We start from the raw sequence: 144,179 nt of genomic DNA, 5'->3' as shown, positions 1-144,179 counted from the left end.
ATTGGAACAGCTGACTGACTTTCTTGGAAACTATTTTAATTTACTCTTACCTCAGATCCATGCAACAAATGAAACATTTAGGGGAAGGGAAAAGGCAACTTGTATTTTTGCTACAAATTTGTTTTGTGTGTCTTTGTTAAAATTATAACAGTCAAAACAACAGTCAAGAGCGCTATATTTTCCCCCTAGACATCATGTGGCACTGTTACTGTTATTGGGGAAGGCTTCATTTCATCTTAATGAAAGGATTAGATTTATCAGTTGTGGTATGAATAACACAGAGGTTATCCTTGATAAGTGGACTTGTAATTGAAGGCAACGATGGGCAATAGTCACAAATATCAAACATAACTAGAGAACATATAAGAGATATGTTTTTGTAACATTTGCATTTCAAAAAGGATTGTGAAATATACATTTATGCTATTTCATTTTTATCTGATAGCTTTGCTCTTTGTAATTTAGAGAAATGCTGGATCAAACAAGAGTCAATTACAGCCATGCATTGTTATTGAGCAAAAACAAGTCTTAGTAAGGTTTGGACCCTATTTTATCACTGCATCATAGTAATATAGAAACTATTTATTATTATTTAAAATGTTACCTTCTTTTAATTACAACTAGATACAGCATTACTTCTCTTAGCCAATTATGCCACATAAGACTAAAAATAAATAATTCAGACAGTTTCACTTCAAAGAAATCCATGAGGGTCTTGTTTGGGAATACTTTGATCCTGTCTGTTTTATACTTAGAAAAATTAGCTGAGGAGAAATATTCTCTCCCAGCTGCAGTAAATAAATGTGAACAGCTGCAGCCCCACTAGCCTGTGCTCAACCTCACCCATCATTTTAATTTAAGCTCTGGCAGACTTGGTGTCTGGACAGTGGGAATCATGAAGGAAGACTGTGAATGCAAGAGCCATTCACATGCTACTGGAAAACAGAAAGCCACAAGCAGCAAGAGGTATCTTTAGAAGAACTGAACCCTAAAAGATTTCTTTCATATTACTGATAAAAATAATGAAGAAAAAAAAAGGTGGACCAAAAAAGTTAACTAATCAAAAAAAAAGTGAAAGAGATGTGCAGCGTTATTTGCCTCCCACCATGAAAGGACATGACATTAATAATCATTTCTCCTGCTGAATTACAGGAGGCACAAGATTGAAATTAATGTCCAAGTAAAGCATGACTACTTTGTTAACTGCTCAGGAATGTGCATTTTGTCAGAACCTCATCAAATTCTGCTGGTCTTTGCATTTGAAACAAAGGCTACCCAAATAGGACCTCACAAATGCTGAGCACATTCTGGGAAGTGTAATTAGTTCAGCTGCAGAGAAGGGGAGTCAGGACAGGAATTTGCTGATGAACTTGCAGAGAACTGCAGTGAAAGTACAGGAGGTGCTTCACTATCTCCTGTTCCACACACATGGATTACCAGACCTCTTTTGGAGTATCTCTGTTCAACAGGCCACCCCAGAATGGTTTCTCCTAACCATCTGGTAAATGGGATTATTTTCTCTTGTTATTGCTCCTGCTCCCATTTATATTTTTATATTTCTTGATTGCACTAAGCCTCTGTTTGAGATTTCAAAGCTATTTCTCTGGCAACTCTTACAAATGTCTCATTAATTCTTCCTCTCCAACTCTGCACCATGCACAATGACATTCTCATTTTGGATTTGTTTATTTTATTTAAATCAATAAAGAAAGCTTAGAAGAAAAAATACTGAAATCTTTATCAACATACACCTCTAGTTATGTACAGCAAGTGAACTCCTCCTAAAATTGCATCAAGAAGGTAAAGTACCCCATGAAAATAAAGAGGAAGCAGGAAAAATTTAATGATAAAACAACTGCTTCTAGGATTTGCTAGAGAAAGCTACAGTCACTATCCTTTTGCAGGTAATAAACAGAGTCTGTGCAACTGGAGAGGCAGGGTGTGGATTAATAACACCTTCTGCAACAATAATAATGTGCCTGTATTACTTGTTTTTCAGAAGAGCAATTTTCTTCACACTAATAAATCTAACTGCAGAAATATGGCTTATGTCACAAATGTGCATTGCAGCAGTGGTCTTTATCACTGAGGTGAGAAATACCTTTTATGTTTATTAATACACTGTTTTTGAAACATATCTTTAAAAAGCAGTGCCATTACACATATTCAGTGAAGCCAAGATGCATTATTCATGATAACTGTGATAAGCCACTTGTCCTATAATGCTTTATCCACACTGTGGCTCCTCAGTGTTGACTTTCAAAGGTAGAGAAGCACAGAGGCATTAACAGCTCCAGCAGAACTCTCATTTCCTGCAAGTGGGATGCTGACCAGGATCACTGCAGCAGAAAATTCCCCACCTGTGACAGCCCTGTGTCTTTTCTGAGAGAGGCAATGGCTCCTCTGCATAGGGAAGGGGCCTTGAGTGCCAAAAAATCACACACATCATATATTGCCTTTTCAAGGTTTTGGGTAGTGGGTACCAAATCTGCTGCAAGTATTTCATGTATTTGAGAATGATGCTTGTATTTGTAGTGCTAAGACTTGTAGAGAAGGCAAAAAAGGATTTTTAGGGCTTTTATGATAATTTGTGCCTGGGAAATTTCCAACCACATTTCCCACTCAGAGGTGGAACTCATCAGGTTGGTGTGCTCTTGCTTCTGGTTCAGCAATGAACATAAATTAAAAACCTCTGAGTAAGATCATTTGATCTCATAAGAATTAAATGATTACATAGGTCCTGTGGTGCATATCAGACACTCCACTATGGCTATGCATTTATTCCATGGAAATGATTTCTGAGGGCAGTGACAAGCAGCACTTAACTCCTACTGACTTCAAAAATGAGATACTCATTTGAGAGGGCTTTGACCCAATTCATGCCTGTAAATGGAAATTTTATTAATTCCATTGAAATATCCTTTAATAGATCAGGATAGATCCCAAGTTACTCTTTTGCAATAGGCAGAGACAAGAACTCTCTAATTGATTTTAGTCAAATTTCTATGAAGTCAAATTGTGGTGGGTTTAGCTGGGGAAGAATAAATTTCTTCATAATAGCTGGTACAGGGCTGTGTTTTGGATTGTGTTAAAAACAGTGTTGACAATTCAGGGATGATTTTGTTATTGCTGAGCAGGGGTTAGAGAGTCAAGCCCTTTCCTGCTCCTCACCCAACACACCAGCAAGGAGGCTGGGGGTGCCCAAGGAGCTGGGAGGGGACACAGCCAGGACAGGTGACCCCAGCTGACCCAGAGAAATCCCAGATCAAATGGCACCATGCTCAGCATATCAAGCTTGGGGAGAAAAAGTGACTTTGGAAAGATAATATTTATCTTCCCAAGTCACACTACAAGTAATAGAGCCCAGATTACCTGGGAATGTCTGAGCACCCCCTGCACATGGCAAGTGGTGAATGAATTCCTTGTTTTGCATTGCTTGTGTGAATGGCTTTTGCTTTACCTGTTAAACTGCATTTATCTCAACCCTCAGGTTTTCCAGCTTTGGCCACAGGGGTGGTAGGAGGTAGAGTAGGGTGGAGGGCAAAATGGTGAGCATCTCTGTGGGGCTTAGTTGCCAGATGAAGTTAAATCGTGACTAAAGGTCAGAAAGATTTCACTACATCATAGTGGAATTACATTGGCATAAACCCAGAAATGCATCAGCCTCACTTTGGATGTGTTTCCCTTCCCTGAGGCTGGCAGGACACTGAGTATCAACATGCAATTCATTTGCTACCAGGAACTACATGGTTTGTCACATGCATTTCTAGTTCACTGTTCAGAAACCACCTCTAAGAGCTCTCCATTTTTTGTGACTATTTCTGGTGGGAGGGCAGAACAGTATGTACACAGGAAAACATCAGAATTATTATTCTAACAAAAATTTAATACTTTATGAATAAATGAACTTAATGGAAAAAGTATTCTGAAGAGATCAAAGCTTTACACAGCAGTCTCTACACATGGATTCAACTGACATACTATAGCAACTCATAGAACAAGTTGGGAGAAAAATATAAAGTCTGGAGCTTTTTAACGATTCACAGAAAAACAATCTGACTTCTGCAGATGTTGACTGTGTAGCATAGCAACACATAGTCTAATACAGAACCTTTTCAACAATCACCTTACATTCCTACTGGCATTAAATGGAAAAATCTAACCACTATAAAGAGAAAAAGACAAGTGCCACACAAAAGCTCATTGACAACACTACAATAGCAAAGTTGAAGACAAGAGTTGGAAGAAGAGTTGGAAATCCCAGTCTCTGAAACTGCATTGTTTCTGACATCAGCTAACACTCTGTTAAAACATCACTGTATGTGCATACAAACTATGGAATTGGGCATAGGAAAAGTACCTAGAAAAACTTTTGGCAAGCCAGAATGCTTTACAGCTCTTTTATTCTATGTTGTCCAAACAATTGCTGTGATATTCTATGACCTATTTGAAATGTTCCTCTAAGCTGCCTTTTTGTCCATTTTTAAATTTATTTTTTTTTAACTTTAGAAGAGGGGGAGAATATAAAATGTTTTAAAAGGCTGTGGAGTTTTTTTTTTTTGTTTGGGGTGTTTTTTGTTGTTTGGTTGTGTTTCATTGGGGGGAGGTTGAGTTTTTTTAAAAGCAACTAATCCATAAAGGACTATCAGTGAAATTTCTTTGATTTTCCTCAACAATACATTTTACCAACAGAAAAGATGTTGCCAGCACATATTTTATTTTTTATCAATTTTTAGCTCAGATAATCTAGAGAACACTTTGCCCTTAGTTACTTCACCATCGAATTCAGCCAAAGGGTAAACTCCACTGAAAAGTGCAGATGTTATCAGAAAAAATAAAGGGAATGAGATGAAAAGGAGAGAAATTTTAGAAGGAAAGCAAAAATGCTGAAAGGTATAAAAATAAAAAAGAAATACGGAAAACTATTGCTATTCACAACTTATAACTAATCCATCATTAAAAAATTTATCCAGAATCTGAATATTCAACTCTAGAAGTATCATGGTTTACAGATCCTTTGTTCTCCACAAGAATCTGCCTTAATGTTCAAGAATCCTCCCTCACCAGCAAGTGCAGCAACACTGCCAGTCTTGGACAGAGGAGCTGCTGTCCTGGGGCCAGTGAAAAAGCACAAGAATCCACAGGCACCTTTAGGGGGCTCCAGATGCCATTTAGTTTCAGACAGAGCAACCTCCATTCAGAAATGGGCTGAGAAGGGCTCTCAAAAGGTAACTACACAAGGTACCTTCTTGTTATTGCTGAAACAAAACATTTCCCCCCTGGTTTTTTCACGAAAACCTTCTGTATGAGCATATGCAAAGGCAAAAAACTTGCACTTTATAATTTTTCTCCAGTGAGGCAGGAAATGAGCCATTCACCTTCATCATCCAGTGGTTGCATAAGGCCTGGATGGATGAGCAGTAAAATAGAAATTTTGCTGTTCTTTATTCTACCTAGAGACACAGGAACTGTGCTGCCATCACTGAGCCATCATATCTAAAAGGGCTGGTCCCCAAAGGTGCACTCTGGCAATATTGCAAACTACTCATCCAGAGGAAAGAATTTCTTAGTCTGGAAGTGTCATTACAGATAAACTGTTCCTAAACAAGCAGGTAGTCTGAGTGTAATGTGTATTTACCACCTGGCTTATGCATGCAAAATCTGGACCATATTGGGTTTGCTTCCTCTGTTTCTCATCGAATGAAAAATAATTACATAAAAGAATATTTGTCTCTGAGCATCTCCATAAATTAAAAAGAAAAATTCTCGAAGTAATTGAGGTTGGAAGCCATAATTGAATTGAAAACATTTCTACCAATCTGTGATTCTTTACAAGACAAGTGATATTATCTCTTCAACACTTACTGGGTTCAGCACTCTGCCTCTCTAGTGCATTACTACATTGGGAAAAGCAGCTGGTGATAAACATGCAGCACTTCTTCAGTTTAATAATAATAAGTGTATAGAACCTAATGATTTTGGCAAGCTTTTAACATTTTATTACTGGCAATGTGTTTGCAGTACTCATGTAACACAGCAATAACAAAGAAAACAAAACTGTTGCTCCAAATGTTTACAGAGTGCAGATGTACAAGCTCTTTGAATATCTGATAGAGGTAGGGCATAAATCAACCTCTTCCCCTTGCACTCCACAAAGTTTATCTTAAAAGCAAGTAATGAACTGAATATACTGTGGGAAAGATCTTTTCCATCAGGGAAAAAAAAGTTTTACTGCCTCACCAGACTCTCTTCAAAAGGGACTTATGAGTTCTCCAAGCTAATGGCATATAATTAGGAGATTCTGGAAAAATGATGCCAGCTGCCCTTTGAGGTTTTACTGGTTTCTCTCAGAGATCTTTGAAGCCTCACTCCAGTTGAAGGACTGGTGCTCTACTGTAAATGCACTGTGAGACTCAGATGTCAATGCCTCAATCTCCTCAGGACTGTACTTCAGTTCCTTTCTTTAGGTTCATGGTGATTTCTACCTGAGTTCAGATGCTGAAGACTGCACAGTGACAGGAGGGACAGCTGCTGAAAAGATCAGACTTACAGTTGTTCCTAAAGGTTCAGTCTCTTTCAACTACACCATAAATGTGTAATAAAAATATTCCCCAGGAATGCAAAGCCACTGCTGGACATTAATAGCTTCACTATACAAAGATGTAAAGTTAGCAGAAATTTTCACAGTATTTAAAAGTTTTATAACTTTTGTTTAAACTCTTAGAGATATGGTATGCCCCTGTGTAATCAAATGACAAGTTTCTAATCATCAGTAAGTTCTCTGAAACATTCTAAATGGAGAGATTCACATTAACCAGAGTATCACTCCATCTGACTCATCACTGCCCTCCAAGAGGCAAGGCCCAGAGGGACTCTGAATGAAGGCACTGGAGGAGCCAAAGGGCACAGGATGTGTGACAGGTAGATGTGTGTCCTGGTGTTCGCATCTCTTTGATCAGCTAAAGCATCGAGCTCTCTTATCTACATTTTCTACACTTTTTTTCAATCATATATCAGAGAGAAGGACAGGCACTGCAAAATCCGCCTTAAATTCAAACAAAAATTTTGGTAAATATCCCAGTAATGAATGTTTTCAGAAGGAAAGGAGCCTGTAACTGTGGAGAGAATGGCAGTGGTTTGAAATAATTCTAATAGAGTATATTAAAGAACTAGTCAAACTTTTGATATTGTATTCATGGCAAAAGAATAGGGAAACAAACTAGTGGTTCAGTTTCCACAGAACTTCTCACATCTAAAAAGCATGTCTTTCTGCTAAAGAAAAGAAAACAAAATATTTTATTGATACCTTTTTCTCCTAAGCGAATTCACTTGAATCATTCACAGTTTTGTCATCTTGTGATTTTTATGCTTCTACTGCATCCTTTCAAAATGGAAATAGAATGAGTATGAAACTTGTCTAGTTCACAATCATGCAGAAAGCAAAAATGAACTTGGGCACAGCTACATAAACCTTTCAGAACCATGGAAATGTTGACCAATTGCGAGTTTCTACGAGTTAAGTCACAAATTATACCAAAAATAATTATTTTCTGTTATAATATTAGGATTGCTTCTAGTAGTGTCTTTTCTTTCTCTTGGTTAACTTGCTCTGCTGTTACTGCTAGTGAGATACACAGAAAAGAACAATTATAAAAGGAAAAAAAAGCACTTCCTTGCTTAAAGAGACACAGGTGGCATCAGAAGTTGAAGATTTCTAACACCCACACCCTGTCTGACCTTGAGAAGTTTTATACCAAAAGTGGTGGTGTGGGGTTTTTTTCAAAATAGACATCAACTTTCCTCAGCAGGCACTGGTTCCATAATTGGATAAACATGAATCTTCACAGATTCCTGCAGGAATTTCTGATGGCAAACAAACTTAAGTGCTAAAATATGTGGTCTTAGGATTCTTTTTTCCTATGAGCATTTAGTCTGGCAAAAGGCCAGCCAGTGCAAGAGAATTCAGGAAGTGACAAAGATACCTGAAATAGGCACACTTAACATTCACATGAATATTTATGGAAGTGTTTTGCACTATTGACTGCTCTTGTTACTAAATATAATCAATTTATGTTAATTAATAATTGTATACTTTTGGACTTTGGAAGGTCAAAATATTGTTTTGTTATTATTGCTAATTAACAGTTTTCTACAGCTGCAAAGAGTAGCTAACTTGATTCTTATTTTAAATATAAGTTCTGACCAAACACAGGGAGCAAACTTTCCCATTCCTAGGTCAAATCAGGAAAGTAAGATTATAGAAAAATTACCTTGTTGAAAAGCATCCCATATATTTATACATCCATTTATGGCATGCTTATTCCCTCAATTAACATGTAGGAATAAGAACAAAGAACTAGGGGAAAAAAAAGTGCAATTTATTGAACTCAGGGTTTTCCAGTATATTTGCATAAGGCATAAATATTATTTTATCCTCAGAATTTGATTTCTGTAACACCAGTAAATGCAGATACTTACTGTTTAAAAGAAAACAAAACCTCAAAGGGATTGCAGACTGATTTTGCCTTTAGTTAGAACATTCCTGCTGAACACTGGGTCAGGCCATTTTAAAATTCAAGAGTTTAATTTTTCATTTGAAATATGCACTAAGAAAACTGTATTTTGAATAGAGAATTATTTTAACTTCAGTTCAAATTTCATTGCCCATCCTAATACCCCTATAGTCAAATTTTCTCCAGGACACTTCAGAGAGTAAGTGAATATGTAGTAAAAGCTCAGGATTCAAAAGTGTTTCTTCACTTATCACATAAAATGTCTAATAAAATACTATTGCAGACTGAGAACAAAATTGCAGAAGTTCACAACCATGTCTAGCCAACCCATATGTCAATAATGGAAAACAAAGGATTCTTCTTGGTGTTTGCCTATCAATGCCCAACAACATGATTCAGCAGCCATTTAAAAGTAAAAGCTTTTGTTAAAGCCATGAAAAAGCAGCTTGGTTTGTTCATTTTTCATCATGCCCCAAAATTACTCAGCTTTACTCATTATTTCTTTTTCAAATACAAGGAGGGAGAGTCTAAAGAAGCAAACAATGTTTGAAAGAGTAGTTAGAACGCCAGAGAGCTGCAAATTTAACTGCAGAACCTTGACCCTTGCTTTTGCCACTGCAAAAAATTTATAATAAAACACTTCTAAGAGATTTTTCAGGTAAATAATTGCCCTGATATCAGTGAATGTTCTCTAATTGAAGTGCTGATGTGCTCCAGCACTTTACTGAAGGAAGATCTGAGTTACCATATGAAATGTATAGATTAAACTCCTTAAACATGAATTGTAAGAAAACACACATTTGTGAAAAGCAATTGACATTTTACACCATTAGTAACTTCAAATTAATTTTTAGAAATCTTCCAAGCATTAAATTATATCTTATCTAATTATTGTCCTTTATTATTTGCATAAATGAATTTTCATTTTCTTGAATGCAATTGCTAAGATACTCAAGGTCAGTGATGTGTTTTGTGTTCCCTCATAGAATACTAAATAATTACTGCACAGCCTACAGTGTCTTGGTCTTCAGCAAAAATCTAATGTTCAGAAACACACACAAAATTATAATTCCTATTAACCACAAATTCCCCAGCTTCCTTCCCTTTTCTTTTGTGTTCACAGCTAGACATCTGAAAGTGGAAATGTGCTAAGGAGCTGATTTTACCAACTGCTTGGAACTCTCTTGTCCCTAAGGAGGGCAAAAACAACCACCTGTAATATTTCAGTGCAAGTATTGTTCCAACACATTGCTTGTAAACAAAGAGGTTTCCAGGCTGAGAAACAGGAAGAGAATAGGACATAGAGGGAAAAATCCAAACCAAACCACACACTGGAACTGAAGAGACACATCCCTGCAGCTCTGGGTGCAGTGGGTGCTCCAGGGTAGTTATTTGACTCCTTCCATTTCACTGCCATAAAATGTGAATAATGACTGAAAATACATGATGGAGAAGCACTGCCTACCTCTTTCTGGTTTTGCCTATAACACCTATATATCTGAAAAAGTTTCAGTTACCTTCTCTAAAAGGTAGCAAATTCCCCTGAAAAGTTGTTGTGAGGTTTGTATGTGTGGATCTTGCAGGATTAGGCTTTAAATCCATAAGGAGAAATTGCAGAATAGGTTCTGTTTCAGATGACACTATTCTGCAAACACTGGACACCCTGCTCAGCTCCACTTCCCTACAGCACCCACCACATGGAACTCTCCTGTTATCCAGGTATTTAAAAGACAGAGGACCTTAGCCTGCAAAGCAATTTAAAACTAAAGGAACAACATTTTCATTTTCATTTATCACTGTCCTTTGGTCCTTACAGAATTTTTCTGCTTCAATATTGAAAGTCATTGTCTTTTCTTGCTGTAACTCTCTGCTATGTTATACCTCTTTAAATCCATTGAATTTCATGCTAAATGTCTACTCTACAATGCTGCTTTCTTTACAGACATATATTTTACAGAATAAGTTAAACATTAATCATGGCCTAATCTTTTAATTCACTTCAAAGTTCAAATTTAGTCTCCAAAATACAGTCATTTTATAGAACACCTACAATTTCTGCATATCAACCAACAACGTAAGGTGGGAATTATTTGAAAATATTCATTTTTCCCAGTGTAATTTTCAAATTACATTAGCACTACCCAAGAAGGAATAGCAGTATTATACATATAGAGAAAATGCAATCTAATGACTGTATTACTTCAGGCTTCATTCATCAGCCATTTCTGCCTATCATCATGGAGATTATTACCTTGGCTTTTTTTGGCCAAGGACAAGAGTGCTAATTCTATGTCCTTTGACAGGCAGTGTCTGAAAAATAGAAAGCAATAATATCTCCTGGTAGACTTGCTGATAAAATATCTGACATAATTACATTTTTAACTGGGGGGAATCAAAATGTCTGGCATTCTAGGTCAGGATGATAGAATTCCACAAATAAGAGGAGACGAAAAAATTTCAATCTTAAATCTGCCAGAGATGATCACATTCCACGTAAATCTCCCAGAGACATGAGAGCTGTGACTTCATTCACCAAGGTGACCAGATCCTGAGCAGCTGCATCCCACAGCAAAGCAGGACACTGCAGCACACAGGGGATTTCCTGAGCTGGGGAGAAACAGTGGAGCACAGGGATCCACTCAGAGGCAGCAGATCCTACAGCCCATGGCCAACAGTGCAGAAGGGAGGGGGCCATGCTGGGAGAAATGGGCTGAAAGCAGGAGGCTGCTGAGGATTTTACAGTGCTCAAGTGACATTGCAGCTGGGATCACCCTTGATAAATGTGTGAACAGTCACCAGTGATCCTCAAGCATGGACCAGTTCCAATGGTGCCTTGGTCTCCAGGTGTTCCTTCAGGAATCTGCTGGTTAGTGGGATAAAGGAAATAAATTACCAACATTCCAAGGATGTCTTATCTCTAAACTTAAACAACAAAATACTGTTCTACATACATCTCTACTTAGAAATATGTGGGTAGAGAACAGCATGGTATTTTTGCTAAACCAAGTTAGGTATGGGAAATATCATGACTGTGCCCTGTCATTCATTGCCTGTCCCTTCCAGCATTTGTTGGTCATGAGCTGCAATTACTGAAGGATTGCTGTGAGCTATTCATACCAGAAGGATGCTGTTAACTCCTGCTTCAGTCATCTAACCTCTGACTGCAGCAGCTTGAAGCCAGTACTTGGACATGAATGACACTGAGAAGGCCTGAGCTTTCTCTTTTTATGTACATGTACATTAAAATATCAATAGTGTAAACAAACTGCTTATTAAAAACCCAGGCACATCCATCACAGTAAGGTCATTACAAAGCAGCAGTCAAATATATTGACCTGATATCTGAGCTCTCCAATATCCAACTTATAAGGTATGAACTTGGGGACAGAAATATTAATAGGACCACAGGACAGTTTGATCTGCATGGGTCAAAAGGAGGCTATTAAGGTTTTGCATACTCATGAGTCTTCCTCCTCTGTGGATGTGGAATGTTTGACTTTGAGTTTGCCTACAGAGACACGTCTGCAAGATCACAGCCTAAAATAACTTCTGGCAACTGCAAGGCTTTTCTTGCACTGAGCCCCAGTGCTGGAGCAGGAGCTCAGCAGACAGAGGTGCTGAGCAGCAGTGGCTGTGTTATGCAAAGGTGCTGTGTACAATCTGTAAACATGCTCTGGTGTCTAAACACAAATGCCTTCTCATCCCTGTAAGCTTTAACATTCCACAGCTTACTGGTCATAAAACTTTCTTTGGGTAGGTAATTTGTGCCCCACAAATATAGAAAAAGAATAGGACAACTTTTATAAATAAGCAGATGTTGTTCATTTTTTATTTCTCTCCTGCCAAGAACTGATTTACTGTAAATTCCCTCCATCTGGCAGGAAGCTAATCTGAATATGAATCAATCTATTCAAAAATAACTTCAAAAATTTCAGGCATTCATAACAGGGCTTTTCCTGTACAATACCCTTTACCAGTCATTCTACTCAGACAATCCAGCTTTTCAAAGCAAATCAAGCTGAAATATTTTCAGAGAAATTTTCAAGTTGAATTTTTTATTCATTCTATCACTACAGCATGAATTTTTTTTATTTTTCTGCTGTCCATAAACAAATATTTTCAAAAAAGTAAAGCAGAGTATTCAAAAAAATTTGGGGTAGGAGGGAAGTGATAATTGTCTATATTCAGTGCATATAAAAATAATGTGCAATAAGACTGTCTTGAAATCGAATTTTAAACACTAGTTTTACAGTTCTGGTCCTTATTTTTCAAATGCTCTCTTCCATCAATGAAAGAGACAGTTAAGTAAATATATGTACACCCTTTCTTTAACAAGAGTAGTTCAGGAATAGCATCCAACAACAAAATAATGCTATAACTAAGGTTTAGCTGCCAGCTTTGTATAAGAATAAGTTACACTTGTACAAAGTCAGCAGAAAAATCTTGTCCACAGAACCTGAGAATGTTGAATAGATGCCTGTCTAATGAGAAAATGGAGAAGTGAACTAGCAAAACACCCTCCCCTAATTATCTGTAAAAGCACTATATCTTTTTTCTAGTCAGTAACTGCAGTTAATTAGAGAAACAAGAACATGTTTCTTGTTGGGAAGAATTTCATGTCAGGGTAAAATACCTATACTTAGGAAAGCACTTAAATACATATATATTATAAATATGTGCTCAATATTCACTAAAGTTTTAATTCAACTTATATTTTTATTGAGGCTTTTAGCCTTCCATTCAGGAAAAAGCTAAAGGTGCCATCCATTCAGAATTGGGGAAAGCATGTGTTAAAATGTTAATAATTTAACTTCTTATGCTTAAATCTGAGCAGCTGCTTAAACACAATGAAGTAGTAAAGCTAAAGCAATCAGCATCAAATTCTGAGCTTGGGGGAATAATGGAGAATAGAAAAGAAATGTGTTCCTGAAGACTGAGAAGTGCATCCATTCTAAATAGAAAGTGTAATATAAAAGAGAACTAAAAAAAAAAAAAAAAAAAAGGACTTGAGGCAAGAAGAAGTTGCAGGACCCAAATGGGCAACAAAAAGGAACAGCACTCCTTCATAGATAGCTTCAAGATAGCTTCAGTATTGTGTGGGAGGAATCTGCTCACAGCAGGAATAAAGAGACACCTGAATGAGAGTGGATTCACTGAGGGATGAAGGCATGGGAGGTGATTGCCCTTCCATAATCCCAAACCAGTGATAGGAGCTCACATCAAAGGGCTGAGCAAAAGCAGCACAGCTGCATCTTCAGATGGGGAACAGAGGGACCAGTGACAAGGTGATCACAGAACTGGAAAGCATCACAGAATGTTTCTACAGATTTAAAGTTTGGAAATAAATCATTCAGAGGACTCAAAAAGGACAGGAGCTAAAATAATTAGATATAGAAAATAACCTCCCTGTTATGAAGACAGAGCTGCAGCAGTGGGGACAGGGATGGTTTTGTACCTGCTCCTGTCCAGCAGAAGAAATTCTACAAGCAGCTGAAAGATTCTACAGGTAATTAGGATGCTCCTGCTTTGGAAGGTACTTGAATTGTGTCTGCTCTAAGGACAGCACTGGCCAAAATATTTTGTTCAGCTGGTTTTTGGCTCCAACTCAAAAAAATAATTTTTACACAGTTGGGAGAATATTTACTTACTGCATCGAGAAACCAAAAGGAAAAACACCAGAGTGCTCAGTCTTCTAGTTAGATTTAAACCATCAGGGTTATAAAATCCATCCTGTGGCAATCCCTCCATGACTCTTGTTTTTCTCAAGCATTTTGTGACATGTCTCAAAGGCCTCTACATTCATTACTCCAGACCACATTCTCACCTGATGAGAGTTCATCATCCTCAACCTGAAGAGAGGCATTTTAACCCGAGTGCCCCTCTCCCTGGAACAATCTCTCACTACCAAGAAATGCAGCAGGGCAGGGAGGAGGAATCACACAGCACAACTCTGGCAGCTGTGAGCACAACCAACCCTGAACAGGAGTTTAAAGTTTTGTGCTGGAATTTCCAAGCTAATAATTGGATTAGATTTAGGAATATTTGTATTTTCTTTATGTACAGGACAGTTGGCACCCTGAGCTGTTCCTGATTTCCATGAGAAACAGTTTGTACTTCCTCACTCCACAGTTTCATCAGCTATTCACCCCATCACTATTAGTTTTCAAATATTTTGTTAATTAAAATCTAAGAATAGCATGCTTGCAGAATCTAAAACAAAAAATCCACCAATAAAAAGTGGCAAAATGGAATCCCCTCTCCCATTAGTAACTGTATGCAGTGAAAAGAAGTACACTACAAAATCTCTGATGAAGTACATAAAGGAGATATTTTCATTTAATATTTCTTTAGTGCAATATAGGGTTTATTACCAGTACTTTACAAATTACTGCATTTCACCTAGAGGTTTTATGTGTGCAAAATGGATTAATTACTTATTAGCTTTTTGTATAATTGAAGACATTATATAACTTTAGAGGAAAGTTAAGGGGTAAACTAATCTAAATTGCAAATCATATCACTCAAAAAACTCCTTAAAATACAGCATAAATTCTGATTGTTCAAATGAAAGCACTGTATAAAGTCATGACCTTAACAGCTAGATAGGCTGTTTCTTTCATTATCTCATTGGCCTTACATGATACTCTGAAAAAAAATGAAAACTCTACTTGGATTATAATGACAGTAGTCTAGATTAGGTAGCATTTTCACCAAAAAAAATAAAAATAAGAAAAGTGTGAACAGAAACCAATTATTGTAGTGTTGTCTAGTTACACTAAGTTTCCAGAAGTAAAATACAAATAATATTTTAATATAAACTTGATAGCAAAAGGATATTGTTGTTTTACAACAATAAAGTTATCATAGTAATATCCTAAAATTTTAAGCTGAAGAACAATTTTCTCTGTAAAATAGGAGTGATACATTCAATCTGCTCATATACTTACCCAATTTAAAGATTGCTGTAGTCAGTTAAAAATAATATCAGAATTCTAAACATCTAGATGCAGCTGTGGCCACACTGAACCACAGAAGCAGATGTGGGTTATTTATTTTGGAATGCAATTCAGCACAGTTATACTTACATGCTATAGCCCCCATATGGCATCATTGCTTTTCCCTGTACATTTCCTCTGCATTTTCCAACAGACAGCTAAGCTGGCTTATCCTTGCTCCTCTCTTAGTCCTTGAACATCTTCAATTTTCCCAGTTGCACTGCAAGACCTCTGAATCCCTGCCAACAATTTATGAAACAGTGGAATGCTAAATACTTGCTGATTTTAATTAAGTTCCTCTTTAGCAAGAGGAGCACAAACAGGGTAACCACGTTCAAATATGCCATGTTTGAAAAACACCCATCACTCCAGGCAACACCTCTTCCCAAACCAACTGAAAGAAGAGTTTGTTGATAGTCAACACTTCAAAAAGCAACAGCAATATACCAGGGTTCTATTCCAGTGGCTGCTATTAACCTGAAGTTACACTGCCCACTCCATCCAAGACCCTTCATCCCCTTCAGCTGGCAGAGCTGTTGGTATTATCAGAGGCACTCTCAAACTGTGACTCTTCTACAAGGCACAAGCTACAATGTCAAGATAAGCATTTTCAGTTTTTAGTACATTCGCATTTATATTAAAAATAAAACTATTGAAAAAACTGTAAAATAGGGAGCTTTAATTAGTGCTTCAAAATTTTCCTTCCAGGCAGCAAATTATACCAGCTCTTCAGCAGCTAACATATCAATTGCCCTGTTGCTTTGCTGAACAGGAAAACTTGCACAACTTACATCTTCAGTCACATCAGAGTTTGTTAAATAGTGTAACATTTCTTTGGATTCACTGCAGGTGCTTCCTTCCTATTTAAATGAAGAATTTCTGGTTATTTCTCCCTCATCATTTCACAGGGGGCACACACAGCCCTTTCATATTTTACATTTACTGAATGATGCTGAAAAATCTAAATACAAATTCTGTTTCACTACCATCCCTCAGGAGTTTGGAAGTTAATTTAAGGCAAGATATTCAAGGGATAGAGTGATAAGCAAGTGGAATGAGAGGCAAAGCACATTAAAGGAGCAGGCTGCCACACAGACCAGCTGTGCATACAACAGAATATCAGTATTTTTAAAGACAAATTTAAACTAGGAACTTGTTGAAGTAATAAAATAAAAGCCTTAAATCTGGCACTGTATAATCAATTGCAAAATGTTTAATCTCCTACATTATTAGTGATAATTGTACAGTTCTGTGTGCTCTGGAAGAACCACTGTCATTCAGTGTGGGGCTTCAGACAATGCAATTGATTCTCCTTACCCAGGAAGTCATTTCTGTATTCCTGACAATGCACTATAAGAGCACCACATTTTTTTAATGCCTCTCAGTCTTCTTCACCCAGCCCACTAAAATACAGGGAAGGAATTTGGATCTCATCAATACCTAAATAACAGATGAAGCTGATTTTGAGTAATACTGTTTGGAGAATCTCAACAATCAGGAACAGAAGTTTGCATCCAGGAAGAGATTCACTAGTCCAGAAGCCTTTTCTGAAGTACTTCCCCTTATAAATTCTTCTGTGAGCAAGAAAATGTCTATAGCTCTGGAGAAAAGTCTTTCCACAGCCTTCCTATGGCAAGGCAAGACTAAAGTGGCAGAGGAAGGAGATCACATAGAATGGGTGTCTGTGACAGAAGGAAAACAAGATGCCACTTTTTCCTCCTTAGTAAGATACAAATAGAACAAGGGAAAACACAAATATGTTTTACTTTAAGACTAGCTCTAACAGCTGGAACAATGGTTTATACATGTAGCAGTATGAGTTGCAAGAACTACTGTGATAAATCTATCAAATTCCTGATAGCTTTGCAAACAGACCTGCAAACGTGACAGGTTTTCTTCAGCTTCGTTATAAATTCATCTTTTCATGAGACTGGGTTTCTAGTGAAGTGAGCATAAGATGTATCTAGAGTAGGAATGTTAAGGATCAAGTTATTTAAATACTTATAGTCTTCATTTTAGATTTCATTAGCTAAGCAAGTCTTTTTATGAAAACAAAAATAAATGCTGCACCACTACAGACTGTAATAGACTGGTCTTTTGTTTGGATAAATTGATAGTTTCATAGTTAGAGATATTTTAAACATTGTTTTATCCTCTTGCAGAACTGCCATTGAAAGGCCTAAAGGAACATTTTACATAATTGAGAAAAAAAATGCAAAGTGAAAAGTGGATGCTTATGGAAAAGTGAAAGAACCAAAATAAAAAGCACATCTTAACAATCAAGGCAAAGAAAAACTTTCCATTTCAGTAATCTTCTATGTTATTTTCAATAATGTTTGGTAAGCATATATCAGACCCAAGCCTAATTATAGGCTAAGTTCCTAAGTTCCAATTATCAGCATCATAAGTAACAAAATTTAGGAGGAAATGCTCTCTTATAGTGCCCAGAAACTACTAGTGGTGTGATTTATCTCTAGCTGTTTGGTAACTTTTCTATCTGGCTTTACTGAGGAAAACTCTTTGCATACATAATGGCACATTACCCATCAGAGCACCTCACACCATAGCTGTAGTGCCAGTACTCCAATTAAAAATAAGTGGAATATCTTACAATTCAACTGTTTTCTTTGCAATCACGCCAAACCTGCTTTGCAATGCATTTAAACAGACTGCATTGCAGTTGCTCTTGAAAATACAAACGCTTCCAAATACAAACTATCACTGAAAAACATGCAAATAGGAAAAAATATCATAGAAATAAAGACAAGGTTCAAAACCTAAAAAAGAAAACAAGAATTTCTCTTGCAAATACATGAAGAGGCAGGAAGTATTTTACATACAAGCAGGATAACTTTTCCTTGGACTGACCTTAAAAGATGTAAGCAGACCAGTGAAAGGATAAGGGGAAAAACATACCTTAACTAGATTTAGCCTTCATGAAGGGTAACTGAATTTAGCCAAAGTCATGGAGACCACACCATGAACATTCTTAATCCAAAATTATCTTTTCTTTCCTCATATGCATCCATAATATAGATTAAATCCTCTCAGGATTAAAACACCCTTCAGGTCTAAAGCACCAAATGTCATTTCAGGGGATTTCCCTAACCTGGGTCAGTTTCAGAATCTTCTTACATAGAATTCTGGCTGTGTTTCTAAAGTGCTACCTTTTTCTCAGAGAGGTCTCTGGGGGTTCCTTAACTTTCAGACAATGTGACCCAGTCATATTCAGAAAACTTAAAATGTATTTACCTGTTATTTCTTCTATGCAATTGACGTGTGCCTTCATTCCTATTATGATTTTAATCCACCAGCATACAGCCCAGGTGAAATCTTGAACAGAATTCAAACAAAAATATTAGCATTATTTCCCAAACACTACTAAAAATATTACAGTTTCAGAGCTCCAGGATGTCTGAGCAAGTCTGTTTTGGTGGGGGCAGAAATCAACAGAAAATTAATACTGAAATCTAAAGTTGTTCACTATATGCAGGTATTTTAGTTGGAAATATATTTCATTAATAACAAGTGGTTTTCTTCCCCATCATAGTTTGTCCAATCCTAGCATGGGAAGAGGATCCTATCACTGAGAAGATCCTTAAATCTTCCAAATGAAGCAGTGACCAAGAGCGTGTTTCCAGTCTGTCTAAACATGGATTAGAGTAAAGAAATGCACAGTTTTCAGAACTGGATTGAAATAGAATATCTAATGCTGAGTTTACAAAGAAAATGCAGGCAGAGATCTCAGGAGAATGAAGAAAATGACTGGACAGCAGGAGAGCAAAGCTAATAATATTGAGCAACTTTACATTTGCCTAGAGTTGGCTGAAGATTTATTTTAAACTGTACAGTTGTCTTATTTGTCATGTGAGGCAGAATTATGAACACTTTATTGTTTTGCCACATAAACCATCTCTGCCACTTTAATATTCAGTGCTGAAATGCAGCATCAGTTAAGTGGCCCTTGGAGATAAAGAAACATATATCTGCCCCTTCCCCACCAGAGAGAGGACAGAACACACAGATAAAACAGGCACATTTAATCACTAATAGCAACAGAGAAGGCTGTGGCTGCTCACCCAGGTAAAGGCTTTCAGGAGAAAGACACAACCTCACAGAGATCATGGGATGAGCCAGGAAGGACAAGTATCTCAACACTCTTTACATCAGTAGCCTTGGGACCACCTCACATGGGCATAAACTGCTAAAACCCATGAAATTAATCTGCTAAGAGAATGGATGAGCAGCAGCCTCTTTCCTCCATGCAGGTCTCAGAATGAGGGTACAAGGCCCAGGTGTATTCAGAGCAGCAGGCAAACCTGTTCCACACAGGGAAGAAAACCTGCACTGATCTTCCTGTGCCAGGCACACTGGGTTTACTGCCAGTCTCTGCTGGCAGGAGAGAAGCAGATATTCTGGTAGCCTGGCAGGAACATAGAGCTCTGCCCATAGCACAGAAAATTGAGTAGCTTTGTAGGAAAGACACTGTTACATAGCTAATACCAGAAATGTGCTCCATGCAGACAGCTGGCATTGTTAATTTATACCCTTTTATGAGCTCTAGGAAAACAGGGTACCAGGGTGAATTCAGCAGTGAAATGGCTGCCATCCAGGTAATTTTCATGCTCACATTTCCATATAAACTCTTGTGCTTTGGCCACATCCTTTTTTTTTTTTTTCTTCTTTTTTAAATAATTTTGATGTCATTTCTTCTAGCGTGCTGTGTGCCACAGCAACCCAGGTTTGCTCCCTTGCCTGACAGGGTGCTCGATGCAGGGGTCTCTCTGCACAGATCATGCTGCAGATATTTCATGACTGTATGAGGATACACAAGCTAGGATAGCTCAGCCAACTCCACCATAAGCCTCATTCCAGAACTGGAGGCAGAACTGCCCTGGGGTAGCACATTGGGTGTGCTGGATACACTGCACTGCTGCTAGGACTGAGCCAGTACCTCTGCAGGAAACTGGACATTGCTCCCTCGACCTGGCAAATATCCCAGGGCTATTTTAGGGATGAATCTGAGCAGGCACACAGCATAGAAATCCCCAAACTGATGGTGTGTCTATCTCCATCAAAAAAGCAGTGCTAAATCTTGGTGCTCTCTGCTACCAACATTACCATAGGTGAGTTACATGGCTGAAAAAACTGCTCAAAGTCAGAGAAACTCCCAGATAAAGTGGTAAATTCTGGCCAGTCAGGTATGGTGGGTACAATGTGTAACTAAATGTATAAAACTTCATGAACCTGGAAGTCACACTGATTTCAGACCCATTTTATTGAAATAAATTCTAGTTGCTGTAACGCTTCTACACACAGCATAACAGAACACAGTGTTTTGCTTTAAAGCCAGCACATAAAAGACTTGTAGATAAGAATCAAGAGTTTTTTGCATAGATCCTCACTCATTTTAAAAGTGAATAGCTTGCATCTAAATATACTGAATGAATTAAGACTTTCCACTTCTTCACCATTCCTTTGCAAAGTTTACAAAAAGTAGTTTGCTGCAGCCCACCCTTTGGTGCTTTGTGTACTTGCTTTATGACCTTGGCCTGCACAATTGTTATACATGAATACTACTTTAATATCTTTCTCAACTAGTGCTGTTCCTAGTATTACTGCTGAAGGCTGCTTTTATGGCTGGGTTTAGGGACACATATAGTGATAGGTGAAATGATTTTCCACATTGACTTTACCATGGAAAGCATTATCTGTAGCAATTAATTTTTTCTTCCAATAATGCACGGATGTCCCAATGAGACAGGAAAAGTAGGTCGACTCATTATCCCAGCTGCACTGACTCAGCAGCACTCTAACCATTTTCCTAGAACTAAACCAGGCAGTGCACAGAGAAACACATACAAATTAGAGTAGAAATATCAACACTGCATAGGTCAGCAAAACCATATGGTGTTTAATCTAAACACATGCATATTCAGAATACTGGGATATTCAAGCTACATATAAAAACTCAGAGCACAGCATAGCTTTGAAATCCTTGCTTCCCTTTCTATACCCAAATCTCAGAGTCCACGAGCAGCTCTGTACTGACAGCTCTGGGTACCAAAGGATCCCAGCTGCAGGCAGTGGCAAATGCCTGATTTGGGAATACCACCTGTCTGGATCAGAAGGTATTTCAGTCTCCCTCATTAACCCACCAGTTCCTCAGCTGAAGCTGACAACAGAATACTGCAGGGGAAGCCTTTGAAATAACAGACAATGGCAAACGTAATCATTTAAATTGCCTTCAGCTGGATTTCACAAAGATGTGAAAAATGGCCCAATGGAAAGGCACTAAAGAACAATGAAATTTGAAACCCCTAGAAACCCTTCTCTTATTGTCCTGATGACTCTCTAAATTATTTTCTATGGAGTGCTATATTGCTTCTTAAATTCCTCAATTTAAAACCGATTTTATTGTGGAGCTGTCACTATTCACAATCTGAAAGGAAAGCTGGTACAGAGCCATAGAATCATGGAATTCTTAGGGTTGGAAAAGACCTCTATGATCATCCAGTCCAGCCACTAGCCCAGCAGCACTGTGTTCACCATTAAACCATATCCCCCAATGCCACATCCATGCAGCTTTTGAACACCTCCAGCCACAGTGATTCTACCACTGCCCTGGGCAGCTTGTTCCCACGACTGACCATCTTTCCAGAGAAGAATTTTTTCTTAGCTTCCAGTCTACACCTCCCCTGTGTTAAGGAAACTTCCCTAACTGAGTATCCAGGAGCTGAGCTGGGACTGAGGCCACCCTACACTCACACCAGGTTTCCTTTAAAGCTCAAGTTCTGGGTTCTTACAGCAGAGTCTCAGTCATCCAGAGCCTTAAAATGATTTAACCTTGGTGCAACAACTAAATAATAAAATAACAACTCAAGATGATCGTTCCAAGGAGGGATCCTGAATAGAAACCCCTGGATTTTTATCTCCCAGTCCAACCATGAGGAGCATCACAGTCCCATGACCCACAGGTGCCCTTTGTTATCCAAAGGGAGGCAATTCCCAGCTTCTCCTCTGGGGCTACTTTTTACCTCCTAAAAGGCAAAAATGTGGTTCTGGAAGGAATTCAAGTTTTGAATTTGAACGACTGTGATATGGTTACAAAGCTCTAGTATCAGGTATGTTGGAGCACTGGGATAGATTTTGGAAAGCATATGGCCCAGTTCTTAATGTTGAACTCTGAGTTACCTAAGTTTTCCAAAGGAGCTCAAAGCATAAGTACCTAAATTCTTAAATTAGTGTAGAAGTCACACCTGAATTCCCAAAGGAATCTAGTAATATGTTGTATAGACTACCAAATAACAGAAAAAGTAGCTACTGAGATGGAGGGAAGGTTTGATATGTGTCTCTGAATTGTGGAGGTGCTCCACTCTTTGTTCTGAAATTCCAGATGCAATTTCACTGTCTCAAATAAAAAAGAATGAGAAGCTGTAACTTTTCATTACTACATAACCACATCATCCCTCAGAGCTATTAAAAAAGACATTGTGTACTTCTACCACTTTTAATTTCCATTTGTTACCTTTTACTTCTCCATTTCAGGACCTTTTAACTACACTGACTCACATTGAGTTTCAGTGTGTGCTGATGAGCACACTACTGTAAAATTGTTTTGAAGACCAAGGAGCAGTTTTTCTTGTACAAATACCATTAACCACTGAATGCAAGAGATAAAAAAGCTGTTATTAAAAGAGCCAGTGTAACAAATTAGCCCAGTGAGGGTAGCTGTGTGGTTTCAGTCAGCAAGACCAGGACATAACATTTAGTAACCATATTGCTCATCTGAATAATGTATGATGACTTTTCAATCACACAGAAGTTCTGATTTTCTTTAACACCTCTTTTTGAAAAGAAAATATTAGATTGGATAAACTGAGGAATGCAGTGATACAGAAACTCCAGTATAGTTTGTTCTTCCCTTTGATGTACATTGCCTGGCACACAGCTGCTAATGATGTGTACTCACACAGCAATGTGGATGATATCTGCTGAGCACACAGCATCACACTGGGCATGCAAAGCAGCTGCTCACACTGTGTGGGTCCCAAGGAAAAAGAGCAGAGGCAAGGAAGCAGCTTAGAGGGGTTTCAGTAGGTATGAACTGACTTGCCCTAAGCAGCATGAACTTCATAATAATCCCTTCATCTTTGAATGAGGATGTCAGGGGAAGGAGAGGCATCCTACAGCTCCTGGCATCAGCAGAATCAAGAAGAAATTGAACAAGGCGACAGGATTTTCTGAGTTTCTGCAGAGAAACAGCAACTCACAAAGGCTTGAACTATGAGTATTCATTGCAACTGAGAAAAAGAGTAGGGTCACAGCAGCTGGGATCTACATCAATACACTGGACCAGTATTTTCCTGTTGGCTGAAGTCTGCCAAACCCTGAAATGTGCCTTGCAGAAACAATCTGGGAGGAGTGCTTGATCAGCTGGTGACCTTGAGAAGCTGCAGCCACAGGATGACAGGATGACATGCTGAAACAAAGACAAATGCAGTGTCCTTTGCTGAGGATGGAAAAATATGTCAGTACAGGCTGGGGGCAAAGAGCTGTTGAGCAGTTTTGCAGAATTACAGAAGGTTTGGGGTTGGAAGGGACCAGCCTCCACTTGTGCTTCCAACACCCCACCATGGGCAAGGACACCATCCACTAGACCAGGTTGTTCAAAGCCCCATTCAGCCTGGTCTTGAACACTGCCAGGAATGGGGAGTCCACAACCTTCATGAGCAACATCTTCCAGTGCCTCACCATCTTTAGAGGAAAAATTTTTGTCCTAACATCTAATCTAAATCCTTCCTCCACCAGCTTAAGGCCATCTCCCTCCCATCCTTGGCAAAAGTCCCTCTCCAGCTCTGTTGTAGCCCCTTTGGGTACTGGAAGGAGCTCTAAGATCTCACCAGAGCCTTCTCTTCTCCACCCTGACTCTCAGCCTGTCTTCACCACAGAGGGGCTTCAGCCCTCCAAGCATCTGAGTGGCTCCTCTGGATTCATTCCAGCAGGTTAATTTCCTGTATTCAGGTGTCCCAGACCTGGACATAAACCTAAGGGGCTCTAAAAAGTAACTATGTGATAGCTAAGAACTAAACATCCATAACATTCCATAAATAAACATGTTTTAAGTAAAGCAAAACTGAACTTTTGAAGGGTCAAATTGTGGTACACTCGTTGGTTTTAGCTACAGAAAATGGTTTGGCTTCAAACTTTCTGCTTGGAAAGTTGCTTCTGTAAAAATGGCAGGAGAAAAACCAATCCATTCATACATTATAGGTGGCCTGTCTGAGCAGTGGATCCAGTACAAAGTAGGTTTGTTGCTTGGGAAAATTGTAATCCCACAAAATATTTAGGAAAATGAAGGACTCTCTCTCTTTTTATGCTAGGGAAAAATTAAGGCCAGCATCACACAGTGCAGTAACTTTACCAGGTGCTATTAGTGAAAATTCCCCACATCAAAAGAGAATTCCATGCTAAGTTTCAAGCAAATTTCAGGCATTCTTTACATAAGCACTCAGCCCACACAAGCTCACCTTATTACAGGTTTTTATAAAAGCTCATGGGAATTTCAGGAATCATCTTCAGTGGGTTCTTTATCATTTTCCCTCTAGAGATATGTCAGGATTAAAATGTTCAAAGCTGGTTTTTATATGCCACTATACAAGGCATCTGCAAAATTGAACATTGGGAAAATCATTCTTAAAAACAGCCACTCAGAAATAAATACTTGATTTTCTTTATCAATACCATATTTTTGTAGTTTGTGATACAGAGCTTGCTGTTAAATAGGAAAAAAAAAAAGTGTTTCCTATTCTACTTTTATAGGAAATCTAGTAAATAAAATTATTTGGAGGTCAAACCTGCAAGTGAGGACTGAGATGAATGTGAGCAGCTCTGGGGTGTGAAAGTCAAGCAGCTTCTGTCCCAGTGAGCACTCCTCCAGCTTGTGTATATACTGGGACTGTAGATACTGACCTGAATCACAGCAAAAGAGCTCAAGAAATCATTTTCCTGTGTTCTTAATGTGTGTTCTATGTATTTATTACATCTGAGTGTGCAGTTGTGATGGGGGATTGAAAATGTACATTAAAAAATTTTTCAGTGTCAGATGAACTAGAAGAGAAAATTATTATAAAATGAAAGTATGAAAAGAACACTCCAATAGTTTGGAGGAGGGCTAATGTTTTGCTTTCCTTTTCTTCATGTTTACATCTTTCTCTGCTTTAAACATTGGTTAGCTCTACTGGATTTTTGATAATTTAATAACTTGTAGAGGCCTAAAAAAATGTACATCAAAATATATTCTTCCTGAATTTAGTATTCTCCTCAAAATAAAAACTAACATTTTGATATTTAAATATTCCTAACATATTTTTAAAAATAAGGCTACCACTCTTGCCAATTTTTAAAAGCCACAAAGACGCCAAGTTTATGACTAAACTTTTAAAAATGGAAATATTTTCCCAAGGGCAGAACCTATCAGCTGAAGCAGCTATTTCAAATGCCAGTGGTGTACAAAGATTTATAATAAATATTAAGCTCCTGAAACAGAAGTTTATGGTGGAGAAGATGAAGAAACTCAGATTATTTTGTGATTGGCAAGAAAAATAAGAGTGAGAATCAATGTTCAGAAGCCTTAAAGCAGTTGCAGTGCCTTGTCTGAGCCAAGAACCCAAAGAGAACAGCACAACCAGCCCAGGATGTGCCACCCATGCAGCCCCACCAGCAGAGGCAGCACAAGGACCCAGCAGAATTATGGCTTCTCCTTGGCCCCAGCATGCTGAACATCTGAGTAAACAGCTAATTAGTGATGCAGTGAGCTCCCAATCAAACAGACAAAGTCCAGCCCTGTGCACTGTGTCTGCAGTGATCCTCTCTTTGCTTTTTGCTAGGAAAGGAAGCTCCCCTCTGTGAATGCCAAAGGAACACCTCTCTGAAGTTGTGCAGCACTGTGAAATTGCAGAATTCATGGCTGGTCCCTCCCATTGACATGCCAGTCCTGCTGTGCCTTTCAGATGTTTTATGTATCCTATTAACTAAGTCTTAGATGTTATTTATAAGGGATATGTGAGTATGAAATATTCATTTTTAACCTGAAAACATTTAAAATATGCAAGCATATATTCAATTTAGAATTTCAATTTTATGCTGATTTGCATAATTTATTGAAAGAGAAAGCTTAGTTTATTACAAAGCTTCAGGATAAATTTCTTGCCTCCAGGTTGCTGAGTAGATCCAGACCAGGTATATGACCATGCAGAGCATGAAGTGAATGCTTGAGGTTGTTAATTTAAACTGAAGGACTAAATGTTATACTTCTGACATCCTTCAATATTTATATATGTGTCTTACCTGGCATTCAAATGCACCCATGTAAATTTCTTTACCTCTTTTCATTTTTAAAAACTGTTGATATAAATTTCAAATCATAGAAATTCTTAATACCACTTTTCCCAACGAAAAGTTTACCTGCAAACCATCCTCACACCAGGCCAAACATCAGGCTCTGTTTCCCTTGGCTGTTTCTGGGCTCCCTTTGGGCATTCTCACGTTGATGGAGAGTTCCACACACCCACACACAGTCAGGCAGCTGCAGCCCTGCCATCCCAGTGTCATCAGAACGTTAATGGACTTTAATTTCTGTGAACCACCACTCAAGGCACAGATGCTGACAGTGTCAAACTCACAATCACACATAACATTTGCCTATTTGCAGATGACACTGCCTTCTGTTACTGCAGGCATATCAGATCAGGAACAAAATGCATTTTTGTGCAGGCAGTACATCACAAATGCACTTGTAAAACTATTCCCAGCAGAACCAGTATGTTTACCCACTTGCACACCTATAATATGTTTTCTAAATTTGAACTGATGCTTCAACAATTCATTTGTACAAAATCATAATTGCAAATAAATCCTCAAAGGTTATGTATCCATGTGCTCACTTTGAATTTCCCACTCTTCACATTTTAACAAATATGGTCCAGCACTTCTGGGAGAAAGTAGAGACTAAAGAAAAAGGTACAATGTATAAAAATGAAATTAATAATTTTCCCAGGATGCATCCAGTCTTGTCTTCCAATATTCGATATCCATAGAGAAAAAACATTTCAGCTTTATTCCAGTGAATCAAAATAAAAACAAGTGGTAGTTTTTAAGCTCAATAAAGGTATGACTGAGAAAAAAAAATTGTCACAAAAAAAAGAAAAAATCTGCCCTGCCTATGTAAATGTACCAAGAAACAGAACACTTTCTTACCTGGAAGTGCATGACTTTATCTCTTTGCAATTTGAAACTATTATGCTGACAAATACAACCCAGTAGGGATCAGGCACCACTTGGAGATTAACATTTTTGAAACCTATATCTATCATAAAAAAAATCCACACTAGCAAATACAGTGGAACAGATGGATCCTGATCAGGGACCAGGAGAGGCTGAATGCAGCAAGTACTGAAGATTGATTCCTACTTACAAAGAAGCAATCTGGGCACAGTGAACAGCAGGTTGCTACAGACATTTGGCATATTTATTGAAGCATTAAGGGAGTTCCACAATTCCATTTACATATATACAGGACTATGTAAAAAACAGTATATTAGGCTTCCCACACGCATAGAAGTCTTGAGTTATAATGACTAGGCTACACATAAAACTTAGTGAAACCTGCTTAATGTGGGATAATCCATTGTCAGCACTGCAATTTAACAGTACTTCCATTTTCAAAATGCCAATGATATTTACAGCTCAAAATGCCTGGCCCAGTTTTTTTCCCAATAGCAAAATCAATTACAGTCTCCCATAAAGTTGGAGAGAAGCAAAATCAGGCACTGTTGTATCTATTAAAGCAAAGGTACAAAACTTCACCATAAATATTCCCAGTTTAATTGCCCTTCTGCAGCACAAATAGCTGAGAGGCAAAACATCTCTGCTGCTTCTTTAGAAACTCTAATGTGTAACATGAAAACACATAATTGAAGAAAGTCTTGAGGTAAATTTGAAAAGTCAAGTAATAGTTGTTAGCAGAAAACCAGAAAAAAAGCTTGTATTCATCATCAAGTGCATTGAAAAGACAGATTACATCCCTGCAGCCCACCCCCAGGGACACACATTTGCCCTTCTAATGCCAATGGAGTTTAAAAGAATTTATCTCACCAAATTGAGAAGCTGCTGTATCATTTTACTTCAGCAACTCTTAGCTCTGAACTAATGTTTTTGGTCACAACCTGACCTCGACTTGCCCTTTCTTCTTTATTCTGAGGATAATCTACTGTTCTAACTTGTAAGCAGAAAAGTTTGCCCAAGTCTTACTTCCTTTACTTTGATTGTTTTAATCTAGTTTGTTGTTGCACACACTAGGCTAAAACACCTGCCACGAGTCTTGTTGTTCTCTTTCTGTGGGAGGAGAACACTATACACAAATTTAAGGTTTGAGCAGTAAAAAAAAAAAAAAAAAAAAAAAGAAAACAAATATTGGAATAGCTATACAACCTTTGAGAATCATTTGGATTTAGTGACTGCACTCTTTAACCAATCATTTCATCAGCAATGAAACACAAAAACAGATACATTCAGCTGAAGTTTTAGCAACTAAACATGTGTCATCCCCTAGGAAGCATGCAGAATTCACAGTCAATAAACAGCTATCTCTAGAGCAAAGTAATCTCTGTTAGTCCTTCTGTGGCATCTTTGAGGTTGACTTTCTTCTTAAAAATGCAGATCACATTCCCTTGAGATACTCATCTTTTCCCGTGATGCACTTGAGTGACAGAACAACAAGCTTAGTGCAAAGAAATGCCACTGGGGCTGACAAGCAAATTCCATCAGTATGCAGCATTTGCACAGTACAGTTTAGTACCAGCAGTTCACACAGTCCATTGCTTTGGAACAGAATTATAATTAAGCCTTAAATCTTCCGTTTTCTGATTAATTCTTATCACACAGGTCTCATACATTTTCCTGTGTGTGAAAATACTCTTGTCACTAAAGAAAACAGCATATAATGGTTAACCAGCTTTGAGATGTTGTCTGTAAGATGCCCAGGTACAATGTATCCAGGCCATGAATATCTGGTAATTTTCTCCTTAATTATGAGGTTTTAAAACCTTGTCAAAACATTAATGTTTTTCTGAAGTAACACTTCCCTCCTCTGACATATGTGTGGTAAGCGTCAGTTCAGTTTAGAAACATCTCTGTGTTTTATGAAAAAGTATTTTCTAAATATTTGCAAGTTCACAGCAAGCATAATCCAAATCCAAGAGCTGTATAGATCTACAAGGTTCTGAGAAATTACCTCAGAAAAGAAAAATCAGAGGCAAAAAGCCAGCAAGACCCCTTTGAGGCTGCCACATTCAAGGACACTGCCACTCTCTCACACCATTGTAGCATCTTATCTAGCTCAGAGCAACACCTTTATATTGTCCTTTTCCCCTCTGTGCAGCCAAGCCAGGAGATCACTTGGAAGAATTTTTCCCAAGCAGTCCCAGGCAAGGAGAGATGTATGGGCTTAACATGGAGAAGGATACAAATCCTCCTCCTCAGATTTCTCCCATCTGTATGGGAAACAACCTCCTGTCTCTCCTTCATGTCAGCAAAATAATTAACATTTTTTAAAGACTCCACAGCAGGCTGGGAGGAAAATCACCATATAAATCAGAACCCTTTACTGAACTCACTGTTTCTCCATCTCCAAAACATAAGCTCAGAATAACATGAGTATATTATGAGTTGAAAGTCTCATGTTGCTTTACAACACAGGATACAGTACAGCACTAACTCTGATTTGCAGCAATTAATTTAGGGTTTTTTCAGTGACATATACAGATCTTCCAAATGTGTGTGCATATTTTGCAGAAAATGTGAATTACACTTACTGCATACCAAGTAAATATATGAGGCCTGATATTTGGAAAGAAATAAACACTTTGGTAACCCTCTTACTGATTTAACACAAATTAACTTTTCATGGATTCTTCTCTCAACTGTTATATTAAGATGATATATTAACGGTATCATAGAGTGGTTTGGGTTGGAAGGAATTTTTAAAGCCTATAGTCCAAAACCTCTTCAGTCCAGTCTCTCTGCCACAGACAGGAACATCTTTCATTATCTCAGGTTGCTCAAAGCCCCTTTAACCTGGTCTTGAACATTTCCAGTGATGGGGCTGCTGTAGCTTCTTTGAGCAACGTGTGCCTATGTCTTCCCACCTTCAACATATAAAAATTCCATCCAAATCAATCTACCCTCTTTCACCCCATTTTCCTGTCAGGCCCTTGTAAAATGCCTTTCTTTCTTATAAGCCCCTTTTCTAAAATAAAAGGCCACAATAAGGTCTCCCCAAAGCTCTCTCTTCTTCAGATTGAACAGAAAAAACTGCATGGCCAAGGGGATTATGTTTACTCTGAGATCCAGTTTATAAAGAACGACTGGTACCAGCTGAAAATTACCAGCTAGGGAATAAAATAGGAAAAGGTCCCAGGTACAATCAGTGGTGAGGATATACAGCAGATCCTACATTGAGAAAACCTGATTCAGCAGGATCTGTAGGGGTAGATCTTGGACCAGCAATTCAGCACTACTAATCTGCAGATTTCTGAATCCCAGAGGCCCCTGGGGGTTTTGGTCTGATGATGGTGAAAAGGGAAGTCCTCTGGATGTCACACAAAGTGCAAGGAAAAGGATAAGGGTGTCAAAGTGGGCAATAACTTCAGTGACAGGTACAGAGTAATAATAAAACACCACTAAAACATTGACAAAAAAAATACTGCAATAAAAACAATTTTCAATTTGGGAAGACAGCTCTCAGTAAGTGAGAACTGGAAACAAGCTGTCCCAGGATGCTGGCAGCTATTTAAAGAAACATTTTTAAAGGCCAAGTACAAACAATTCAATCACAGAGTAAGAGACCATCTTGGCTATGTTGTAAGCTCTTCTCTGATCCTAGTACAAGAAAGCATGCTGGAGATGAAAATAAGATCAGATTATTAAAAATTCAAAGCTATTCTCTAGTTCCCCATATGAACTTGTAGGGAGAAATCCAGTCAGTAAAATGAAATAAAATTACAAGAAGTAATTCAAACACATTGTGCCCTATGAAAATGTGATAATTACTTATTCAGTCCTGCACTCAAGATGTGACCAAAGGGAATATAAGTCTGAACACTTTGCCCATCAGCTTCTTAATCAAAACTGAGTCAAAATATCCTGTTATCATTTTATTTTGATCAGCATTTTTAGAAAAGCATTATTAAAAGGGGAAAAGAGAGAGAGAGAGAGAGAAAGAAAGAAAACATAATAATGGTGAAATATAAGGGTTTTTCCCTAGAGAAGGCACTGCTACAGAGCAAATACAGCCCCTGAAGCCTCAGCTGAGGATGTGCTGGGATCTCCCTTGCTGCCGTGCCATTCCGTCCGTGCCAGACCCGCACCCCGGCTGTGTGTGCCTGTTGCGAGCGCTGCTGTTTCCCAGCTCAGAGTTTCTCAGTCCATCCCTGATGGGTTCTCGGCAGGGTCTGATCTCAGCCTCCGCCGGGCTGTCAGTGCCACCGTGCGGTGCAGCTCCCCGCTCACCCTGCCTGCCAACGCTTGGCTTTAGAACAGGCTGACAACAAGCAAAAATATGTTAAAACCACGTGTTTTCTTTTTGAATCGACTGGCTACACCGCCGGCATTTCAAACTCAACATCACTCTCGGGCAGTGAGACCGAACTGACAGCGCAGTGATGCCTGAAATAGGCAGTGTAAGGGTTAGGGTTAAAAACATCACTTCTCTGACTCCCGGCATCCACAGCTGACACCGAGGCGGTTTAAGTGATTTTTTTAGACAACCACTAAGGATAAAGTTCTCTTGGAGTTTTTTCCTCTTTAATAAGCAAGAAGACAAGCAAGCAATATAAAAGTACCTTGTGACCATGAGTGCAGCCTACCCGAGGCACAAGGAAGGTGTTTCCTGCTGACACGGGCTGATCTCCTGTGCTGCCTCACCTCTGAGCCCCAGCCTCAGGTACCCCGATGAACAAGTTTTAGCTACCCCCAGATCTTTGTTTCCCGGTGGTGCTGCACGGGATTGCTGGCAAATTCTCCACCTCTATGAGAACTCCTGTAAATGGTTTTAACTCGCTCTCACAGGCTCCCAGCACATGTTTTAGATGTTCTGGACTTTTTTAAAGCATAGGAAATTAAGCTGTTACACAGCGGATTATTCTATCAACCCAAAACGAAATATGGCATGTTTGAAATGTCCCTCTTTACCCTCTGCACAACTCTTTACTCATAGCTCTGAGTGTCTAGGTTTGATTTATGTTTCAGCCATGTGTTGACATTTTGTGAACAGGTCACTGGCAAGTTAAACAGCCTGGTTTGGCCCAGGCTGCACAGTTAGGCAGGACAACTTACATCTATATCCTCATTATGCAAATGACGTGTGCAGATAATTGCATGTTTCATCTTATTGTTTTGATGTCTTGGAGCAGATGGCAGAAAATGAACCACACTGGAAGCAACCAAGTGAAATTTTTGCAAACCATTACTTTCAGTGACTTTCTGCCATTGCTCACATTAGGTGTTGACATTCAGTCTGTCCTCCCTCTATCAGATGCCCGTGCTGCCAGGCTGCTCTTATCACCAGCCAGCAGAAACTCCACTCTGGCCTCAATAAACTGGCAGTTCTATTTGCAGCCAGATTTTAAAGAAGCAACTCAAAGCCCCATAATTCATGGAAACAGATGAGTTTCTCTTCCTAAATCAAGATGCACAAAACTGCTATTCCTAAAGAATGCATTAAACTCACATCTCTTTGTTTGGCAGTGCAGGAGACTGTGCTGTAATAAGCTCTAAATAATGTCTCTAAAACTTATAACAGACAAATAATGATAGCAATCTTTAAATAAAGTACATGTGCAATAACACTTCTGTTGGTTCTTTCATTTTGAGGGATTTTCTGCTTAATCTGGTTTGCTATTATGATTATTATTGTTCAAATACTGTATGCTTTATTTGTGTACCACACCAAGATCTTCACAAGAATATAAAGTTTTCAACTTAAAGATTCAGCCTAGGTTTCAGACCTACATTGTGTCCTAAGGTTTGGGGATGTGGCTCCTAAAAATGCACAGCTTTTAAAGAATGTCCAACAAATGTGATCAGTTCATATGCAGAGCTCTGTTTATTTTATTCCATAAGAAAATGCATTTAGAGAAGAATATGTATGTAGAGAATAATTTGCACCAGCCATACTCCACCAACACTTAGTAGGCCAATTCCCATTTAATAGTCCCAGCTACCAGCCAGCCATGTGAATATCAAGTTGCTCTCCAAAGGATGTTATTTTGCATGCAGAAAACCAAACTAATAACACCACCTTACTATTGTTTGTGGACTTTCTGAAGTTGACACACTGCTAACAGGTTTCATTTGAATTTTCATTTATCTCCCTGACACCTAATGTCTTAGAATATGAAATATTTACTTTGCTGCCTCTAGTTTCAACGCTTAGTTATCTCCCCACTAGCAAAACCAGGCAACATTTCAGCCTATATCTCTGGAATAGGTTTCATTACTTTTTGTTCACCCAAGGAGTGCATTTGTCAACTTCTTAAAAACACATAAATAAAATTTTACAATCACTATGTGGGTAAACTGGCAAAAAAAGATTGCAGATTTTTTTTCTCTTGCTTGAATGCTAATTTTCCTGTCTGTACCTTCACAAAGGCACATATACTTTTAAAGGTCATTGCCTTAAAAGGCATATTCATAAACATAAAATATAAATCTTAAATGAACAAAACATATGTCATTCCACAGCTAAAGGGTAGATCACAGTCCATGTTACCTCACTGGGGTGTAGGTACAGGACAACAAGGTAGAAGCAGCTGCACACTATTTCTAAGGCTAGAGTTACTAAACAAGAGCATGCTGAAGCAGTGGGTTACTCTAAACTTAATTATATTTCCTTAAAGCAAGAAAAGTACAAGATGAGTTGCACAAGGTTAGGATTCAGAGAGAGCATCATAAATTACCTACTACCTTGGCATAGCTCACCACAGAATCACAAAATTCATGCATTTTGAAACCAATACTGGCTGCATTAGGTAAAACAGCTGCTGAAAGTGGCAGGTTTGTCATCCTGGCACTGGGAAGGCTGTGCAGGTACTTACAAACCCTCTGTAAGGTTCTCAACATGTCATTGCATAAAGGAGAAGACAAATGAACACAGAAAAATACTTCTAGGAAGATACAGACTTCTTCATGAGCATGTCATGTTTTTAATAAAATGCCAAGTTTAATGCTAATGGCTGTTAATTAGAGCCTTCTTCAACATAATTTAAATATATTTCGTTTCCTAATTTAAAGTTTGGTACTACACAGTCTTTTAGACTCAGAACCCATGTTCATCTTGGTATGAAATATTCATTTTGTTAACAGCATTAATAGCAAATTTCAGGGCTCCCTTGAAATATTATTAAGCTTAGGAAAGAGGCAGGCTCTGATGGAAAGAGGCAGTTTCCCCTTGGAGCCTGGGAAGGCATCAGGTGAGTAAAAAACTACACTTAATAGTCCTGACACAAACAGAAATCAAGAGGTAGCACAACCAAAGTCTGGTTTAGCATCTCATAAATGCATATGAAACAACAAGGAGGTGACAGGGATGCTTCAGGAAACAAAACTTTTCCAGAGAGATGTGAAACCCCTGCCTTGAAATCAACTGAGTCAGAAACACTCACTGAAATATTTGCCTATATATTAGCAAATTTCATCAAAACACATAAAATCTATCCATAAAACCTCCATTCTGGAGTTCTCACAAGGACTGCCAACACACTTCCTGCACTTCATGCTGCACATTATGGAGGAGGAAAACAAAAATAAATAATGCTGCTGAAAAAAAAAAACAGAGAGGGGATTTGTTGTTGTTTTGATTTTTCTCACAATACCAACACCAGACAAGCTCCACTTATAACCTGACACAGTAGGAGTAATTGAAGAAGATTATAGGATTCAAAAGGTGATGCTGAAGTCAGGTATCAGTCAAGTCTATTTCCTTTAGCAGTGCAAGAAGGTTACTTGAAATAACAGAGACAACGTATTATCAAAATAAATCCCTGAAACACTAAAATAAGTTAAAGAGCCATGGCTTAAATTGCAAACAGGTACCTGATCTGCTATCTTTTAAATTTTTCTATATTCTCACAGCTCAGGAAACAGTTTGTAGTTTGTTGGGTTTTTTTTTTTAATCGTTGTATCCAACTTTTTAGCTTTTCAGTAAAATACCAATATGTAGAACTTTCAGTCAAATTGTAAAAAGCAGCATATGACAAGCAGGGCAACTACTTAGTGTGGTGCATTTAAATCTAGAGGAGCACCTGAGTACCCAGGCAGGTTGTTCCTTTTCTAGAAAAACCCTTAAGTGGGTATATTCATCCTGATGTTCAGACATACCCATAACACACACAGTTTTTTTAATCTGAAATTTGGTATATTTAATATTTAAATTTATTTTTCAGCAAGTCCTATCCAAAAAGCATGTTACTATTCAAAACACAATATTGTAGTCTGAATTTCATCTTTAGCCCTACCAACAAAGGACTCTTACAACGACCTGCAGGTGCACACACACAGCACCACAGAGAGCACCTGAAAACATATTTGCCTAAAAACTCAGCTTGTCCTTGTGGCACAGGTTTCATATGTGATGCCTAGTTGCTTAAATTAAAAGCTTTGTTTCTAATAGATGTGTAGTCACAGTTATTTTCTCAGTCACAGGCAAAGGAGTTCCACAATTAAAGAAATGCACAATTTCTGCAGACTTAAGCAGGATAGCATGGCAAGTACAAGTTAACACTTAAAAAGTTCCTTCCTGACTTGTTAAAAAACCCAAACAAAACAGAACAAATTGCAAAATAAACCAGCCATGAGGAAGAAAATGCTCTTTTCTGTAATTAAAAGGCAGAAAACAAGGAGAATTCTGCAGGGAAAAGGTTTCCAATGCCATTTGATGTAGACATAGCACTTCCACCCCCAGCCTGTGACTCAAAAGTACAGTGCATCAGCAGAATCAGTCTGGCTGTAAGGAAGCCCTCCCTCTATGGTCTTCATAACCTGTTCTGTCAAAACCTTATGGAAAATAATTTCTCCATAGTGTTTCCTTTCACAGATATGATTACAAAATAATTAGCAGCAACAATTCTTAGACTAACAATATTTGGATGATGTTAAAATAAATACAGACGTGTCTAATGCTGTTGTTGGATTTATTTATCCACATCATTTCACTGGTAAATAAGATTAATTGGTTTACATCACTTACACACTCCTATGAGACAGTTCTGGAAACAACTCAGAACAGCAGCAAATCCCAGTGTCTCCACGTCCTCAGAACCAGCCATCAGCCACATCAAAGTGCTTCAACAGCCAGGCTTTTTCCCCAGCAGTGTATCAGATAATTAATCATTTTACCAAGGAGCCTCACAATCACTCTCACCCACAGCTGCTCCCAGCCAGCTCTCAGCTCGTTTCCTGGGACTGATCCTTCCCTCCAGACAGGGCAGCTGGGAGCCCTCTGCTCCCCACACCTCCAGCTGCTTCCACTCTTCCTCAGCTTCCCAGGCTCCTCACCTCTGACTCCATCCCAGGAGCACAAAACCGATAGCAAAACATATAATAAAAAATTATAGTACAATAATTATCAGAACAATAAATAGTAAAGTAGCATTATTATGGGAGATGTGGCTTGGTTGGGGAGTGAGGGATAATATTCTAAGGTTTAATTGTGTTCTACTCAGGTGATTTTCTGAAATACTAACTGAGATTAAGAACACCTCTTTCAGAAGCAGCTCTGATAGCATTGCTATTAACCCTGGACAACTTGTTGCTTTCACTCACTTTTAACTTAGAGGACAAAATCAGATCATTAACTAATCTTCTGAAGGCTTTTAAATATTGCATTTTTGTATTTTGGAATACGTGTACCTCTACATTTTCTGGAATCAGCGTATGCTTTTGAAACAGCTACATTTAATATTGCAATAAATAGCGTACCTTAGGCTATTTCATTTGTCATTCCTACTTGGACCTTAGAAAATATTGTACAAAATAATTGTCCATAAAATGCACAGACAGAGACTGGTTGTGCTAAATTTGTATTTGTTTGCATTTGGTGACTATTTGAAGTATTGAGCTTCATTAGTATAAATGCTTTGGAAAGTGAATGTTCAGCTTATAAAAGCAACCATTTGCAAAAGCAGAACTTAAATTTATAAATGTAAACATTTATCTGGGAAGCATTTCTGTGTATAATTGGCTTAAACCAACAATGTACATTGTCTGACTCATAAAAATGAAGCAAGAAACCTACATTTTCAAAAGGTCCTTGGCAACAGATGGAGCTTCAAACTGATGTTTGTACAGGAAATGCAACTATTACAGACAGAAATAAACCTGCTTCTGCATTTGTGACAATTAAGATAGAAGCCACATTTCAAAGTGTTCCTGGTGTGTGATTCACTCACATTCCTCTGTTAACTTAACCTTGAGGGGCTTTTATTATGTTCTAGAGAAATTATTCCTGTGCTCTCTACAAACGCATTAGGGCTTGGAAATGTTGCTGCTCCTGCTTCATCTCTGAACTCTTCACTGACATTTCCATTTAAAGAGAATCTGTAACATATTCAGGAGCACATTTACACTTATTTTACACAAAGCCAAAACAGCACAGTTTCCACATTAGTATGAGAACCACAGCCTTTGTACTTGCTGTGAGTTTCTCTTTTTGAAGCCAGTAAAAATTGAAATTTAGAAAGCAGTCTCATGCACTGTGCCTTGAATAAAGTTAAACTGTATTTTTAAACTAATTCATTAAAGAGTCTCTATTTTATGTTCTATTCACTTTGACCCTCCACCCACATTTTAATTCCAAGACAAGCCTTCTGTATATTGCATAATACATCACATAGGCAGGAGGTCTTCCATCTTAAACAGCTTCATGCAGCTGTTGCTTTTACTTTACAAACCAGGGCAAATATGCAGGAGAATGCTTTGCTCTTTTAATTTTAAGAGGAATTGCTCTTTTAATTCCTACTCAGATAATATCAACTTTAGTTAAGGGGCAGCATTTTGGCATATGGATTAGATCCCCTTGTTGAGTCCCATTGCAGGGTAAACCAGGGTAAATTTGAGTTTGGCAGGCTGCTGGCACATTCACTGCAGATTTTTTTTTTGTCAAAAATTGTTTCCAGTAACACAACAGATAAAACCTCTGAAATATTTTGGCATCAGCTGAACCACATATTCCAACAGCCTTTCCTTTTTCTCTCATGTGTCCCAATCAGTTCTAGTCTTAAATGTTTATGAAATGATCGGTTTATTTCATTGTGCAACTAATTTAATTTGTTTTAAATTTGTTTAGTAAAAAAACTTTTCAGCAACATGCAGCAAAAACACAAGAAAGGTTTATATGGACAGATTCTGTTCTTGTGTTCTTCAGTAAATCCCCACAGATGTTACTGAGAACAAAATATCCCCATCAGTTAGAAGTCTCTTAACAGCAATATCATTGATGCAAGGGAATAATTCTGAAATGTGTCTTCTTTACATCAAACAGAAACAGAGTGTAGTATTCTGCTATTATGATATTAGTAATTAACATTTAAAAAGTTACAATACAGGATATGAGTTGTGAGTCTTAATTTGTTCCTACCCAGTTGTAGAGGTTTGTACAAATTTCCTGAAATAGCTCTCTGCCAGGACCTGACAATGACCAATCTGTGTCTGACATTTAATACTGACACACTGTTACACCAGTGAGAAAGTTTATGCATCTTTGTGAAACACACCTGTGTTATAAACTACTTACCACAATGGGCTAGCTCAATTAATTTATTAGTTTGTTGATAAGGAACAGGCAAAGCAGCGCTGGGGACATGGGGAGTCTGTGCTCTACCAACACATCCGTCCTACCCCTGTCCAAACAAGCTCACATCTTCCTTATACATAAAAATGGATACAATTCATGATTATAGTGACAAAATAATAAAAATACATAAAAACAAAAAAATCAACAATTTTCAACAAAGTGATTTAGACAAATATAATGAAATTAGATTTTCCTGTGTCTCATGTCTATGCTTTACTTTGGATTTAGTATTCTTGTTCATATTGATCATAATGACACTAATCACTATGTAACATCTCACACCTGTAAAGACAAAAAAACCCTGGGAAAGTTCTCTTTTCCTTCCAGCCTCAGCAGAGGTAACACCGGCCCGGCCCCCTCTGCACGGCCGCGGGCCTGGCTGGGCCGGGGCCGAGGGTGGCTTCTGATACCGGGCCCCGTTTTTGGCTGGGGCTGCCAATAGAAAGGGGAAGGGGAGGTCTGTGTGGCTGCTGAGATCCTGGTCCCCCTCCCCAGCACAGCCAGGGAGCCTGGGGCTCAGCAGAACCTCGTCCTGCTGCCGGCCTGGAGCGGCTCTGTGCCGGCCGGGCCCACCCTGCCATGGCGCCCACGCCTGGGGGAGACACAGACGGGCCCCCGCCAGCAGCTCCTCCTCGTGCCGGGCAGGGGGTGAGAAAACCATCAGCCCACAGCTGGAATTGAATACAGCAAACACCAGAAAACAGCCAAGCATCCAGAACAGCCACCACCCTTTCTCACTAGGCCCCTGTTATCTTGGTCCAGCCCCCAATGCAGCCTGAAATACTCCACCCCAAGTGCAATATATTGACTCTTTCACTGCCCAGAATGAGACTTTCAGACACTTTGTGTGGGGGATATATTGTTGGTTGGACAGTCGCTGGACAGACTCATGAGCTCTCTGTTTTCTGTTCTTCAGGTTTGTAGTTTATTATAAGGGCATGGGTGTAAGAGAGAGTATAGAGCATGGAGAGTAAGAGAGTAGGAGGTAAGAGATAAGAGCAAGGGGGTAAGAGAGAGTGATTTCCCGTTTACAGTACAATAAGTATTCTTCTATGATGAATATTCTGATTTCCAATAACCAATCTAATAAAATACACTAATTTCCTAATATTTGTATGCAACCTATAAGAACTATTAAATTACCATGTTTTATGGCTTACATATCTGTAACCCTTATCTTCAGACCTTTCCTGCCAGGCTTGAGACAGGATGTCTGTTGGTTCTTTGGTATTTGTGGCATTTGGTATCATCTAAACAAAGGAAGAGGCCTCAAACCTTCACATGACTGTTTTCAGCATCTATATCAAAGTATGCCAACATCTCTATTTCATCTATTGCTTCAGAACTACTTGCTAGACACTCATAAAATTTTTCTATTCCCTGCCCAACAACTTTGCTCTCCCTCCTGAGTAAAAAGAAAAGTACCAAGGTGAAGATACACACAGAAACAGCATGGAAACACCAAGGTCAGACAAAGGGAAGAGTCAGGTCCCAGATGAGGGAAGAAGGAGAGTCACAGACTGAAATTTCACTTTGTTTAATGTTATGGAGAACAGACTCTTGTTTCCCTATAACACATAGAGATGTACTATGGGGTGGATAAATGTTCTAACAGTAGATATGAGCAGAGGCATTTGTGCTAGAGTAAGCAGATGTTGAAATGTATGTGATCACATAGGTTTGAATAGAGAGAAGATGAAGATCCCTGCTTTCCCCAGGGAAGATGGAGATGGAGACAGAGATGGAGACGGAGATGGAGGAGGAGGAGGAGGAGGAGAAGGAGGACTTTTGTTTGAACTTTTATAGTCCTTAAAGTGTGCTCCATAAGTTGATGTGGTCCTCAATAATGTTTGTGGGAAGACTGCTAGTCAAGGAAGGGATTTCTACAGTGATCAGATTTCCATTCTCCCAAGCAGCTGATCACTGTGACATCAAGGCCATGAGAGAACTGCTTCTTGTGGAGAAACCTCCATAGACTGAAGAGAGAAGTCTCCTCTCCCAAGCAAATTGGTGAAAGACTATTTTTAAAGATGGTAAACTGACTGAGTTGTTTCTGTATGCTGTCAGTGTAGAAGTAAAAAAGTTGTGGGGGGAGGAGAAGTGTTCTAAAAGTTTTATTTTGAGTTTTATTGGTTTTTCTTATAGTTTCTATTAATATAGTTTTTCTTTGTACTCTTTAAAGTTTGAGCCTGCTTTGGCTTTCTCCTAATCCTATCTCACAGCAGGAAATGAGTAAATATTTCTAGTAGGTGAATTGGTGATTTGGCTAATGCCAGATCCACAACATAAATTGGTGTATTGACCAGGAAATCTCAGATTGTTGAACCAAAACCACTACACGAAATTGGTGTTTCTGCCTGATTGAACCGAAACTGCAACACCAGCCTATAGCTGGAATGAACTCTGTGAAATATCCTGTATTAATTTATTGCTACTGTTTAAGCAGCAGGTGAGTTACAGCTGAAAATTACCAGAAAATTACTGATCTAATGTGAGATACTGTGTAAATTCCAATCACTCATGCTGAGTGATGACGAATAAAGGATGAAACAGAGTTTGTGATATTTTCAGCAGTAACAAAACTGTCCTGTTTTAAAAAGGAGGAAAAAAAACTTGGTTTGTTTTGGCAAAAGACATAGTCATTCTTTAAGGATAGAGGGGAATGTAAGAGAATTTAGAGAAAAATGCTGGCCCAAAATTTGATAAGTGTGAACTGCTTAGAAATTAGAAGTCTGCACATCAGGACTGAGATTCACTGCAGGGCAGTGTTCTACCTGTTCTAAAGAAGGCTTGCTTAAAGTGTTGTTGCCTGTGACTGTCTGTGACACAAAACATCATTTAACTGAATACAGAATCACATTTGAAATCCTAGCAGCGTTTCATAGTGAGTGTTGACACAATATTTAAGAGTAGGGTATTTGAAACAGACCGAGGCAAGTTCTGGCTACTGTGAATGAATTGCTGAACACTACTTGACCCTCTTGTACTCCCATTAATATACTGCTTGTTCTTAAAGCATAGGGAAATGTTGGAAAAGCTGAAACTGGTACAACAAACTAATTAAAAGTAACAGCAGAAGAGCCGAAATCTGTCCTGTTCGTGGACCATAATGTCACAGGTTGCTCGGTGCTGACAGTAACTGCAGCAGAAATGGTGTTTTTCCTGTCTGGGGGAAAGGGCAGCACAACTGGGATGAGTGTGATTACAGTGGCTCAGGGTTACATTGTTAATTTAACTCCTGGATCCCTTTGCCTGCGATAACAAAGTCCCTTTATGGGACCTGGCAGTTCCCTCTCGACTCAGAGAGTTGCCCACACTTCTAATTTAGCCACCTTATGATGAGCTTTGTGTTGTTCTGAGCAGAGCAGTAATGTGATGTGCCTAAAGCTGTGCTGCTTTATCTAATTGGTTATTACGAGGCTGCTTATTAAAAAATCTGGAGGCACTTTCTTCTAAAAAGCCCTGCTTTACAAGAGAAATCCCTTTCCCCACAGTCAAGTGCAGAGCAGCAGCAAGGTCACTTAGAACAAGTCCAGGTGGCCTTTTCTCTCTTGCTGTTAAATCTTGGGTGAAATGTATGCTGTCAGCCCCTGAGATTAATAGTCCTATTTGCTGTTCAGTATATTTGAGAAACTCCTATTATTAATGTAATTTGGGAAGAACTTGAAGTTCTAAAGGCCTTTTTAGAGTCTATATGTGTGTTGGTAAGGTTCTTTCTAACATCTTATAAAAGGCAACAAAACAGGGCAAATTTATCCCTGTATAATTGTGCTCAGAAATATCTGACTGGCATATTTCTCATTCAATAATTATCCCTTATAGCTCTATCTGCTCTCACTTTACTTGCTTTAATTAAAAATAATTATCTGGAGATCAGAGATGTATTAGGTCTTGCTCTGGAATTTGTAATATATTCCCATTATTCTGGATGAGTCATATATTATTTTCTTCATTAAGCAGAAACATGATTTTTTTGTCACTAGTAATTTTAAAGCAGTGTATACCTTGTCTTTGGGTGTTCTGGTAGAGACTGTACAATTGTAAGATATCAGCAAAATTTCTCATGTCTCCTTCTAATGGGACAATGTCTAGATCAATTAGTAGAGTTATTACTTCAAGCAGTAGGCATGGATACTAAAATCAAAACTATTTACATCCCTTTGTTAAGCTAGTGTAACAGGCAATTGCATTATACTCCAAAAACTGTACCTTAGACTCCTGATCACTGTGAACACAAGATAATTTTAGTTGCTATTTTAGTGAATTCCTTTTGATTTGTAATTAATGCATTATTCTAAGGTGGATTGTAAGATTAAAATCTCATTAACAACATTTCTGTATGTCCTTATGTTTTTCAGTAACCTATATACAGCAGGTAACAAGGGGAGCTTGGATTTTCTTTACATGTAAACTGAATACATTCCTGCATCCATCTTATATCTGTGGTTTGGCAAGTTCTCTCACCAGTTGCCTCATTACTCTGGTGTGGATCCTGTGAGTGTCCAATTGGCAGAGCACATCAATAACCACCCTGATTACAGGGGCTTCACTCAACTCCCCATCCCCACATGGGTATCCTCAGGACAACTGGCCCTGACATTAAAGACTGAGGCAAGAAATGCATTAATGAATTTTGTTCCTCCCTTGAACTGCCTTCTTGTTGCCATAGAAAGGTTACAAAGCAATGTAAAGAACAGCAACAAGGCACTCTCTCACTTGGTGCAAGAGAGCAATTTATTGAAGGAAGCCATGGCTTTAAATAAGGTACTTCATGAATAACAAAATACAGACAGTTCATTGGACAGAGACATCTCTTCTCCCTGGTTTCCCATGGATCTAGCAGGTGTTTATCTCTGTTATGATTCTTTCTCTTGTGTTTACAGTAGAAAAAAAGTCTCTAGCCTGGGAAAAATCCTGGATGGAGCTGAGAAAGTTTCACAGCCTGAGAAAAAGACTCAGAACCTGAGAAAAAGGCCTGGCTGAAATGTGCCTAGGCCTTCAGCAGTATCCACAAGTCCCTCTTCTAGTAAAAAAAAAAAGAGAAGTGTTTGTAATCCTCCACAGAGCCCTTGCAAAGGAAAACAAACACCACTCAGGAAATCTGTGGATACCTGAAGTGCCTAGAGAACTCTTCACAACTGGTGCTTTTTCCCTGTAAAACCAATTCTAATACAATAGCAAAACCCATCACCATTCACCAGACTTACCAAACAGTGAAAAATCCACCACTAAATTATTATTCTAATACAACAGTGAAAAGTATATCAACAGTTCCAACGTGAACAGATGAATGTCCATTCCCTGCTTGTATAGAGATCATCTGGTCAGTGTTTTCATCTGGTTGGTGCTTGGGGAGCTGGTCAGCATGTGAAAGCTGAGCTGTGATCACACTCTGCCCCTGGTGCAGGTCAGGGTGGACACCCTGATGGTCAGTAGGAAGGACCCAGGCATGTTTCATCTGAAGCCTGAAATGAGGCAAAGGTGATTCACAATAACAGGATCAGTTAGATCTTTTCTTTCTCTTTTTCCAATTTTGCTGTCCTACAATAGGGACAGCATCAGGCACAGGAGAAGTCTGAGCCTCTCTCATTTGGATATCACCACTACAAATTTTCAGCTCTTCCCTTTCAACAATGGAATGGAGCTCAGAAACATCTGCCCCAGCACTCCCTCCTCCCATGCCCACTGCATAAATGAAACCAGCCCCTGCTGCTCCCCGCTTTAAAGTGAGGACAAAGCCACCAGCACAGGGTGGGAGCTGCAAAGCAGCTGGACACCGATGGGAGGGGTCCGTCCGTGACCGGACAGGCGGGCAGGTCTCCTCTGGCTGACGAGAGCAGCGCTGGGTCGGCACCGCTTCTGGGCGAACGAGGAAGCTGAGGGAAGAAGAGAGGAAGGGCGGCCCAGACCCTGCCTCGGCAGGCAGGTCGAGTTCCGACATCGGAGATGAGGGAGGAGCGGCACCACCTCCTCCTCTGGGCTGGCTGGTGCCGACGGCTCCGTCTCAGCAGGCGGGTCACGGTCAGAGGCACCTTGGACAGCCGGGCCAGCACCGCCGCCACCTTTTCACGGGTGGCACTGCCCCTCCACCGCGCCGATGCCATCGCTCGATCCGCCTGTTCAGGCTCGGAGCTTCTTTTCTCTTTCTCACGCTGGAAAATCTTTCCCATGCTGAGACAGTTTCTCAGCTCCGGCCTGAGCCTTTCCCAAGATGGTAACATTCGGGAAAAACAGAAAGGAATTAATAATAAATATTAAGCACCTGGTGTTGACTGAGAAACAGTTCTCATGCTATGTGACAGGATTTGTTTTCTTCTATTGTCCAATGGACTGCTGTCCTGTTCGCAGCTTGCGAACCACACTATAAATGTATCGCTTTTTCAATAAATCGCTTCTTTAGCCACTAACTCTGGAAATCATTGTCGTTATTTACAAGATTTCTAGCGCGTACAGCGACACCTTCCCTAGCCTAACTCTTCCTTGGTTTCCTCCCCTGTCCCTTCCCTGCCTTCCCCTCTCATTCCTTTCCTGCACCTGCTTCCTTGCCTTGCCTTGCCTAGCCTTCTCATGCCCTGCCTCAACACCACCTCCCTTGCTTTGTTTCCCCTTCCCTCGCATACTTATTCTTTATCCCAGCCCCACAGTAATTCCAGCTCCACTCCACAAACTTTATTTCACTGCCAGCTCAGCTGTTTCAGCTCCAGCTCTGCATTTTCCAACGCTGTCAGGTGAGGCTATTCCAGGTTGTCAAGGCAGGATTCCCAGTTTGGCTCCAGAAGCTCTGCAAGGTTTTGGCTCCATTGCTACAGTTGCAATCAGCTCCAGAGTCACTATCCCAATCCCACAATCTCTATCCCAGTCCCACAGTGATTCCAGCTCCAGTCCCACAAGCTTTATTTCAATACCAACTCTGTGACATTTCAGGTCCAGCCCCATTTGTAAATCCAGCCCTCTAATTCCAGTTTCAGAGTCTACCTTAGCACAATTTCAGCTCCAGCCCTTCTGCCCATATTCCTGCCCCACACTCACTGAGTCTCACACTCACTACTCAAGTCCCTACTCAGGTTCTTATCCCAGTGCCACAGTGATCTCAGCTCCAGCCCCCCAAGCTTTATTTCACTACTAGCTCTGCTGTTTCCACTCCAGCTCTACATCTTCCCAACACTGCCAGTCCAAGCTGCTCCAGGTTCTCAGGGCAGGATGTTCATTTTGGCTCCAGCTCTGTGATGTTTCAGCCCCATCCCTACATCCCAGATCTATACACTGTCCCTGTCCTATGGAGATTTCAGCTGCAGCCCTTCTGCCCCTATTCCCTCACCATAGTCATTATCCCAGTCCCAGAGTCACTATCCCACAGTGATTTCAGCTCCAGCCCTTCTGTCCCCAATTCTGCCCCACAGTTGCTATCCAAGTCCCAAAGTTGCTATCCCAGCCCCAGCGATTCCAGCTTCACTCCCACAAGTTTTATTTTAATGCCAGCTCTGCCATTTCAGCACCAGCTCTGCATCATCCCTCCACTGCCAGTTGAAGCTGCACCAGGTTCAGGGCAGGATCCTCAAGCTGGCTCCAGCAGCACTGGTATGCTTCAGCTCCATCCCTACAGCAGCTATGCCAGATCCAGTCACCATCCCAGTTCTACAGTGATTTCAGCTCCAGCCCCACAAGCTTTATTTCAATGCCAGCTCTGCTGTTTCAGCTCCAGGACCACATCTTCCAACACTGTCAGGTGAAGCCACTCCTGGCTGCCATGGCATGTTCTTCATTATGCCTCCACCTCTGCTGTTTCAGCTCCAGCCCCACTTCCTCTCCCACTCTCATCTCAGCTCCAGTCTTTATCCCAGCACCAGTGATTCCAGCTCCAGCCCTTCTGTCCATATTGCTGCCCCACAGTCACTATCCCAGTCCCACAGCCCCAGCCCCCCACTGATTTCAGCTCCAGCCCCACAGGCTTTACTTCACTGCCAGTTCAGCTGTTTCAGCTCCAGCTCGGAATCTTCCCACCACTGGAGGGAAAGCTGTGCCTGGTTCTCAGGGCGGATCTTCATTATATCTCCAGCCCCACAGCTGCTCTCTCAGCTCTACAGAAATTTCAATGCCGGCCCCACAACCCTATCCCAGCCTTTCAGTGATTTCACATTCAGCAGCAGTCTTTATCCCAGCCCTACAGTGATTTCAGCTCCAGCCCCACAAGCTTTATTTCACTGCCAGCTCCACATCTTCCCAGCATCACAGGTGAAAAGGTGCCTGGCTGTCAGTGAATGATCTTTATGGTTCCAGATCAGCAACATTTCAGTTCCCACCCCACCCCACCATCTTTACCCCAGCCCTACACTCCCTATCCCAGTCCTACAACAGGTTTGTCCCCAGCCCTACCATCTTCGTGTTTCTGCCAGCTCCGCTACCTGAGCTCCAGCTCCTCAGCTTCCCACTGTTTCCAGCTACAAGCTGCTCCTGGCTCTCACTGCACCTCAGGGCTGTAAACAAGGCCATAAATCAGTCACTGTCATTGTTTAAACACCTCTATCAGCTGTTACACCCATCCCCAAGGGGGCCCCTGCTTTGATGGCAAATGAGACCTAAAGCCCCAAGACACACCTTCCACCACACACCCACTCTGGGCCTCATTCTTGCACCTGCCCACAGTCCCTGCTCAGTGGGCATCAGCTCCAGGCAGTGGCCAATCAACCCCTGGCTCTCAACGCAAAAGGGACCCTGGGGCTGGTTCTGAACAGAGATCTGCACTCCTGCCATGTGCTTTGTATCACTTTGGGGGCTGGAGGCCCCAAAGCATCTCCTGCAGCTCCTTCCCCGTGGGATTTATTTCAGCTCCACATCACTTTAGGGCTGGCTCGAGCCCCAGGGGCTGAATGTTGGCAAACACAACTGGTGTTTCAGCCTTACCACCTTTATTTAATAGGCGTTGTATCAAGTAACAGAAAAAAAAAGTACTAAAAATACAGTAATGGCATAGTATAACACATTAATAAAATAATAACTAGAACACTAAAATAATATGATAAGGTGGTAGAAGTAGAAAATGATAATAATAAAGTGAAACAGCTTTATTGCCCTTAGTTTTGATACTACTTTAACCTCCGGAGCCCTGCAGGGCCACATCCCAGCCCTCTCACTCGCTGAGCCCCCTCCCCACGGCAGCGGCCGGTTCCCCGCACCAGACCTGGCGCCGCCGCTGCCCGACTCCTCCGCAAGGCGGAGCAAGCGGGTCACGGTCACTCCGGGGGCTGGCCCAGGCCGGGTCAGGCCAGGCCAGGCAGCACCTCCGCCCCGGGCCAGCGCTCGCCCGAGGCTCCGGCCCTGCCTCAGCAGCGCTCCCAGAGCGGCAGCACCCCACACCGACACAACCCCACAGCCGCACTGACAGCGGCGGCCCCCCGCGCACGCTATTTATAGCCCACGGCCCGCCCCGCCCCGCCGGCCCAGCCAATCCCAGCCCGAGGCGGAGCTCGGCCCCGCCAATCGCGGCCCGCCCGCTCCCGCCCGGCTTGTCTCCCTGAGCCCCACTGTCCTCTCAGGCCTCGCTCCGCGGCAGCTCCGCCGGGACAGCCCCGCCCGCTCCTCCCTGCTCGCTCCTTCCCCCGGGAGAATTCCCGGCCGGGGCATGAACGGGGGCCCCTGCCGGCCCTTCCCGGGCCCCAACACCGCCGGGGCTGCGGTAGCACGGCCGTGCGAGCGGGAGCTGCGCCTGAAGAGAGCCGGGCTGAGGGGCAGGGCTGAGCGGGCAGAGCTCAGATCCGCGGGCCGGTTGAAAGGGCGGCTGTGATTGGACGGAGCGGAGAAAGGCGGGCCCGGATTGGCGGGGCCTCGGGGTGGGCGGGGCTTGGGGCCTGTGGTGCTGAGGGGGGCGGGCCGGGACTGCAGCGGTGAGCGAGATGTGGGGGAACGCTGTGAGTGACCAAGGGACAAAGGGACAAAGGGACAAAGGGACAAAGGGACAAGGTCTGTTCTGATCTGGGTGATGCAGCAACCCTTGTAGTGTTCTGACTTCTGCAGTGAAAAATAGTTCCCAAACCTGCTATACTGGAACTTATGTTACTTCCTTTTTACACATGGTCAACTCCCCCAACCAAAATCCAAACAAAAAGCAGAACATTTTCTATACGCACTGGTTTTGTAAACATACTGTCTGCAGTTAGTTATTATGTATGACGGGTTTGTGTAACTCTTGTACACCTTTGACATGACTTACTGAAGACACTGCTTTCTTTTGTGGTTTGGGGTTAGTTTTTTTTTTTTTTTAGAATGTGAGGAAGAAATTATTCATGTGGTAGCATGTAATAGATTGTATTTTAGATAAGGAGCAAACAAAATGTGGCAATCTTTCCTGAAAGAAGACTAAAGGCGTTGCCATGGAAATCGTTCTAATTTGTGATCCACTAAAGCAACAAACATTTAATTTGTGATTTTTTTTTTTTTTGCTCTACTTCTAGATCTCCTTGGAATCTTGCACATATAGTAAGGAGTACTGCATTATGATTTCATAGACTTCATAGACTTATTATTTTTCTCATAGTTTTTAAAAACAGAATAGCTAAATTTAGATTTGAATGGCTCTGAAGTTTGAGGTAGTTCATGTCACACACAGACCTATTAGCTAAAATCTTTGTTTTATGAAAAGAGAGGTTTGTGCAGTGGTGGAAAAAGCAATATAATTTCAGAAATATGCTGCTAATTTTCAACTTTGTTGCCCTACTATTTCATGTAATAGAAGAAACTTTGAGAATTATATTGACATTAAATAGTCAATCTCTGAACCTATGTTTAAAAGATTTGCTTATGCTTGAGAGCTCAGAATGTAGCCTAGAGCCACATTTCTTGTGCAGCCTTTGTACAACCTCCCATTATTCTGCTTACAAAAAATTCATTCAAGAATAAAGTTTCATGGCAACAGCAATATTGTAGATTATTTCCAATTAATTTATTGCACATTTCTCTTGTTTATTCACTGTACTATGATAGCAGTTATCATTCCCACTTCTGCAAATCAAAAATTTCCAAAATGCCCGTTCTTCAAATTTACTTTTCACATTCCAATTGTGTTTTCTGGGGTAAAGTCAATTGAGAAGGATTTTAGTTGGTGGTTTGGGGGTTTTTTTTAGTAAAATCTAAACTTACATTACTGGTTAATTAGAAAGTTAATATTTCCAGTAGAGAAGAAGAAATATTAGCAAGAAGGCATTTTGAGCATAGATTTTAATATAGATCACTTTCCTCCTCTGTTTGAGGCAATGAGAAGAATTGATTTTAAATAAGGATATTTAAGTTGGGAAGTTTTTCACCAAAAGACACAGCATGTAGTTGGAACAATAATTGCAATATTTGCCTTAAAGTCCAGTTATAAAACTAATCCAAACATCAGCATTTTATTTTGTTACTTTCATTAGGAACTTACTTCATTTTACTGAAGTATTTATTTTTTTAAGAAATCTATTATGACTTGTTCATTTCCACGTTGAATTTTTATATTTATTTGCATAATATTACCAATTCTAGCAATATATATAACACTCCAATATTATAAAATTGGATATTAAAGAAAAATATGGGTATACAGCACTTCTATAAGGCATTAATTCAGATTTGTTGTGGGTAGGCCTCATTAAGTCTGAGATAGTGGCATGCTAATGTTTGCAGAATGGCATGTATCATGTAGGAATCTCAGGACCCTTGTTAATATAAATAGTACTACTTTCCCCAAAAAAACCTTTTGAATTCAATGAATTTTTTATTTTAATAACTACTTCTGCATCAGATAACTCATGTACATTGCTAGTAGTTTATTTAGCTCCTCATTGTTTTCTTAAGTATATGCAGTCTAAAAAGATTAAAATCCCTGGATTTTTTTCCAAAGTTATATTGATGGTTTACCTTTTGACAAAGAGAAATTACATTGTAGTACATTCAAAAAAAACCCTGTATTTTTGAAAAGACTTTTCTTTTAAATACAGTCTGCTGTAGTGTAATTTTAAAAGCCTGTGCAGTTGGAACTTGCAATTTCAACAATAGCCATAATTTTAATTGTAATTTGCAGACTGAGGTAAGAAAGAGATCTCAGTCTTTTAAACTCTAAGGGACTTCAAGACAAAGCAGTTCAACAGCCACAATATCATTGCAAAAATAATTTGGACACAGCAGATTCTTCCAGCTGCAGCCCAAGAGCCAAGGAGCATCCTACAAGTCTGGACCAAATAATGCCAGTATGAGGGGCTGGCTCTGTTTAGTGCACCCAAGAAACAGGAGGGAGAAGGCCAAGGTGTGGCTTTAAGTATGATTTTGGTAGAAGAGGGCAGAGCTAAAATCACTCCAGGTATGGACTGTCTGAAATGAAAACCAGCATTGTAAAGATTTTGTTTTCTAGTCTGCCCACCACTCCTAATTTAAAAAAACAACAACAATCAAAAAAACCTCAACCAACTAAAAAATAAAACACAGAAAACCCACATACTTTATTGCCTTTAATTTGTTATTCAACTTTTTCATGAACTTGGAAAGCCATGAGCGTGGCTTTCTCAAATAATTAGCTGGGAGCTCTGCACATTAAGTGGATATACATGTGTACATCCCCTTGGGTATGATATAAGGAAACAGTATAAGCAACAAAATTAGCTGGGGAGCAGATTGGCACAAATATTCTGCAATGCTGCAAATATTCAGAGTAAGATTCTTTTTTTTTTTTTTTCCAATATATTAGCCAGACTAAAAATTCGTTTTCTTTTTCCCATGCTAGGTGAGCTGCTTAAAAGTTCTTTAGCTGTGGGAGAGGTTTTGAGGAATTGAGAATGTGCCCATATCCAACTATGCCAGAAAGAGAGTTCCACCTTTTGAATTAGTAAAGTCTTGGAATATTCACCCTGAAAATCAAGAACCCACATTTCTCCACAGCAAACTCTGAGTTGGCTTTGAGTTGGTAATTGGAATAATTTTGACTATTCTGGCCCTCGACATTATCTTCTGTCCATGTGCTTTGTCTGATTGCTCAGTCCTAGTCAGAGACTTTGAGCATTTTAGTGCTCCTGGTTTGCTCAGTACTCAGTGTTGAGCCAGTGAGGCTTAATGAGGCCCTTCAAGTTATTCTGTAAATGAAGAGTAAGAGCAACAGACAGTCTGTTAATAGTATGTTTTTGCTTCCTGCAGTCTCAGCTGAGCAGGACAGAAGTTTATCACTCAGGTTTTGATGCATTTACTGGCTTACACAAGATGGCCATTAGTGTTGATCAGAGGCACTTTTTTCTGGTTTTGTTCGATTTCTTTTTAAAATGTTGTCATTTCCCAAGAGATAAGTAGTCTGTAAATGTAAATCCATAAGTTTTTTTACAGTTCTTACATAAACAACTAAGGCTTCTCAAATCACTGAAGGTCATTAAAATTTAATGCTAAAGTTCAGTGATCAATGTATTCATTTAGTAAACATACCTCTTCGTACAAGCTTTTAGTCCTCATCTTGTATTAGCATTCAGGTGGAATCATTACTGAAGTATTCTAAATATATATTTTAAATGAAGCTTTTAAAAGCTTCCTCTTGCTTTTAAGTTTATACCCTTCAAATTAATAAAAGATCTTGCATTATGTGATGTCATGTTTTGCAATGCTTGTTTATAAAATGTTTTTCTTTCCTTATATTTTTTATCTTTTGATGCAGTTAAGAATTGTTAAAGCTGCTTCTGAAATGGAAAGCTTTCTTTTGTTTGGCCACAGTACAACTTGGACACTTATGAAGAACAACTCAAATCCTTATATTGCTTATATATTCTTAAAATTTCAGTGTAATTAAGCTTATTTTTTGCACAGCAGTGTTTCCACTAGTTCTGTGTCTTGCTCCAGCTAGACCAATCTACCTTTATACCCTGCTGTGATACCCATGGCCCTGTTAAGCCTTGCTACATAGGCAGTCTTCAGCTTTCCTCATAAAGAGATTATCAGGGTTTTCCAGCCTGATGGATAGGTAGCCTGAGATAGGTAGATATTTTCTTCAATAGAGAATTATAGCATAATATTGGGGATGGAAATAATACATAACTGTCTATTTAAGTCTATCTTATTCCTTTTTCTTTCTTTTTTCCTTTTTTTAATTTAAGCTGAAATAATATTTTTTCTCTAGGGTCAGCTTTTAAAAGGGATTTTATGAGCAAGTCATTCCACCTTACTGGATTCTGCAGAACTGAGATATCTCTTCATTGCAGATTTGTTACTAAGAATGTACTTGTTTCACAATTTGCTTACCCATAGTTTTGGCAGTACTAAAACAAATGCTGTTCCAGAATCCTCTTGTGAACTTAAAATAAGTATACATTACCTAGACAAGCAATGATTTGTTTTCTCACTTGTTCATGTATCTAAAAAACTAGTTTTACCTGTAATGCTTACAGCTATCCCTTTATCATTACCTGTCTTGATCTGGATGGTGATCTCGATTTGAACCTTAGTAGGGGAAATTAAACAGAAGAAATTAAGTCCCAAAACCAGCCTTGGCAGACACCTAACTGAACGTGCATACAGAGAGATAATGTCCCTCATCTCTTCACCTCCTCATGTAAACACACTGATGTTCAGTTCAGGTCAGCTGATGTTCACAGCCCAGGGCTACAGCAGTTGGCTGGGAATGGCAGGATTGGACTGACAGCTGAGCTTTGTGTGTGACATTTCATGCAACATCTCTGAGTGAATTTGTGTGACTGAATACCTTATATATGGAGAGAGAGACACATATGCTAATGTACATACACATTTACAAATTTTTCTCTTTTTTTTCAAAATTTATCAAATTTTATGTGTATTGACATCACTGCACAAGAGTGTATGTAAACATAATAAACATTCAGTGTTTCAGCTCCTCATCATGCCTCCAGTTCTGACCATAAGAAATGGGTAGAATTTGGCAATTTGTCTTCAAAGTATAATCATTCAATCATATTCACCATATTTGATAATGAATGTTAAACTGATGGTGAAAATTAGAAGCAAATGTTCAACATTTGGTCTTGAATTACTGTGATTTATCTCCTGTTTTAAACTGACTTTTTTCCTTTTTAATTAAAAAAATCAAACTAGGTGTCACCATTTGAAAAAGCCAATAGGAATGTGGGTTTTAGCACTGGGATGAAATGACCCTTTTCCTCTACTCAGCCATGTTCCTCTGTTTACAATGAGTAACAAGCCTTTTTTTAGCCTGTCTCACAAACTTGCAGATGCACTTGCAGTTCTAATCCCTTATGAGAAATAAGCTGCTCAGTTCCATCTGAGTTCTAATAATAGATGCTTTCAGACAGCGGGCTTGGGAAGTCAGTTTGGCTAATTATGGCTATCTGGTCTGTCTACAAGAGAGAATAATCAGTACTTCTTGCTACACCTGAATGCTACATGGTCAAGATTGTTTCTCAGCCAAAAGAACATAAACAAACTTTGTCATCCTCTACATGAACTATGTACTGATGTCATGGAGGTACAGAAAAACAGCTTAACACAAATAATGAACTTGGACAAACTTTAATTCACAACCAAAACTGACAAAAAGGATGCATCCACAATGATGCTCCAGTGAACTCCCAGGTTCCTGGTTCGCTGTGCCCAGGATACAGTTACTGCATGGACAGCAACTGTAGCCCAAAGCTCCTCTCACACACACATGGACCCTCCCACTCAAGAGCAGCCAGCAGATCGGGCTGTTTTCCAGCCAAAGGGCCAAAGAATCTCTCAGGGGTATCCATCAGTGAAACAATAATCACTCACCAGAGGCACAGAGGGGGGTGAGGGCTCTCGCTCCCAGGCAGTCCCTGTGGGTGCTGCCCCACTCCCCAGGGGACATTTCCCTTTACAGCCCCACTGCTCCAGGGAAAATAGCACTGTTGGTGCTCCTACACAGCTGATTCTGGGCAGTGTTACCTTCCCCTGGGCAGGAGAACAATCTGCTGCTTGGCTTCCATCAGATTCTCTGCTCTGAAGGTTAAGCTCTGTCCAAGGTTAAGGCATCTCAGCACTGGTGGTTGGACTCAGGCTGTTATAAGCTACATGGTTCATCCTATCTTATGTTACTACCATGTTCTGTGGAGAAAATGTGCCAAGAATTTGCATGCTTGCTGTCCACGCCCAGTGCACGGTGAGCTTTAGGAGTCCCTCTGCCATCTTGCATCCTACAGGACCACGCAGTACACAGCAATTGAGAATGAGCATCCTCTTGGGGTATGTCTTGCTAAGTCACTGCAAAATGATCTGTCATGTTAGTAACAGTTGCTTTAATCTGTGCCCAGACTGCTGCAGGCATTTGTTTATTCTTTCTTCTTCTCCATCTGATTTTTGTTTTAGAGTCTGCTTCTACTGAGATCTCATATTCTCTCAGTTGGGTTTTGTTTAACAGCTCAAAATAGCAGGGCCAGCAATGCCTGGAGTTACCTGAGAGCAAGATATCTCCTTCTAAGCTTTAAAAATAAGCAGTACCTGTATTCTATCCATTCACTTTCTTATACTGTTTTCTAGATCAAAATCTCTGTGTCTAAAGGTCACTGAATTACTTGATGTGTGAATGTGCAGTTGTTTCACTTTGCTGCTGTTCTTACTAAAAAGAGCACTCTTTCTTTGCCTGAATTTGAGAATCCACATTACAGCCTTTTCAACATGACCAGAACTGGATTCCCTTAGATGCAGATTCACAGAGGCTGGGCTGGAATCCCTCATCCAATTCACCTAGAGCAGTTGTATTCCATCAGTGGGGAGTGCATGAGGAATCTCATTCCCCTATCTGGTTTTGTTATTATTACCTGTCTTGGTTTGAAAAGACAGGTGTCTGCTAAGGAAGGCAGGAGCCTGTCTTGAAATGGAAAATGTAAATCCCCTCCCTCCAAATTATTATAACTTTGATATTAAGGGGCTCTCAGGGAAAGATATGGAAATAGGCGTAACAGTTCTTTACTAGGAAAAATTAAAATAAAAATACAGCATTTAAAAAATATATATATTAAAAAAAAAAAAAAAAAAACAAACCCGACCCAAAACACTGACAGAGTCGGAATACAACCTGACACCCCGTCGGTCAGGGTGTTGGGAGCAGTCCCATTAAATGGTAGCTGCATCCTCCTGCAGTGACAAATGTGGTTCTGATGAGGCAGTGGTCCTGTAGAAGGTGAAGTTTTCCTCTGAAGGTCAAGTGATGATGTAAAGAAGTCCAGTTTTCCTGTGGAATCCAGTGGAAAAAAGGCTGCTTTGGTGTTGCAAATCTGTTTTTTATCTAGGTAGGAAATGCTTGTCTCCTCCCCCTGGTGGGGCATCTCACAATGGGATGATGTAATTTTATCAATCATGCAGTGGGACTCAATGACCTCTTAACAGAAGATATCTCCCTGGAGGAAGGATGGGTTGTGGAAAAGACAAAGAACTGCCCTACCTGGCTTTAACAGCTGGCCCATTAACAGAGGATATCTCCCACGGAGATAAGGATCCCTGCCCCACCTGGTTTCAACAGATGGTGATAGAATACAGACTTTTGGTCACATCCTGTATTGCAGCCTAAGACAGGTAGAAGCTGCAGCCCGGTACAGCATCCTGAGCCAAGGCAGAAGTTGCAGCAGCAGCTTCTGTCTTCTTCTGGGTGGTGATAATGGTGGTGAAGAGAGAGAGAGAGTGAGAGTCTGTCCCCATTAAAACATGAATCTGAAACATTTCTTCTAAACCTATTAGAATTCTAGTTCTATAATACGAAAGTTTACGCATAACTTGTGATATAGCCTATCTGTTCTATCTGAAGAATGCAAGCAATATTCTTACTTTATTCTTATTAGGTCTAGAACTATGTTTTTGAGCTCTCATTGAAGCTTGTTTTTGAAGCTTTTTTTTTTTTTTACACTAGATTCTAAGGCTTTTGCTCTTTAAGGCACTTAAAACGCATTCTTACTTAAACTTACTTAAAACTTAAGCTTTCACCTATATTTCATGTATGAATGGCTTAATATACTTTAATTTATCTAAAGGTTTTAACTCAATTCCTGCATTCTGATCTCTCTATGAGGAACTCAGAGAGGCCTCTGTTTTTCACACTGTAACAGGTGTGGTCTTCCTCTGGGAATCCAGTGGAAAAAAAGCTGCTCCGATTTTATCTAGGTAGGAAAGGCTTGGCTCCTTCCCCTGGGTGGGGCATCTCCCAATGGGATGATGTAATTTTATCAGTCATGCAGTGGGACTCAGTGGCCCATTAACAGAAGAGATCTCCTTGGACAAAGAATGGGTTGAGGAAGAAATAAAGAACAGTGCCCCACCTGGTTTTAATAGATGGCCCATTAACAGAGGATATTCCCCACCCCACCCTCCCCGCTCTGAAGTTGTGAGGGATGGGTCATGGAAGAGATGAATAACACTGCTCCATCTGGTTTTAACAGATGGTGATAGAATACATACTGCTGGTTCCAAATTGCATTGCAACCTAACACATTACCTATCTCCCTGGGTCTTGCATCACAGATAGAACCTTGCGCTTACAGAAAAAGAGGAATTTATCTTTTTCTAGAGTAACTGATGTACACCTCAAAGAATCAGCTTTGTACAAAAGAACTTCATTCTGAGGTATTTCATGCCAGAGGCCACTTTGTGCTTCTAAATAAGTGCCTGAAAAGCTGTTTAGCTGCACTTCTGGGGGAAGCAACAAGGAGAGGGAGAACTCAAGGGAGATGTGAGATCTTGTAAAAATTCTATTTTTACGCGTCATTCTCTGATCAGAACATTGTTGCACCATCAGAGCACACCCTCATGTTCCTGTGAAGGATCCTGTGTGATAGGTATGAACACACTGAGACATTAACGATGGAAGTTAGCATTAGGATGGTTTTTAAAAAAAAACAATATTTTTTCTATGATTATGTAAAATAACTCTAGCAAGTAATAATTTGGATTTTGTTGGATATGCTGTTACTCTTGAAGTAGCCAAAGACATTTTGTGGTAGAAATGTTTTCTTCCAAGTCCTGTGTTGCATTTAGGGCTGGTATGAAGACTGCCATTCATGATCTGTACAATAACTTTTATCATCAGCTCCAAATAAGTTTTGGCTGATTTTCTGGTTCATCTATCAAGAGAATATTAGTGTAATCAGAGTAGGGGGCTTAATATAGTAGAAGTTTCCCAAGACGGATATAAGACTCTCTATAAAATAAAAATGTAAGCACAAATGAATAGAGATGTTCAAAACTTGATGAGTTTTAACCAGTTCTGTTATATTCAGTATCCAGCTCCATAAGAACTGTCCTGAAAACACTGGTCCATGAGCTGCTTATCCCTGGGTGGTTTTCAGCATTTTCCCTCAAACTTTGTAATAGTATTTTATAGACTTGGGAACCTGTTAGTAGTTAGTTTGATTTGGGCTTACCTCTGTTTTCATTGAATTAATACCTAAAAAAGTGAAGTTTCTATACACACTTCAAGCAGCAGCCCATAAAGGAAATGGAAGGAAAATTCAAACAGTTTTATGCAGCTTATTATATCTGATAGTCCTTGGAGAGGACTGAATATCTAATAGTAGACTGAATCACTTTGTAAACTACATTCAAGAAACTTTAAAATGATGAAATAAATCTCATTCTCTCAGAGTTGATGGTTTGTTTTTCCTTCCTGCCCTTGCAGAGGATGCAAGTCATTTGCTAAGTACAGCAACAGAGTTATTCTGCAGATTACTTTGCCCAAAACAAACAAGCTTTGTTCCTACCTTTCAAGTCTGCAATCTGGTAGGGTGGGTGTGCATGACAGATTCTTGATAAATAAATGCATAATAAATTGTGGCTAGACTTTATTTTTCCCCAATGTATTGTAATATCAAAAAGAGCTTGGCAGATACTTTACCTTTTCTGTGGCAGGTATGCACATAATTATTCCCCATCCTTGCAAATGTGAACAAAAAAAGCAAAAACAAAAACAAAACCACTTTGTTGCTGGCCAGGATTAAAATTGAAGCTTGCCTTTTGGTGGAGACATGAAGAAAGGAATTAACTTTTGTGATATGAATTCCATTGCCTAGCTATTCTACACATTTCATTCACTGGAATTCTTTAACTGTTTTGAAAATAAAATGCAGGGAGGCAGGATTGTTTTGAAGCTTCCATAGCTCTCATTACTTTCTAGTGACCTTTCACTGAAGAACTGTATCCCACTCTTTTTCTTACTTCTGCTTCTGTAATGGGGACTGTCAAACAGAAATATCCACATTGCTGTTTTATTTAGAATTGTGCGTAACTAAAATTTAAAGATTTATTTCAAGAACTGAGCAGATTGTTAAAAACAGGAAAGTGTGAGATGGGAATTTCAAAGGCACTGGGTAAATTGGAGTTGAAACTATTGGGTGAGGAAATAATCCAGAAGAGAAAGGCAAGAGGACAGAAAGGAGAAATGATGGTCGGGGAGGTGGTCAGATAATGGAGGGAAAAAATCACGGGAGAGCCTCTACTGACACAACAGCTGCATGAATGGATAAATCTTTAGTGAACAGCAGCCTTGAGCAGGGTTAAGAATCAGGTGTAAATGAGTAGGAAAATATTTTGTGGTCTGTATGACTTAGTGCACTATTAGTTCAGTTCAGGTTACTTCACTTTTCTTTGTCCTTCATTTTAATTCTCCATTTTACTCCCAGTTTCTCTTTAACCAGATGCTTTTCTTTCTGATCTTGCTTTACCCCAACACTTTCACTGACTCAGCTAGAATTCCCTTGTCTGTACTGTTTTGGTTTGGTTTTTTAACTCTAAAAGATTTTCCTAATGATTTCACTTTGGTATTTCAGGGGGCTTTTCTTTCTTTCTACTGCAGAAATAATTTCTTCTTTCTTCCAATAATAGTGAGGATAATTTGACTTTGTATAAATCAAAGCAGGCCTATAATATAATAGAGGAATCCAGAAAATGCTGTTAGCAAATATGAAAATCCAGAGTTTAAACTATAAGTAGTTTTTTATAGTCAACAGTGAAACCCTTAACTTTTCACAAATGAAAGCCATCCTCTCTAATGCAAGTGTCCTTTTCATAAGCAAATTACTACTGATATGCAGTTAATCTATTAAATGTTTTGCTTTAGTTCAGAGACTTCATCTTTTATGGCAAATTATTTTTATAAGACACCAAAACTACTTCATTAGCTTCCCAAAATTTAAGTCAATTATTAATTAGATACATCTTTTTTTTTTCCTTACCAATAAACAAACTAATGCACGTTTGGTTGCAGCAGTCTCATCTATGCAGTAAAATCTTCTAGCCTTGATTTCAGAAATTAGTTTTCTGTACAGAAAAGCAGTCCTAGGAACTGCTGAGCAATTGTGACCTCTGCTGGAAGCCTTAAAATGGCTTCTGATAGATGGCAGCCATTGGAAATCATCATTGCTATTTCTTTAGGCACTACTCTGCAGCATGCTGGGCACTGTGCAGATGGATTAAGAGATTGCACCTAGTCTGAGGAGTTTAGAGGATAAATAGAAAAAGAACATACAACATAAATAGAAAATAAAAATGAAATCAAAGAGGTCATCAGTGGCAGTGGCTCTTAAACTGCATGTGCTACCTTTGAAATAAGATACTAATGAATATTCACCATGCTTATGGACGTGGCTGTAAGTATCCTGATAAGCCAGATACTCCAAATTCTTAGTTTGAAGCAATCATCATTATTTTTAAATACAACAGTAAAACAGGGCTAAATTTTTGTTTAGGAAGAAAATTAGTAAATTCTGGAAAAAAAATACGACATTCACACGTGTATGACAGAGGGAGCCTTTAGTGGAAGTACAAAGAACCATATATTCATTGATCTGGGATTGCCTTAAGCCACCATTCATGATTCCAGCCCAGAGTAAATCTCAAGATGCTCATAACCCCAGTGCTTTAAGTGATGCAAGGCTGTGCATCAGCATGAAATGTACAATAAAACACAAATTCCATTTGTATTCTTGGAAAGAGACGTTTACATTTGACAATTTATAGTGAAGAATGAACTGATTGTGGAGTTCTGAAAAATGCAAATGAATTTATGGCTTTTCTTAGAGTGGAGCATTTGCCATCCTGAACATATGGTTCATAAAGGCTTCAGCAACTGTTTACTGTGGTTAAAAACAGGGTTGTGGGAATTGTAAAAAGCAATGCAGTAAGATTGGAGCTCTTTGATGTCAGAAGGCCCTGAAGCCAAGGCTGTCGTGCTCTTCCTCATGCATCCCTGCCTGCTGTGATGATCTGTACAATATGATCATCATTTTTGAAATATCTTTATATTGTGATTGTGTCAAAATACAGGCATATCCATAAGAACCTCTTAGGTTCCAAGTGCCATGTAATGAAAAATTGACCTGCATGAGACTTGGTAGGGAATAAGATTAGTGTAGTACAAAGAAAAGCCCATTTACTAGATGGTCAAACCTGAAGGAGCCAGTTTGCCATCCCAGTTAAACCTTTAGGCATTCTCTGAATAAATAGGAAAACTCCCATTCCTTTTGGTCAAGTGATGAGTTTAGCCATAAATAGCTTACAGTGTATAAATAGCTCTTGGAGAGAAGGGGAAAAGATGCAGGGAAGATCTGAGAGATGGGATTTCTGTCCAGAGTAGGGAAAGAGCACTATGAGCCCTCTGCCTATTCCTTATCCCTTCTAGCAAAGCAACTGGGAAGGGTGTTGTCATTTCTTAAAATTTCCAGAGAGGAGGAATATTCAGACAAGACTTAAAAGACTGTTTACTGAGGACAGAAACAAACTTGGAATGTTTCTCTTTTCCTCAAGAGAATAAGTCTTCAGGCAGTTCTTTTGATGAACTTAAATATAACTGAAATATAAATCAAATACCAAATTAACCACATTCTTTATTTCCTATAGATTTTAACTTCTTATACATTCCTATTTATTTCAATATGTCTGTTTAATCCTTCTTGGCTTTGCAGGGACCTTTGAGGTGCTTTTTTCTCATAGCTTAGTTATCAGGTTTCAACAATATGCTTTGAATTATTCCAGACCCTTTCAGTGCAGGTGCAGAGGTAATATAAATCAGGTGATGAAACTGTGAATCAGGAGGAATGTTAGATGGTATTCTTGTTTTTTTCTTTGAGATTCTAGAATATTATTTTGTTTTTAAAAGACTTTCAGATTTTCCTGGAGGGGTGCAGTGGGGGGAGTATCTTTGAAATCCTGGTGGAACAGCTGGAGCAGAATTCGGAGGAAAATAAGGTATTTTTTCTTTGCTTTTAAACCAAGGAAAATGTTTCATGCATTAGTGTCTTACAAAGAGGAAGACAAGGAGTTTTATACCTTTTGAGATTGCAGTGAAGAACCAGCAACTAATTAAAAAAATGCATAGCAAAAAGAACAATGCAATTTCAAAGTGCATGTTAAGGTAAAATACTGATCCTTTTGAAATTGCATAAGCTTTCTGCTAGGGAATGAATAGAGACGATATTTCCTCATTGCCAAACAAACAAGTAGAACAACATTGGCCCAGTATGATGAGATACCTAAAATGAAAGACTAATCATGTCAGGCTCCCTTTGGAATTATTGGGGAGAAAAAAAAAATTCTGACAGTCTTTGTAGGAGCTCCTCTGTCACTGAGCCTAATGTGACTTCATGCCCACCCAGAGACCATTTAACAGTGCTTGAATTAGAGGGAATCTGACCCAGAGATCGTAGACAGAGGATGTTCCTGGAGATTTCAAGGCAGGACATTGCCTATATTTTATTGGGACTGTGAATAACTAAAATGCTTGAAAATATGGGGAGTCATGTTTCTGATAACTGTAGGGTGCAGATTTTGCCACAAGCTGTAAAAGTAAGCTTGTAGATGAGCAACTGAAAATATGATTATTCTCTAAAGATGCACACTCAAATTGTGAACAGCTGTACTCATTTCAATCTGAGTAACTGCAAAGTCTTTGTGAAGACCTAAATATTCAAAGTATATACTGTGCATTATGGTACCATCTTGAAATTAGGGGAGTGACATATTCATAATTGAGAAGGTTTTGCCAATATGAGAACATTACAAATTATGTCAATAACACAACTGGTATTTAAATCCTTAGCAGTGAGAATGCAAGGTGGAAGGAAATGCATTTCTCAGCTTGTGGGTGCCTTGCTTGAAGCTGAGTGTTGCAGGCAGTGAGTACAGACTTAGCTCAGTAATATTTTACACATACTACTGTCCCTAGTTCCTGTAGCCTCTTGATTACATTAGTATTCTAAGTCCTCTTGACCTCTTTTGGTATGGAGGTGCTAACTTTGGCAACTACAGTTTCCCAGCTCTAAGACTAAAGAAAAGGGAGTACAAGTGAAAAACCTTTCATTTGTTGTGTTTCTGCTGCTGAAGAGCCAGCAGAGGGAGCTTAAGTAACAAACCCACTTCCCAGGGCTTATTAATAATGCAAAGGTACATAAACAAATAAACAAAAGTCTGCCATGATAGCCTATTCCCTGTAGGAAATGGGAGGGAAAAGAAAATCAGTAGCTCTTGAATAGAAAATGGTAAAATTGGTAGTAAAGAATACACTAAAATTAACATTAAAAAAATCAGTGTTTTAAAATCTATAAATCTGTCAGATTTACAGAGAATGGCATTGCTATGTTCTTAAATTTTTATCCATATCCCAGAAATTTATTGTGAGTCTTGTTTACTTTTGCTTTTCCATGACGCTTGGAGTTTTAAAAAGCGATTTCTTGACTTTTTCCTTTGCCATTGTCTTACAAGTGCTGTGACTTTAGGAAAAATAGTTGGGATAGATTTGCATTGTGCTTTCTAACACAGCAGAATAATGTCCAAGAAATTCCCAAGTTCTTTTATCTCTTTACCTCTCTCAGCAGGACAATCAAGTTGGGAGAAAGTAAGTGATAAACAAACAGGAAAATAATGTCCATCTTTTTTTCAAGGAGCTACATAAGATACCTCAGTTGGCTTTTTGAACTTAGGCAAGCTCCAGGATGTCGTGTCAGAACAGTGACAGGGAACTCTAGTTCCTGCTCAGCTGAGGAGCCTGGGGCACTTTGTTAGAATTTCATGAGCAACTTATTTCAAGTGTATAAATTTTGCCTATGCTGGCATCTTTGAGGAACATAATTTTGGGAAACTATATAAAAGTCTGGAAAAGACATGAAGAAGAATCACAAGTGTGTTCTCAGGTGGTTTTTCTTTCCTTGTTTTGAAGGGAAATATGTATATTTTGGTGTTCAGTATTTATGGCACTATTAGTTATAGAAGGGTTTGGATGTTAATGAAATTATATCAAAGATTTCCTAAGAATTGGTGGCTGGAAAGATTAGTTAGTATTGAATAAGAATTTTCTAATAACAACTTTGCTGTTAGAACCCAATATTGATTGTGTAGCTTGTGGCAGAGCTGTCCACAGGGCACAGTGTAAAATGATATCCTCTCACTTAAATTCTTTCACTTGTGGCATATTAGAGAAGAGCTGCTGAAACAAGTGTCAGTGATCTATAGACTTGCTGAATGTATAGTTGATTTCCAGCTACACACACATGTATTTCACATTGCCACTTCTAAGTGCCAAATTTGGTGGTGCTCTCCTTGAAAATTCAAGACTTCAAGTTATGCACACTGCTCTGATTTGCTTTTCCTCTCCATAAATAAAACTGGTTTATGGCTTTGACAACAGGAAAGCAGACCCCTTAATAAAAAATTTTTGAGTTCCTTTCTTCTTCTTGTGGGTCAATACAGCACTTGGCTGCCTGCCTCTTTGCAGCCAAGCAATCAATCCCCTTCAGAAAAGACCTAGACCAATTTCACACTTGCTGTGTACTTCATAATTGGCCCAGTTCATTCCAGTGTCAAAATTATTTATTTTGCTATGATGATAATCTCTTTCCAGTAGTCCTAAAGTGTCACCTTGTGGCTTGTACTGGTTATGATTTTATATCTTCAAGAGAAGACATACCTAAGCATCAAATACAGAAAATCTGTAAGTTCCTCTCCAGGTATTGATAAAATTAATTTGGGGAGTCAAGATTATTTTATTTTAACTGAGATTGCATTATTGGGGTTTACTTTTGAAAGCATTGGTGATAGGTAAGATCAAAAATCTACTAAGTAGTTAGTAATCTATTTGGAAGCTGCTGATAGATTTTCTACGATTAAATGCATTCAAATTACTTTAGGATGTATAAAAAAACCAAAATTTAACAAATCATTAGATCTTTAAAATGCTGACTGCTGAGTAATAAATCAAAATTAAAAAAGCAAACCAAAATTTCACACTACAATGAAGCAAACAGAAATGTTTATTTTGAGTGGAATATGTATGTGTTCCCTGACTGTTGTGCTGGTGGGTAAGGTCAGAGACACAGACACCAACCTAAGGAACAGTGGCATTTGCCATGATGGGAAACTGCAAAGAATCACAAAATGATAAGCTAAGCAATGCACCTAACCATGAACAAAGAACTACAAAGGGATAAGCTAAGCAAGGCTAATCATTGCTATGAAAGAATGCCTGCAGTGATTAGGAAAGACACACCACCAGTTACCCCAATGAAGGTACATCATCCAAGTCCAAGAGACATCAGCTGTGGGGGGAAGATGTCACAACCAAGGGCTGGAGAACCACACCAGTAACTGGGAACTCCTGCAGTGCCTCCACTTTCACAGGCCAAGGGAGTTGTCTTTGATCCTACATCCACTGACTAGGCCCAGTGTGGCCTTATCCTGTTTCTAGATCTAGGAAGGTGAACATGTTTTGCCAGTAAATGAGCACATATGGCAATACTCTGTTAATGAGCAACTATATCTATATAACATTTAGTTGGAAGGTTCATCTAGAGGTCAGCTTTGGCTTGGGCCTTGGTACTTCACTGATCCAGAGCACACAGGATCTAAATTCATTTGCACAAAGGGCAGTGGAATCAATGCATAGACAAGATGATCATTCTGAGATGAGAGATGCTAATGAAAAATATTCCTGTTGTTTCAAGCTCATTTGTGTGTAATATTTTATACTGCATAATATGCCTTTAAAATAGATTTTTGAGTTACAAGTTGTGAATGAGCTAGCACAGATACCCACTTTAGTGATAACTTCCAATGCTTCTGAAGTACTGCTAAGGTAAATTAGATATTGATTTCTGACAAAATGGAAGGTTTGTCTCATTGCTGAATTTTGAACCTTACATATTAAATAAAAACATGAGAGCTGATACTAAAAATTATTGTTCTGTTTAATATATCCAGAGTCCTAAACTGAAAGATGCTGCTGCACAAATGCTCAGTCTAAAAACAAACAAAAACAACAACAGCAAACTGTTTTCCCAGTCAGCTCTGCTCTGCTGGAACCTTGAGTGATGACTGTGAAGAGTTTCCTTTTTGCCAAATCATTTTCTTGGGGTGTCAGGTTATTTCTGCTACAAGCAGTGAATTAATGACAGCTGTGACTGGCACTGTGTTCACACACACACAGGTGGATTCCTCAGTGGCTGACATTGTTCACTTGCTGCCTGGCTGTGACTGAGAGCACATATTGAATTCATTATTACTGGATATCTGTTATCTGCAAATCTCGTGTTAAACCAGGCTTGCTGATAAAGAAAGAGATATTTCAAAACCAAGAACTTCAAGAAAACAATTACTGACAGTTCAGCACGAACAATTTAAAAATTAAATATGTAGCAAAAAATGTATCTTTTTCTTCACCCTTTAGTATTTAACTTCTCTTTTAACATCAAAATTATAAACCCTGTGTCAGAATATGTGATAAGATTCTGCTGAAAGTCACTAGCAGTGGTATAACAATACTAAAATTATTTATGTCAAGCTACATAAATGAGCTAGACCTTGGGTTCAAAGAGAAGATGAGGTTTTATGTAAATTAAAACAGATTTTTACTGGCCACTAATCAAGTGTTTACCTGTTTCCATTAAACCTACATTGAGTTTAATCAGTATGCCTTCTAATGCATACATTTTCCCTAAATAAGGAGCATATTTGTCATGAATATTTAAATTGGATTTTAAGTCCATGAAAGTTTAATTTAAATAAGTGAGGTGGTTTTCTCAGGGTTAAAAATTAGCATACTCAGATCCTATTCAAAAGTTGTAAACAAATTTTCACATTAATGGTCTCCAAAAACTTCTTAGCATTTGGGATTAAATATCTTTAATTGCAAAAGGCTTAAATGTAACAATTAATGGAATGCTTTCTGTACATAAATATAAAGGATCTGTTTCTTGTAACTAAAGAGAACTATTACTGAATAATTTAGAAATGGGCAGATTACAGAGTACTTTAAATATAAAACATGTAGATACAACTGGACCCTATTGAAATCTCTGGGGGAAAAAAGGTCTGTGTGTGTTGATTTCTATGAATATATTGTATGTACACAAACAGAAGTGAAGCATTTCATACTGTGAAGAGAAAACAGAATACAAGGAAGCAGGGAGTTGAAAAATTATGAACAAGTAAATAATTTTATGTTCTCTAGCAATTTAGAGCCTCTCCTAATTTGTCCTGTCCTTTCACAGGAAGCAAGACAGATCACCAGCAGCTCAACTTCCTGTGAGTAGTGGATGCTTGATGACATTTGAAGTTAAGCCCTTAATAAAACCTTGGTTCTGTTGACATTGATTTGACACTTATCATGGACTGGAATAAAGCCTGACAGACACCCCTGTTATTCCAAAAACAGAGGTACATTTTCTTTGACCTTCAAGGTTTATCTCAGATAAGCCAGCGGCAATGGAGCTGTATTGAAGGTGTAGTATTGCTCATGATGCTTTTAAACAAGCCCAGAAGTCCACGTGAGAAAGGCTGTCAGCAGGCTGGTTATCACTGCTCGTCACTGTCACAGGGGTTTGGCAGTGCTGTTTAGTCACTGAGTTAAGTGTTGCTGAAAGATGAAGGGCTGGATACAAATGATGTAAATGTTCGTGAATGGATGCACTGTACTGTGATACTGGCTGTCACTCAGATTCACACAGAGTAGAAAATGTTTTTCCTTGCTGGAGGAGCTTGGTCTCAGCACTTTGAGGGGATTTCTGTTGTATAGAATGAATCCTAACAGACAAAACAAACTGCAAAGATATTACCTGAGGAGAAAGTAGCAAACATGGGCAGGGGATAAATGTTAACAGAGGTCATTCACACTACATGCAAGTGAGATCTGGAAAGCCATGGACATGAAGGCAGAATTCCCTGAGGCTTTAATATAACCAGGGTTTTGCTCTTGATTCCTAGGCTGGACACTTGCTATTTCCAAGTTTTTACATGTACTCTCCCCTGCCTTGCCTTTCAGCAGTTTTAGTTTGATAAACAGCCTTGACATTGTTTGTTAAGCTGACTTCAAGTGTTTTGATCAAGACTTTGCTTAACAAGGTGTAGAATGTAGACCCCTTTCTGTTGAAATGTTAGCTCTATAAGATGTGTAATAATTGCTTTTATTCAGTAATTACTTAGCTCACATTTTGATAGGTAATTTCTCTCTAAAAGAATTTTACCTGTGAGTCATCATTGGCCAAAACTGATTTCCTCAACTGGCAAGAATGATGGTGCAAGAACCAGACAGGGAATGGCAATGGAGAGGTAGTAATGTTCTTGTATTCCTATTCTTGAATACAATCAAGTTGGTTTCCAACTTTTGACTTGTGTGTCTCCCACAAAAAAAAAAAAAAACAATAAACATAGGTTCATTACTTTTTACTTTAGCAAGTAGTTCTCAAAATACTTAGCATATATTTAAGAAACAGAATCTCCATTTTTGTCAAAATTGTCTGAATTTTTTTCATTTTTAAAACAAACAAACCAGAAGCTACTGTAGAATATAGGTCTTGTGTGTCAGTGAACCCTAGCAAGTTAAAAGGCAGAGAGAAGGAATAGATTCAAAACTATCTTTAATCTTGAGAAAAGGAACATTAGATTTCATAAAATTCTTCTTGTAAACGTTCCTTCTCCATCCCAGTGATTATAGTTTGCTTTTTCCTGGTGATTGCCTTTCTGGAGTTGTGAGGTGCCCAATGCAATCATAACTTGCCATCTCGTGGCATATTTGTGCATTACCACGGTTGAAATTCTTCCAATCAGTTAAGGATTTTTACATCCAAGAAAGTGTAAATCGGTGTGTGTAGGCTCTCATGAAGGCAACTAGCCTAGCCTCTCATTACATAGCTAAAAACCTAAGGGGGGCAGGTATCCATTGTCGATTTATCAATCGCGACATCCTTAACTAGGCTCAAATGATGCATAAATTATGTACGGATGAGCCTGGGGGTCCCCCCCAGCTCAGCGGCCTCGCGTGGCTGGTGCTGCCCCCGGGGCTCAGCCAGTGGGGAACGGACACACGGACTGACAGACACACGGACTAAGAACGGACACACGGACTGACAGACACACGGACTAACAACAGACCCACGGACAAACGCGCTAACAGACAAATGGACTAACAGACAGACTGACGGACAAACGCAGTAACAGACACACGGGCAAACAACGGACAGATGGACAAATGGACACACGGACGAAAGGACAAACGCACTAATGGTCACACGGACTAACAGACAAGCGGCCCCGGCACTCCGGCAGCGCCCGCCTCCCGTCCCTCCGTGCCAGGGTCGCTCTCCCTCTCGCCGTCTGTCTCCCACCGCCGCTCCCGCCCCGCCGCGGTCCCGCCTCCGCCCGGCTCTGGCCGTTCAGGCTGCGGCGCTCTGGGCGGGTATCAGTGCCCTGATGACATCGGGGCTGACCCACTGTCCCTGGGCTGGGCCTGGCTCGCCGCGGCTCCAGGGGGACACAGCCCTGCGGACGCTGCCGCGCTCCCGGGCCGCCGGCACCCGATAGAGCAGCGGGCCCGGGCGGTCGGGGGCCGTCCCTGGAGCCGGGCCGAGCGCTGACACACACGCGTGGCCCGCACGGAAGGCGAAGGAGGCTCTGCAGGCAGCCGTACGGGGTGGGTCCCCTACTGGGAAGCGGCGGCTGCGGCAGAACCTGCTCCCCGAGCAGTGTGAGGGACGAGGAGGGCGGCGAGATCTTGGCTCACAGGTAGCCACCAAATGCGTGTCCTGGGGTCGCATCTCCCTGCCAACGGCTTCCAGCACCCACCGTGTGCCGGGATGGGCCCGGGCTCCTGGGAGCCAGCACGACAGAAACGCCCGTGGGGCCAGCAGAGCCCGGGGGCTCAGAACCGCGCAAAGGACGCTGCGGTTTGCAGGGACGAGCGGCCCGAGCTCCGCCCCCGCCCTTGTTTGACCTGTTTTGATTCAAATTTTTGGCCGAACTGGGAGGGGATAAAGACATGCGTTTTCTCGGCCACTGGCTGCTTTTCCCTTAGATGGAACAGCTGGGTCTTCCCCGGGCCCCTTCTGCCCTCTTCCAGCACCAAGTTTGTAAACAAGAGTCGGATGAACTCGAGAAGGCTACAAGGGCCTCCTTCCACCTGGCTCTGCAGATGCTGAGGCTGCTCTGGGCTTTGCTGGGGCTCAGCTCTGGCCCTGGCTGGGCCCACTCTCCTCTAATATTGCTCTGGTCAAGTTAATCACAGGTAAGATAAGGAAGGGATTCTTCAAAGAAGCTGAGGTTTAACAGAGTTTTTATTCATAAAAACAAGCGTAAAAAATTAATTGTCCTAGCTAGCATAAAAAACTAGCTGTCTTAACTAGCGTAACAAACTGGCTGTGCTAACTAGCATAACAATCTAGTTGTCCTAGTTAGCATAAAAATCTAGCTATCCTACCATAACAAAATGTCTTAGCTAGCTTAACAAACTAGTTGTCCTAGCTGGCATAAAAACTAGCTGTCCTAACTACCATATTAAACTAATTATCCTAACTAGCATAACAAAAAGCTGTCTTCTAGTGCTGCACCTCTGCCACTCCCTCAACTGCACTGCTGCAGTGATCAGAGGTGTCAGGCTGGAGACAGGCTTGGCTGATGATAAAAATGGAAGCTGCCCTAAGAATAAAAACTAAAGAAATGAAGCATTACTTTTCAAGCTCCTTACAGGCTCTGTTGCAATAGGACAAGGGAGGGCCAGCAGACTCAGAAAAGACATAAGGAAAAACTTTTTTACAAGGAGAGTGGCTTACATTGACACAAGTTACCCAGATATGTGAAAGGTGCCTCACCCCTGCAATCATTAAAGGTCAGGCAGGGTTGTGAGCAACCTGATCTGCTTGAACATGGCCCTGCTCATTGTGGGGCACCTGGTCCAGATATCTCAAAATGCCCCTGCCAAACCAAACCAGTCTAGGATTCTGCTTGCTCTCCATTTGAAAATCATCAAGACTGCACCTTACAGGACAGAGGCAATATGCAACTGGCCACTTAAAGATACTCTCAGGTTTCAGGCAGTGGCTTTCATTTATTCACTTGAAGCTTTAGATTCTATCACACTTCCCTCTGGAAGGGACACACACAAAGCAAAGCCCCTTTTGACACCCTGCTCCCCTGCAGACCTCTCTGCACACTTCAGCTGCTCTCAGCTGGCAGCAGGGTCTGGGCACTCCCACGAGCACCAGTTCTGGGGAACTGGCTGTCACTGGGAAGCAGCCCCACACTCACATCCCAGGAACACTGTACCTAACCAAGTATACCTGCCCTTGACAGTGGTCAGACCACTTGACAGTGCTGTCCATTCCCAGAAGGATGCTGGAGCTTTTCAGATCTCTGTGAATCACCTGGTTTGAATGAAGGAAATCCAGGGCTTGCAGATACTGATAGAGAACAAGAAACATGAGAGTAAAAATTAACAAGCTGAATACACAATAGAAGGATGGAAGAGTACTAGAAGAGAGCAGAAGTGCAGGGATACTAACAGGCAGTTCATTTAACATTCATGTTCATATGCCCTCTCTCTTTTCCAAGGCATAAAAACAACACAGAAACAAAGCTCTGAGCATGAAGTCACTCCTGTTCTCACCATCTCTTTAGAAGGACCATCATGCCCAAGCCATGGGCAGCACAAGCAGCCCTTCATGAGCCCTTACCTCACAGCTGATGGCTGCCATCCCTCCTTCAGCCAGATGTGTCTTTCTAACATCCTGTATTGTTCTTCCATCCACGTACTCCATCACCAACCAGAGATCTTCAGCAACAAGGCAGCTGAAAGAAGACACTGGCATGGAGATGAATGTGCACAGCTAAATTACCTTATGGAAAAGACTGCAGGTGAATTTTGCTTCCAGGCCACTTGTAAGTGAACACAGAGTAAAATTAAGAGACATTCCTGTAGGCTTCACCATCCTTGGAATCTGCACAGTCTAAATGAGAAGGAGACATATGTGAGAAAGGAGATGCCTTACATGAAAAATGCACTTTAGGAACACCCAAGATCAGTTTGGAACTACAACACTTGCCACCAGCTGGTTCACCACCTTAACTCAGCAATTCTACCAGTAACTCCACAACTTTCAATTATCCATGGGAGGAGGCCATGCACCACTTAGCATTAAAGTGGTCAACTGTCTGGGAAACCTTGCTTGAACCTTCAAAAACAGGCTAGGCAATTGAAAAATGGGCAAAATCTGGAAATAAGAACATCTTCCTGGCATCTTCACAGCAAGGGAAAAGAACAGGGGAGAAGCCAAGGGAAATCATTTCTACCATGCTTTATCAGCACTTCTCACAAAGCACAGAAAATAGAGTCAACTTCAACAAAAAAACTAAACTACAGCAACAGAACAACAGGGATGTAGTGAACTGAGAGGCTGTTGTTTTAGGAAGATGTGGCCAAGTCAGGCTTTTTCTAAACAAGCTACAAACTACATCTTGCCAGAAAAGACTAATTCAGGACCAGACCACGGGACAGTACCTGAAGCACTCACAGGTCCAAACAGCTGACAATGTTGGGATGCTTCTTGTCCTTGAGGACCAGGATCTCAGAGCTTGTTCCCAGTTCTGCTGTTGTCACGTGACAAAGTGGGGAACAGTAGGAGTTCTTTTAAAAATAGATGGTTGGGAACTGAATTAAGCCAAATGAGGCAAACATTGTATCTGAGAACCGTTTATTGGTAACAAAAATGATAAGAAAATGGAGTTGCCCAGATGAAAGAGAGCTAGAAGAGATAGAAAAGAAGGAAAATGGAAAAGGACTGAGGGAGAAGGAAGACAGAGGGAAAAGGAGGGGGTTCCCACCAGCGAGTCAGGGAAGTGCTGTCAGTGAGGGGTGCACACGCTGCTGCCTGTGCGTGGGCTGGGGCTGAAGGAGCTTGCAGAGGCACAGCTCCACAGGCACAGCTGCCGCAGCCACAGCGCCGGACACGCGGTGAGTGGGCGCTTGGAGGGTCCAGGACCCTGCACTGCCTCGCGGTGACCGGCTGGATCGGGGCGGCGGGGCAGGGGTGGCTGGATCAGGGTGGCTGGATGGCTGGATCGGGGCGGAGGGTTGAATGCAGGCAGCCCAGCAGTCAGGGACACAGGGAGGCAGGACAAGCGCGAGGGCGAGCAGGCACTAGTGAGGCCAGGAGAGCCAGAAGGCAGGCTGGGGCCAGGCAAAGGAGGGAGCGAGGCAGCCAAGGAGCATCAGCTGAGTCGTGATGCAATCCCAAAGTGTGCCTGTGGACAGGAGCTCCAGTCCGAGCTTTCTTTGCCACCCATGGGTGGAGACTTTCTCAAGACCTGGAGAAGCCCCTCCACAGTGTCTCACTGACAGTCTCTCCTACTGACTGCCCCAAGTGAGGAGTTGCCAGGCCAAGTCTCCCCAGAGACGAGGCTTTCCCCATCTTCTCCCAGCTCCCTCCTGGACATGGCACATGTGCAGCCTTTCCCCCACGTGCCTCTGACAACCATTGTTGAGGCACAGCAAAACTGAACTGGCTTCTCACAGCTGTTCACGATTTATTTTCTTTATGGCCACTTAACAGGACATTCAGGACTATTAAATGGAGATGGCTGTGGCACAAGACCACAACAAACATGCAGCCAGTCTTTCTGGAGTGATGGAGCCAGGCTGTGCCAAACTGCCTTGGGGTGGGACACCAGAGCTCAGTCAGTGACACTCCCCCATCAGGGGCTGCTTACAGGATACATGGCCAGAAACATTTGGCCTTGGAAGCTCTGGAGAAATGGTCTCTCATCCATTACCCACAAAGTTCATTCTCTGCATGTACATTCTCAAATGGCCTTAGTTTATCACCACTATTATTAATATTCACACACATTTTGCAAGCAGAAACCAATTCTGGTCCTGTGAAAGTAGAGCAAAACAGCTGGGAAGGGGTTTGGTCATTTTTTCAAGTGCCACTGCTGTTGTTTGGGATTGCATAACAGAGCAAACATGCAGCATATATCATTTATATGATCACTGCCATGAGCTGTCACTGACACCAGAACTAAACACAACTGTAGGATTTAGGAGAGAGCTTTGCTCTTGACTTCTCATTTATCTCTCCCTCTCTATGAATTTGCTGCAGGAGGGCTAAAACCAAAACTGATCCCAAGCAAGATCTCGCCTTATTTAGGTCTTGCAGTATCCTTGGAAGATGAAATGCAGTATGGAAAAAATGCTAAAGTGTTACTCTCCTAACCTGGGACTAAGATAATTTGGGCCTCAATAATGGCAGTCTCCACCAGCTGATGAATTACTATTTTTAGAGACTAAGACCATGCCAGTGTGTCCTGATCTGAAATATATCACTGCCCCAGCAAAATACCTGGCCCTTGCTTGTGTAGAAGTCATTGACTTGAACTTACCCTTGGCCAACTGGCTCAACTTCAGGGTGTTTCTTGGAAGGCTCCCCCATGCTCACAGTGTTCCCTGAAAGAAACAACAGGAAAGACAGTCACTCCAAGATGGAGATCGCACCTTCCACAGAGCCAAAATGCAGCCCCACTCTCCAGGGTTCTGAGCCCCTTGTACTCAAGTGGGCAAGACAAGTTAAATACTCTGTGACATTCAGCTGCAGAGGAACACTGAGTGCAGCTAATGCTCAGACTCACACACCACACCCTGCTCTGGCAAACAAGACAGAGAGCAGATGTACTCAGCTGCATCAGGCACCTCTCCTCTCCCCTTTGGCTGGAGGGCTGTGCTGCTGTCAGAATGCTCAGCCCATGATGCCACCACAGAGGGAGGTTCACACTGTCCTCTTCCCAGACAGACGGAGGTTCAATGTCCTCTTCCCAAAATGGCAGCACTTCACCATCCTCTTCCCAAACAGTGAGATGCTCATGGTGCTCTTCCCACACAGAGAGATGTGGTCCCTCCTCTTCCTACATCGGATGATGTTCCCCATCCTGGTCCCACGCCACTGGATGTTCCCTGTCCTCGTCCCACACCACTGGATGTTTGCCCTGCTCTCCCCATACTGCAAGATCTTTGTTGTCCTTCTTCCTGCACTACAGGATGTTCCCATTCCTCATCCCACACTGCAAGACACCCACCATCCTGGATCCACACTGCTGGAGCTTTGCTGTCATCTTCCAGAAAGGTGGGAAATTCACTTCAAGAACCATGGGGAATTCACCGTCCTCTCCTAGAACAGAGAGAAGTTCACTTTGTTCCTCCTCTCCAGCCTTCTTGTCTTTCTCCTCTTTAGTCTCCTCTTTGGAGACAGACAGACAGCTAGAGAAAACCCTGATGCAGCTTTTGTGCTTTGAGAACAGACAGTAGCACGAGGGACAGGAAGCTGTATTGTATTTATGGCCTTATTTATGCTCAGCTGCACATCCAGCTGCACTAAGGAGAAATAGCACTGTGGAGTGTTCAAACTAACAGTGGGATAAAGCAGATATTTCCACTTATGGTTGTGAATTAGATACTCCCCCATGGCTAAAACCAGCATACAATCTTCTGTCTGCAAAATCATTCCTGCAGCTGTACAAAAGCTCTTCAACAGAAAAGGAGAAAGCAGTTAGGGATGCCATAGCTTCTGCTGCTGCAAAGACACTGACAGGAACTTTCTGTCAGCCTACCAGGCTGGCAGTCGACTACGACACACGAAAAATTCCTTTCCACTCACCAAAGGACAAGCTTCTCAGTAGCCACGAGTGAGGTGACCTGCAACAGGAGAGGCAAAATTCACCAAATGCTGTCAAGAAAATAAACTGTGCTGGAAAATCCCACTCAACTAGGCAACCCCGAAATAGAGCGTTCTGCTTTCACAATATCCTTCCAGGAGTCCCGTCAATGAAAGCACCGCTACACAAACGGGGACAGCGACCACCACTCCGGAACACCGAAGCCCACGGAGAGCTCGAACAGGCACAGCCCTGTGCACCCACACACACAAACACACACCCCGAGCCCTGTGCCCTTCCACACTCACACACACCCCGCTGCTTTCGCACCCGCTCACACAGAGCCGCTCCCCTCCACCTCCCCGGGCACCTCCGGCTGCCCCCGCTCCGCTCGCACACAGAAGGCTCAGCGTGCCCCGCTCACACCCCACACCTGCACGGACATTCGCCCCACACTCACACGGCAGAACCGGCCCCCAGTGCTCCCAGCGGGGCAGCCCCGACACCGCAGCCCCACATCCTCCACACCCCGTCCCGCTGCCCGCACGGACAGCCCCCAAACGCCGAGCCTCCCCACTGTCCCCCACTGCCCCCACACAGCGGGGTCCCCGCTCCCCACCCAGAGCGGCCGCTCCCGTGTCACCCCCTCGGCTGCCCCTCAGCGCTCCCCTCACACCGCGGGGACCCTCCCGCTGCATCCCCGCTCCAGGGCCCCGCACCCGCCACCGCCCGGCCCCGGCGCCCACCACAGCAGCTCCGCGCCCCCCGCCCTCAGCGCCGGGCCCGCAGCGGCCCCGCAGGACGCCCGCAGCCCCGGCCCGCCACTGCCAGGGCCCCCTCACCTGCTTGCGTCGTGTCGCTCAGGTCGCAGCCGCTGCCGGGGAAGTCGCGCAGCTTCCTCCCGCTCAGGCACAGGATGCCCGAGCTGCCCGCCTCCTCCAGGGCCCGCTCCAGGCTGCGCACCGTGTGCGACTGCGGCAGAGCTGCCGCGCCCCAGTGCGGCCCGGACGAGAAGGAGAGAGTCAGGTGCGCGGGGATCCCGAGCCCCGCCGCTCCGCTGCCGGCCGCCGGCCCGGTCCCGCTGCCCGCGCCGTTGTTGCCGCCGCCGCCCCCCTGCCCGGCCGCCATCTTGACCGGCCCCTCCACAACAACGGCCGGGGCCGCTGCGCAGGCGCCGCGGGGCCCGCAGAGGGCGCTCCGGGATGGGGCGGGGCTTCGCCCTGTGCTCAGCAGCGCCAGCCAATCAGCGGCCACAGCGGCGGCGACGGGGCGGGGCTTGGCGAGGAGACGCGCTGCTGTGTGCCCGGGGCTGGTGTGCCGCTAGGGGGCGCAGCCGGGGCTGAGGGATCGGGATCGGGATCGGGATCGGGATCAGGATCGGGATCGGGATCGGGATCGGGATCGGGATCGGGCTCGGGACGGGAGCCGGAGCGGGATCGGGATCGGGAGCGGGATCGGGATCGGGATGGGGATCCTCTTGGCAACGGGGGCATCCCGACAGGGATCGTCCCGCAGCCGAGACGGGACGCTGCGGCCCTGCTGGGAGGCTTCGAAGCCGAAGGAACACGGGCAACATCGGCTCCCGCTCGGCTCTGCCCGCTGCCCTCAGCACCGCTCGCTCACCCGCTGCCCTCAGCACCGCTCGCTCTGCCCGCTGCCCTCAGCACTGCTCGCTCTGCCCGCTGCCCTCAGCACCGCTCGGCTCTGCCCGCTGCCCTCAGCACCGCTCGGCTTTGCGGTCGCCCCTGCCCCGGCACCGCTCAGCACCGGCCGCTCCTCAGGCCCGTCCTGCCCGGGAGCTCCAGAGCCTCCGTGGCCTCTGCCTCACAAACCCGGCCAGCGGCAGAGCCGGCCGCGGACTGCGGATCCCCGCGTGCGGCAGCGAGAAAAATCACCCAGCAATCGTCCGTGGCACAACAAAGGGAAGACGAGCCAGCGGCTCACCCTGAAATGAGTAAAGGAACACTCTCAAAAACCCCACAGACACGAATGCCCGTGGCTCAGAATGTGAAAGGGCACTGAGGACACAGAAATCACAAGCCCGTTGCAAGGTCCAGGGCCCAGTTACCTGAACAAAATGCTACAGAACTGCTGGGATGATGGATGGATGGATGGATGGATGGATGGATGGATGGATGGATGGATGGATGGATGGATGGATAATTGCCTCCCCTACCATGTAATCAGGCCTTGTTAGGTGTTGTCTATTTATCTTCCAAAAATTGCTCTGGAGCTGTGATCAGGAAGTGCTAAAGATAGCCTCATAGACCCACCCACATTTTTATGCAATTGCTGTGTGTTTGATAAGCAGAATTTGCTTTTAGTCTTGAACCACCTGAAGACCCTTGTATTGTTGAATTGATTTGGATTGGTGTTTCGTTTATTTTTGCATGCACATGTCATGCCTAATTTGGGATCTAAGGGAAATTCCCTCTACAGGGGGTATGGAAGAGGCTGGCCTTCAGCCAGCAACACATCACTGACACACAGCTGAGCCATTATTGATCACAAAAGGATCAGACCTGAAATATCATGTGGGTGATGTCGAGGTGAAATTCAGTAGAGCCAATGAGCCAGGATCAGTGAGCAGGTCCTGAGGAGTGAAGGGTTCAGTCCTGCTCTGCAGCGCTGTGTGGATTTGGGGATCACCCTGTCCTGGCACACAGATTGCCCTTCCAGCAAAGAGCTCTGGGTTCAAAATGCAGCTGTGGGGAGACAAGGGGTCCCATTGTCACCTGCAAATAGTGTGGCTGTCTGCTTCCTCTGGCCTTAGCTGTACTTGTGGGAGCTGTGGGATGCAGGCTTACAGATGAATATCTATGTCAGTCTGGCTGGGCCAGAGCTTCTGCTCTTGCCCTGAAAAATCCAATCATTCCCTGGATTCACAACAAGAAAATACTTTATAAACACTGCAGGCTGCTGCCCTCGGTTGAGGTTCCGGCCAGAGAGGGTGGAGGGTGAATAAACTCAGACTGGTGTTGGGCCAAGTGTGTAGGATGATTTTGCCTGTGGACATGGAGCAGGAGGCACGGTGCCTCTGCAGCTGGCAAGAGTGAAGCAGAGCAGGGCCCCTTTAGAATCACAGATAAATAGCAAGCAAAAAGCAATACTGGAAAAATCCTCCACCAAGTGCTGTGAGATACAGTGATACAAGTGGCTAAAGACACAGGTCATTGCTACTGTTCGTTCAGTGCAGTGACCAAGCAGGGTACAAACCTATGCTGCTATCCCCCCTGCTCTGATTCGCTGTGGTGACTCTCTTCTAACCCTGTGCAATTGCTTCTACAGTTTTAAACTTCTCAGACTCCATTGGAAATGTTACTCTGGAGGTGGTGTTTCCTGGCCTTAAACAGAGTAGAAGTTTTCCAGGTCACAGAGTTGCCCCTTCACAGCAGCCCCAGCCTGTGTGCAGCCACCCTGGCTGGGAGCTTGGCTGAAGCCAGCTGCTGCCACTCCCCAGGCAGCAGGTGGGGAACTGCTGGGCCACCTGTGCAGCACTGGGCAGTGCACGGGAACTGTCAGACCCTGGAAGAGCACAGGCCACGTGTGCCCCTGGCGATGGCTCAGGAAGCAGCTGAACTGTGTCATACAAATACCCTCCCCAAAAGACAGGCAAGCCCCATGCAGCAATTCCCCCTGTGCACAACAGCAGGGATAATTCTGTTAGAGACAATCATTCTGTGGGCTTAGTAGTGTGACGGAAAGGGGTTATGTGCCTGTGGGGCTGAGCTCACACTGCTCCCTCTCCCAGTATGTTTTCAGCATGACGGTTATGCATTTTGGCTACTTGTGCTTTCATTGCAAAGTCTGTTTTATCTCCTGCTACATAAAAAGTCACCCATCACTGCAAGGGAATCAAGCTAGGAAAAAAAGCAGTTTTTATCACCTAAGCCCTCAATATTAACTTAGGGAGTGGTTAAATTATAAGGTACAGATTGCTAAAAAACATTTCTTTGGAGAATAGAATCAGGGTGCGATCTGAACAGCAGGAGGATGTTTCCCACTCGGCTTTTCTTCCAGGACTGCATGGCTCCATCCCTTTACAATCTGGTTGAAGTGCTCAGGTTTTCCTAGTGAGTCTGCCAGCTTCTGTCCATATTTATAGTCAGGAGGCAACTGAAATCAGGGATACTGCCATTTGTGACAGTGTTTCTTGTTCAACTTTTCAACTCCCATGACATACAGATTATCTGCATGAAGGGGTGATGTCTCCTCCAGAGCTCACTAACCTGGGCATTGGGGTGCATTTATTTAATTTTGAACACACTCAGAGCCAGGACTGCTCTGATAATTTTGCCAATAACATTCAAGGTGTAAGAGATCACAGCAAAGATTTTACAAAATACCTTTTGAAAACACACTGCTTTGGAGCCAGCTTTTAAAGCAGTAAACTGCCTGCAGGTGAGCACCAATGGGGACCAGTTTTCTCCAAAGCACCAGCCTATGCAGTGTCAAACTGAGAAGATGAACTTGCACTAAAGAGCTGTTGAAGGAAAGAAACAGAGATGCCATTTGACAAGTTATGTTTTTTTATTCAGTGCACTGGACTCATACATCACTGCTTCGTCAACAACATTTCACACATTCCTATAAAACCAAGTCCAATCTCTTGTTAAAGATGCTCAGTGTAAAATGTAAAGCAGTCTATCAAATATTTCCTGTTAAAAGTACAGCTTAGAGCCCAGTAACAGGCTGTGTCCAGCATGTTCAGTGCTGGGTTCCAGCAGTGGATGGAGAATGGAGCAGTTACTCAGGGTTGATGCAGGGCTTCATTAACAAATGTCTAAACCCAGCTCATTAACATCTCAGCCAATGTTTATCAGAGTACTGCTGCTGGTTTGATTATGCTGCTGCTTTGAGCATGGGTGGAGCTGCAACTACAAAAACCCTAATGCAGAACTACTCAGCACTGGAAAATGTGATCTGGGCTGGGGCAGCCTGTCTGTGCCCCGTGCTGAGGACAGTGACTCCAGCAGCACAGCATGGCACATCTCACCCCATCCCCACAGCAGAGGTCAGAACAGCACAGCAATCCACAGAGAAATGCAAGGTGCTCAGGCCTGACTGTCAGGGCAAAGCAACAGATTTTCAGGGTGAAGGGGTCTTACACTGCAAACCTCTGGGCAGGGATGCCTGCAAGCACAAGCTGGGCAATTGGGTGGATGCTGGGGATTGTGGGTAGCTAGAGCATCCCCACTTCCCTGTGTCTCCCATGTGGGCAGGCACAGCACCCTCAAACCCTGTCCCACCCACCAGACACGTAGGGAATGCTCCGTGGTACACCCTCCCAGTATCAGCCATCACCCTGGTCTGCACAGGGTGCCTTAGCAGGCGGACAGGACTGGTGCTAGCCCTACAGCTTCCCAGCAGAGCTCTCCCAGAAAATCCATCTCTGCCCATCCCCCTCCACCACCCTGCCCATGTCCCACCTGTCCTTGTGCTCTGGCCCAAACTCTCATCCTGCTTCACCCCTGCCTTCAATCACTCATTCACTCTGCGTGTAAGGAAGGAGACAGCACATTGCCAAATCAGCTATCTCAAAGGGAATCTAGCAACTTTTATTGAGCCCCTGTCATGGAGCCTGGACTGCCACAGGCAGTCCCTGTGACGAGCACGCGGTCCTACGGCATGGTGACCGTCCGTCCGGCGCTCCTGGCCGCTGTAAAGCGCCTCTTATTCCTCAGACCAGAGAACCTCTCATCCAGCGTCAGGCTGGTCTGCAGGGGAAAGCGAGAGCGAGTCAGTCCCTTGTCTCGTGGCAAAGCACAGCCAAACTTGTAGCGGGGTATTGATTAGAGCCCATCAGACAGGCTGGTGTTTCACAGCTGGTTAGTCAATTAAACCACTCAGCACACAGAGACAGGGAGCTCGACAGACTGTGTGCGGCTGGAAAACCTCCAAGCAGCTCCCAGCCCCAAGACACAGGGCATCCTCGGCAAGAACAGGAGCAAGCAGATGGCATTTGGGCACAAGGCATCAGGTAAAACCAAACCGTCCAGACAAGAAACGCCGGCAATGAAGAAGGTAGAGCAGGATTTCTCAGCTGCCCCAGGGCTCCTGGACCATACTTCAGTGTAAAATGTGACACCAAGAAGGGCACCAAAGCAAAGAGCGAGCAAAGCCCAGAAGTGCCACATGTCTCTGAGGAATGGGAAGCACTGACAGTGAAACAGTCCCCTCTGGCCAGGACTACTCATCAGCAGGACCTCCCTGCTCCAAGCAAGCACATGGACAGGCCAAGACAGGCCATCACAGTGGGGAAAACTGGGCTGAGTCTGTAGTTGCTGAACAGTCTTCTCAAGTGCCTTCCGTTTTGTGAGCAACCTGGCCAACACAGCTACGGGACTTTCCTCACAGGTTGTGTTAGATAAACCCAGCTGGCAGCCCCAGAAACCTGAGTGTGACGTTAAGAGCCCAGTGGCAGGGCTGCTGCAGGGAGCCAGGTGCCTCCTGTCCCGTCGACAATCCTCTACCTGGTTGGCCATGGCGCGGAAGTTGAATCTCAGCAGCACCCCCTTGGGCTGGGGCTTGGTCACCCGTGCTGGGGGTCTCTGGCTTCGGAGGAATGGGCGCTTGGATCCAGGCCTGGGGAAAGCACAGAGCTGCAGTCACTCAGGACGCTAAGGCAGCTCACTTCCCATCCTCTGCAAACCAGCACGGAGTAAAGGACACACCCACACACTCCACACATCCCATGACTCCCAGCAGAGTCGAAAGCCAGCCAGGAGAGCAGCCTGCAGCCAGAGTTCCAGCACTGGGCACTGTCACATCCAGGCTACTGAGGGGTGCTCTCTGCAGAACATGCACTCACTCATCCTTCTCTCTGCCCCAAGCTGGGTGCCGGGTCCTGCAGCTGCCCCTTTCCAGCCTCTGAGCTTCTTTTACACAGTGAGCACAAAGTGTCCCCTTGGGGCACACTGTTTCCCCAACACCCCACAACCAGCACAACCAGCCTGCCACCTCTTCCCACAATGGTGCTTCCATTTCTCCTCACTCTGCATAACAAACGAGGGCTCGATAATTACAGATTACCATGTAATTACAGGTAAATACCAGAGATTTTTATCTCCTGATATGCTGGGAAAGGAACCAGACATCATTTGCTAACCATTTTGGGTCTGAACCATTCAGCAGCACACTCATTACAGAGGCAAGCTGCAATAATGCTAAAGGGATTTGCAATGGCTTTTGTAGGGCTCCCACCCTAACAAATCACCTCATTTACTTACACACTGGTCTGGCCCGCCTGGGGATTAACCACAGAAACCGTCAGGATTGCTCCAGGGCTGGGTTTCACTTGCCACCTGCCGAGACAGGGAGATTTATCCAGCTTCAATCCTGAAACAGCACGGTCCTATTTGCATTGTGCCTTTGTTCACCAATTACCTTCTCATCCTTGGCGGTTTCCCTTCTCCTTGAGAATCCATCTGCTGTAAAATATATTTAAAAACAATTACTTCAAAGAATTAATGTTCAGAAACTGTGATTCCTTTTCCAGGATTTTATTTGGTGTATCTGAAGAGCTCCTTCCTTGCGAGTTGTCAAGAAACATGCTAATTTGGGATTTCCCACTGGCATAGTGATGTGTATGGGGTGGCTTTACCTTGCCCTGCTTGTGCTGCTCTATAAACATCAAGGTTTATTTTTATCACCCTCCCAGGATTTACTTCCCAGCTGCCAGAATACCAAGCTGCATTAAAAATTGCCTGCAAATACTACCAATACATGCAGCGTCCAGGTCATCCACCTCTCTCCCCCCCAGTTAATTCTGGAAGTAAAGCTACAGCTGGGCAAAGGCTGGTAAAATGTGAAGGTTTGTCACTACCAGCAGAGTGCAGAGGAAATGTCTCAAATACTGACCCCTCTCTGGAAACGGGCTTTGGAGAACCACGGCTGCACCCGCTTCTGCTGGAACGCTGCTCCCCTGTTCAGCAGGAAAGGCCTGCTGGTAAAGGAGAGAGAGAAAGAGGTAAGGATGATACCAGGTCTCTCTAATGTTTAATGCCAAAATACCTAACCCAAGCTGACCTTAAAAAGCAATGTAGGAAGCAAATGAGGCTGTGTACTACCGAGTTCAGCCCAACAGGCTTTTCTTCCAGCAAAGGATTTCAGAGGAACTTGATTTTCTGCTCAAATGAGGCAACAATTTGTGTGTTCTGAGCTTTGCTCATTAAAAGCAAAAAACATGGGAGGAAAATCATAGAAAAAAATCAGGTCAGAAAGGACCTCTCGATGTTATTCAGTCCCTGTTCTGCTCAGAGCAGAGAAAGGATTGCAAGGAGCTTCCTTTTGAGCTCAGAGAACATAATGATCTCGATGAGACAGTCACTGAGACAGTGCCCAGCACCTGGCACACTGCCTTCCTCCCAGCTCCTGGGGCAGTCTGCTCCTGCAGCCCCTCACTGGGACAGACTCCCTGTGTCTGCCCATCCCTTATGGCTGGAAGCTCTATTTCCTGCCTGTATGAAAATAAATGCTAATTCACCCTTCAAAAGTGTTTCCCAAAGCGACAAAGTCTAATAAAAATACAGAGGTCACATTTTCTGCGCTTCCTGAAATAAAATAACAGATTAATATCAGCATTATTAGCTATGACCATGAGGTTGTTTCCTTTCCAGGTGCCTTCCTAACATACCCAGGGGTATTTTTCTGGTGCTGCACAAGCACATGGCTGTAGCCACGCTCAGCTGGCACACGCAGAGAGAAGAATCCCTTGAGTTGCACAGGTAAAAACACTGAAAACCAAAATAACCCAGAGTTATCACAGATTTTACCTTCTCCCGGGGGCGCGGATGCTGGCAGCATCTGCTCTGAATCTCTTGGGGCCTGGAGATGGCTGTGGCTGCTCCTCCTGCTGCCCACTGCTGCTTTTGGCAAAAGCATTGCTCTTCTTGTTGCCCTGAAAGAGCAGTGAGGCCTCAGCAGTTGTCACCTGCAGCACAATCTTGGTACAAGGAGAGGGGGTGGGGGCAAGGGACAGCACACGGTCCTGCTCTCTGCTGACTGCTGCTCACACTGCTGTCAACAATCAGTCAGGGGGTGTGCCTCACTTCCTGGACATGGAACTACAAGTGCCAGGAAGAATATTTTGTTCTAATGCTGCAGAAATCAAAGAAGAAACAAAAAAAAAAACATTCCATACAGAGCAAATCTCATAGAAGCTGTGCATTATAGCCCTGCTCAGGGTTCCTTTCTTGTCTGGACAGGAATATTGCCTGGACCACACCCTGATGCATGAAACACACCACAAGACCCCTCAGCAGTGTCTGTCCTGCAGTTTCAACACAAACTGCCCCAGGCTCCAGCCTGTTTATTTCTGTGGGACAACTACCATCACTGTTAGTACCCACTAACTGAGGTGTTATTTTCATATTCCTCCCCCTTGGTTTATTCCTGCAAAGTGGAAGCTACTGTAGAATTCTGCCTCCTAGCAACTGCTTATTACTTTCTGTAAATACCAGTAATGCTCAGTATCTGAGTGTGTTTCTTTTCAGGAATAACCTCAGTCCTTGCACATGCATGCTCAGTTTAGGGCTTTCTTATTTACACCCCTACAACACATTCACTAAATGTGCCATCCTGTTCAGCACTTACTTTTTAAAAAGCTTACTGAACATCTATGACCTCCTAACTGAGTGGGTTTTCATCAGTGCAGGAAAACCCAGCTGCCTCTCACACTATCTGTCACAGTACTGGGAATCAGTGTCTCTGGTGGAAAGTATGCCTCTGAACCAGTCATCTGACAAGTCACCAAGTCTGCCCTTTGAATTCACAGGAACTTGGAAAATGCTCTGGGTGGAGAACAAATAACAAAGAATCTTAGCACACCTCCTCTAAATGATAACAGTAAGATGAGATGCCATGGAATTAATTTTTATGGAAATATTTTTAAACCTTTTAAGATCCATTTTTAAAAAATCTTTTTTTGCAAAACCCATGGATCAGTAAAATTATGCTAAGTCAGAAGCTTTATAAAATCAACTGGAAAATTGGTATTCCATATGCATGTATGTCTGTACTCACCTATGCATACAAATGCTGTGCACACACATTAAAAGCTGGTGGTTTTTATGCAGATTGTTCTTTGGGGTGATCCAGGATCATAAAATCAAGCAGATTTCTACATGACATTTGGGAAAAGCCACACCTTCCTTATTCCCCTACCTCCTGAGCTGATGCCTGGCGATTTAAAGGGCTCACTCCATCAAATGCAGCAGCTGCTCTTCTCTTGCCACCAGGCAAAGTGTTCCTGAATTGTCTCCGATTGAATTGTTGCTGTCCAAACCCTCTTCTGAAACGATTAGGTCCTAAAAACAGAGTCCTCTTACTTTAGCATGCTTCAAAATTCGATTTATGACTACAGTTTTGTAAATAGATGACAAGGTTAACTTAATGTGAAACGGAGTGTCCACACAAATATTGATGCAAAAGTCATGCTAATTCACATTAAATAATTAATTTTTCTGATGTCTCTCTAGCATTCTTATTGTATATAGGACTGCCATACACATTATTTGATGTGAAAGAACACAGAAGAGAAAAGCCTTTCACAATTCTGATTCCTCATAAAGGCAGGAACACCCACATCAGGAGACCTGTCAATCTGTTGTCAGTGCTCACACTGCTATGAATTAACTATGAAACAGAAAAAGCCTTTAGATACAAATACACACATGACTTGAGCATCCCAAAGCCAACCCCACAGCAGCCTGAAATAGCTCTATTTATTTATTTATTTATTTATTTTGTTTTAGCTTGACACACCATTACTTCTCATACTGAAGGGGACACCTCCTGCTGCTCTGTATGTATCTCTATGATACACACACACTCTCTCCATCTTGCATTTAAGCTTCTCCCCTAAGTCTGCTGATGATTTTGAAAAGTGCTGAAGTGTTGAGCGAGAGGAAAGCCCTGTCAGACTGAGGCAGTGCTTCCAAACCTAATTACTACACATAATAAAATTCTGTAACCATAATAAGACAGCAAGCTTCTGAGTCACTGTGTGAGCTGACACAGGCACAACAACAATCACAAACTCACAGCTGGAATGCCAAGATGGAATTTATTTCTGTTACCTCACAAACCAGCAGACTCCTGAAGCAAGGCCTAAGCAGAACCACTTGGGCACAGTCACCAGCACCATTAAGCTTGGACCAGTGCTGGAGAATCACCAATTCTGAAAAACAATTGTGTGCTGCCCTTCACACCAGTTCATCAAGGGTCTGCCTGCAGTCACCACCACGCTGTGTTCTGATCTCTGTACCAAGGCAGGGACCTCAAGCACGTCCAGAAGGGTGCCCCCAAGTCTACCAAACACCTCCATTATCTATAACCAGAAGATCTACTTCTCCAGGGTAAACAGGAGTAGATGTGTGTTTTCCTTCACTGCTACTTCAGACTCTGCTATCTGCAGCTGCAAGGTCACTTAAGCATACAGCCCCTCTGTTTTGAGCCCATTCCCCCCAACAGCTGGTACAGCAGTGAGATGTGCCCACACCTTGGGGATGTACAAATCAGGCACAAAGCTGTGCATGGCAGAGGGCAGTGAGAGTGCACTCCAACCCTGCATCCCACAGCAGGACCTCACTGACACAAACCACACAGCAGTGAGGTGCATGTATTGATCTGACATCACCCACTGCTATGAGACAGCAATTTATACTGACTTGGAGCAACTGGGAATGAAGTGTTCTGAGGCAGCAGTGGAATTGCTGTGAAGAGCTACCACTGCCACAGTGAATGAAAGCTCCAGTCTCAGGTGTAACACCAGCCAGCACCAGCCTGAGCTGCTTACACTGGAACATGCTTGAAGATGATTTGAGCTGCTCTGGCTCTAAAACAAAAGGGCACCAGGACAGGCCCTTGGGAAGGAGATCCCAAACACTGGGCAAAAAAAAACTGGCGTGCTTAGTGCCCCATGGCCAGAGGTGCTGGCTGGGAACGTGCACAAAAACACAACACAGTTCACAAGCTCTGGGGCTAGCTGTTATTTCCTTTGCAGACAATGCCTTCTCATTGCAGAAGTGCAGGTGTGTGAATATTCCTCTCATGACAAACATTCAATTTTGGCAAACTGTTTCTTTTTTACCAGATTTGAACTTGCTGTAGTCAATGCCCCTTTGATTTCTTCTCTCACTTCTATTCTCCCAGTCTGTTTTTGCTGTTTCTTGTTTCTCTTTAACACCCACCCTGGGCCTGTCCCTATCTCTTGCCTATTTGCTGGGCTGCTCTCCTGCTGGCCACCAAGGCTTGCTGCACAGCTCTCCTACACCCTAGAGAGGACAAGAGATTGAGCTCAGCTGCCTTTCCTGGATACTCCATCAGAGCAGTGGGAGGGACTGCTGCAAAAGGCAGCCCTGACTAGAAAATCGTGCCCCTGTCAGACTGTTCCTATTAGAGAGCCTGTGCTCAGCAGTGCACTCAGGCACAGCTCACCCAACACAAATAACACATGACAGAGCCATCAGCCTCCAAGGGGGACCCCAGCGCTCCAGCTGGGGACCAAGGCCTTGCTCTGTCATCTGCGTCCTGAAGTGTGACACATGGGAGGCTTCATGTCTGCAGAAGGCCTGGCAGATATTTAATAATGTAAGAACATTTCAATAAAACCCCACAGCGTCAGGAGCTGGGGAAGAACCCCCCCCACACACACATCCCATATTTGGGTGTGTGATCAGAGCCTGGTTCTGAGCACACCTGGGATGGCCAAAAGGCACTTCTGCTCAGCCAGTCCAGTCTGGGCGCAAGTTCCCATGTCTGACAGACTCTTTTTTCCAAGGAGATTTGAAATTCAAATTTCACATCATTAAAAATCATCTTTCCCCCACTAGGGAGAAGGTTTAAGCCATATTCCAAGAGGGATTAACAGCACTTTGCTTGCTGGTTTAATCAGCATAATACCCTTCCCCCTCCTCTGTCATTACAGTGCTGGGCTTCTCAGATCATTTTGATGATAGTTATCACATCTCAGCCCAGAAGGGACTGCATTTCAGCAGGGACCAAAGTGAACTGAGCCCATAATGAATTATGGGCTAAACTCCCAGTCATGCTGAGCTTCCCCAAATTGCTACCGAAAATCAGCACCACACAGCGTGGCAGGTCTCTGCACTTGGCAGGGCTGAATTCAGGCTGACTGAAAACCTATGAAATACTAAAGCTAGCAGAAATAATTCTATAAATTAACAGAAAAGTCCTCCCATCTAAGGAATAGGGAAAAAATATTTTATTGGATTTGCCTCTGGTTGCAGTAATTGCTTGAGTGCAGGAGAATATCAAAGCCTGTGGGTTTTGACAGAAAAATCAATTTGCTAAGGGCATTTATCATCATTATGTTTTGAACTGGAACAATCCTCAGTAAGGCACTGTGTGGTGGACACCAAGAACACAAAGATGGGAGGCAGAGCAGAGACAAGCAGGATTGCTCCCAGTCCTGATGTGTGATTGGCACTCCAATATAAGACTGCAAAGATATTTCTGCAAAATATCACTAAAATCTTCAGGGAGTGACTTAGCAGTAATTAAAAAAAAAAAGTTCATAGAGATGGCATTTCATGCAGCAGATAACTTTGGTTTGTAGGTAAAACCCAATGGAACAAAATAAAGGTGTGATCACTTAGTAGTATAAAAAAACCTCACCATAAAAATAGCATGCTTGGCAAAAGTAACAATTTAGCTTCAATAACTGAGCTATCAAATACAGTTACTGAAGGGGTAATTTGGATAATTTAAGTCTGCTCTGGGAAAATGAGGATTAGGAAGAGGCATAATTAAAATATGCAAAGCCAAAGGGAATAGAGAATAGATATTAAGTCACTTTAAATTAGTAATTCATGAGAGAGTGGAAGGGAGAGAAATGGATGAATTATGCTCTGAAAGGGCCCTGATATTCCATTGTTACAGGGAGAAAAGCTAATCAGAGCCTGAGTGCATCACAGAAATTGGATAGGAAAAGGATTTAAGAGCTGGATTTTGCTAAAAAAAAAAAAAAGCATTTCCAGGCTGGCCAGCCTCTGCTGTCTCAAGTGCCCATCTACCTTGCAAATTCCTCTGCTTCCAGGCGCCGTACCGGGGCCGCCCATAGCCGGAGGCTGAGCTCCTGTTCTTGACCTGCTGCCTTCTGCCGTCGCCCGCGGTGCTGGCATCTGTCTGCTCTTTCCTGTGGAGCTTTATGATGTCATCTAGAATGAAATGAGGAGAAATCCACAGAAACTGCACTTTCCACCAACAGTGATTCCCTCTTTGGGTGCTTGGAATTGTCCACAGTAAACACAGAGCTTGCTGTTCTGTGAGCTACGCTGGACAGACAATGAAAGATTAAGCTTAGCTTAGAAAGTATAGGATCAATTTACTGGGCTCCTGTGGGCTGGAGATTAGAGTGGAGCAAATGATTTACAAATGTGCCACCATCCAGCACGTCGCCACCACGGGCAGGACAGAGGTGTCAGACCCCATCCACCGAGGGATCTGATCCTGCAGGCTTCTCACAAGCCTAAGGGAAGATGTTTGTGCAGGGGCACCAGGAGCTCAGTGCTGGCAGAGAACGTTTTTGAGAAGGTCTGACTTGAGTGGCTGTAGGAAAGGTGGCCAAAGAGGGGAGGATGTAACAGCTGTTGAGCTACTTGGCTCATGCACAAAGTACTGTCAGATGCAGAGCTCAATCAAGAAACAGCTCAGGCCCTTCCATTCTCAATCAGCTGGTCTGCAATCAACGGGATCTTCTTAATTCAAGCTGTTCTGATGAAGAGGGATGGCAAAGGCAAAGGGATGCCTCTTCATTAATTCATATCTTCCAACATTTTCTTCCTTTAACCTTAAATATTCCAGGAAATCCTTTGCAAATAATAAAGGCACATCTGTGAAGCTGCAGGCAGTATGTTTTAACTTGAACAAACTAGCAAGAAATGAAGTGTCCAAAACAGGCCCTTTCCCAGGCAGTGGCTACTCCAGCTCCTTAATGTATCACTGGAGTCAAAGGACAGAAGTACCATCAGCTTTCAGTGCATGCTTCCCATGAATTATCATACCTCCAGCACTGGCTCCTTGTCATTTCCTATCAAGAAACTCCTGTGTCCAAATGAATACAAAGCCCAAGGAAAATAAATGAGAGCAGATGTAATAGGCTGCTTTTGTGATTTCTCTTTCAAGTCTGCCAAGAAAATAATAGGCTGGGAGATGCTGGACCATGTACTTGGGATGAATTTGCTAATAGCCTCTGCTAAATGTGCCTTTGGGACATGTGTGATTTGGAGCACAGGATGCTTTGAAGTGTTTTGAAAGCGTCTCTGCGTGTTCTTCAGGGAGGGGCCCACACTCATCCAAGGGTGGGTTACTCACAGCATGAGGAAATGAGAGGGGCTGAATGCTCAGGTGCCGGATTTGTCACCTTTCAGTGTCTCTTCTGTTTGGGTATGAGTTGTTACCCTGCCCATAAACATGAGAGGATTAACAGAGCGATGTAATGGACTACACAAGGCTGCAAGGGGATCCTGAGAGGTCATTTATGGTACATCTATGCCCTCGAGGCAGAATTACATCCATCAGGGCAGCTTTAAGGCAACTCCTGCAGTTTTTTTTGTGACTGCCAGCTCATGTAAAGCACAAAAGTATCTGAAAGCACAGAAAAAACATGATGGAAAAAGTTCTTCACCAGGGGCATCTTGTTTTCCCATTCTCTCTTCTACCCTGAGTAAGGTGTATTCTGGATGGAATATGGAGTTGGACCACAGGAGACCTGACAGAGAGCAGCACTAAGGGAGAGCAAAAGCAAAGGGAGCATCACATAGCAGCAAAGATTAAAAGGATGTACAACACCATGAGAGAAAAAAATAAATAAAAAATGAGGGATCCACCGTTGTTATAGGCCCTCAGAGACAATAAAATAGGGTGCATAAACTGAGGGATCAGTTTGAGTTTGCACTGGAAAATGTTTGCTGTTCCTGACAAATGGCTCTTCACAGGGAAGAAACGGCACAAGGTATTAGTTAGGAACCTGACCAGCAATAAAAGATGCTGGTGGACTTTTCTTTCACAGTAGGGACGCCAGCACGATAATCCACCAAGATGTTTCGTCCATGCGTCAGAATGCAGGCCTGGGGAGCTCATGACAGGGCGGTTGTTGGTTGTTTATGCACAGTCCACATTCCCCGTGCCAAAGGAATGGCGAGCATCGCAGCAAGCTGCTATAAATAGCAGCACGGCGAGGCCATGGCTCCCCTTCCCGTGTCACAGGGGCTGCTCTCCGGGAGCCCCCCGGGCCGCTCTCGGCTGAGCTCCGGGCGGCTGCCGGCCCAGCGCCGGGGCCGGGCCCCGCACACACCCGGACAGCAGCGGGGCAGCGCACGGCCCGCCCGGCCCGGCCCATCCCGCACACAGCCAGCCCGGCTCCCCCGCCCGCACGGAGCCCCCGGGGGCCCGGCCCGGCCCCGCCGCCCGGCAGCGCCCCGCACCTACCCAGGGACATGTCGATCTCCTCGGCCCCCGGCTGCGGCCCCGCCGCGGGGCTCGGCGCCGGCTGCGGCCCCGCCGCCGCCATGGGCCCGGCGCGCTGTGCGCTCACTGCGCCTGCCCGGAATGTGCCGGCCCCGCAACGGCCGCCGCCCGCCCCGGCTGTGCCTGCCCCTGCCCCGGCTGTCCCGGCTGTCCCGGCTGTCCCGGCTGTCCCGGCTGTCCCTGCCCCTGCCCCGGCTGGCCTGGCTGTACTGGCCCCCGCCCCGGCTGTCCTGGCTGTCCCTGCCCCCGCCCCGGCTGTCCTGGCTGTCCCTGCCCCTGCCCCGGCTGTCCCTGCCCCTGCCCCGGCTGGCCTGGCTGTCCCTGCCCCCGCCCCGGCTGTCCTGGCTGTCCCTGCCCCTGCCCCGGCTGTCCCTGCCCCTGTACCGGCTCTCCCGGCCTCCGCCCGCCCTCCCGCCCGCCCCGGCTGTCCCGGCTCTCTCGGCCCCAGCCCCGGTTGCCCCAGCGTTGCTCTCCGCCTGCGCTCAGCCCTGCCCTGGCTCCCTGTCCTCCGCACCCTGCCCGGCGATCCTGTCCCTCAGCACCTCCTCTCTGTCTCTCTGTCTTAAGCACCGTGCTCCAGCCTCTGGGTTGACACTGTTCTCTCTCTTAATCCTCCTCCTCCGCGGTTTAAGCCAGCAGCAGATGTATTTTAACAACCCGGCACTCAATTCTGAGACATGTGAACGACAGAATGTCCTCTTCGTTCTGAAGAGCAGAAAAACAAGGCAAGTCTACAAACAGAGATAGTCGTGGTTCGTATTCGTGCTGGAGGTCTGTTCTCGTATTTATGGACACTTGGAGGAGGAAGCACCCATTTGGGACTGGTCTTGGGGCAATATCCCCAAATCACTCACAGAACTCAGATTCTTCAGGGGATCTTTCAGTCTCTGACACATTGGTTATGGCAAAGCTATCCTACAGTTTGAATACAAAATGTGAGCTAAACCATCTTCCTCTACTTTTAAAGACGGTGAAAACATAAAAAAGAGATAGGAGAAACAACATCTTCTAAAGGGCTGTCATGCATCAAGTGAGGAGCATGCTTTTCTCTGAGATTTCCATATGATAAATGCTGTGAAATCAACTTCCTCACCACGTACGTAATAGGGGTTACATAAATAGTGAACAATGTCTGCATGTTTTGCGTTTTCAAAGTTTCTTTTATCCACCTTCCACTTCAAATGGGAGAGAAATTTCTACACGCAGATCAACCAGGGCAAAAATTTCCTCCTGGTATGTGTACAGCTCTTGGAAAGATCAAGTGCTTCTGAAAGTGTTGGTTTAGGGAGTTGTTCTTCCACAAAAAAAAAAAAATTATGAAACAATGCTGAGGGAGCAGCAAGTAATGTTTGCTGTATTTTGCAGTGATGCTGCAGAACAACCATGGAAGCAGATTGATGTGAGATGTGAGGAACTGCGGCCATGATACCTTGTTTGCAATATTTTGTGGCACACAAGGTGTGCTGGGGGCTCTGCTATTCTCTGGGAACTGGCTCTAATGCTGCCCTAGTCCAAGAGCTTTCCTCCAAAGAGAATGCTTGAGATTTCCCAGCAATACGGCCCAGAGTATCCACAGAAGCTGTGGCTGCTGGGGAAGGGCTGGAAGTATCCGTATAAGCCCAGATTTCAGTAATTCATACTAAATACATACTGGGAGAGGAGGTTTACAGTAGTATCATTTTCTAGTACTAAGGAGGGTGCCAAAGCAGGGCTCTGGGCAGTGTCCTGCAAAGCAGCAGCTGTCCAGAGACACAAGGAAAGGACTGCAGCAGGGCCTGGAGTCTCCTTGGGTACAGGCCAGCTGTGAGCTGAATGACCCAGGTTTCCACATAGGGCAGCAGTTGGAGTTGGTCACTCTGTGAGGTCAGTGTCATGAAAGCTCTCCTGGCTTTCTGTATAATCTTGCACACTTCAAAAACTCTGGAAGCAATAGCTGAGAGATTTCCAGCAGTGTTTCTGTTTGATCATATTTAGTGAAACAAACATTTGAGACCAAAGAAGACAAAAGCAGAGTTTAGAAATGGCAACTTCTAAAATATTCAAAGGACACTTTTTCATGGAACTACAATACAGCTTTTGCAGCAAATTCCACTTCACCAGCTGAGAGGTTTAATTAGCTGCTTTCCTTCAAGTGCATAGCATTAAGGGCAATGATAAAACCTTTCCAAGCTGTATTTCTTCATCTGGGAAGTATGAGCTCTTATCTCTTAACTGCCAGTCTGTGACCTCTTAACATCTTGGCCAGTGTCCCATTTGCTTAGTATGTCTAGGCACTGCCATCATCTCAGTCCTGAGTAATTTCTCACATCAACAGTGTAGGTGACACATTCTGGAGTTGGTGAAAAGGCCTGAAGAGCCAGAACCTCCTCTAAAGCACAGTCCCCCTGCACTGGAGAGGACTGCAGGTGTCTGGCAGACAGACTTGACCCTGCATCCTAAAAAAGGAATGTCAGGAATGTGACTTTCACAGCTAAAAAGCGAGATTAATAAACGAACAATGAAAAAAGAAACTTAGAAAGGGCGGGGAAAAGTATTTATGCTATGCTTTCCTCTAGAAGTGTTTTGTGTTGACTCACTGATACTGTGGCAACAAACCACCAAGCTGAGCCCTCAAAGGGCACTGGGGCACCTCTGCCAAGGGCACCAGGCATTCCTCCCCCTTGTTAGGCACAAGCAGGACCAGCTTGTTCCAAAAGAGCAAGTGTTACCTTGGGGCACTGCACCTTTCAGTTTATCAGATGATCTTCTAATGAAACCCCAAGGAACCGTAGAAGGCTTTTAAACAAAAATAAACTCAGTGGGAGAAAGGAACACATGCCAGCAGTCAAACACTTGTATTATCTGAAATGTTTTCTTGGTCTCTAAGTAGATTTAATGAATCTTCTGCATGTTAAATTACTTGTCAAAATCTTACACCCTGATCTCAAAATTAACAATGGTCGCTTTGTCTTCTATTCCCAGGGGTACCTCATATCACAGTTACTTAATACAAAATTGCAAAATATATGAGTGCTCACTTTCAGTGAAACAGACCTAAAACTACATGACTCAATTGATAATATTTTTTTTTTTCTTGGGAACTAAGCCTGGGTAGCTAGCTGTAGGAATATGTATCAAGGAAAGGCTTTGAATCTGCATGCACACATTTTTTATCTGAGGGTATGGAAGCTTTCCAGCGTCTCCCAGAATTGCTCAAAGCATAAACAATCACTTAATTCAATGGGCCAAAACTCTGATCACTTTTGTGACACTGTATTTTGCCCACAAGGGGATGTTTAGGCCTTTTAATTTATGAGAACCCCAGGAACATCATTCTCAACTCTTCATGAGGAACACTGGTAGCAGTACAGCTACAACAGCTTGCTCCAAAATTGGTGAACCACCACTAGAAAAAGCTTATGTTTTATTTTTAGATACTGAACATGGCCTTTCAACCATATGTTGCCACTTGAAAATCATCTTCTTAGAAGATGGAAGAAAAAAACCCACTTCTTCAGGTTCTTTGAAGAAAATTCTAGTTGCACCAATATTTCTTTATTTTAGCCATTCCCAGAATGAACTACATTGATGATGATAATTCAGTTTTTATGCAGAAAGTTGCTGTGTATTTCTCATACACAGCTATAAAGTGGCTGAGGTACACACATCACTGAGCTCTGCTCAGGGAAAACAAGATCCACCATGGATAATGACAAAACCATTGCTTTGCTTCTTACAAATTTAGCAGATGCTTGCATAGAGCAAAACTGAGTCTTTTAGAGAGGGGTTGTTGGCTTTTTCTGTCTCTCTCTCTCTCTGTGTATTAAAATTGCCATCTCAGCCTGGCACATGCAAAACGAGTATGCAGAGTGTCCCACAGTCATCCCATAAAAGACAGGATAACAGGGAGCTGGAAGCATCAGTGCTACCAGCCAAGCCACATTCCAGTAAAGGGAGATCCACAGGTACACAACTCTTGGCTGTGCTGCTTGTTGTCATGTAGGAGTAGTTTCACTTTATGCTGTTTTAGGGATCTCTCAATGTTAAAGTAAACCTTCACTGAAAGGCTACATTTCTAATCTCTCCAAGAAACAAGCAAGGCAAGTATGCTACTGCACAGCAAACAAATTATTCAAAATAGATCAAAAGGACAAATCCTATTTGAAATCACACCAAAATGATCAGCAAAGGACAAAGGCCTCTGCAGCACCACGAAAAGGTATTTCCAGCGCATGTAGCTGGAATACGTGGGGATTGAAATGACATCTTTAAGGAGAGATGCTTCCCTCCCACTGCCTTCAGAACTCTGTTTCCTCATGCTCAATGAAGCATTGCTAGCTGTGCAATGAATTAGATGCTCCCAATGGGAAAGGTATTGGGAATATTCTCATTAATGGATCTGCTCTCTTATTGTGGTCTGTACAAAAAGACGTTAAGAACAGATGTTGCTCGCCGAGGCAGCTAGGCAGAATCCTGCTTGCTTCCTTTCTATTCAAGCATCAGATGCTGGAGTATTCTCAGCTATTTCTAGCTCTTTAAAATGGTGTTTCAGATAAATGACTGCCCTTTAGCAGAGATAGAGTGGCATTTGCCTTTTGATCAAAGAAGGAATACATGTACAATTTGCTTGCTTCACTTTCAAAATGGGCCAGATTTAGTATGAATCTTGAATCCAGGTATTTGGAGATTATTTTAACTGTCTGCGGGAAGCTGTGCACATCTGCAGGTCTCAAAGAAGAAAAGCAATATCCATGACACATAGAGCATGTGCTGATAAGCAAAGTAAACACAAAATATTTGAAGAGGCATCAAGGAGATGGCACCAGGATCACGGGAGTGCTGAAGGAACAGTGACTGCCTTAGCTCAGAGTCTCACCCATGGAGGAGTTCTGAGTGTACTTACAAAGAAGCACAGCAAGAACAGTCGGAAAACTCTTATTTAATTGCTTAAAGCAAAAGGATGTGTCTAAAGGATGCTAAAAAGCTCAGTGCTGACATTTCAGGAGGATTTAATTTCTCTAAGCAAATGGCAATCTAGGCTGACAAAGCCCTGCTCTGTGTTCACCTCAAGTACTTAACTCAGGAACATTGAAAGCTTCAGGGGTCTCCTGTTGACAATGCCTGTTGCTTGGCCATAGGTGCCCAGAGCTTGTGTGGCCTGGCAGAGGCCTGCCAGCACTGTGGAGGTGTTGAGGGAGCATCACTCTGCACAATGCCCTGGGCAGCACCTCAGCTTTGTCACTGCGCTTTGATGTCCTCACCACAGACCTGGCCTGCCCTGGGACACAGCCTGCAGCACACACTGCAGAATGACAAAGGTGACAGAGGACTCCTCTCTTGCTGTCCCTGCTGTCATAATCAATTTCACACCAAGGTTACAGATGACCCCGTCTGGCTCTCCGCAGAAGGCGGTGCCCTGGGGAACTCTGAATCTGTGAGCAATGATGCTGAGCAGGGCTGAGAGGAGGTGCAGCAGCAGAGCAGCAGGACGGGCACGCAGCTCTCACTCCCTGGCTTGGGCCAGCTGTGCCAAGGGCTGCCTCACTGCAAGAGTTGTGAGTAAACACATCTTGCATTCCATGTTGAAAAGTTAGATCAAAGCCTGATCTAGATCTCATTCCTCGAGGCATTAACATGAAATTTGTTGACATCATATTTTTATGAGTTTTCATCTCATCTGGAGCAGATGTGGGTAACCACAAAGACTTTTAAAGAGGGATTTTCAGAAATTTTCAAACTCCTGAAACTTGACTCTGTCTGACATGGCTGCAAAATATGCTTGTCTTGTGCAGTCTCATGACAACATATGAGCATTTCCACCTCTTCCTGTACTCAACTTCCATAATAAATAAGAAAATGCAATAATCTCTGTTTTATAGGAGAAACTGAGGGATGGCACAGTAAGCCATAGGGCTTATTGCTCATTGTGCCAGGAAGATTGGTTTGAGGAGCCTTCTGCCACTAGACTAGTAACCCTGGTTTTGCTTGTGAGATGACAAAGAAAGGAGGGCATGGGGAAAAAGAACTGTTGAAAGGCTGTGAAATCCTTTATAAATAGAAGTAATTAGACTTTAGCATTCCAGACATCTGTTCTGGTTCTGCAGCTACTGGAGGTGATAAATGACCCCCACAGGTAAATCTGCTCTACCACAGGAAAGTGCAATCCGCTTTCAAGCTTTTGCCTGAGTAAGCAGCAATTTGCTCAAGACAGTTTGCAGATTGGGAATTTTTGGTGACCTGTTAGGAAAAGCCCCAGACATAGCTTGCAGCCTACTGTATGGGAAACTTCGGTTCCTTTGAAGATGTGAGTGTGTCTGAGCCAATTTGGCTTGCTTTTTGTAGGAGCACCTGCAGGTACAGTGAGTATTTGGTTAAAGATAAAAAGGCCCCTCATATGTGAGAATTCTGGTGACAAAAAGTGTTTTAACCTTTTGGCAATTTGTCAAGCCTATTTCATACAAAGAGGGCTTAACCTCTTTATCTAAATTGGGCTCTAAACAGTGAGAGGCTGAGTGATGCAGCTGAGAGGGAGGACAACCAATCTGCATCTCTGAGCTGGCCCTGTGTGAGCCACACACTTTGGAAACTCAGAGCAACTGTCTCTAACGTTTAGTAGAATTTATGTACTGGAGCTGATCCTGGCTCCTGCTCTGCTTCACTCTTGCCAGCTGCAGAGGCACCGTGCCTCCTGCTCCATGTCCACAGGCAAAATCATCCTACACACTTGGCCCAACACCAGTCTGAGTTTATTCACCCTCCACCCTCTCTGGCCGGAACCTCAACCGAGGGCAGCAGCCTGCAGTGTTTATAAAGTATTTTCTTGTTGTGAATCCAGGGAATGATTGGATTTTTCAGGACAAGAGCAGAAGCTCTGGCCCAGCCAGACTGACATAGATATTCATCTGTAAGCCTGCATCCCACAGCTCCCACAAGTACAGCTAAGGCCAGAGGAAGCAGACAGCCACACTATTTACAGGTGACAATGGGACCCCTTGTCTCCCCGCAGCTGCATTTTGAACCCAGAGCTCTTTGCTGGAAGGGCAATCTGTGTGCCAGGACAGGGTGATCCCCAAATCCACACAGCACTGCAGAGCAGGACTGAACCCTTCACTCCTCAGGACCTGCTCACTGATCCTGGCTCATTGGCTCTACTGAATTTCACCTCGACATCACCCACATGATATTTCAGGTCTGATCCTTTTGTGATCAATAATGGCTCAGCTGTGTGTCAGTGATGTGTTGCTGGCTGAAGGCCAGCCTCTTCCATACCCCCTGTAGAGGGAATTTCCCTTAGATCCCCAAATTAGGCATGACATGTGCATGCAAAAAAAAACAAAACACCAATCCAAATCAATTCAACAATACAAGGCTCTTCAGGTGGTTCAAGACTAAAAGCAAATTCTGCTTATCAAACACACAGCAATTGCATAAAAATGTGGGTGGGTCTATGAGGCTTTCTTTAGCACTTCCTGATCACAGCTCCAGAGCAATTTTTGGAAGATAAATAGACAACAACTAACAAGGCCTGATTACATGGTAGGGGAGGCAATTATTCATCCATCCATCCATCCATCCATCCATCCATCCATCCATCCATCCATCCATCCATCCATCATCCCAGCAGTTCTGTAGCATTTTGTTCAGGTAACTGGGCCCTGGACCTTGCAACGGGCTTGTGATTTCTGTGTCCTCAGTGCCCTTTCACATTCTGAGCCACGGGCATTCGTGTCTGTGGGGTTTTTGAGAGTGTTCCTTTATCCATTTCAGGGTGAGCCGCTGGCTCGTCTTCCCTTTGTTGTGCCACGGACGATTGCTGGGTGATTTTTCTCGCTGCCGCACGCGGGGATCCGCAGTCCGCGGCCGGCTCTGCCGCTGGCCGGGTTTGTGAGGCAGAGGCCACGGAGGCTCTGGAGCTCCCGGGCAGGACGGGCCTGAGGAGCGGCCGGTGCTGAGCGGTGCCGGGGCAGGGGCGACCGCAAAGCCGAGCGGTGCTGAGGGCAGCGGGCAGAGCCGAGCAGAGCCCGAGGGCAGCGGGTGAGCGAGCGGAGCTGAGGGCAGCGGGCAGAGCCGAGCAGAGCCCGAGGGCAGCGGGTGAGCGAGCGGTGCTGAGGGCAGCGGGCAAAGCCGAGCAGTGCTGAGGGCAGCGGGCAGAGCCGAGCGGTGCTGAGGGCAGCGGGCAGAGCCAAGCAGAGCCTGAGGGCAGCGGGTGAGCGAGCGGTGCTGAGGGCAACGGGCAGAGCGAGCAGTGCTGAGGGCAGCGGGCAGAGCCGAGAGGGAGCCGATGTTGCCCGTGTTCCTTCGGCTTCGAAGCCTCCCAGCAGGGCCGCAGCGTCCCGTCTCGGCTGCGGGACCATCCCTGTCGGGATGCCCCCGTTGCCAAGAGGATCCCCATCCCGCTCCCGCTCCCGATCCCGATCCGGCTCCCGTCCCGCTCCCGCTCCCTTTTCCGCTCCCGATCCCGATCCCGATCCCTCTTCCTCTTCCGCTCCCGCTCCCGCTCCCGATCCCGATCCCGATCCCGATCCCGATCCCGATCCGTCATCCCCGGCAGCGCCCCCTAGCGGCACACCAGCCCCGGGCACACAGCCGCGCGTCTCCTCGCCAAGCCCCGCCCCGTCGCCGCCGCCGTCGCCGCTGATTGGCTGGCGCTGCTGAGCACAGGGCGAAGCCCCGCCCCATCCCGGAGCGCCCTCTGCGGGCCCCGCGGCGCCTGCGCAGCGGCCCCGGCCGTTGTTGTGGAGGGGCCGGTCAAGATGGCGGCCGGGCAGGGGGGCGGCGGCGGCAACAACGGCGCGGGCAGCGGGACCGGGCCGGCGGCCGGCAGCGGAGCGGCGGGGCTCGGGATCCCCGCGCACCTGACTCTCTCCTTCTCGTCCGGGCCGCACTGGGGCGCGGCAGCTCTGCCGCAGTCGCACACGGTGCGCAGCCTGGAGCGGGCCCTGGAGGAGGCGGGCAGCTCGGGCATCCTGTGCCTGAGCGGGAGGAAGCTGCGCGACTTCCCCGGCAGCGGCTGCGACCTGAGCGACACGACGCAAGCAGGTGAGGGGGCCCTGGCAGTGGCGGGCCGGGGCTGCGGGCGTCCTGCGGGGCCGCTGCGGGCCCGGCGCTGAGGGCGGGGGGCGCGGAGCTGCTGTGGTGGGCGCCGGGGCCGGGCGGTGGCGGGTGCGGGGCCCTGGAGCGGGGATGCAGCGGGAGGGTCCCCGCGGTGTGAGGGGAGCGCTGAGGGGCAGCCGAGGGGGTGACACGGGAGCGGCCGCTCTGGGTGGGGAGCGGGGACCCCGCTGTGTGGGGGCAGTGGGGGACAGTGGGGAGGCTCCGCGTTTGGGGGCTGTCCGTGCGGGCAGCGGGACGGGGTGTGGAGGATGTGGGGCTGCGGTGTCGGGGCTGCCCCGCTGGGAGCACTGGGGGCCGGTTCTGCCGTGTGAGTGTGGGGCGAATGTCCGTGCAGGTGTGGGCTGTGAGCGGGGCACGCTGAGCCTTCTGTGTGCGAGCGGAGCGGGGGCAGCCGGAGGTGCCCGGGGAGGTGGAGGGGAGCGGCTCTGTGTGAGCGGGTGCGAAAGCAGCGGGGTGTGTGTGAGTGTGGAAGGGCACAGGGCTCGGGGTGTGTGTTTGTGTGTGTGGGTGCACAGGGCTGTGCGGCCAGAGGGGCTCCCTTCACCGCCCGGCCGTGCGTGTCCGAGCTCACTGTGGTGCTCGGTGTTCTGGCGGTGGAAGTCGCTTTCCCCCGGGGTGCTGGGAGCGGAGCCGGCGCTCTCGGTGTATCTGGGCTGCCGGGGCCGTGCGGGGAGAACCGCTCCATGCGCGGCGGGGGAAAGGTGCTGCCCTCTGTGTGCCTGCAGGGAAGAGAGGCGGTCTCAGGGAATCGGGCATTTGTCCCCTGTGTCGGTCTGTACGTGCCTTAAGGATGAGGAATTGCAGTTGGTGTGCCCGCAGCGGGGTGTGCAGGCTGATGGGAGCGCTTGAGTTCGCACTCGGGGGAATGAGAGCTCCGTGTTGTGGTTGGGCTGCACCTTCCAGGGTGTCGGAGCCCTTGCAGTAAAAGCTGTATCGCCTGGGGTATCGCGGTCCCGGCTCGGCAGGAAGATGGTTCCAAGTGCGGGTGCGAGGGATGTGTGAGCATCCAGCAGTGAGTGTGGAGAGCTTGATGTATTGGGTATCGTGAGTGTGGACCTGGATTTACCCAGGCTTTTAGGTGCAATAAAAATGGAGGCACTTTTCTGTATGGTTCCTAGAAAACAAAGCTACGTTTTCCACGGAGGTTCTCTCATATTGTGGCTCATCTCCATTTCCCTGTGGGTTTTTTTGCTGCTGGGGTAGTTGCTGAAAATGGATAATTTTAAATAATGTGCTAGACGAAAATATTACTGAGAGGCCCAGGATCTTTTGTTCACAAATAGTAGTGGCTTTTGAAAATGTTGTTTGAGTGAATTAATGCTGTGTGTGGGGTTTTGTTTTGTTTCGTTTTGGGGATTTTCTTTCTCTATTATGAATAGCTGGCACATTGTTTGGAATAGGAGACTGTCCATGGTGGTGCCTGGAAATAAAAAGAGGTTCCATGAAATAAAGGGAGCTGGAGTTTTCTTGGTAGTAGCATCAAAATGTATTTAGCAATGTTGTCAGTTACTGCTTTCCATAGATATTCAATAACCAAAGCACTCAGAAAGAAAGAAGCATTGTAGGCAGATAGGCAGTCTATTATTAAAAATACTTTCTGTATCTTGAAGCTGGTCCATCAAGGTTCTGTACTTTTTGTTTGCTTCTAATTATTGCTGTGCTTTTTGGTAGGTTTTTTTGGTCCATTTATTATGAATCGCAACATGCAGTCAGAGCTGTCTGCAATGATCTTGTTTTTCTGTTCTAGGATGTAGTAAAGCCCAGTCATTCCCATCAGATTTGAATTGTTATTGTGAATGGTGGTGTGAAAATGTTCTAAGGGCTGTCTCTTGCAGAAATAGCTTTATTGCTTGCTGCTCTGAAATCCTGTACTGAAATAGTTAATCTGGGTCTATGTAACTACCATCTCGGGAGAATCCTGATGTAATGCAGTCCTGGTTTATGAATGAATCCTGGTGAAATACAGATTTTAGATGTCTTTCAAAAGATGCTTGTAAACAAAAGACCTGTAGTCTGTATTTTGTCTTGATCTGTAGAAATTTTTGTCAAGTGGGTAAGCAGTATTGTTCTGGTGAATCATGGACATCCTTGGCAGTGTCAATGTGGCCTGGAGCTCAGTGGGGAATTAGCAGCTGCCTGAGAGGCAACAGTCACGCAGTTATTGGTATTTCTGTAACAGTTATCCCTGTTTCACATGCAAATATCCCCATGAACAATTCGAGGCTAAAGCATAGGAGATGGGGGCTTGGGTCACAAATCTTTGCAGAGTTTCACTTTCTGTTTTAAGTCAGTGACTCTGAAATTCAATTCCGTGGTACTTGAAACAAATATTTAAAAAAACACAGCTTCTGGCCGGTGTGGATGTAAACAATTTCTTTCCCATATCACCAACCCTTAGGCAGTAAGATCTGCAGTGTTACTGTAAACCCAGAATATTCTATCTTTATATCAGTGAATTCAGCAAGAGCTATGTTGAAGCACAACTTCTGTTGATTTATCAAAAATAGCTTGGGATTTTATTTTGCATCTAACTTACATAATGCCTTGCCAATACTTAATTTGCGAATACCAAGGCATACTTTTTTTTAAATTTTAAATTATGTGTGTCTAAAGCATAGTGACTATTTCTGCCTGTTTATCTCTTTTTGTTTGTTTGTTTTTAACTGTGGATTGTCCTTGCAGCACTTTGGCCAGGAAATCCTTATTTTATTATTTATCTGGAAAATATCCTTATTTTATTATTTATGGCTGCCCAAACAGATCTTGTGTTGCTTTTAATGACCTTTTGAAGAGAAAATAAAACCATAGTTATTGAGAAATCAAGAGATACCCTGAATATTCTAGTAATTTTATGTGTGATTTTGCTTCTGTATGAGCAGCATTAGGCCCCCTGGCAGTTAAGTAATTGAGTGTATCACATCAGTGTAATCACAGTCTGCTTAGCTGAAGAGTTGTGTGTTTGCTGTTTATTTTTTTAAAGATAGTTCAGTCTGACAAGATAGCACAGGAACCTAAGTCAACCTGTGCCTTTAGCAATTTGCCCCCTTTTTATTGAGCACGTTTTAAAAATGAATTTAATAAATACGAAAGGTGTGTGACCAACAGCTCCAGTGGTGCCATCAGGCTTATTTGTTTATGGTTTTGTCACAGTTTCAAATCCCACTTTTTAATTCTGAGGGAACTCCCAGGCAGTTATAAGTAGGTGAATGATTGCCTGTAAATAGATGAATGTTGAAATTTCTCCTTTCTCACCCCTGCTTCCTCCTCATAGCATGGAGGAGTAACATTAGTGTATTCCAGTATGACTAAAGAGTGAACCCTTCTGTCGTGGCCAGTACCAGTCTTGGCATGGTGTTGTTACAGAGATTGTTGTCACTGTTACTTGCATGTCTGTCACTTTTTTTACATCCTATTTATGGCCCTTCTAGGGCATATTGTCATTCATGTGATTACAGATTAAGCCCCCAAGGCTTAATATTGAGTGTGAAATGCATAAGAATGTTAATTTATAATGCAGTTCTGCCTCTACAGTATGCACTTCTAAACCAATTATATTTTCCTTTCTGAATAAAATTATTACTGTTGGTGGAGCCAATGTTGAGTAAATTGAGGACGGCAGAACTGAAGAGCAACAACAAATCCCGTATTCAGCTAAAAAAAAATTAACATTCATATATGATATATATCCTAAATCTTGATTACATTTTGGAAATCAAGAACACTGCAAAGTGTGGTTCTTCAGCAGCATTTCCTTCAGATTTGAACAAAAAGAGGAACTCAGATTCTCTGCTTTTTGGGGGAGAGGGGCTGGTGTTTATGCTCTGAAATACATCTGATGCAGAATCTGGAAGTGACGCAGTTTATAAACAATTACAGAAGTTTTCGGCAGTGTTCTCACAGCCTGTCCAGTGTTTGGGCAAAGCAGAAATGAGCTCTGTGTGCTTGAGGCTTTCTTGCTGAAAGCCACTATAAAGGAATTTGTTAAGGATACTTGGTGTGATGGGCAAGTTCAGTTCGATGACTTGAAGTTAAAGGAGCTGATTATTACTATTTGTCTGCCTAAAAGGATACCACGTATATCTTAATATTTGAAAAACCCAATAAATTTAGTGTTACAGCCTTATCTGAAATACTGACCTACAAAAATAATGCAATATGTAATTTTTTTACTTTTTACCATCTCCATCCATCAAAATTAGATTTACCATTGCATTGTAATTGCATTTGTAATATCCAGCATCTAACATCTAGAATATTTCTGTGTTTGATCAACTCAGGAACTTCTTTTGATATGTGTTACTTGTTACTGATTATTTGCAGAGGGGGCAAATAATTTAGATTGTGAATTGTATTGCAAAACCTTGTGCAATAAAGAAAAATGGAGTAGCTTTTGCTCTTTGAGATACTCTTTTTGGTAAAGTGTGTTTTCCCATTTCAGTTGTGCTGCTTGGTTGGAACTGATTCAAAAGTACATACTCATATTCTCAGCAAGGCTGGCATTTAATGCTGAAATCTGTCCTTAGCAAAAAAGGTAACTAAATCAGGGCTGAAGGCTGGAAAATGTGAATTTAGTTGATACTTTTTTTGTGATAAAAGAGTGGAATGACAGTGGAAAGAGACTACCGAGTTCTCTGCTTTTCTGTGGCTGTCCAAGAGTCTCATCTTCATCATTCTTCCAGTCTGGGATTGTTTGCCACTTGCTAGGAGAATGTTCTGACCAGTCTAGAGGAGGTCACGCACTTCAGGTGAAAATAAAAAATTAAGTCTTATTCTCTGGTATAGAACTAAAAATAGTTTTGTTGCTTGTCAGGCGTGATTATCACAAATGTGTTTCCAAGTGTCAAAATATGACTTCTGAAGCAAGGTTTGTATAGTTAAAAGGCTTGAAGGAGCCCTGAGCCCAGCTCTGTGGCAGCTGAGCAGCAGGTGTAACTGCACCGGGAGCAAATCCCTGACCATCTGGGTATTAAAGCAAGCACTCCTGCCACTTGTCACTTGAGCACCGTTCCCATAAGTGAAAGCAGGATGTCGTGACGAGAACTTGTTCTGTTGAAGACTGACCTAGAACTAAAAGGTTTCTGAGAGTGCTTCAAGTTGGTACATGCAGTAATGGGAGATACTATAGAATCATTTTTAAGTTAATAGAAGAGGCTGTGGCCGTTCTTAAATGCTGCTGTGAGGTCTGGCATGAGTAGGACAGAGTCAGCAGGAAGCACCAGCCAGTAAGTAAGATGCTGAAGTTGCTACAGCAGGGGCCTCCTGGTCTCTGTTCCTAGACCCTGTTCACTCAGTGCTCATGGGCTGCTGGTTTACCCAGTTTCTTCAGGTCTTTTCCTGCTTACATTTTAGTGCAGTTGCCTTGTTCCTCAGTGTTCTTTGTCTTCCAGCAGTTTAGCTTGCTTACAAAGTGTTTCTGCTTAACTTATCCAGTGACAGGCCATTTTATCTGCACAAAAGATAAGTCATGTAGTAAACACTGATTACTGCGGGTTGATTGTAGCTTGTCTCGTGTCTATTTAGATTGTAAGCTCATCAGACAAAGGCTTGGATGTGTGTTACTGAGCATACAGAGGCTGGTGTAAGTCTTGGGAATTTTGTGTATATTTGAGGTATTCCTTAACAAACCCAGGCTTTGCTTCGTTGCCAGATGAGGATTACTTTCCCTTATATTACTTATCTGTGAAACAGGAATTTGGAATTAAAAAATTTCGAAGCCAAAAAAGAAATTGTCAGAATTAAACCAGTAAGTGATGGAGAGTTGAAGTGAGAGGAAGATGCATTGTCTGTAATATGTCAGCTTAAGAAGTCTTGCTGACTTGTCAAGAAAATACATTTCAATTTTTCTGGTAGTAAAGCATTTTAATAGTTATACTCTAGACTAAATACAGAAGTGCCCAAAACAAAAAAGGCTTCCAGTGGGATTTTCTGCTTACCAGTTCAAACTCTGAAAAATTTGCAGAGCCAAGGCACCTTCAGTAATGAAGAGGAGATAATCCTTGACATGAAGTAATGGATTATGTCCTTTTGACATGGTATGGAATTTACACCTTCATGTGCCAGACTGAGGAGTGATCCTGGTGATGTGTTCTTTATTTTCCATTTAAATCATGCTGTGCTAAAATAGCTGAACACACTCCAGAGTTGGAGCACTGTGTTACGTTGTGTTGGAAATGTCTGTATCTTTCTAATGTTGCAGCATGATGAAGGATTCCTTGACTTAATCTGTTGAGTTCATCCTCATGTTGCAAAATGTGGAATATGTAAAATTTTCTTGAGAAAGGATGTTCTTCAGTCTTTGTGTACTTTCAAGCCTGCTTGGCAAGGAGGGAAATTTAATCCCTGAAATAGCAACTAACAGGTAAGCCCTAAGTGATGTCCAGGTGTTTAAAAAAAAAAAAAAAAAAAAAAAAAAGCCAAAAAATCCCCCAACAAACTGTCTTAAAAATTGCCTTGTGAAGATTTAGAGCTTGACAGGCTTCAGTGATCTCAGATGTGGGGGGTGGTTAACAAGGCTTGGGAAGAAGGATTAACAATTATAGTGGGCACAGGGAGTGCAGAATTTATGGGCCACAAGGACAGTTGCCAGAACTCCTGAGATAAGAATGAAGTCTGTAAAGCCAACTCAGCATCTCTGCTGAATCAGTTCTGAGAGGATAAAAGATAATTCTGGCAGGGGGAGATCACAACAGTGACTGATGGACCACCAGCCCAAGAAACCCACTGACCCAAACAAAGAGAGACTGGGCACACGGACTAATTAGCGGGAGAAGCAGGAGAGGTCATTAGCTGATATAAGATGGAATAATGATTTTTAAGAGAACTATGTAACTTGTAGCAAATGAACACTAATTTCTTTCTTTGGTAAAATGTATCAATAGTAAGTTTTGATAATTGGGGTGCTTGACTTGCAGAATATCCCATAGCACCCAGGCTTGCACAACTCTGAAAAAAATAATCAGTGCCTCTGTCAAGTGTGTAATTATTGGCTTGTTGTAACTCAAGTAACAAATCTCATTTGTAAGGACAGCACTGGCATTGCTGTGCAGCAGATCAGCACCAGCATGTCCCCCTGTTGTTCCAGCCTTTAGATCAGAGCTTCTGGCTTAGTTTTCTACTAGTAGAGATTTCAGGAAAAGCCTCAAATACTTGAACCAACATGTGTTGAGCAGAGGCAGCTTACATGAAAAACAAGAATTGCTTGAATCAAACTGCCAATCTAGACACGTTCAGTGTAGGTGCACCAAGTGTAGACTGGGAGACTGGGCTTAGTGAGAGTGGGCTGGAATAGTGGGTTCCTTAAGGCTGCTTTGATTTCAGAGCCAGTGTGCTGGATCTCAGTTTTTTCTCCCTGGTAGCAGAAGTGTGAGAGACAACCATTGGTCTGTTCCAGTTACAGAAACATTTATTTCATGTGGAAGAGCTATGGTTCAGTCTGACAGGATGTTTTATTGAAGTCTGTAAAATAGTATAAGTGTATTTTTAAAAAGGATTTTGTTTTTCTTCAGAAGTGCTGAGAAGTATGAAAAACCAAGAACTCAGAAACTGTCAAATGGAGTTTCTGGTTGCCTGTGCAACCTTTCCTCTGTACTTGATGAGAAACCTCAATTATGTGGTTGTGTAGTTTCTTTGTTTCTCCTTTTAATTGCAGATCAAGTCTGTAACTAAACTTAGGAGTGGGGATAACCATAAAGCAGGTATTTCCTATATCTTCAGTTGTTGGATTTAGAATCCAAATACCATATTGATATCTGTTTGTAATATCTTTTCACAAAACCAGAAGCTATTCCATGCTGTAAAAAGCCCAGCTGAAAAAAAGTAAAAACTTCTTGTAGTCACCTCTAGACCTGAGAGTGTTTTTTATTTTAAACAGAAGGCAGACTGCTTCTACTTGACTTGAGTATACACAATAGATAAAAATCAAGTTAAATAATTGCTACATAAGCTTTTAAGAACAGACTTCAAATGTACATAGCCTTCATTGACAATTTGTGGTCAGTTTAGTTTCCTGAGAGCTGAAGGGTTTTGTCAGGTATTCTCAGCTTCCTGACTGTGCAGGAGAGCTGATGGGTGCTCAATTTGTTCTGTGTTGTCCTTCATTATTGCTCTTCATGCTGGAGAGCAAATGTTGGTTTGTATGTGAAATTCACAGTTACATGGATTTATGGTGCTGTAATTCTTGAATGTTCTCTGACAGTGAGTTCAAAATTGTTTGTCTCCTTTGCAACTGAAATGGTTGCTGTTTATATCAGTATGAGAAATCATTCTACATCTGGATGTATTTTAATTGTTCAGTACTTCATTTTGCAACATAAGTAAGTCTGAATAATTGTGATATTTATTATTTAATTATCCAGGTTTGTTTTTCCTTTGAAGGAAATATTTTAAAACATTTCTGTGTTTAACAACACAACTCATGCATTAAGATTGGAACTGCAAAACTACAAGTGGATTTGTAGAGTTTGAGGGAAATGCTAGAGGGACATCCCATTTGAGGTGAGCTTGGGAAGCTTTTGAGTTCCTTCCTCCTGAGGCTCGTTCTCCAATTTGTTGAGAAACTAATCAGAGCAGGAAGAGATGTGTCTGCTGTGACTAACCACAGAAATTGCACTTAGCATGAACAAACCAATTTCATTGTTTATGTAATATAACTTTCTTCAGTCAGTGGTTTGTGGACATTGACAGCTTGTCCTTCCTGGAGATACCATGTGTAGTGTTTGAGCTACTTTTTGCTTCTCCAGAATCATCTTGCACCTGACAGACAAATGAGTTTTACCCATGTTCTGTGTGGTGATCTCAGATTTATGTTTAGATTGGCTAAAAGAGTATCTTTGGAATCAGGTCTGAACACTTGTTTTTAAGCATCTGTTGTCTTCTGTAGGACTAATTTTACAGCTACTACTGTTCTTAGTCTCTGGTTGGCTTAGGCTAAAGCATCTCTAGAAAAGCTGGCTAGGAAAATTTATCTGTGATGAGTTAGGAGAGCAGGTCTGGATTATGTGGGGTTTTTATGATCTAGTTTCTTAATACCATTTTGGAGCAAACAAAAGCCTAACACCAATATCCTGGATCAGCAATGTATTTTTATGAAAAGTATAATATCAAGATGAGGTTCAGTGTATATTTCCTAGCTGAGCCTTGTATTTCAAGTTCAACATGTAGTGTATGTAATATGTGAATATAAAATTATTGTGCTGCTTTACATAAAAGGCCAGTCTGTTGTATCATCATGTTCCTGATGGGAAGCAGTGTTGCTTAGGGAAAAGTCCAAAACCAAGGCAAATATGTTAATACTACTTAAATACCTGGCTGCACACTGCTATAATCTGACAGTTTGAGCTTTTTGTTTTTCCTCTTAATCATGGTTTAAATTTATCCTGTATAACTTCTTACTTCTTATAGCTTCCTTTCCAGACTGCTTTCCTAAAATTCTTTCCATTTGATCTTTCTATATAGTTTTTTTAATCACTGTCTTACAGTAAATACTTTACTTTTTCTGTCAAAAAAACTAAAAGGCAACTGACTTCTTCATATTTTTCTAGTTCCTCTTTCAAATTTAACCTTAGCAATGGTATACTTCTCACTTTCATTGTTCCTGCTGATATGGTGTATTGAAATACCCTGTGATTCATGAGCAGGCATGGATAATGTCTTCTGTTTAGTCCTCACATAACACTCCCACTGAGAGTTTTCCAGTCTGAACTGGTTAAGGAAAGGATTCCTATATTCTCACTTCTAGAGGAGTTGTCAACCTAAATCATCTGTGGTTCTGCATTTAGCAGCTTTCCTTGCTTCTCCAGTCTATTAACCCTTACAAAGCCATTCTCAAGTGCCAGCAGCCTGCTTTCATTTCAAGTGAGATAGAAGCTGTCTTGTTTATGGAGGAGTGCTCTATTCCTTTTTTCAGACTGTATTTTCTTGGTCATCTGTTGTATCATTAGTCTTCAAAAAGTACCTAAATTATGCAAGTTTCACATCTACATTTTATTTACCATAATAGGCAATACTATCTCATAAACTTCTTGCTTGTTATAAAAATGTTTTGGAGTAGAAATCATTCTTAGTTTGGATAAAAATAGTTTGCTTGATTTTAAAAAGCTGCAAGTACATTCAGTATGAGAATATTATGGAAAACTATAGATACTCTGATCTTTCTCTCCATAAAAATCTGAACCAACCCCTGGAGCTATTCTAATGCTGTTTTGCAATGATGGAATGAAAAATTGCTTGGAAAAGAAGTTTTGCTATCTCCTACCTCTTTATTTATCTTTTTTATTTTACTGTTGAGAGATAGTGGGTGTCATTTCCTATTTTGATAGGATTTCTGGCTTTCATAATAAAAAGGTGTAATCCTTGCCCTGCAGTGTCTTCACAGGCATTGTCTCCAGAGAAGTGTTTTTTACAGTGATACACAAATAAAGTGACCTTGGTATGTATTTTGATGTGCAGCTGTATGAGTTCTGTATGAGGGCACCCTGAGGGGCTCCAGCCAGACTGTGCTGATGTGATTTGTGCCAGGCCAGGCTGGAAACCACAGCTGGTTTATGTTCCATGTGGAGTTTTACACCCCTGGTCCATTCGTCCAGGGCAGAGGGTTGATGCATCCTCTGCTTGTTGTCTGGCTTGCCTCTAGATTTTATTTCTACAGAAGAAATAGCACAGCTGTTTTTTTAACCTTAAACTTTCCAAGATGTGTGGTTGAGGTGTGGCTGGAAGCAAATACAGCAGCAAAATTTTCATGGTGCCCTTGAGCCTTCTCATTCAGGTCTAACCTACAGTGCTGTTCCTGGGACCAGCGGCTGTAGGGTGGGATTTTGTCATTTGTTTTGTTGACTAGATCTTTATACCAGCCTTCAGTCACCTTTCCAGCTGCTGATAAAACCAGATCAGGAAGAGGTTTAAAGCTGGGGGGTCTTTTTCAGAATGGGGTTGTATCCAAGCATGTGATAGAGCTTGTAGAACTGGACCAGCAATAAAACTGTGGGCATTTTTTCTGCATGCAGGCGTTGCACTGCTGAACATTAGATGAAGAGAGCATTTAAGAAGGGTTTTGTAGAAAACTTTCATCTGAAAGCTGTCATTTTTCTGTAATATTTTGAAAACTGGTGTAGTGGGAAACAGAAAATGAACTTCACTGGTTGCGAAAACTTTCTGAAGCATGCTAACTTTTTTAATAAGCTTTTTAGGTTTTGGTGAGATATTCAGTTTTAGTTAACTTTATTCCATTTTTCTCACAGTTCATTAGGAATGCCACTCCTTCAACCTAGGAATGTATTTTTCTGCCTCTTGCAGGTAGTCTGCAGAATTCTGCATCAGCAGTGGATACCCGATTGATAGGAGGAGTTTGCGATACTTAAGCTGGAGAATGTTTTTTTTAGAAATAATGGAATAACAGCCAGATAGCACACAAAATTTCACATATTCTAGACTTCAAGAAGTAAAGTTAAGGGTACTGCCAAAAATAACTCCACAGGAAGATGGTGTTTCGTTGTATCAGTCTGTTTTTTTTGCTGGTCACCTGCAGAGCACTGTGGAGGCCATTCCCTCTGCTCAGCACCCTGGTGTCCTGCATTCAGCGGGTTGTATGGCAGCATCACAGGGTGTTCTCTGCCCAGCTTTCCTCCATCCTTCTGTCCTTCAGCTCATGCTGGACAGGGATCTGCCAGGTGAGGGCCTGGCTCTCATCCTATTCCTCCAGCTGGGTGCTGGTGTGCACTTCCTGAAGGCACATTCTGTGCTGTTTGCCAGGATAGTGGTGAAGAAGCTAAGCAATACTGGCTCCACTGTTGGCCCTGAGAAATGCTGCTCGCAGCTGGTTTGCCAGTTAAACTTCAGGTTTTTGAGCTGTCTTTGAACCTGACAATGACTTGGAGCTAATTTTCCAGCCTTTTTCTAGACATTTTACAGAACTGTTTGTTCCAGTGATAATGCGATGGGAGCTAAGCAGAAACAGTTATTCCATGTGAGTGTTAAAAATTGAGAACTAAAGCCTGAAATAGCAAGGGATCTGTATTACTTCTCTTTTAAAAGAGTTTGTTCAGCATTTCTGAGAAACCACATCCTTTTGAAATGTCTTGGGTTGGCAGCCAGAGTTCCTTTCAGAAGACTAGGCAGTTGTTCTCAAGTAAATATCTCTTCCTTTGAAGGTAGTTTGATAGACATTTGATGGCACAACTTTTGGTAGTTTAGTTGTTAATTTCCAAAATTCTCAGGTCACATTTCATTTCTATTTTCTGGTTCTTTTCCAGGTTTCATATAGTCAGAGGTGCTGTGCATTTTGGTAATGCTCCATTTTGTCATAACTCCTGCATGCAGATTTGCATAATGCAGTCATGCATTGTCAGAATAACTCTAGCTCAAGATTTGTGTTTCCATTGTCAAAGATGTCTTCTGTTTCTGCTTTTAGGCCATGCTAGATTGCATCTTGACTTTTATAGATAAATACCTGTGGCATTGCTTTTTGCAACTTTATCCTTTTTTTAGTTAAGTTACAAATGTGTAACTGGAGAATGGAGTTACTGTGTAAGGCTTTAGCATTGCAGATGCATTGTACAATGACATTGGATTCTAATGTATCTGTCAAAGAGGAGAAATAACATTGGGTTTGTACCTTGATTTACTGTTGTACCTAGAGGTAGAGGGGAAGAAACCCAAGAATTGCACAGAACAAAGACTTGATAGAGGAGGGACAATCATAATTGATATTCAGTGTCATTGTAACCGTAACTATGTAGTAGGAAACATATTTTTTAATTCCTGTCACTCTTGTACTTTCTGTTGTAATTGCATATTGAACAATAATCTCTTAGTATTTTAAGACATTTTTATGTATTAATTATATGCGGTAGCATCTGGTAAAACTGAATTATTTTGCACTTCTAGCAACACCTAAATTTTTAGGAGCATGACAAGAATAACAGTGGGTACTTTTCTCTTACTGCAGGGAAAGTCTTGACTAAAAAAGGATTTTTTTTTTTCTATTTGCTTCTAGATCTTTCAAAGAACAGATTTACGGAAATTCCTCCTGATGTCTGGCTGTTTGCACCTCTGGAAACTTTAAATTTGTATCACAACTGCATCAAATCCATTCCAGAATCTATTAAAAACCTACAAATGCTTACCTACCTTAACATTAGGTGAGTAATGGTCGTTGGTTTTTGGTCTTTATATAATGTATCTCCATAGAGAGTTAGTGTTTTGCTTTATCAGGTTTTTGCAGTTTTCTTTGGTTCTGATGTTATGTAGACAGACAGTGTTCAGAAACTGCAGCTATAAAAATTTGCTGCTATCAAAAGGCTAAATTACTCTGGCCAGAAAGTCCTGCTCATTTTGCATTATTTACATCACTACTGTACTGCTCTTTTTAAACTTGGAAAACATATGGTTGAATTTTCTCACTAGAACAGAAGATGGATATGAGCTGTGGAAGGAGAGGGAATCTAGAAAACTCTCCTGACCCTGTTTTTCACAATACTCCTTATTTCTGGTACTGACTGCATCAAATCCAAAACGGTTTTCTCAGTTAAGAGCTATTTAAATCCCCAAAACCTGCTGTGTCTCAAAATTGGCAAATATCAGTTCTTATAGTACTAATTCATAAGTATTGTGCTCTGTCACAATTTTAAAGAGGATTAATGAGATGCAAAACTGCAGTATTTTCTGAAAGAAATACGGCCTTTCTTCAGCAGCAGCCCATTTCTCTTTTGACGGTGTTTGAGGTGCTGAATACATGTCTTCAAACAGAAATGCTGTGTAGTTATAACTCTTCCTTCTAGAGTCAGTTCTCCTGATGACCCTTTGCCAAACTCTGCTTTGTCCTCATTTTTGTGCATCTGTCCAAGGGCTGATTTTGCAGTGCAGGAATGTGTGGGCTGTAGCATTGGAGAACAGGTTAAAATCCTGCCCTCCTAGCTCAGGTGCTTTGTTGCAAGAGAAAACCACATACTCTCACATTCTAATTTGGGCTTCAGATGGTGGAAGAAACATATTGTGTGTATCATAGTAGAGCAGGCAGCTCCTTAAAACCCCAAACCTGAAAAAAACAGAGGAAATCTATGTAAGCAACATGAATGCTTCATTGCCACATTTTTATAGTCAGTTCAAAATAAGTTTACTTGCATATTATATTTTTGCTTCTCATGTCTTCAACCAGAAAAGCCTGGTATATCTGCCTGAAATGCAGCATAAAAAGAGACTTAATTTATTTATATAGGTATGCATTATCTGTATTATTCATTTAGAATTTAATAGAAAGAATACATTGCTTTTTTTATAGGTACTGTTAGAAATTTCTGTTCATTTTATGGTGTAATGTTGCAGTTCTATAAACTGTAATAATGGAGAAAACATTAAAAAGAACCTAAAATTTTTAGGTTATGAAAACAGTACTCTGAATACATATCAATAAAGCACTAAAACTTCTGGTATTTTTCTTAATATAGTATGAGCCCAAGTGTCAGCACTTAAAAGTGATTTTTTTTATCAGAAATGGAGCTAGCTCTGCCTAAATCAACAGCAATTACTGATTTTTGGTTTTTTTTTTTACTTTATAAATGAAAGGTATTGCTTTCATATCACGTCTGAACAAGCTTGTTTTCCAATGACTTTTTAAAATATACCTTATTAGAAACATTTTATGTGTTTCTGGCAGTGGAAATCCATCAACCTGAGTAATTTTTTCAATATAGATTTAAATCAAATAACTGTATTTTATGTCTACAAAGCAGATATACATGGATACACCTGAAAAATTATGTACACAGAAGAACTACATTTTAATTAAGGCTTACTTTCTAGCCTGTTGCTCAGCAAAATAGTTAAATGTTTAGGGCTTTTTGTGATGGCTCAGGAGGGACACAGAAACATTGCATGAGAAGCAATGGCCCTATATAAAGTTCTGGCTTGGCAGACTCTCAGATCAGATGGTGCTTCTGAAGGTCCTTCTACCAGTAGGATCAAAGCAAACAAAAACAAAAGAAACATTATTTCTTTTAACAGATTTCTCTGTACATTTTAGTATTAGATGCTGTCCTGTGAAATGGGAATCTTAAATTCACTACCTGAAACAGGCTGTATCTGACAAGGAATTTATGACAGACATTGTAGACGAAATTGTAATAGGTGGAGAAAGTCATCTGGGATGGGAGAAAAGTTGTACAGTATTCATAAAAAAGATACTATAACCCAGCTGTGCTTGTCCCTTTTTCTTGCTTTCAAGTCGAAATCTTTTGTCAACATTGCCAAAATACCTGTTTGATCTTCCACTGAAAGTTCTGGTTGTCAGTAATAACAAGCTGGTCTCCATTCCAGAAGAAATTGGAAAGTTGAGAGATCTAATGGAGTTGGTAAGTTCAACTGTGAATCTTTGTAGTATGTACACTTACAAGCACTATATAAATTTAGTATAATAAATCATTAATAGTCTTTAAAATATAGAAATACAAAATTTAAATTATATTTCTGTGTTTGTTTGATATTTTTGGTTTATTTTTCAAGATTGTCAAACCCACAATGCATGCTTGATGATGATTAAGGACATAGTAGAGAGAGTTTCACTCCAGTACCTATATATACCTGTTTAGAACATAAGTAGGCTAGAAAGACTCTAGTTGATTGTTCAATCACTCTGGTCTACATAAATGAATTTTTAATTAGTGTCAGAAATAGCTGTAGTCTGTGTTCACTTGATGCAACTTTGTCACCCTCTAGTGCTTGTATCCAAAAAGCTGGTGAGCCTGCTATTCCTGTCTGTACATTGCTGTTTATTGCTGTCTTTCTTAGTTTTATGAGTTGGTTCAAGGTTTATTGAGGAAAAAGAATTTTTAGAAGAGAAGCAGCATGCCAGTCAATTGCCAGCAATAGCACAAGAAGTTTTTGACAGATCTGGGAGATACACCAGGAACTCCTGATTCCTAGGCTACAGTATTCATTGATTTAACTTCTTGAATAGAATTTCTGGAATCACTAAATACTTTAAAAACCAGCAAGATATGTATGGTGTTTCTTCTCCAAGGAAAACCTAAGATAGTTGAATTTCTTTTCTTTTAATAGTATGCTTTATGATAGTTCTGATCACAGTATTCCTCTGTGTAATTTCATTTAAGATGTTCAGTTGATTTATTAATTATATCTTTCTTAGGATATTAGCTGTAATGAACTTCAAGTTCTTCCCCAGCAAATAGGAAAATTGCAGTCACTTAGAGAATTGAACATAAGAAGAAATAATCTCCATATGTTGCCAGATGGTGAGCTACTCATCTTCTTTCTATTGATGTAGGCAAATTAGGTAAAGTGTTAAGAAGATAACTGATTCTCTTTTTTTGTTTGCTTTTTTCCTGAATGCAGAATTAGGAGATCTTCCCTTGGTAAAGCTGGATTTTTCTTGTAATAAAATTACAGAAATTCCCATTTGTTACAGAAAGTTACGTCACTTACAAGTTATAGTTTTGGATAACAATCCAATGCAGATACCACCAGCACAGGTTAGTATTAAAGCACACAAGTACAGAAATTCACATTAGGATCTTAGAGGAAGCTGTTCTAAGTTATACCAATCAAGTTTTCTTTTCTTTTAGCTGTATTTTATGTATTTCTCTTTTTGGGATGTTATGGCTGTGAATGCAGTGCAGCAGGTATTTCTTGGGGTGTATTCTCAGCAGACATTGCTGTGTAATTAAGATTCTTTTTGTTCCTGTGTTTCCCTACAGATATGTTTAAAGGGCAAAGTACATATATTTAAATTCCTCAGTATTCAGGCGTGCCTCAGAATAGATAAAAAACCGGATTCTTTAGATCTTCCATCATTAGGTAAACGAATCCCCTCCCAGCCACTCACAGACAGGTGAGTAGTGGAGTTTTTGAGTATAGAGAACATATTTTGCAAAGGATGTTTATTTTCTTATGGAAGGTAAAACTACCGTTTCTTTCATTCTTGTGCGGTTTTTTTGTGTGTTTTTCTTAATGTAGCATGGAGGACTTTTATCCCAATAAAAACCATGGACCAGACTCTGGCATTGGAAGTGATAATGGGGATAAAAGGTTGTCCACTACTGAAGTGAGTATTTTTTCACTGTTGAATTTGTAATTTCTGATTTTTTAGAACATCTTCCTTTGTATTTTATATAATTTGAGAAATACCTCAGTAAGTTGCATTTAATATTCTTTCAGTATGTGTGCAGTTGAGTTTAAACTCTTAGACTGCCCTATCAGACACAAATTATTTATGTATTTCTTTAACTTTTCTGGTTAAGGTTGATTCTAATTAGTATGATATGATGGGAATATAAGAAATCATATAGAAATACTATTTCCATATCAGTTCTGTACTAAATACGAGTTTCTTTGCAGCCATCTGATGATGATACAATCAGCCTTCACTCCCAGGTATCAGAGTCAACAAGGGAACAGACATTAAGGAATGACAATCACGTAATGGGAAGTAAACTCGATCCACAGAAAGGTAGTACCAGTTGTGCATTTGTCATTTTAAGATACTTTGCTTAGGTAATCTAATGTAAGAAAATAGTACAAAATTACAGGATCATGTGTTGGTATTGCATTTTCATCAGTTCAGAAAACAGTGTTATAATCACAAGCAGAAAAGGCTTGAGAGAAAGGGGAAAAAAAGATTATTTCTTAAGAAGGCACAATTTCTATTGTTATCTTTATTGGGCGTTTTACGTAAGTACTTATTTCTCTCAAGAATAACATTTGGTCAAGAGAGCTGTTTTAATATCTTTCCTGTTCTTCATAAATCCTCCCTAGACCAGGAGGCGTTTGACTACATTGATCCCAACACAGAGGAGGGAGCTCTTCCTGAGCAGGGAGATGCACAGATTGGGCCCCTGCTCTCCTATGTCAAGGTACCAGAGACTGGCAAAAGAGAAAGTGTTCAGTAGCCTTGATTTTTTTTTTTTTTTTTTTTTTTTTTCCTTTTTTTTCACCCCTTAATTCAATTCTAACCTTTTTTTTTCCATTTTTTTGAAGGAAAGGGGAAAACATCCTGAGAAATCCCAGAAAATAGAACAAAATGAGGACTGGGGAGATGAAAAAAGGTAAAATCTTCTTCATCATTTTTGAGTAGGTTTAACTAATAGTGGCAGAGGTCATAGTGGGGTTTTTTTAAGCTCCTTGCATATGGAGGAAAGAAGTTTCATATTGAACAGCGTGTTCCTCTTGGACAGAGAATAAGCTTACAGGATGCACTGCTTAGTTACTGCCATAATGAGCCATTTCTGTGTCTTGCTTCACTGAAGTCAGGCAGGTCACAAATGTTTAATTTTTCAGACTTCAGAAAGAGCAACTGCTGGCTGAAGATGACGATGAACTCAAAGAAGTGACTGACTTGAGAAAAATAGCAGCTCAGTTGTTGCAGCAAGAACAAAAACACAGGTATAACAATATTAGTTAAAATAACTTCTGTTACAATTAATTTATTCTTTAACCTCTCTTACATCCAAAAGCTTTTGACACCTTATTTTGAGAACAGTTTTGTCCAGCTGCCAAAGAGTGAAGTGACAGATTCTGTCAAGATACCTGTACTGTTTCTTGTCTGAATTACACAACCTCCGTACAGTTTGTTTGTGACTGGTTATTTTTATTCCAATACAAGCTAATTTAGGTGATACTTTCTTCTGTCAATATCTTCTGGACTGAAAGGGAAGTTTGTTTTAACATTACATTATCCTGTCAAATGACAATATCTGTGTATGAAAATAAATAGTTTCAACCACCTGCCTTTCTCTGCTTCATTGTGGGCATCTCAACAGAGCAATTCTTGAAAAGGAGCCATCAAACAAGCAGCAGATTAAAGGAATATAATAAAACAAATTAGCAACTATGTAAAATGAAGAACAGGAAGGAATAGTTGGAGTCACATGGAAATGGCCAGACTGGCATAGGAACAGTTTTTGTACTGTTCCTTTACCAAGCATGCAAATGCTGTAAGGTACTTGGAGAGTAAGCTACTCTGAGAGGTGGAAGTTATATTTAATAGTAGTTCATTAACTAAAATAGTTCATAACACTCATTCAGTATCCCACAGTAATGGATATAAGTTCATACCAACTTAAATACTATTTTCTTTTCTTTCAAGTCCCTGTGTAATTATGAGACTCTGCTGCTTTGCTTTTAAGATGGTTGAAATACACATGAAGCCCTCAAAGAAACTGAGATCCCAATACTATGAATTGCAGGGTCTTAACATGTCATCAGCAAATTATATTAGGTAAATATAGTAACAGTAGTGTGCATATGTGAAAGATAAAATAGGTTTTGCTTAGAAATCCAAGCCCTGCATTCAAGAATTGGGTGTTGTTCAAAGGAGGAGAAAAATAAGAATGAAATCTTAGTGCTAGTGTATTCACAGTATCTGCAAATAAGGCCAAGAATGTGTAATTTTCTCCTATTAAGGAAGAGAGAATGAGGGTATTTTTCTTATATAACTTTTTTTTTTTATGATGGTTATTGGTGTTGAATGAGTCTGTTGTTTGATTACGTATTTCCCAGTTGCTAATAATCTGAAATGCCAAGCCACTCTTCTTCTGAAGTACTGCAGCTTGAATTTTACCTGTCATATGTTGTGCCTTAATGCGGTGGTCTTGCTAATTGTTCTGCTTTGTCTTGACTTATGCAGATGTGCAATCTTAATAGTTCTTAAGTTTCACTTCTTAGTTTAGTATTCATATTTTGAAGTTTTCTTATGTATCTTTAGGTATGTGAGCTCAAAATCTCCTCTAATGGAAAATTTAGCCCTGATTTTGAGCCCATGAAGATTTTTAACCAGCAATAAGAATATTATTTAGTATTTAGTGAAGATATTTCTTGCTTATTTATGGAAAATATGGTCAGTCAGTGAACAGAATCCTCAGGGAAGTTAAGCATCACAAAATAATCCTTTACTAATCACGTTTCTGTTTGTTCAGTGTATGTTTTTGTAATATTATGCAGTCTTCTTTCCTTTTGCTTGCTATGCTAATGACCTCCCTGTCCTCTCCCATCAACCTATCCTGCTTCCTCCTTCCGTCTTTGGCTTTGGTGTGCATGAAATGTGAATACAGACGAAGGCCACTAAGCTATAGAACTTCATTCAGTGAAAAGCTCTTCCAGAGGACCAGGGCGGCAGGACGTGCATCAAGGTATAAAGAGTTAAAATGTGGACAAAAGAAATGCTCTTGGCCATTTCTTGAACAAAAACTGAGTTAAAGGGATTGGCTGAGTTAGCCTAAGATGTTTTGTAATCACAAACAGTTTGCAATATATTCTTTTTTCTTTAGGATGAAATATTAATATTTAATTAGGCAATTCTCCAAAGGATACTTTGAGTCCAAACCTGAAAGCTTTTATTTTTCTTTAAGTATACAACCTCAGATATAGTACCTCAGGCAAAGTGGTGCTTTTAGTTTTTTGGGGTTTTGTTTGGTGTTTTTGTGTTGTTTGTTTGATACTTTGGTTTTAAAGTGATCATTTTCAAGTTAGCATGACCAGAGATAATTTGTTTTGCATTTGACCCATGGTGGAAGTATTTGTAATATGCAAACCTCACCAGTAACATAAAATTGGAGTATAATGTAGACTATACTCAAACATGTAGGTATTGAATGAAGTGATTTCATACCTTGTTGCCTTATAAATTGAAGCTCTGTAACTTAGTCTATATACTCCTTGTCTTTTTCAAAAGACAGTAGGGTAGTTTAGATTAAATAATTTTCATTGGCTCCTAATGAGCCTGTTTGAATTTGCATCAAGATTAAATCTGGGTTCTTACCTGGCAGCAGTGATTTCCTAAAACTGTCTAAATCCAAAAGAGCACAGCTTCATTCATTAAGCAGAGCCAGATATGAAGTCAGAGGGCTGCTCTGGAATGAGTTGAAAATAAATCATCTTTGTCTCACTGCAAAGGATTTCTAGTATCTTTTTGCACTTTAGGGATTGAAGGTAGTACTTGCTTGTGTAAACTTGAAGATAGCAAATCTTTTAATAACACTGCCATTGTTCACTTCATTTGTGTCTGTTAATCATTGCTATGTTTGTACAAAATCTGAAAGTGTAAGTGGCTGAGAAGAGATTCCACTCTTTAAATTCTGAAACTTGAGAAAATATTTTCCAGTATCATTGTTGATCTTGCCATTGACTTTTTCTCTCATCTGTTCAAGCACTTTGGAGTTGTAGTAGTTGCTATAATTTTTTTAAAGTAGTTTTTTATTAAAATCTGGGCAGCCTCTTTTGGACCTAATAAAGACTAATTAAGGTTTGATTTTTATATTGACACATTATTATATTAATAAAGAAGTTTGTGGTTTTGTGAAACACACATTAAAAAATTAAAAATTTAGCTAATGCCAAACCCACGACTTAATTAGTACGCTAACCAAAAAAATCTCAAATTAGCTAACAAATCCACTACTTGAGTATATGCTGTGCTTGCATAATATAGAAGTAGAATATATAAATATGTGGTGTTGAGTAATATAGATTTTAAAAATTGTGTGAGTTTTAGAAACCTTTTCAGATGATTAGTTTGTGTGCTACCTCTGTAACAGCAGAATTGGTATGATTTGTAAGAATCATAAGTGTGAAATTAATTGCAGTTCTAGCATAGGTGTCCTATGCAAGTTCTTAGTTCATGAATCACTCAGGTTATCAGTATTTGGCCCAATAATTGACCTGAACAATAAAAGGTTTGGATTTAATGAGTGGTAGAATAAATAGCAACAGTTGCTGAAATTGTTGGTTTATCAACACCACATTTGAGTGTAACTTCTGAACTTGAATTGCTTCTACTTTCATCTTACATATGCTGCTTTGCATTGTATTTCCTGGAAGACAGTAATTACACACCTGCAGTGATTCCCCTGACCCCCTTCCAGCTGAATATATTATTTTGCCAATTGTCTGCAATTTAGTAAATTTGGATTCATTTTCTTCACTATTTTCTTTAGTTAAAAGCTTTCAAGTTCATTATTCCACAGGAAATTAAGATGTCTGTAACAGGGCTTGCAACATGTCAGATACTGAACTTGCTGTTACTTCTCCATCAATATTCTTCAGTTTTTAAACAGGAACTTTTAAAAATTACTGGGTTTTTTTGGTTTTTTTGTTTTTTGTTTTTTTTTTTAGAAAGTTTGAGAATATACTTTGTTTAAATAATTTTAGTTCATTATGAGCTCAGTCATTAATTATATACATGTTGCACAGAAATGGTGAAAAGTAGCTGAAAAGTATATGTATATGAATGTTAGAATTAGCTTGAAAAGTTTTTCCTTGCATTTCATGTAAAAAGTATAAAAAAATAGTCTGCATTATGTACAATCATTGCATTTACACTACAGTGTCCATTTTGGTGCAAGTGTTGCAAAACTTAGTCTACATTTTTTTTTTTTTTTGCTTGTAATTGTTGTTTGATACAAAGTCTCACTGAATTTCTCATTGCTTTCAGTTGAAGACAAAACTAGTTTAAATAGGGGTTCTCTGTAAAAGATAAGGACTTTAAAATAGCATGTTTATATTCTGGATTGATGACCCAGGCTCTGAATATTTTTTTTTTATTACAATTTTTTCAAACTGTAGTATAAGTTAATTCTGGAATACCCCCTCAAAATATGGTTTCTGAACACAAAATACACGAAGCAGATGCTACAGACTGAGTGTAGCAGACATTTACAGGCTTAACTTTTACAGGCTTTAACTTTTACGGACATTTGCAGGTTTACAGGCTTAACTTCTCATGATCCCATTAAACTGAGGGTCACACAATGAGAGGTTTATACTGCAAATGAGATTACTGAGCTCAAAGTTACCACAGTAATAAGAGAAGTTTGATTGAAAAATCATCAATCATTTAAAGTTATTGGCTGTGCTGCACTACGTAATGGTAAAAAAAAAATAAAAAGGTGCCTACTGGTTTACTTTCTTCTACTGAATAGTTGGTTGTATTTTGATTCTTAGTGCATTCTATTTCACGATAAAATTCTGTATAAATACATTTCCATCATACTTCATTCATGAAGTGTTGAAGAGTAATATTGCTACGTTCAAGAGTTCAGAATTTGTCACTTAAGTTCAAGGTGGTGTTTACTTGAAAACATTCAGTTTTAAGTGTTAGTGATAGTTTTGTTATTTTTAACTCTTAAAACATCCATAGTAACTCATATCATCTTCCTGTGCACACACACACACGTGCAGTATGCATTTGCTCTGGACGAAAACATCAAACTTTGCAAGTTTAGGCTTTTCTGGCTGTTTACCCTTTAGAAAAACGGAATTTCCATTAAATTCTCCATTAAATTTCTCATTTCATTCTTAGCCTGTGTTTCTCAATTTTCCGCCTTACCTTTCTGCCTGCATTTCCTTTGCACTTGCGGTGTTTCTTTCTCAGTCACCTTCTCATCTGCCTCTCCTGACTGACTTTTTTGTGCTCAGTCTGTCTCTGTACTTTCTGGTCTGCTTTTGGTTGACTCTCTTTCATGTTCTAATTTTAGTGAACAGTGGGGCCTTTTGTGTTGAGAGCAGCATGACTTCACAAATCTGTGAAATCAGTTGAAATTGTATCTGTTTAGGCAGAAAAATAAGAGGAAACTTCATTTTGATTTGAATTATCACCAAGTTTTGCTTCCTAAAAATACAGAACTTGAAATACTTCAAGAACTGGAAATGAAAGTCTTAATTTAAATGGAAGCAGGAATGGGCTTGGATTTCATGTGTGTACACACACATTTTATTATTATGGAAGATGTCACTTAACAAAACTTTTCTTTATTTACAGGAAATGTGATGCAGTGAAAGTAACATTCTAAGAAAATTGTTTTAAATACTTTTTTTTTTCCTAGGCTTCTTAATCATTCAGTTTCAGTAAACACAAGGAACAGGCCAAAGCAACCAATGGAATCTGAAAAATGGTATTGATATACTTAAATGTATCACAGCTTTCAATCTTTTATTAGTTTCATTTTTGTTTGTTTGTGACTGCCATCTTCTGTCATAATGCTTTTGGCTCATGATGAAATTCAAGCTACAAGAGTAATCTATTCTTGAGCTGCTTTCTTTCAGATTAAAAATAAAAATCTGTTCTTCCATGCATTTAGGAAAGTTGATGTCATCCAGAAACAGATTTGTAGGTCTGACTATAGCAGCAATTCATTTATGTTTTGGACCTCCAATTCCAGTGTGGAAGGTTGTACCTCCTTCCATAGGTGATGCTGTGGAGATTCTTTATCCTGTGTTACACAAGGTGGCACTGGAGCTGTGCTTAGGCATCTAATATTTCCTCCTTGGCAGTCCTTTTGTGCTCTTAAGAGCTGTGGAAAAGCATTGCTGGGAGTTCAGCCTACAGCATGCACCTTTATTGTTTGTGGAGGGTGTGTTACTGAGGAATCCACTGTCTGCACGAGCTGTACTTAGGCTTTTTCTTTGAATTAAAAAACAAAAAGAAGCACAACACCCACACACAAAGCAAAGGGGGAAAAAAAAAAGAACAAACAAAAACCAAACAAACCAGAAACCATCAATGATCAAAACTACCTAAAGCCTTGTCTTTAGGGAAATGGGAAATGTCCAGACCCCAGTTTGGGGAGAAAAAAGCTATAACTGCTGGATAGCAGTGGGTGGGAAGGGCTCTCTGCAGTTCAGCTACACCTCAGGGGAGCATCTTGACCCAGGACAGCTCCTTCAGTGTGACATATCCTATTTTGGCTGTCTCCTCTCTTAGTGGTACCTGTGGTTTTGCAGAGCTGGCTGCACATGTGTCCTGTGGTTGTGTGACTCATGCTGCAGCTGTTACTTGGAACTTTCCAGGCCTTGCTTACTTACCACAGGTTCTTCTCTATGACTTGCTGCCACCTATTCAAGTGTGCACCTCTGTTAGGCTTCTTTATTATAGGGTGATCCAGGAAGAATTAAATTTGACTTTTCCTTTTTTGTTAATGAGACAGGCAGTTCTGAGACTTAAAACGAAACCAAAAAATTCAAAAGAAGCTTTATCTGAATCACCACTTTAGTGTGGAAGACCCATTGACAAGTTATGTTAAAGGAGAGTGAAATATGATTTCAGATTTTAGTTAAGTGGTCATACTTTTAAGCCACATTGTGACATCTTATACAAAGGGCCAAAAAATATTGTAGTGCTGTGGAAAAGCCACTTTTTAAGGGTTCACTTTTTTTAAATATTTTCAAATAATTTGCTTTAAAGTACACAGAAAAGTAGTGTGCTTCATAATGTCTTTTATCTTACTTTTTAGTGTCTCAACAAATGAAGTGAATTGCCCAGTGTCTCCATACAGCTGGCAGGTAATTATTCAAATATAAATGTGGTGGCTTTATATTTGAATGATTTTGTTATTGTTGTTTCCTTGATTTTGTCTCTGTGGCAGAAAACTTGTATGCATTCATATGGTTGCTTATACACATAGTTCTTGAAGGTGTCTTAATTGTGGTGGAAAATAAAAACTCTTTGGAGATCTTATGCCTGCATATCTTTCCATATAAAGGTATTTATATGGAATAATAATATATTATTTTATAATAATATATATTATATAATATTTATAATTTCTGTTATATACATCATGGTATACCATAGTGTTCAGTTTGGTTTTTAGCTGCAACTTCTAGATGGGTTGAAGTATGTAGACCTTTCATTTCCCTTACCTCAATGAAAAGTTTGCACAATATGACAAAATTACAGTTAAACTGTAGAGAGTACCTTATTACTTCCATCTCTTAGTTATCTACAATTGCTTTAAATGCCCTCATTCTTGTAAGAAGAAACAGAAATATTGTGGTACCCTCAGGAAACAGTCCATTCAGATTGTCTACTTTCAGTTTTCATAAAGTAGACTGTCATATATATTTATTATTATTTAAGAATCAATCTGTTTTAGCTGTCTTCTCAGTATGTGCTGCATAATACAATACTTTGAAAGAGAGATTTCTCTTCCAGCTTGTTGGGGTGTATAATCTTTTAGATAGGAATAACCAATGAAAACTCTAACTGTCTTGTTGTAGCCATCCTTTCTTTGTGTGATGAGTATTCACAGTGAGAAATTAGATGTGCTAGTGGCTAACCACACTTGAAACTGTAGTATTTCTGGCAGTCTTTGGTGGTTTCTTAACCTACCTAAAAAATTAGTCAATTAGTCAATGCTGAAAAAGTGCTATTTTCTGAAGAATTATTTCATAGATTATTTTTCTTCTGTGAAATATATTTTAGAATTTGAAAATACATGATGATTTCTGTCAGAATTGCCATTAAGACTGTTAAACTTTCAGGTGGTCAAAAAGCTAGATTGAGGCAGGCAAACAACTAACAATTGTAGTTCATAGTATTTTGTGCTGATACACAAGAGGTATATTTGCATTTTACATAAAAGTATTTCTGACTGTTACAGCCACTGGAAAACCAGAAGGATTCAGTGGATGAGCAGCATTGGCCAGAAACACAGCCAGTAATCTGGCAAAATGAAGAAAGAAGGAGAAGTAAACAAATTAGAAAAGAGTATTTCAAGGTAATGGAGGGAGTGAGGGTGGGTGACACTTTTTTTCTTTTTAATAAGAGTAGAAGAAACTGTGAAACTAAGTAAAGGTAAATCCTCAAAGGTTGTGATGCTTTTGAATTTGCATGTAATATATAATATGTATGTATTTAGGATAATTTGAGCATAAAGGAAAATCAAGAGGAAGAAAATTGATCAAAGATTTTGTTTATCCTTTAAATAAAATTAAGTAATTCATTGTTGTTTTCTGGTAAAACAAGAAACTAGTCTTGTCATTGGTCCTTCACCATCTATTTGGAGGAATTTTTTGTTTAGCTATTTATGTACTTACTTTCAGTGTAAAGAAAATATACTGCCTTTTATTTTGCAGCATGTTTCTAGGAATGATTTCTGGCTTTTGGGTCTCGTGGCATTAGTTTGCATTTCAGAAGGAAAGTATTCCATGTTCCCTTGCTGCTGTAGTGAGCACCCTCAGTCAGCAGGTGCCAGTGTCTGCTTTCTGCAGAACAGAGGGGGAGTTCTAGCAGCATTGGGTAACATTTGTTTTGGGCTATGTAGAGAAATAGGGGAGTTCTGAGCAGTGCTAGGTTGACTTAAAATTAAATTTTTAACTTATTAAATGAGTTTCTTGGGTCTTTGCCATCAAACATCTTTGTGAAATGCCAAGGAACTTCAAAGAAATTGAATTCTTGGGAGAGCAGAACATGCTGTATAGTTCAGATACATTGTTGTGATTACAGAAGCCTTTTTTTTTCCCCCCGAAGAGATTTTGGAGTTGTATCCTCTTTCCAGGGTTTTCATCCTGAAATTACTTTTTACTGTATCATTGGAGGAGAAAGAGAGAAACTTCTAAGTAAAACAGAATTCAGTGTTTGCCTGCTTAAAGAGCTGTGCCACCAATATAGAAGTGGTTCCTCATAATGTACCAGTCAGTTGTGAGCTCTGTGATGGAGGCAGATGCCTGAAATCACTTAACATACAGCTCTAGATGGGTCTCCTGAGTGAAATGAGCAGCCTGTACCAGTAGCAAAACACACTGTTTCATAGTTTCATTTGCAAAACCAAGGCAGTAATCCACTGGAACAGAGCCTGTCTGCCATGGCAAACCGGGGGGAAAAAATAGGTGTCAGTTGTTGTGAGAAACCAGTGGCAATAGAGTTGTATCTTAGCCTGCCCAAGTAAGGAGGAGTACCCTGGCCACATATACCCCACAAACTTAGACTTTTGTAGTGAGGATCTTTTTAATTCTATCTGCATGGGGCTTTTCCTACTTTTTAGTACACTTGATTGGTAGACAATGAAATACTTTTATTTTTTTTTTTTAATACCACTTTTGTAAATTTTTTCTTTCAATTCCTCCTTAATTTCCTCCAATTTAGCATAATCAGGGAAGTGGGACAATAGTGAAGGCAATACACAACAAATCAGACAGACCTGTGGGAAAAGCATTGTCTTAAATATATAAAAGAGTGTGATTAGACTTTGAAGTTTTAAAGGCAGCCTTAATCTTTTTTAATTTAATTTTTTACAATGTCAAGTCAGTCTCCTTAAGTGTAAGAATCTTAGTCACATAAAATGTATTGCAAAAGTAGCTTTCACAGGTTGCATAATTTTTTCTAAGAAATAATGTTTCATGTTAGCAGTTAAGATCTTTTCACTTGGATCAGCTGTCACATGCAGAGTTCACATTATAGAAGTGTTTAGTTTTAAAATGCACTTACCTCTTCAACTAATTAAGGTCTTGCCTCACCTAGAAACGTCGTGTTCTTTTCTAGTTTGTTTGTTTTTTGCTCCTTTGGTTTTGTAACATGACTTTTTTTCTCAGCAGCTTCATCAGTAATACGTATCATGAGTGAAAACAAGCCTTTTAGTTCAAATGAAAAACCATGCTTTCATTTTAAAGTAATAATTGTGTATGTTTTGCAGTATAAGTCTTCCAGAAAGAGTTCAAGTGGAAATGAAAATGATGAGGTGAGATGTAGTAACTGTGTGAAATATTAAAAAATAAATTTATTCTCTTGTCATTTTTAAACAAATTAACTTTGCATTCCAAAGCCATAGCAGAAATAACTATTATACTCCTTTATTTGAAGAAAATTATCAAGATTGCCTGCTGGGGAGCAGTAGGACATTTGCTTGCTTTGGTAATAGCAAAATTAATTCACCTATCAAGCAGAGGTGATGTAAAACTAATATTTGATGCAAACAGCCAAGAGTAGTTCCTTGCCTTGCATATTTTAAAATTTAGTTGCTGACAGTTTGTAGCATACTTAACAAATGTTACATGTCTCCTGTGCTTCATAAATTCATGTTTCTTGTTAAGTCATCATTTTCATTTTTATAATTTCATCTCTTTGATTTCTTTTTAGCAAGACAGTGATAATACTAATGTGTCCCCACAGTCTCCTGTGTCGTCTGAGGTACAAGTTTGTGGGTTTGTTTTTCATTCAACAAACATTTCTTTGTGTTCATTGCTGTCACCAGGTTTTCATGCAGGTACAAAACTGTTAGTTTCCTTTGAAATTACAGTTAGAAGTATTTAATTATCATAAAAATTCAAAAAGAGACAGATATTGCAACTTGTTTTACCTTTGCAACTCTGATCTCCCCTAGAGGTCTTCTTTTTGGCTGGTGTGAGGAGAGGTGCATTGCTTTGTCTCCATTGTCTTTTCTGATGAAAATACTAATGAAACAAAAATCAGATTTGCTGTATTTGATAGGCCTTCCTAAGGAAGACTGTTCTTCAGGGCACATTGTCACTGTGAGGATTTGAAGTTTATGGTTTAGTACTTTATACAACACCAAGAACCCGAAGGTTCTCAAGGACCTCAAACTTCTCAAGGAGTTTCCTCCTTTTCAATCCACCTTTGTGCCACCTTTGTGGTGCAGCCTTCATTCAGGGGTGGCTGTGCATGGAGTCTCACTGTGAGAGCACTGCACTGCTTAGCTCAAAGTAAAGCAAATATTGTTAACATTTCCACCTCATGTCAGTAAGGAGCCTGAAAGAGCAGAATTAAAACATCTCCCAGGAGTACTCTGAATGAAACAAGGGTATCTTATGTACATACCAAGATATTGAGTGTATTCCTCTTTTCAGATGATGAGAAATGAGAAAAACCTTCATAGTTGGAAGTAGATATTTCTTAAGAAATATTTTGATGCTAAACATTGGGAGAATATTTGCATCTGCTTACAGTTTGCTTAAACTCTGTTCACAGAATGATTTGCAGTAGTTTGGAATATTTTGCAATAGATTTTAGATAATCTGGTGCTGCTTTTCTTTCCCATTATGACAGTTTTATCTGTGTGTGGTAAGGTATTGTCCTCTTCAAAGTACTTTTACAGTTAAGCAGAAGAACTCTCCTTAGGCAAGAATAATTTGCACAGTATCTTGATGGGAACAAAAGTTATTTCTTTTAATGAGTGGAAGAAAACTGACTTCATCTCTTTTAACAGGATTATGAAAGAACAGATAGTAACACTCATGGTCCATTTGGTCTCAAACCAAGGTCAGGTAAGCTGCTGCTCTCAAACACTGTGTTTATTTCCCAGGCTGCAAGAGGCAGTAAGCATAGCAGATGTCACAGTACAGCAGTTCACTCAATTTACTTATCACTGCATAGTACTGGGAAAGGCACAGACAGCTGCTTTGGCAAACAAATAATTGGAACCTCCTCAGCTTGAAGAGTGATATGTTTGGGGTTTTTTTGGAGGAGTTGTTTTTTTAAAGTTTTTTCCCCCACTCCTTTATTTTCTGCGTACTTAGTCACTGTCAAAGAACGAGGATTAAAATTGTTCTTGAGTTTTGATGGCTTAAAGGCTTTAAACTTGATTAAAAATAAAGCACAATGCAAATACTTTCAAAGCTAGATTGAGATTCCTGAAGAAGTTCAGATGGAATTGTATGTCCCATACTAATACTTCAATATTGATGTCAGTTCAGTCTCCATATTTTCTAACTATCCATTTACACTTAAGTAAGATGATCTCTGCATTTTATTTGAAGATATTTCATAGGCAGCATCTTCTCTAGCAGGATGCTTAAATATATTTGTTCTTAAAAGTGCCACAGTTTTTTTTTTCTGTTTTTATCCTCAGTTACAGATCTTTAGTTTGTGAATGTTTTCAATCTGAATTCTGCTGACTGACTTCCCTCATGTTTGATAGCTTTCAGCCGTGCCTCACGCCAGGACTATGGTGCAGTGGATCCTGGGTTTACTATGAGGAGGAAAATGGAACATTTAAGGGAAGAAAGGGAGCAAATCAGACAGCTTCGCAGTGTAGGTACCATCATTCACTGGCTGGGTGCAGTGCATTTGGTTTGCTCTGTACCACAATTTAAACCTTCATTTTAAAATTGATGCTAATTGTTGCAGTTGTACAAGGGCATCCCTGTAGTAGTATTTCTTCCTAAGGAATTTCGTGTAACGGGCTACACTGGTACTTGTTTGGGTACAAACATTTTGGTTTGGGTCAAACCAAAATACCAACTGGGAATTAGTTGAGGTTGTTTTCTTTCTAAAAAACAAAGTGAAATGAAATTTTTTTCTGAGGTTTTAAATTTTCTTAGGGAGACAGTAAATCTGCTTGTGTTTGCTAGAGTTTGACATGAGATCTGAAGAAAAATTACTATTGTTTTCTAAATGGCCAAATGCTTTTTGAGTGTAAAAATTTTCTACAAATTTCATAGTCCTGAATGGGATCTACATTTCAGATTTCCAGTAAATTTTTTGGTGTAGTTCTGTTTTCAAGTCATTTAGCAGTTAGAATGAGGTAAATCATAGCTGCTCTGCTTTTCAGGGTAGTGCTGATTTGTGGTGTGACTTCTGTGAAGGATGTTTGTATTGTCTGATTCACTTCCTGAGCTGTAAAATCTTGTTGTTGGGGTGGGAGAAATCATTGTTTGCCTTCTCTGTTTTGCAACAGAAGAATAGGGCCTTGGCCAGCTTAACTTACATCTGTACAAGTGAAATAGCCTTTCCCACAGTTGTGTTTCCTTTTTTTTCTTTTCCTCCTTCTCATAAAATCCTGTGTGGTTTCAACTCTCAGATTCTGCCCGCTAAGCACTGATGACATATTCACCATAATACTTCTGTCCTTGAGTTCTGTGCTTTCCTGTTATGAGCACTGAGTTTGTTGTATGGGCTTAAGAGCTGTGTATTCTGGTCATTGTTGGCAGAATGTCTTTCTCAATGTATGTTGTTGTGTCAGTTAGGAAAACCCCACAAAATAACATAAAACACAAGAAAAACCCAGTAATACAAACAACAGGAACACAGGGCCTGTAAGGAGAAAAGGATGTTCATACTGAGTAAAGTGTAAATTTATTCTGCTTATTTCACTTTAGTATTAAAATGTTCCTTTTAAACATCTACATGCTTTAAAATACCCTGGATTTAAAATGAAAAATTAGCTAATGTTGAGAGTAACTTACTTATGGCCTTTTTCCTAGAATCTTGAGTCCAGGTTGAAGGTAATTTTGCCAGATGACATTGGAGCAGCGTTGATGGATGGGGTGGTTCTTTGCCATTTAGCCAATCACATAAGGCCACGTTCTGTTGCCAGCATTCATGTCCCATCGCCAGCAGTGGTAAGGCATAAATAATTTATCTCATTTTTGGTACATCTTACATGAAAACAAGCTTTTGAATTTCAGTTATAAAACATTGTGACTCATGTTTACCACATTAATTTGCTACATTACTCACTTCAGTTTTTCTGGAAGAAGTATTAACTGAGCCTCAGAAGTTTAGTTTAAGAGCTATTTTTCTCTTACTGAGTCTTCATAGAATGTGTCTTGTGTTTTAGTAACTGTAAATGAATTTGCATCAGAAATATACACTCCTTCATGAATGTCTGATGAAAATCTAATACCCTGTCTTCACAGCCTAAACTCAGCATGGCAAAGTGCCGAAGAAATGTTGAAAACTTTCTTGATGCTTGTAAAAAATTGGGAGTTCCACAGGTACACTAATTGCTTTATTGATTTAAAACCACAGAAAACATCAGCAAATACTGAGTTTGGGGGGTTAGGGGAGCTTTATTTAGGGAGCAATAGTCATTATGACACTGACCAGAGAATGTACTAATTCCATACTTAAGGGGTGAATTTGAGAAAGTTATGGGTTTCTAGTCAGTTCTTAATAGTAAAAATAACACTGACCTCATTGTAAAATATATTGTCATCTAAACAAAGAAATGGACTTGAGAGGGTGAAGTTCTGTTACTGGAAAGTCTTGAGTTTAGCAACTTGCTTTGGCAGGAGTTCAGTCTGCCTAGGAAATGTCCTGCACTTACAGAAGTCTGTAGGCTGAATGATTGGCTGTAGTTGCAGCCCATTACTTGTGCTTCTGTTCCCCAAGTTTATCCTCTTACCTCCTTTTATGAGGGGAAAAAACCTAAAAATTCAATCATTCCTGCGTGTTATGAGACAAAAAATTCCCTTGATCTTCTTTAGTGCAAGAATAAAATAATTTCATAGATTTACAAGCTGGTTTAGTGCTCTGCCATACTTTCTGTCTCATGTGGAGCCACAGCTCATTCACAGACTAGAGGTGCTGGGATTTGCCTCATTAATTACTTGTAACACCAGCTGGCAGTTGGGAAGATTGTCAACTTGTGCTGAATTTTGAGACTGAATTATGACTTTCTTGGAGAATGGTTCATTATTGAGTCTATCAGCACTTCTAAGTTATCCCAAGGGAAAGATTGGAAATAAGTCTGCAAAACAGGGGAAGGGGAAGAAGGCCACTGAGCCAGCAGCACCCACCAGCTTGTTTTCTTACTCTGCTTATGAAAAGAAAGTCCTTTACTTGATGAATTTAGCAGTCTTTTATGTATCTTCTGACACTGTCGTAGTTTAACACTTTAAACAGATTGTTATTGTAACAGGTTTCTGCCCACCCTGTTGCTGTAGAGAGCCACATGTGACCTTTATGGCCAAAGGTGTTTTTTCTGATGTGTGTGTGGCTTCAGAGAATGTGTTTGTTACTCGCCCTGGGGACAAAGGCATGGAACTAGTTAAATGTCCTGTGTTCTTTTTCAGGAGAGACTTTGCTTGCCTCATCACATTCTGGAGGAAAGGGGTCTGGTGAAGGTTGGCCTCACAGTTCAAGCTCTGCTTGAGTTGCCTGCGTTGAAAGTATCTCATCTTTCTTCCATGTGACACGACTTCTTGGCAGCTAGACGACTTCCCATTTGCTCTGTTGATATGGATTTCTCTGAGGCACTTCAGCCTCCTACACGGGAACACCTAAGCCATCAAAAACTAAAATCTGTCCAGATGCTGTAGAGAGCCTTACTTTGGAGCTGTGTGTGAAAACCTTTGAGTCAGTTCACAGTTAAAAGAACATAACTTTTTTTTTTTCGTTTGTAATTGGATGTACAAAGAGAACGTGGTAGCATCAGGTTCTCTTTCTAGTCAAGTTAAAAGCTGCCATTTAACACCTCAGTGTTAGAGTTAAATGCTGAATTTCTTTTTTTACATTGAAATTGTTGTTTGAATTACTTTTGGAAGTACAAAGCACACCCCCTGTCACTTTAATTTTTCGAGTCAATCATTTAACTTAAAGATAAGACAAAAATGTAGCGATGGTATGATGGTAAAAATGTGAGCAACTGATCACTTGTAATCCCCTTTCACTCTCTGAAAGCTTAATATTTGCATTCTTTGTTTTTTGCACTCCTGATTGTAACTTACGCACTTCTAGCATTGCCAGTATTGAGTCTGAGTGTCTGGTGATTACACAGAACAGGATACAGTGAGAAAAGGACACAGTTTGTTGAGTTTTTCCAGTCTTTAGGTTGGTGCCAAATATTTTTTTTCAGTTGTACTGTAGATTGTTTACCTGTGAAGTGCCTGTGTAATTGATAACTCTTAATAGTCTTAAACATTTTTGAAATTTCTTTGTTTAAAATAGATAAAATGGAAATTTTTTAATATTTTAATAGTTTTTTTTGTAAAATCAGTATGTGAAGATTTAAGTAATACTTCACATTTTTGATGTTGAGTGTTTTAAGTTTGTTGCACAATTTCATTGGTTATTTGTTGTCTAATAATTAGAAAATACTGTAAATACTTTTTATTTATGATATTTAATTTGATAATACCTAATTACTTTTGCTTTAATGTATTGTTGGACAAATACAAAGTTGTCTACTTTGCTTTGTTTGAGACAAACAATTACACATGATAATTAAGACATGAGGACTAGTGATTCATACAGACTAGTTTAGGACATTTTGATAAAACTGCCAGAATCTCAGGTTTACACTGTGATGTTCAGGATTTTGTGTAATTGCTCCTGATCTCACATTACATTTTTACAACAGGTATATCCATAATTTAGCTGGGAAGTGTCAGTGTTTATCTTCTTAGTGTTTGCAGGGTTTATTGTATAACTTGCATTGGCACATGTAATTTACATGTGGCATTAGAACACAGGTCAGTTTGTACATGTCTCTGTGCTCAGACATTAGATCGATTGATAAATGTGAAAACAAAGCATTTCCACTATGGTGGTTTTTTGAAACTTCTGAGTTTATGTATTTGTTTGCTTCTGCACAAATTCATGCTGTTTTGAGAACATTTTGAAACCATACACAGTCAAGTTCTTCTCTAAACATGTTGCAAATAATTTCATAATTTTGGTTGTAGATCTGTTTGTATTAGTTTGTTCTTCATTAATAGGTAGCTCAATTTAAAAAGTGGCTTGACTGCCACAGATTTCCTATTTCAGGCTAAGTTGTTTTCAGTTGAGGGATATGTTTGCCAAGCATTTGATAAGATTTGATTCTGTTCTTTCCAGTTGATCAAGATAATTCATAAAAGAGTGAGGGAGAAGTATAGTCTGTTCCTTCTACTGTAGTCCTTATAGGCAATAGCTGACAGGAAAAATAACCTTTTTCTGATGATAAGTTTAAAAATGCTGCTTATTTTTAAATCCACTGAAACAAGTTAGTGTACATGTTATAGTTAAAATCCATTATTGTTCATATAGTGTTGTCTTAAAATACAGCTTATGGAGAGGCTGGTGTATAAATTAATTTGCCAAGTCCTAGATATAAATCTTGGGTTAGATAAATATGTGTTTAAGGAAACTGGATTGTTTTGACATTTGAAATAGCGTATTTCAAATCTATCTCTAATTGGTTCTTGTATCTCTTCTTAATGGTTATTTTAACAACTTCAGTCTTTATTTTTATTAAAGGCACTCTCTGAAAAGTCATGCAATAATGAATGAAAAATTTATAATTCACTAACCAAAATGCTTGCCTGCTACATTTAAAAAAAACAGCCACTTGAAGAGTAAGTCCTCATCTTTCATTTCACTGTTGTTGCTATTACCAGAGCAAAATTCTAGTTCAGTGTTAGCCATGAAAGTGCTAACTATAAATTGTCACTTTCATTTTACCTGAAAACTGATCTCCACTGCTATTTCATTGTCATATTTAAAAACATTTTCATTTTCTCATCCTAAGGTAGCATTTTTCCTTCTTCAACTAATTTTATTAAAGTTACATCACAGTGTAAACATTAAGAATTCCCTTGATGGAGCATGACAGCTGCTGACTGCTTAGGGGTTTTTCAAACTCCTTAGCAAGTTGAAAACTGGATATGAAACTTCTGTACTCATTTAAAATTGAAAATAATCAAAAAACTTTTTTTTTCTTCTTCCCCACAGACTTCTTAGCAACAGTCTTGCTTTGCCATGCCTTGGAAACTGTTATGGCTGCCTTCTTGTTTATTGGGAAGGGTAATCATGATTCTTCCAAGGCTTCCCTTCCAGCATGGCAAAGATTAAAGCCTTCAAGTACCCTTAGGAGCAGTCTTAGAAAAGATCCACTGTGCTTGGATGAATCTTTTTCTCATCTTTAACTGCTTTTACAATTAATAATAATAATCTAAAGCCTTGCTAACATTGGATTGTACCCATTGTGATTTCTTTAAGAGCAATTTCAAAAATTATGCTAAAAAGATTTGAATTTTCGGTTTCATTTAGGTAGACTCTGGAAATAGTTTTGTCTTCTCTCTGCAAAAATTTGCATACTCTACTCCTTTCTCCCTTTCCTTTTGATTCCCAGCATCTTACTTATTTTTGTTCATTCTCAGCTCTAGTGCATTCATGTTGTTGGTTACTCTGGACCACTTTTCTCCTTCCTCTTTAATTTTTTAAAGAAATTGTTCCAGTGGCAACAGTGAACTATTGTGATTGCAGAATCCCTGTTCCAAACATTTCCAGGGTTTGAGATACCCATTTTCCATTTGATGCCATTACTTAGTATTTGATACAGCTGATGGGTAGTTAAAAACAGAAGCCTGCTCAGTTCTTTTTGCACTTGTTCTGTTTTCACTTAGGACATGAAGAAAAGTCAACATTAAAAGCTTTAGGAGGGTGCATTAAGTTTTCCTAATAAACTTTGCAATAATGTGGCACAAACTGTAAATTACAGAGTGAATCAGCATAGTGGCAGGGCTTCTGGCCTTGTGTATTTTTTCTGTGTTTTATGTCACTGGATGCAGTATGTCACACGTGACTGATCTTTCACTTGAGCAATAATGTCCCAGATATGGTGAGGTCTTAAAGCAGTGACAGTAAAATAATTGTTGTGAAGTGTGTCTTCCCAGAGAGTGTCTCAGAAATGCTTTGCATCTGTTCTCCAGCACTGCTAATCCAGTGTGTGCTCACTGGGGCACTGCTGGGGGAATCAGAAATCATCCAATCCCTTGCACCTAGAGGCTTTCCAAACTCTAACCAAGAACTATGAGCATAAAATAGGGAGGAATGGGTTTGAAACAATAAACAACTGACATCAATCATAAGTAGGTTTGATTTATTTTATTTTTTTTAATCCTAGCCTTTACTGAAGTCAAAGCAAGTTTTATCCTTGACTTCAGCAGATTCTCGCCTTTTTGATTTGTGGAACACCTGAACTGCAGACTATAGCAAACATGGCTTAAACTTGTCTGACACTAGCAAACTTTAGTGTCAGATTCTTGACTAGAATAGTGACCTCTGGTAAGTCAAATTATGTGGATTCATTTAATAAAAATTTTCTGATAAACCAAACATTATTTAGATGGTAGGAAAAATTACATTGAAGTGAGGTGGGAAGGTGTGTGCATCAATAAAGTTGTAGGTGAGGACAACTGTTACGTTTTTACTGCACTGAAATCTTTATTTCAAATATCATTTAGTGGCAGTCTCCTCAGATTTTGGCATAAATCTGTAGCCAAATCCAAACAAAAATGAAGACATCTTTAGTTTTCACTAAAATGAAACTTTCATGTGTCATGTTGGTACTGAAGAGAAGGATGAAGGTTGGGCACTTCTTCCTTTTGCTGATTCCTTAACTATTTATTTGAAATGCTGATTCTGCTGATTTCAACTGAAAGCAACCTGTGGGAGTTTTTAGCAGATAGGAGATGTGGTTTGGTACTGGCAAATCCAGTGTCACTAAAGGCTAATGTCTTGGTTTCTGTTAAGACCTCTACTTGAAAAGCAAAAGCAAACACACGCCAACACGCACAAATTTGGAATTAAAAAAATATCATTAAGACCAGCAGTGAGAAAAGCATAGTAGAGTTGTCCAAGCAGAAGTGTGCTCTGAGTTGATTTATCTTCACCAGGAAAAGCATTCACTCCTAGTAAAGGACATGCTTTGTAGCTGAGGTGTAAGAATCCTTGAGCGCATGGAGCTCTCAGCAGAGCTTAGAACAAAAGGAATTTGCCATCTTTGTGTTCCAGAGCCCGCTTGGTTTGGACAGCTGGGTCCCAGTGCTGCAGGAACTGTGATGGTGCAGAGAGCACTGCCTGTGCCAGTTTGATCCCCTGCCCTTGTGCCACTGAGCCTGTGCAGGACAGCTGCTGACAGAAACCCCCTTGCTCTTAGAGAGATGCTGCAACCTGGGCAAAAACACCAAGTGGTAATTGGAGAGTAATCAATAATAGATATTCACCAATATTTAACTTCCACCTGCAGTGGGTGATGTAGTGAGAGAGGCTTTTGCTCTGGGAACCACAGACCTTTTCTGACTGAAAATTGCACTGTGGCTCTGAACCAGTTCATGTGGCCCTGGGGCACTTCCATGAGCAAATGCACACAGTATTGCTGAGTTTGTTCCATATGCAGCACCCTGGGTCATGTGTAATTAATTTGCAGACAGAGGGAAAGGTGAACTGTCTGTTCTTAATGAGCAGTGTTACGGTACAGGTTTGTTTCATAAAATAAGATAAATTTCTCTTTTCATGTGAAGAAAAATTCTGTTGATCTTCACTGCTTAAATAGAGAATATACATGATTAATTGAATTTTAGTTTAAACTTGCCATTGCACAGGAGCAATTATGGCTCCTGTGTTCATTACATAATGAAATGCCCTTTGCTTTATTTGTCTTTAGGTATTTCACATAGTACAGTTTTGGCAACATATTATCTTAAAATTGTGGTTTTATGAAGTGTTTGCTTCCTCATTGGGTTTGACCATTATTTTTTCAGCATGAGAGGCAAAGGACAGCAAAATTGCTGCAAGCTACTTGGTCAGTTTCTGGGGAAGGATCACCAGTTATCATAAAATGACATCTAATCAATCATTTTTAGTTCAAATTATATTTAGCAAATTGCATTTTCAAAAAAAATAATTTTTAGAGTATTTTTTAGATTTTAGAATCCTAATCTTAAGCAAAACCAAAAAAAAATCTTACATGGCTCTAGTATCTTAGGAAATTCTAAAGGAGAAGAATAGCTCAGACTGACAGCAAATTTAATTGTTTTAGAAAAATTTTGATTTTGCCAGTGTTAAATTTGCAGTTGAACTTGATCCATTTAAAGTCTTTTCTAGCCTAAATAAGTCTATGATTGCAAGGCTTCAATTAGACTAGAGTTTCCCTCCAGAGTTTTGTAATTCAGTGACTTCATGAAGTCAGTCATTAAAGTAAATTCTTGGCACTAAGGAGGGTTTCCTCACTTCATTCAAAGTTATGTGAAATAAGGCAAATGTAACTTTTTCCATCAGTTTTGTGAAAGCAGATTGTAAAATAGAGAATACTTGGAAATTCCACAAGGATATGTTTTTGCTTTGTTTCATTTTAAAATGAAATAGTGAAATATTTCCAAAATGACTGTATTTGTTAGGGTTTGGTTGTGCCATAGCTGGCACAGGAACTTGCAGTAACTGTTCAGTATTAATCCAGATTCTGGAGCTGTGCAGGGCTGTGCTCTTCACACGGAGCTGTTGGTGCAGTTGTGTTTGTTCAGTGCGATGCCTGAAGCATTCCTGCAGCCCTGCGACTTCCTGGCTGTAGCTGCTCTGGGCTGTGGCACAGCAGCAAGGCAAGGCTGAGATTCCCAGGAGGAGCACACACAGGTGTAGTGAAAAAGGGTGGGTTGGTGGAATACATTGGGAGTCATGTGAATACTTTTTACTATTATGGAATGTCTAGAGCAATGAAAATGTGATTGTTTTACACTTCAGTTGGTATTCAGTTATTTTATTTTGTAACTTGTGGTTATAAAACTCAGAAGATGCAATGTAACCAAATGGTCAACATGTAAATGTGTGCAGGATGTGGCAAAAGTAGTTCTGAGGGCACAGCAGGAGAGTGATCATTAAAAATAGATGCTCAAATTGTATATATACTTAAAAAAATTTTGATAGTGCATTTCAATTGATTTTGCATTTCATGTTCTTGTAAAGTGCATCTTTCATACTTTTGAAGATTGTCTACTTGTACTATACTGTATTAATCTTTTTTTCAGGATTTCCATTATTGCTGGATCTTCCAACATAGATGTTTCTTTTGAAAAATGTTTTTACTGTTTAGGTTTGGTTTGTTGTTTTTTTTTTTTTTTTTTTTTTTTTTTTCTGTAAATAATGTTTTGTATTAAATTTGCATGGATAAAACCACATTTCCAAAACCAGTGTACATACGCTGTGTATAAAATACAAACTGTTTCATAATTTTCATGTAGTCAAGTTATTAAATTTTATTTCATTTCAGTTTATATATTTGTAGTAAATAATGAGAATTTGTTGTATGTTCTCGCAAATGTCTGTGTTGTCATTTTGAGAGATAAGTGACCTGCCTCAATATGTCAGGAAATACATCCAAACAATACAAACAAAAGAAAAGCTAACTCCTGTTCAGGAAGTAGGACACATCCACATATGAACTATGTTGGGATTTCAGTTTTGACCAACAGTGGTGAGAATATATGAGGATCAAAATGTCCTCAGTTGTAGCAATCTTTGTACATTTATACACTTTACTGTGAAAATCACCCAGTGTCTTCTTGCATATAGATTTGGAACAGTGTAGATTTTTGAGTCTTGGTAATGATAACCTTAAACCAGCACAGAAATTCCTCCCAACAGAGGTGATCTGCTTCCCTTCTGTTCCCTGGCTGGGTCTGGCAGTAGCACTGATAATCTGTGTGGTTTGCAGTCATCAATTGCTTGATCCAGCATTAGGGAAACACAACTGTCCAGTTTTGGAGCTGTAGTTGAGTTATTCAAATGTACGTTAACAGAGTGTTTTGTGTGACCAAATTTATTTTACCCTAATTTCTTTTAGATTATTTAAAGATGTAGGCAATTTTAGTTTTAGACCTGAGTATTTGAAATCAGTACTCTCTTTTGAGAGATGTTTTGCCCTCCTTGTGTACCTGCACACACCCAGCTGCTCTTTGTTTTCTGATGAGCCACACTTGGGGACTGTAAAGCAGAAATTGAGGAACAGCATTCTAAAGAAAGTCAACACCATTCCTTGACAAAAACATCTCAGCAGCTGGAACTGTTTTTTTGCAGTTACCACTGAGGAGTTTATAGTTGAAATATTCTGTGAGTCTGTTGTTCAGTTTTCAGCTCTGAAGAAAACTTTCCTCTTAAGAGGATGTTCAAGAGCAGTGATACCACGTTCAGAAGCCTCTGTTCCAAGGTGAACTCCATGAAGTTCAGGTCTGAGGAGGAGCAGCTGAGGGAGCTGGGAGGGCTCAGCCTGGAGAAAAGGAGGCTCAAGGGGGACATTATCACTGTAGAACTGCCTGACAAGAGGGTGGAGCCAGGTGGGAGTCAGTCTCTTCTCCCATGTGACAGGTGATGGGATAAGAGGAAAAGACCTCAAGTTGTGCCAGGGGAGGGTTAGATTGAATATTAGGAAAAATTTCTTCTCTGAAAGGGTGGTCAAGCATTGGAACAGGCTGCCCAGGGCAGTGGTAGAATCATCATACCTGGAAGTGGGCAAAAGCTGTGTGGATGTGATACTGGGAAAAGGGTTTAATAGTGAGCTCAGTCTCAGGAGCCTTTTCCAACCTTAATGGTTATACGATTCTAAGATGAAAATTAACTCTGTCCCTGTTCAAGCCAAGACAATGACATATTACTATTTTTATCTTCTATGAAATTGTCAGAGCTAAACTTCCTACTCTTCAGCAATCCAAAGTTGTTTGTTGCTTTCTCTCCTAATGCATTTCCAGATATTTTTCTTCTCCACAGTTAGTGGAGGCTGAAATATTTTTGCAGCTTGAGTGAGAAATATTGATATCTTTAGTGAACATGTTAATTTTTGTTAATAAGAATATTACATTCCAGATAGGTATAAATTCATGAGCTGATGCTGTGTTGTTCATTTAATCCACTCTCTTTTGATCTTCAAAATCTCCAGCTCTCAGAAAGAGAAGGCGGCAGCAAAGCAACAGCCAACACTGAATTTCCTAGCAGAAGCTTCCAAGTGCATGAACTTCTGAAGAATACTTAATAAGACAGACCATCCCACACTCCCTGTATTCTCCAGGCCCTAAGTAACAGAA

At 41.2% G+C, this 144,179-nt stretch overlaps 3 protein-coding genes across 12 annotated transcripts; 1 reads left to right on the top strand and 2 right to left on the bottom strand.

Moving 5' to 3' along the window:
• Nucleotides 1–70,367: 70,367 nt before the first annotated feature.
• Nucleotides 70,368–76,490, bottom strand: LOC130253314 (uncharacterized). Of its 4 annotated transcripts, none has more exons than XM_056491810.1 (5): nt 75,732–76,490; nt 75,042–75,105; nt 72,338–72,452; nt 71,945–72,064; nt 70,368–70,794 (listed from the first exon to the last, which is right to left on the bottom strand). In XM_056491810.1, the coding sequence occupies exons 2-5, from the start codon at nt 75,089–75,091 to the stop codon at nt 70,531–70,533; spliced, it is 549 nt and encodes a 182-aa protein (XP_056347785.1). In that variant the 5' UTR covers nt 75,092–75,105; nt 75,732–76,490; the 3' UTR covers nt 70,368–70,530. The 4 variants fall into 4 exon arrangements, 2 of the variants coding, with proteins under 2 accessions (XP_056347785.1, XP_056347786.1); XR_008840541.1 differs by lacking the exon at nt 70,368–70,794 and adding an exon at nt 73,162–73,247 and having other exon boundaries at nt 70,925–72,064; nt 75,732–76,472; XR_008840540.1 differs by lacking the exon at nt 70,368–70,794 and adding an exon at nt 73,162–73,287 and having other exon boundaries at nt 70,925–72,064; nt 75,732–76,463.
• Nucleotides 76,491–81,835: 5,345 nt separating this feature from the next.
• LOC130253313 (UAP56-interacting factor-like) lies at nt 81,836–92,905 on the bottom strand. 4 transcript variants are annotated; one of them, XM_056491809.1, is made up of 9 exons: nt 92,760–92,905; nt 90,344–90,487; nt 86,472–86,614; nt 85,082–85,206; nt 84,168–84,249; nt 83,694–83,734; nt 83,537–83,611; nt 82,781–82,892; nt 81,836–82,024 (listed from the first exon to the last, which is right to left on the bottom strand). In XM_056491809.1, the coding sequence occupies exons 1-9, from the start codon at nt 92,839–92,841 to the stop codon at nt 81,929–81,931; spliced, it is 900 nt and encodes a 299-aa protein (XP_056347784.1). In that variant the 5' UTR covers nt 92,842–92,905; the 3' UTR covers nt 81,836–81,928. The 4 variants fall into 4 exon arrangements, with proteins under 4 accessions (XP_056347784.1, XP_056347783.1, XP_056347781.1 ...); XM_056491808.1 differs by having other exon boundaries at nt 84,168–84,252; nt 92,760–92,904; XM_056491806.1 differs by having other exon boundaries at nt 83,694–83,737; nt 84,168–84,252; nt 92,760–92,903.
• Nucleotides 92,906–101,500: 8,595 nt separating this feature from the next.
• On the top strand, nt 101,501–142,409 carry LRCH2 (leucine rich repeats and calponin homology domain containing 2). Of its 4 annotated transcripts, XM_056491798.1 has the most exons (21): nt 101,501–101,816; nt 114,880–115,024; nt 117,106–117,232; nt 118,027–118,132; nt 118,233–118,369; nt 118,595–118,728; nt 118,854–118,941; nt 119,235–119,346; nt 119,652–119,749; nt 119,874–119,941; nt 120,174–120,278; nt 125,714–125,782; nt 127,121–127,169; nt 128,270–128,386; nt 130,301–130,345; nt 130,744–130,794; nt 131,831–131,888; nt 132,542–132,654; nt 133,827–133,964; nt 134,262–134,339; nt 135,420–142,409. In XM_056491798.1, the coding sequence occupies exons 1-21, from the start codon at nt 101,531–101,533 to the stop codon at nt 135,537–135,539; spliced, it is 2,244 nt and encodes a 747-aa protein (XP_056347773.1). In that variant the 5' UTR covers nt 101,501–101,530; the 3' UTR covers nt 135,540–142,409. The 4 variants fall into 4 exon arrangements, 3 of the variants coding, with proteins under 3 accessions (XP_056347773.1, XP_056347774.1, XP_056347775.1); XM_056491799.1 differs by lacking the exon at nt 125,714–125,782; XM_056491800.1 differs by lacking the exons at nt 130,301–130,345; nt 130,744–130,794.
• Nucleotides 142,410–144,179: the final 1,770 nt, after the last annotated feature.

The sequence above is a fragment of the Oenanthe melanoleuca genome, chromosome 4A (genome assembly GCF_029582105.1).
Source record: "Oenanthe melanoleuca isolate GR-GAL-2019-014 chromosome 4A, OMel1.0, whole genome shotgun sequence".
NCBI lineage: Eukaryota > Metazoa > Chordata > Aves > Passeriformes > Muscicapidae > Oenanthe > Oenanthe melanoleuca.
Note: the sequence above shows the minus strand (reverse complement) of the source record. Positions and strands in the feature narration are given on the sequence as shown.

Excerpts from the sequence above, each read along its gene's own strand:
- LOC130253314 (XM_056491810.1), bottom strand. The coding sequence starts at position 75,091 with ATGGGGGAGCCTTCCAAGAAACACCCTGAAGTTGAGCCAGTTGGCCAA. Across the intron at positions 72,453-75,041 it reads GTTGAGCCAGTTGGCCAAGG|CTGCCTTGTTGCTGAAGATC; the intron begins GTAAGTTCAAGT and ends GTCTTCTTTCAG. Across the intron at positions 70,795-71,944 it reads CTGACCACTGTCAAGGGCAG|AGCCAGGTGGAAGGAGGCCC; the intron begins GTATACTTGGTT and ends CAGCATCTGCAG.
- LRCH2 (XM_056491798.1), top strand. The coding sequence starts at position 101,531 with ATGGCGGCCGGGCAGGGGGGCGGCGGCGGCAACAACGGCGCGGGCAGC. Across the intron at positions 120,279-125,713 it reads CAGCAAGAACAAAAACACAG|GCTTCTTAATCATTCAGTTT; the intron begins GTATAACAATAT and ends TTTTTTTCCTAG. Across the intron at positions 131,889-132,541 it reads TGGTCTCAAACCAAGGTCAG|CTTTCAGCCGTGCCTCACGC; the intron begins GTAAGCTGCTGC and ends CATGTTTGATAG.
- LOC130253313 (XM_056491806.1), bottom strand. The coding sequence starts at position 92,841 with ATGGCGGCGGCGGGGCCGCAGCCGGCGCCGAGCCCCGCGGCGGGGCCG. Across the intron at positions 83,738-84,167 it reads AAGCCCGTTTCCAGAGAGGG|CAGATGGATTCTCAAGGAGA; the intron begins GTCAGTATTTGA and ends TATATTTTACAG. Across the intron at positions 82,025-82,780 it reads TCCGCGCCATGGCCAACCAG|ACCAGCCTGACGCTGGATGA; the intron begins GTAGAGGATTGT and ends TTTCCCCTGCAG.